The 144,179-nt window shown below is 37.1% G+C and overlaps 1 protein-coding gene across 3 annotated transcripts; it reads right to left on the bottom strand.

The window, feature by feature from the left end:
• Window positions 1-36,424: 36,424 nt before the first annotated feature.
• Window positions 36,425-110,554, bottom strand: BASP1 (brain abundant membrane attached signal protein 1). Of its 3 annotated transcripts, none has more exons than XM_056824274.1 (3): window positions 109,707-109,941; window positions 88,371-88,453; window positions 36,425-37,139 (listed from the first exon to the last, which is right to left on the bottom strand). In XM_056824274.1, exon 3 carries the CDS (start codon window positions 37,127-37,129, stop codon window positions 36,458-36,460), a length of 672 nt encoding a protein of 223 aa, XP_056680252.1. In that variant the 5' UTR covers window positions 37,130-37,139; window positions 88,371-88,453; window positions 109,707-109,941; the 3' UTR covers window positions 36,425-36,457. The 3 variants fall into 3 exon arrangements, with proteins under 3 accessions (XP_056680252.1, XP_056680253.1, XP_001364425.1); XM_056824275.1 differs by having other exon boundaries at window positions 88,367-88,453; window positions 109,707-109,936; XM_001364388.5 differs by lacking the exon at window positions 88,371-88,453 and having other exon boundaries at window positions 109,707-110,554.
• Window positions 110,555-144,179: the final 33,625 nt, after the last annotated feature.

Here is a 144,179-nt window from a genome sequence, read left to right on the forward strand (position 1 = left end):
TGCCCAGAGATTCTAGAACAAGGGGGCAATACAGCCACTGACAGAGCTCACAGAACACCTTCTACACTAAACCCCCAAAAGACAACTCCCAGGAATGTAATTGCCAAATTCCAAAGCTATCAAACAAAAGAAAAAATCCTACAGGAAGCCAGAAAAAGACAATTTAGATATAAAGGAATGCCAATCAGGGTCACACAAGACCTTGCAAGTTCTACTCTGAATGATCGTAAGGCATGGAACATGATCTTCAGAAAGGCAAGAGAGCTGGGTCTCCAACCAAGAATCAGCTACCCAGCAAAACTGACTATATACTTCCAAGGGAAAGTATGGGCATTCAACAAAATAGAAGACTTCCAACTTTTTGCAAAGAAAAGACCAGAGCTCTGTGGAAAGTTTGATACTGAAAATCAAAGAGCAAGGAATACCTGAAAAGGTAAATATTAAGGAAAGGGGAAAAATGTTATTTTCTTTTACTAAAACTCTCTTCTATAAGGACTACATTTATATCAATCTATGTATACTAATATGTGGGGAAAATGTAATGTATAAATAGGGGGTAAAGAAAGACCAAATAGAATAATGGTTCTCACACAAAGATTCACATGGGAAGGGGAGGGGAAGAAAACTCCTATAAGAAGGAGAGGAAGAGGGGGGGGGGTTTACTTAAACCTCAATCTCAGGGAAATCAACTCTGAGAGGGAAAAACATCCAGATCCATTGGGATCTTGAATTCTATCTTACCCAACAAGGGTAAGGAGAAGGGAAAACCGAGGGGGGGAGGGGGAGAGGGAGAACAAAAAGGGAGGGAAAGAGAGGGGGGAGGGGGAGAGGGAGAACAAAAAGGGAGGGAAAGAGAGGGGGGAGGGGGAGGGAAGAAAAAGGGAGGGACTAAAAAGGGAAACATCAAGGGAGGGGACAAGGGGACTGATTCAAAGTAAATCACTGGACTAAAAGGTAGAGCCGAAGAAGAAAAGGTTAGAATTAGGGAAGGCAATCAAAATGCCAGGGAGTCCACAAATGACAATCATAACTTTGAACGTGAATGGGATGAACTCACCCATAAAACGTAGACGAATAGCAGAATGGATTAGAATCCAAAACCCTACCATATGTTGTCTTCAAGAAACACACATGAGGCGGGTTGACACCCACAAGGTCAGAATTAAAGGATGGAGTAAGACCTTCTGGGCCTCAACTGATAGAAAGAAGGCAGGAGTGGTAATCATGATATCTGATAAAGCCAATGCAAAAATAGACCTGATCAAAAGGGACAGGGAAGGTAATTATATTTTGTTAAAAGGGACTCTAGACAATGAGGAAATATCATTAATCAACATGTATGCACCAAATAATATAGCACCCAAATTTCTAATGGAGAAACTAGGAGAATTGAAGGAACAAATAGACAATAAAACCATACTAGTGGGAGACTTAAACCAACCATTATCAAATTTAGATAAATCAAATCAAAAAATAAATAAGAAAGAGGTAAAAGAAGTGAATGAAATCTTAGAAAAATTAGAATTAATAGACATATGGAGAAAAATAAATAGGGATAAAAAGGAATACACCTTCTTCTCAGCACCACATGGCACATTCACAAAAATTGACCATACATTAGGTCACAGAAACATAGCACACAAATGCAAAAAAGCAGAAATAATGAATGCAGCCTTCTCAGATCACAAGGCAATAAAAATAATGATTAGTAATGGTACATGGAAAACCAAATCTAAAACCAATTGGAAATTAAACAATATGATACTCCAAAACCGTTTAGCTAAAGAAGAAATCATAGAAACAATTAATAATTTCATCAAGGAAAATGACAATGGCGAAACATCCTTTCAAACCTTTTGGGATGCAGCCAAAGCGGTAATCAGAGGCAAATTCATATCCCTGAAAGCTTATATTAACAAACAAGGGAGAGCAGAGATCAATCAATTGGAAATGCAATTGAAAAAACTCGAAAGCGATCAAATTAAAAACCCCCAGCAGAAAACCAAATTAGAAATCCTAAAAATTAAGGGAGAAATTAATAAAATCGAAAGTGATAGAACTATTGATTTAATAAATAAGACAAGAAGCTGGTACTTTGAAAAAACAAACAAAATAGACAAAGTACTGGTCAATCTAATTAAAAAAAGGAAGGAAGAAAAGCAAATTCACAGCATTAAAGATGAAAAGGGGGACAGCACCTCCAATGAGGAGGAAATTAAGGCAATCATTAGAAATTACTTTGCCCAATTATATGGCAATAAATACACCAATTTAGGAGAAATGGATGAATATATACAAAAATACAAACTGCCTAGACTAACAGAAGAGGAAATAGAATTCTTAAATAATCCCATATCAGAAATTGAAATCCATCAAGCCATCAAAGAACTTCCTAAGAAAAAATCCCCAGGGCCTGATGGATTCACCTGTGAATTCTATCAAACATTCAGAGAACAGTTAATCCCAATACTATACAAACTATTTGACATAATAAGCAAAGAGGGAGTTCTACCAAACTCCTTTTACGACACAAACATGGTACTGATTCCAAAACCAGGCAGGTCAAAAACAGAGAAAGAAAACTATAGGCCAATCTCCCTAATGAATATAGATGCAAAAATCTTAAATAGGATACTAGCAAAAAGACTCCAGCAAGTGATCAGAAGGATCATTCACCATGATCAAGTAGGATTCATACCAGGGATGCAGGGCTGGTTCAACATTAGGAAAACCATCCACATAATTGACCACATCAACAAGCAAACTAGCAAGAACCACATGATTATCTCAATAGATGCAGAAAAAGCCTTTGATAAAATACAACACCCATTCCTATTAAAAACACTAGAAAGCATAGGAATAGAAGGGTCATTCCTAAAAATAATAAACAGTATATATCTAAAACCAACAGCTAATATCATCTGCAATGGGGATAAACTAGATGCATTCCCAATAATATCAGGAGTGAAACAAGGATGCCCATTATCACCTCTACTATTTGACATTGTACTAGAAACACTAGCAGTAGCAATTAGAGAAGATAAAGGAATTGAAGGCATCAAAATAGGCAAGGAGGAGACTAAGTTATCACTCTTTGCGGATGACATGATGGTCTACTTAAAGAATCCTAGAGATTCAACCAAAAAGCTAATTGAAATAATCAACAACTTTAGCAAAGTTGCAGGATACAAAATAAACCCACATAAATCATCAGCTTTTCTATATATCTCCAACAGAGCTCAGCAGCAAGAACTAGAAAGAGAAATCCCATTCAAAATCACCTTAGACAAAATAAAATACCTAGGAATCTACCTCCCGAGACAAACACAGGAACTATATGAACACAACTACAAAACACTCTCCACACAACTAAAACTAGACTTGAACAATTGGAAAAACATTAACTGCTCATGGATAGGACGAGCCAATATAATAAAAATGACCATCCTACCCAAACTTATTTATCTATTTAGTGCCATACCCATTGAACTACCAAAATACTTCTTCACTGATTTAGAAAAAACCATAACAAAGTTCATTTGGAAGAACAAAAGATCAAGGATATCCAGGGAAAAAATGAAAAAAAACACATATGATGGGGGCCTTGCAGTCCCTGACCTAAAACTATATTACAAAGCAGCAGTCATCAAAACAATTTGGTACTGGCTAAGAAACAGAAAGGAAGATCAGTGGAATAGACTGGGGGAAAGCGACCTCAGCAAGACAGTATACGATAAACCCAAAGATCCCAGCTTTTGGGACAAAAATCCACTATTCGATAAAAACTGCTGGGAAAATTGGAAGACAGTGTGGGAGAGACTAGGAATAGATCAACACCTCACACCCTACACCAAGATAAATTCAAAATGGGTGAGTGACTTAAACATAAAGAAGGAAACCATAAGTAAATTGGGTAAACACAGAATAGTATACATGTCAGACCTTTGGGAGGGGAAAGGCTTTAAAACCAAGCAAGATATAGAAAGAATCACAAAATGTAAAATAAATAATTTTGACTACATCAAACTAAAAAGCTTTTGTACAAACAAAACCAATATAACTAAAATCAGAAGGGAAACAACAAATTGGGAAAAAATCTTCATAGAAACCTCTGACAAAGGTTTAATTACTCATATTTATAATGAGCTAAATCAATTGTACAAAAAATCAAGCCATTCTCCAATTGATAAATGGGCAAGGGAAATGGATAGGCAGTTCTCAGATAAAGAAATCAAAACTATTAACAAGCACATGAAGAAGTGTTCTACATCTCTTATAATCAGAGAGATGCAAATCAAAACAACTCTGAGGTATCACCTCACACCTAGCAGATTGGCTAACATAACAGCAAAGGAAAGTAATGAATGCTGGAGGGGATGTGGCAAAGTGGGGACATTAATTCATTGCTGGTGGAGTTGTGAATTGATCCAACCATTCTGGAGGGCAATTTGGAACTATGCCCAAAGGGCGACAAAAGAATATCTACCCTTTGACCCAGCCATAGCACTGCTGGGTCTGTACCCCAAAGAGATAATGGACACAAAGACTTGTACAAAAATATTCATAGCTGCGCTCTTTGTGGTGGCCCAAAACTGGAAAACGAGGGGATGCCCATCAATTGGGGAATGGCTGAACAAACTGTGGTATATGTTGGTGATGGAGTACTATTGTGCTAAAAGGAATAATAAAGTGGAGAAGTTCCATGGAGACTGGAACAACCTCCAGGAAGTGATGCAGAGCGAGAGGAGCAGAACCAGGAGAACATTGTACACAGAGACTAATACACTGTGGTATAATCGAACGTAATGGACTTCTCCATTAGTGGCGGTGTAATGTCCCTGAACAACTTGCAGGGATCCAGGAGAAAAAAACACCATTCATAAGCAAAGGATAAACTATGGGAGTGGAAACACCGAGGAAAAGCAACTGCCTGAATACAGAGGTTGAGGGGACATGACAGAGGATAGACTCTAAATGAACACTCTAATGCAAATACTATCAACAAAGCAATGGGTTCAAATCAAGAAAACATCTAATGCCCAGTGGACTTACGCGTCGGCTATGGGGGGTGGGGGGGAGGAAAAGAAAATGATCTATGTCTTTAACGAATAATGCTTGGAAATGATCAAATAAAATATATTTTAAAAAAATAATAATAATAATTTTCAACATACATTTTCTGAAACTATGAGATCTAAATTGTCTCCCTTTCTTCAATGCCCCTTCTTGGAGACAGTAAGCAATTTGATCTGAGTTATGCTCATAAGAAACCAAAATCCCAAAATAAAACCATAAGTAAATTAATATGAAGGATAGTATCCTTTGACTTGCATCTGACTCTTACAGTTATTTTTCTTAAGGGGGATAGCATTCCCCATCATAAATCCCTCAGAACTGTCCCAGATTATTGTATTGCTGAGAAAAGCTGTCTTTCACAGACAATCATCATACACTATTGCTGTCAATGTGTACAATGTTCTCCCGGTTCTGCTGATTTCATTCTGCATCAGTTCACACAGGTATTTCCAGCTTTTTCTGAAGTCATCCTGTTTTTCATTTCTTATAGCACAATAGTATTTCATCACCAACATATACCACAATTTGTTCAGCCATTCCCCAATTGACAGACATCCCCTCAATTTCCAATTCTTTGCCACCACAAAAAGAGCAGCTATAAATATTTTTGTACAAGTAAGTCTTTTCCCATTTTTCATTATATCTTTGGTACACAGATCCAGAAATGGTACTACAGGACAAAACAGTATGCACAAATCCAAATTGCCCTTCAGAATGGTTGGATCAGTTCACAATTCCACCCACAATGCATTAGTGTCCCAATTTTGTCACATCCCCACCAACATTTATCACTTTCCCTTACTGCCATATTGGCCAATCTAATAGGTGTGAGGTAGTACCACAGAATTGTTTTAATTTACATTTCTCTAATCAATAATGAATTAGAACATTTTTTTTCATATGACAGCTTTGATTTCTTCATCTGAAAATTGCTTGTTCATATCCTTTTATCATTTGTCAATTGGGGAATGACTTGTAGTCTTCTAAATTTGACTTTGTTCTCTATAAATTTGATAAATTAGACTTTGTCCAAGAAATTTGTTATTTCATTTTGTTGTTTTCCTTCTAATCTTGGTTACGTTGGTTTTGTTTGTACAAAAGCTTTTTTAATTTAATAGAATCAAAATGATTCATTTTACATCTTATAATGCTCTCTGCCTCTTGTTTGAATAATTTACCTGGAAGTTCCATGGAGAAGGGAAGACTCACAAAGTCTTCCCTTCTCCATGGATCTTCCAGGTAAATTATTCTATGTTCCCCTAATTTAGTTAAGATAAAACTCTTTATATCTAAATTATATTCCCATTTTGACCTTATCCTGGCATAGGAGTGAGAGATATCACTCTATACCTAGCTTCTGCCATATTGTTTTCCAATTTTCCTAGCAATTTTTGTTAAATAGTGAGTCCTTATCCTAAAAGCTGGGGTTTGGGACTTACCAAACACTAAGTTGCTAAGGTCATTTACTCATATATTCTGTATCTAATATATTCCATTGATCCACCATTCTATAGTTTAACCAGTACCAGACTGTTCTGATGATTTATGCTTTATAGTACAGTTTAAGACCTCATACTGCTAGGCCAATTGGGTTCCTTCTGAAAAGATAATTGCTGTGTACTTTTAAATTGCATATTTTCATTACTTCTTTCCATCCTATGCTCCCTGACTGCCCTCTCTTTTACTCTCCTCTCTTCTGCCATTAGAGATCAGTCATCAAGTAAAATATAGTCAGTTCTGCTAGTGTTCTTTTTGAAAATATGAAAATTTGTCCCAAGGTAACTGATATATTTGGGGAACATTCTGAGCATAGCAAGAATGTGAATTTTCTTGTGCAAAATTTCTTCCAAGAGAAACAAGTTCCATCTTCCAACACCTTCCAACCTTTCCAACACCGGCTTCCACAAGCAAACTCAAGGTCTCTATCAAACTGAATTGTGGTGTTTTTCATGTATCTTCTGAGTAGAAGCTGTGGCCTGGAGGAGGACTGGTCTACACTTCCTCGTTTTCCCTTCCCAGGCCCAGTTGTAGCCTGTCCAACTATCACCAGATTCTGCCAGGCTGAACCCAGTGGGAACCAGAGTACAGGTCCAGTTTGGCTTCCACAATTTATCATAGCTTTTATGTATTTTTAACTCTTTAATATGTGCAAAAGTTTGCTAACATTTTTACAAGACTCCTATCTTTTAAATGTGTCACTAATAGAGTATTTAAGTGTTGTAACCCTAGCCTCAATTTTCCCATAAGATCTTTGGTTTCTATTTTGTGACTTCACATTGCACAATGCTTCTTGAAAATACTCAACTGTCAAGTTATAGCAGAACCAACTGTACTAGTTATTTTACTCAAGCATATCTTTTACAACTAGAAAAATTGGGGGAATATCTGACAATCCATTCAACAAACTTTTAATTAAGCACTTGTCTTCAGTGCCAAACACTTAAAGTACTGTAGTTTTTCATATCAGCAAAACACTGGATTTCTTCTGCCTTTTTTTCCCACTATCGGTCTTGTATCTTCCTGATCTCACACTGCGCCGTGGCTTGGAGAGACTTGAATCTGTCCTTTTTAGGAGCAGAGTTTGGGTTATTTTGCCACTCCATAAAGGCTTTGTTCTTTTTGCTCAATAGGTCTTCGATAGCAGTGTTGTTCTCTTCGAACCAGTCCTGGTGGTTGCGTTGTTTGGGGCCTAGGACAACCTTTGATGTTTCCTTCACTGCATCTCTGTACTGGTTCCATTTCTCGGTTGAGCTTCCAGTGAGTGGTCCATTGGCAGACAGCTTGTCGTCCAGGCAGGACTGGAATGCTTGCAAATAAGATGGATCTCTAAGACGACTCACATTGTAAAATGCACGAACTGTCTGGGCGCGTTTTGGATAGCGAGGCGCAATGCGCATTTGAAGAGTCACTCTAACCAACCGGTGGTCTGTCCACCATTCAGCTCCTCTCATGGCTCTGGTGATCTTTACATCCTGGATGTTTCGCCGGCGTACAATGATGTAGTCAATGAGATGCCACTGTTTTGATCGTGGGTGCATCCACGTTGTTTTATATTTGTTCGCCATTCTGAACACAGTGTTCGTGATGGTGAGTTCGAACTCTGAGCATTTGCTGAGTAGCAGTAGGCCGTTGTTGTTCATTTTGCCCATGCCATGTTTGCCGAGCACTCCTTTCCATCTTTCATGGTCCTGGCCAACGCGGGCATTGAAGTCTCCCAGTAGTATCAGCTTGTCATTTGTGGGCACTGAGTGCACAGGTCAGAGTAGAGCTGCTCGATGGTCTCCTCTGTGCTGGTCAGTGTTGGGGCATATGCGCTGATGATTGTGGCATACCGGTCTTTGCTGAGAGGCAAACAGATCTTCATGAGCCTCTCGCTGATGCCCACTGGCAAGTCTGGCAGCTGTTTGAGCAAACTGGTCTTGATGGCCAGGCCAACACCATGGATTCTGTCTTCATTTGAGGCTCTACCTTTCCAGAAGGTGTATCCAGTGGTGGGTTCGCTGAGTGATCCCTCTTCTGGTAAGCGTGTTTCACTTAAGGCTGCAATGTCGATGTTATATCGCGCCAGTTCTTTACCGATTAGAGCTGTTCTTCTCTCAGTTCTTGGGGTATTCTCTCTATCAATTAATGTTCTGATGTTCCATACTCCTAGTAGGAGTTTCTTTGTATTTTGTTTCCTTTGATTTCGACCACTTAAAGGGATGACCCGCCAGCCGCGGTGTGCTGACCGGGTGTTTGTAGGGCAGGCAATGTTTGGGACACCTTTTCTAGTCCCCTCCCTTGATTAGGGTGAGCAGTGCTGTCCTAGAGAGGGCTGCTCAGTCGCCCAGGATGCTGCCGAATGTCCCCGCTGCCCACAGGGCCAAGCGACCACTGGTCCGTGGGCCGCCTACATGCAGGATCGTGACTACAACTGCCAGTGGTCACCTCCACCTGTTGCGTCGTCACTCCCCCATCGCCACAGGTCTTGAGGAGGGTGGAAGGGGTCAGGATAGATGAGTGTGAAAGATACTTGTGCGTGAAGGAGATTTAAGTGGAAAAGTCGATGCATAGAGACATCCCACTCTCTTGGCATTGGAAGCCTGGGTCCAGTGGTACGAAAAGTCGTTACACCTGGAGACTTCCTCAGCTGCATTGGATGGCCGTGTTATCTTTTGTGCTCCAACACGCCCTAAGCACTCCACAGTGCTTTGCTGCATCACCATCTCAGCCGTTGAACCTTCTTATTGGTTTCTTCCACCTGTTCCGCCGAAGCAGTCTTCACATGCTGGGTGAGCAAAAAGGTCATTAAGATATAGTGTCTACACTTAAGGAGTTCACAGTCTATATACATAGTGCTAATTTAGTAATACCTCATTTATTCCCTCATTACTACAGAATGAACATGAGGTTTTCTCAAATAAGTGAAGCTCACTGCAATAGGCATTCACACCCTTTCTCTTTAACCTTCTGGTTGAAGCCATCTCTAGTAGGGATTATATATTCCTCTGCCTTTCTGCTGCCTAAAACAGTGCATTGAACAAAATATCAATGGATTTCTTGATGACTTAGGGCTATCTTCATTATGAAGATCAAATACTTACATTGACCCAGGACAATCCAGAGGAACTTATGAGAAAGAATGCTATCCACATCTAGAGAAAGAACTGTTGGAGTAGAAACACAGAAGAAAAACATAGGATCAATCATGTGGTTTGATGGGGCTATGATTAGGATTCGATGCTTAAAGATCACTCTACTGAAAATATGAATAACATGGAAATAGGTTTTGAGCAGTGATACATGTGTAACCCACTGGAATTGCTTGTCAGCTCTGGGAGGAAGAGGGAGCACAAGGAGGAAGGGAAATTGTGAATCATGTACCATGAAAAACTATTCTAAATTTTAAAAAAATGAAGACCAATTACTGTATTGTGCAATAGTGATGCCTTCAGGGCTGTAAACTGAAAGATCAGACATATTTCCTCAAATGATCTAGCAAATGTATTGTGTAGCCCATATTGGAACAGTCACACTCCTGTTTTCTTCCTTGGCCATCCTTTCATGTCTGTGGATTTTAGATTCTCCATAAATTACCATCCACATGTTATTAACATTACTTGCAATAACCATGGAGACTCTTCTTTTGTTTTCCTTGCCAGCTAGTAACATTTTATTTTATTTTTTAAACCCTTACCTTCCATCTTGGAGTCAATACTGTGTATTGGTTCCAAGGCAGAAGAGTGGTAAGGGCTAGGCAGGCAATGGGGGTTAAGTGACTTGCCCAGGGTCACACAGCTGGGAAGTGTCTGTGTCCAGATTTGAACCTAGGACCTCCCGTCTCTAGGCCTGACTCTCAATCCACTGAGCCACCCAGCGGCCCCCACTAGCAACATTTTATATGAGCAATTATGTCTATGACCTTTCAGGTCTGATCCTATCTCCTATACACACACACACACACACACACACACACACACACACACACACACACAAGTTGTTACCTATTACTTCCAAGATCAAATGTGAATTTGGCAAATTCTTTAATAACCAAGCCCCTTCCACCTTCTTCTTTTCCTTCTCCCACTTCTCTACTTTTTTTCTACATTATACAAAAGGACACCCTTCCATTTAGTCTTCAATCCAATGAAACTGGTCTCTTTGCTATTCCTCATATTTAATATTCCATCTCTTCCTCCCAATATTTTCTGCCTTACATACCTGGAACTCTCTCCCTCTTCATCTCTGCTGCCTCCTCCCAAATTGCCTTTAAAATTCAGCTAACTTCCCTCTGATATTACTCCCTTCAATTTTTCTTCTTATACATACTTACTTGCATGCTGTCTTTCCTCATTAGAGTATGAGTTTCTTGAGGCAGGGACTGTCTTCTGCCTTTCTTTGCATCACTAGCTCTTAACATCATGTCTGACACTTAGTAGGCACCTTACTACCTGACTCTCCAATCCATGCATTAGTTTCCATTTCATTCCTCCTTTCTTTTACTTGCTCCCACTCTCACCCAGTTCCAGATTGAGTTCTCCATTTATCTCTCTACAAATATAAAATGTACTTCCCACCTATTTACCCAGGGAACATAGCTTTAGTGACCTAAAATCTGGAAATTAACTCCATGATTTCTCAATCTAATTACTATCACTAACAAACATGAAAATATCTACAGTTCTTTATCGAAATCCATTATCCACATGTAATAGCAATGCTCCTCTAGGAATGTTGCCCTTTCAAAGTACTGATTAAGTTAGCAAACAAGGTGTACTATACAATCCCAGCAACAAAGAGAACCTCTACAAATCGTTGAGTTAGAGAAAATACATAATACTTTATATATCTGCCATAATCAATCCACATATTTAGACCAGGTTTTTGCAGGTACAGTTACCCAGATAAGTCAGGCAAGGGAGGAAAAAAAAAGTGGGAGAACTTTGCCTAAAGCAACCAAAAATACTAGAACCATGATGGTCTGATTTGTTTAGATTACCTAGCTTTGCTAACAACATTTAGATTGGGTATAATTACAGACGAACAGAATTTGGGAGGATAGAAAAGACCTCATTATCCATCTAATCCAGCGTATTCCTGAAAAGAACTCTCATTATACCATACTTGACTTGTGGTCATCTTGCTTCTACTTGAAGACCTCCAATTAGGAAAAATCACCATGCCCCTAAGCAGCTCATTCCACTTTTATTCCAAAAAATCTAGGGAGGTAGACACTGTTCTGTGTGTTTGATGCTTTTAAAGCTCCATTTGAGTCCTACTTCAGTTCCTCATGTTAGCAAGGTGGAACCCTGAGTCTGTGAAGGTCTCACCAACAGTGATCAAGTCAACAAGCATTTATTTAGTATTAAATATTGTTCTAGAACAGGGATTATAAATACAAACAAACAAACAAAAAGGAAAATCTTTGCCCTTAAAGAACTTAGAGTCTAATTGATGAAGAGAATACCTAAAGGGAGTCTCAGAGCATTAGGGGAATAGGGAAGATATCTACGTAGCTTGAACAGGTAGGAGTAAAACTGGAAGAAGAGTAAAGAAAAACATGGCTGAATGGGCATTTCCTTCAAATGGTGGTTCCAGGAGGAGGAACTGACCTATCTGAGGAAGTCCACATATCTTCCAGGGTCATTAAGCTTCTGGAACATGGAAGATCCAACCAAGCTGAAAAGTTTTAAGTATTATTCCAGTCATATCTCACTTTTCACCTTATCATTTTGGCCTCCTGGAACAATTTCTGAATCCACTTATCATTCCAGATCCTGGTGTCCTTTGTATAATGTAAACTTAGCGTCATCATCTGTAGGAATTAAGAACTTGAGACAAATCTTGGGTTTCTGTCTGAATAAGCCAGATAATTTTCCCAGTTCTTTATTTCATTCAATAAATCTTTACTGAACCCCAAGTACAGTGTTTATCATTGTACTTGAAGCTGTGGGAGATCCTAAGAAATGTAATATTTTCAAAGATCTAGTAAATTGAGGCTATGACCAATTAACCAAAACTTATTAATTGATTATATATGGAAGAAAGGTTTCTTCCTTAGCTACATGATTTTTCAAAATGTTTTAGTAGGATCAGCCTTACAGGAAGAGCAGCTTGTGTGGCCTTTGTAGAATAACTTGGGGACATATAGTGAGGGTAAATGAGTAGATGATCTCCAAAGTCATTTTCAATTCTCATAGCCTATAATTCCATTATTCTAAGCTATCATCTTGCTATACTTTTATATCCCACCCCTAAAGCCTGCAATCCAATGATCCTGACCTCTTTGCTGTTTCTCCAATGGGGCACCATCTCTCAGCTCCAGGCATTTTCTTTCTTTAGAAAAACAAAAACAAACAAAAAAACTTACTTTCTGTCTGAGTAACAAGTAAGACAGAAGGGAAAGGGCTAGCCAAATAGGACTAAGTGATTTTCCCAGGGACACACAGCAAGGATGTATCTGAGGTCAAATTTGAACCCAGCTCCTTCCAACTCAAGGTCTGGATCTCTATCCACTGAGCCACCTTGCTGTCCCTGCTTTGGGCACTTTCCCTAGCTGTCCCCATTCCTGGAATGCTTTCCCTCCTCATCTCAGACTCCTGTCTTCCCTGGTTTCCTTCAGGTCACAGCTAAAATCTGCTTTCTACAGGAAGCCTTTCCCAATCTTTTTTGATTCTAGTATCTTCCCTTAAAAACTATCTCCTTTTCATCCTGTATATGGTTGATTTGTACCTAATTTTTTCCCATGTAGTCTCCCCCATTGGACTGTGAGCTCCTTGAAAAGAAGGACTGATTTTTCCCTTTTCTGTGTCCTCAGATCTTAGCATGATGACTGGCATGTTGCAGGTGCTCAATAATTGCTTGATGACTAACATCAATTGAAATTTTGCCATTCATGAAAGCATGATGTGGTAGAAAGAACATTATATATTGTCTCCTCCATTAGAACATAGTTTTAAGTCTTGGCTCTGCCACTTGTTAGCCGTATAAGCCTTACCATATCACCCTCATGCTTAGAGAACTCTACTGGCTCCCTATTACCTCCAGGATCAAATGTAAAACTCCTATTGGGCTTTTAAGGCTCTTCATAACCTGACCACTTCCTACCTTTCTAGGCTTATACTTTACTGTCAATTGCCTACACTGATCCCCTTGCAGTTCCTTGAACATCACAGTCCATAGTTCATCTTCCAGCCATCCCATTTGCCCTGGATATCCCCCATGTCTAGAATGCTCTGGTCCCCTCTCCTCTTCCTTCAGGACTTACTCAAATTATACCTTCATCAAGGGCACTTTTCTTGGCCTCCCTGCTACCCCCACTCTTAAAGGCCTTTGTATTTTATTCCATCTACTCAGTATCTATCTTGAGTGCACTTCATTATTTACACAACGCATTCCCCCATTGGAATGTAAGTTCCTTGTGAGCAGCGCCTGTTCTTACTCTCTTTGTATGCTCAGTATCATTTCATGCCTGACCCAGAATGAGCCCTTAATACATGCTTGTTGAGAGTATCCTCTGAAAAATTGGGGATTTACACTAAACCACGGATTTTTAACATGTTTTTAACATGGAATGACTAGTCCATGAACTTTTTTTAATATTTTGATACTATTTCAATATCATTAGTATCCTTTGCAAGTCAACAATTTTCCATTTTAAGATTTTATTATTTCTATCTAATTTCTATTCTATTCTATTTTCTATTATTATATTTTAAATTTCTATTTATTAGAAGAATCCATTACACAAAAATGTTTAAGAACCTCTAGACTAGATGATCCCTAGTACCTCTAAATTTCTGGTTGTTGCTTTTGCCTAACAAGCATTCTCTTTTAAAGTGCAAATATCCCTGGAAGTAGTCAAACATTTAAACCTTAGCTTGGCTATGAGGGCCTACAAATGTGTATGGAGAGAGAAGCCAAAGATAGCCTTCACCTATATGACAGTTCTCCCAAACCACCCCATAGGAGATTAGGAATGGCTTCGCCATCATGGTAGATAGGTTGCTGAGACTGAATTCAGAAAGACTGGAGTTCAAATCCAGCCTCAGACACTCACTAGCTGTGTGATTCTAGGCAAGTTACTTAACCTCTGTTTGCCTTAATCCATTAGAAAAGGAAATGGCTAACCACTCCGATATCTTTGAGAAAATGGGGTCCAGAGTCACACATCACTATAGAGTCCAATGCCACTAACTGAATAATTTAGAACCCCTTGCAATGCATGGAAATCCCCAGAAGTTGGGAGCTCCCCAGGGCATGTTACAGTGCTATTGGGGGGAAAAAAGGAGTATTTGCAAAGTTTTGTGAAAACATTCCAACAAATTCTATCCTTTCCTCTCTAAGCTTCCATCAACATGACAGAGAGGTTCATGAGGTAAAAAAGCTAGTTAAACTTTGATGTGGTAATATCTGGCAAAGAAAGGATGTTTCCTCTTTTAAATGCTTGTGTTGATACTACATAGACACATAACCTGAATCTCTGAAAGCTGGGAGCCATGCTGGAGCATTCTCTAACCCAGAGTGTTTCCGTTAAGTATGTAATCAAGTGGTCAGAGAGTTTCTCAGGAAACACTGACTTATCTATCAATGTATATGTTCCTCTGGCCAATGATAAACTCCTCTGAAATTTAGAGATTGTAAAGTAATTTCTTCCACTACATAAGGAACCCTTTCTTTCTCCTGAAAAAGTAGAGAATACGAAGTTAAATAAATGTCTCAATCATGCTTCCTTTTTCTCTGAAGGTATTATTTCAATTCCCAACTATTGCTTAGGAAACACATTTCTTCTGACTGAGGCCTCCCCCGTATCAATCATATTATCAGGAGTACAATGCAATTCACTCATCTAAGAATGGGAAGGATTTTCCTTAAGCCTCAACTTCCTGAATTCTTCCTACAGGTGTCATTTTCCTGTTCAGAAAACTGAAAGGAAGGCTTTTCCCTCTCCAAAAAGGAGGCCTGCATCAGTTCACCTGGCAGCACTCCCAGACGACCAGGTGTTTGTATATGAATGCTTTCCACATGGCAAGATTTATAATCCAAAAAACCAGCTCTAGTTTTGCAAAAGATTCTTAAAAACAAGTCTTAACTTGAGTTGCATCTTACCGGATCTGTCATCAGCTATTCTCAGATCATGGTTCTACCAGGATAAGGAAGAAGAAAGGGAGTATTTATTCAATGGAAAGGTGTGATGTGAAGATGACTAAACAAGAAGCCCCAAGCTGTAGATTACAGTCCCAACTCTAACAGTTTCTTGACCTCTTCTGGGTCTTATTTCCCTCATTCTAAGAGAGTTTAGACTAAATGACCCCTCCCATCCTTTTCAGCCTCAAAATGCCATGACTGTAACATTCAAATAGTCTCTGAATCTAAAGAGAAAAAAACAGAAAAGGCTAATGTTAATGTTTACAGCATAACTGTTTCTAGTGACCGATGGTATGAAACGGAGGGTAGGACATGGGGATTAGAAATCCTGTTGCTCCAGAAAGAGTTTTCTTGACCCCCATATTTCTGTCTTCATAGAGTAGTGGTAAATTTCTGACACGTTAACACCAATAGAAAGTCACACAAGGTATGTGGTCTTTTTCTGCCTTCGCCATCCCATAAGATCTTGGATGAAGAAAAGAAATTGTTCCTAATGAGTTGATTGGAACTGTGATGCCAAGTTTATTTCTTGTGTCCAGAGATGTGGACCTAGAAGGAAACTTAAAGGTCAATTTAGAATCAGTCCTCTCATTTTATATCTAAGAAAATTATGGACCAAAGGTAAAAGACAGAGGAGTAACTTGCCCAAGGTCACACTGATAGTGACAAAGTCATGAATCAAAAATCAAATTCAGTTCCTACCTGGGCAAGTCACTAAATCCCCATTGCCTCACCCTTACCACTCTTCTGCCTTAGAACCCTATTAGGTAAGGGTTAAAAAAAAAATCAAATTCCACACTCTTTCTAATGTGCCAAAAAGGAAAATAATAAAACTAATAACAACGATAATAGAATTAATATATGGTTTTAATGTTGATAGATCACTTTATAAATATTGATACATTATAAGATCAACTCAACATTTAATTAAAAATAATCTATCACGAACTCAATAATATAATCTAGGTCACATTGCCTGACTAATTAAACTCTGACTGATAGTTTATGTAAAATGTATGTTGTGACCCCTTTGGGGACATCAGTTTCCTAATCTATTAAAATGAGGAGATTCTATTAAATTACCTATGGAGTCCTTTCAAGTTCTTTGATGCTTCTTTGAGGCTGCTAGATAGCACAGTGGTCTTCCTGACTCCAGGTCCAGTGGTCTGAACACTTTGCTATCTAGCACCCTTTCCTAGCTTCAAGTCACATAATCTCTCCATGTCTCAGTTTCTCCATCTGTAAAAGGGGGATAATAATAGCACCTGTCTCACAAGGTTGTTGGGAGGATCAAATGAACTAACACATGCAAAGTACTTTGCAGATCTTAAAGTGCTCTATAAAACACTAGCTATCATTCTATGAATTACCCTCATCCATTCAGCATTTGTTGTTGTTTGAATATTGTTTCAGTTATATTTGACACTTCATGACCCCATGTGAGATTTTCTTGGCATTGATACTAGAGTGATTTGCCATTTCCTTCTCCAACTCATTTTGCAGATGAGGGAAAAAAGGGGGTAAGTGATTTGCCTAGGGTCACCCAGCTAGTAAGAATCCAAGGCCAGATTTGAACTCAGGAAGATGAATCTCCAAAACTCTATCCCTGGTGTTTCATTGAGCCACCTAACTACCCTAATTCAACACTAAGATATATGAAAAATGAAGAGACCTAAAACAATAGCTATTGCTTATGTAGCACCTTAACATTTAGAAAACCTTTTATAAACATTAATAATAGGTGTCATTGGGAACCAGATTCTAAGCTAAATTCAAGCCCAAGTCTCTCTGAGGCTAACCAAGTCCAGAATTGAAGTGTAGGCATTCTATAGTTTCTCCTTTTCCCCACTTTTTCTAATTATACTACTAATCTATTATAAATTGGCCTGATGCTAAAAATAACTACAGATGATCACACACAAAGCAGCAGAACTGTTCTGAAATGATTAAAAATAATAATAGCATATTTAAGGAGTGCATCTAAGTTTGCAAAGCATTTCCCTTATATTACAACATTAGATTTTTTTAACCCTTACCTTCTGTCTTTGAATCAATACAAGTATCAGTTTCAGGGCAGAAGAGTGGTAAGGGCTAGGCAATTAGGTAAGTTACTTTTCCAGGGTTACACAGCCAGGAAGTGGCTGAGACCAGATTTGAACTTACATTCTCCTGACTCTACGTCTGGCATTCTATCCACTGAGCCACTACCTACCCTTACTTCATTACATTCTTGGGACAGCCCTGATTTTAGAGCAGATACTCTTCTTATCTCTATTTCACAGATGAGATAGCTGAGGCCAAAAGAGACTGATTAGTATAAGAGGAGATTCTAACTCATCTCTTCCTGAAGTGAAATCATCTCCTCTACCCTTAAGCAAAGCTACAGAAGTTATTTGATTTTCCCTTGCTACTTAAAAGGATGGTTATCAAAAGACGTTGAAATAGTTAGAATCTTTGGAGAATAGAATTCTTGAGTTGAAGGGGACCTTAAGAAATCTGCTGGTTCAGCCTTCTCTGTCTTCAAGTAGGCAATGATGGAAATGATCTCTGGCAAATATGCCTGACTATTCTGCTGCTTTGGGCAGTTAGGTGGCATAATGGATAGAGCACCAGGTCTAGAGTCAGAAAAGATTCATCTTCCTGAGTTCAAATCGGGTCTCAAACACTTATGTATTAACTATGTGGCCCCAGAGAAGTCATTTAACTGTTTGCCTCAGTTTCTTTATCTGTAAAATGAGCTAAAGAAGGAAATAGCAAACCACCCCAATATCTTTGTCAAGAAAACCCCAATTGGGTTCATGAAGAATAGGACATGACTCAACCTTATTCTGGTAATATTTATAGATAGCATTTACAAAGTACTTTAAGATTTCCAAAGTGGGGGGGGGGGGCAGCTGGGTAGCTCAGTAGATTGAGAGCCAGGCCTAGAGACGGGAGGTCCTAGGTTCAAACCTGGCCTCAGCCACTTCCCAGCTGTGTGACCCTGGGCAAGTCACTTGACCCCCATTGCCTAGCCCTTACCACTCTTCTGCCTTGGAGTCAATACACAGTATTGACTCCAAGACAGAAGGTAAGGGTTTAAAAAAAAAAAGATATCCAAAGTGTTTTACATGTTATCTAATTTGAAATTCAACTAACTCTTCAAAGTTATTATTCCATTTTTTTAGATAAGGAAACAAGAGCTAAAACAAACTAAGGAACTTTCCCAAAGTCACACAGTTATCAAGTGTCTAAGGTAAATTTTGAATCAGATCTTCATACAGCACTTTGTCCATTATTCAAAGTCACTATACTAGTCTTAAAGGTCTCCAAAAATACTACCTATACTCTTTGATGACCCATTCTAGAGTTTCATGACTAAAATGTCAAATTTTCCTTATACCAGATCCAATATCTCTTGCTTAAATTTAAGCCCACTCTTTTATTGTCCCATCATCATTGGGCATGGAGGCATACAGGTCATTGATCAGCAACTACTCTTTCCAAAACATAGGTTCACTGGGAGAGACCATTGTCCAATCTAAACACAATCCAATATTGGTGTTGTTTTTTGTTTTGGGGGGTTTTTTTGCTTTGTTTGTTTTTTAACTTACTGTTTAAATGTTTTGCCTGCAATCTAGATGCCTAGGATAAATAACTCTGGTTCTTGATCTTGCTTTCTACATTAGACTCAAACCAAAATTGACTGACCTGATTAATTCACTTATTCAACTTTTGATTCAGAGATTAAATAAATCTTTTTTTAACATTGTTATATTTAGGGAAGATGTTTCCATTTTATTTGGCAAACAAAAAACTATACTATTTTGAACTGGGTGATGAGAATATAGCTATAATGGTGCTAATTACAATAATAAAATAAGAGCCGTCTATTCTTCTAGTATTTGAATGAAGTTATAAACTATAATTCATTTGGAAAATTATAAAGAACATTATGGAACCACTTGCTAATGAATAGCTTTCATAAATGTGGTTAATCTAGCAAAGTAGGTTGATGTCTTATATTTGCTTCATGAGGCAGGACACAAAGAAGGAAAGAGAGGTACTGGGGAATCATTAATAATGATGTTGGAAAAGTCTGAGGTTGACATGAATGTGATAGGAAAGCTTAGACAGACATGAAAATTAGGCAACAAGATATTTGTCATTATAGAAATCTCCAAGGGAATGAGATTCAAGGCTTAACTTGACAAATACATTATCTAGGACATTGATAATGCCAGAAATTACCTCTAAAATCCCAGGTTTAAGTTAGGAGACCTCATTTACGTTGGGTAATTAGTAAGGCATTAATAAAGTCTTTTCCTCTAAAATCAGATCAAGTGACTAGACCCTTGACCAAAGTGAGTTTTGAAAAAGAATATGATTACTTATTTAGGCTGGTACACCAAATCAAAGCCAAAAAAAAATGTTTACTAAGTTTTTCTGTTTAATTTAAAATCTCAAATTTACACATATGAAGAAAAATGAGAATTTTCTTACTGACAAATACTGAAAATGGAGAGTATATAGAACCTCTTTAACTGCAAATGAAAATGAGTAGGCAAGAAAATATATTACTTTGATTTTTTTCCTTGGGAAAGGGAAAATATAGCTAATGAAAAGATAATCCATGAAAAAGTCACAGATGCTTTCATTATACTTATATTAGAATATCATTCATTATTATAAGAAGGAAAAGATAACATTTATGTTAAAGTTTGTTATTGAGTCCCTGCCAAAATAATCTTATTATTTGGTTATTAAGTAACTCTACCTGACAGATCCTATGAACCTAATAAATAAATTCTTCTTTCTCCGCTTGACAAAGATAAAGCTATTTAATAACTATTAAGTACTTTGGGGGATTCTTCTAGAAATCCAATAAGTTCTACCTAGGGTCTAGGGTAGAGGGGAAAGAGAAATAGTTTTTCTAATCAATATACATCAATGGCTCCAAATAGAGAGCAACTGATAAACCTTTGTACCAAACATTATGCTAAGTGCTAAAGATACAAAGACAAAAAAGGAAACATCTCTGGCTGCCCTCAAAGGCCTCCATTTTATCCAGGAAGACAATGTTGCATAAATTAGTACATACAAAATAAATACAAGATACATTTAAAGTGGGTGTGGGGAGGAAGCACTGGTTGACATGGGTTGGAATCAAGAAAGACGTTCAAGTGGAAGGTAGTACCTGAGCAGAATCTTGAAGGAAATAAAATAAAATAGAAGCAAAGGTGAGATGGGAGTGCATTCCAGGCATGAGGGTTAACCAGTTCAAAGTCATGGAAACAGGAGGAGTACCGTATGTGTATAACAACAAAAAGGTCATTTTAGGTGGACCAGAAGGTGGAGGAAGAAGAGTAATATATAAGAAAAAAACAAATTGATTCTACTTCATAATTGATTTCATTCTGTGGCATGACTGACATTTTTATAACTTCCTAAGTCATATTTTATTGCCTCTGAGTTAAATTTAGAAGTTTGGGTTTTCTGTGAAATCAAGTCTATCAAAGAAATCTTCAATTTCTATCCCACTGATTGTCCTTTTAGGAAATCTGATTTGTTATCCTGTACTACTAATTAAACTTACAGATGAACACAATCAATCCATAAGAAGATGGAAAGGGGAATGGTTGCTAGCCATACCTACCCAATCCCCAGACAATCACATTGTTTTCCCCATCTATGATGCTGTCCATTAGTGTGGGTGCTCCTCTTTTTGTCTCTAAAAACAATCTGTAAGCCCTATCTCAGTCTTACTTAGCTATGGATGAGGAGAATTTGATCCTATGTATTGTAAATGTGAGCCTTGCTAATTAAGCACTTGTGCACAGAATTTTGTACCTTGATTTACCTTAATTTCAATGGTGCCAATAATAAGGTGTAGAACTGGGTTGTGAAGGACTTTAAAAGTCAAACATAAGAGCTTATTCATACCTATTTGCTTCTAGAAGTGATTGGTATCATCAGAGTTTACTGAGTGACAAAATGACATGGTCAGACCTGCACTTCAGGAAAATCACTTTGACAGCTGCATAGAAGAGAGATGAGTCAGAGAGACCAGTCAGACTATAGAAGGAGCACCAGTTGGAGGCAATGAGAGACTAAACTAGTTTGATGACCAGTGACTAGAAAGAAAGAGATAGATAGGAGACATGATGTGGAGTAGAAACAATAAGCTTTAACAATCAAATGTATATGTGTAGTGAAAAGCGGTGAAAAGTTGAGTACAAATAAAGCCAAACTTGAAAATTTGGGTGAATCAAAGATGCTAGCACCCTCAAGAGAAATCAGAAGGTTCAGAAGATAGATCGGTTTGAGGGGAAAAACAGGATTTGGACATGTTTACAAGTTGCCTGTAAGATATCCACTTTAAATATCCAATAAGTATTTAGAGTCATAAAAGTGGAATTCAGGAGAGATAGTCATTCCTGATTTAGAGATTAGGAGTCATCAGAAAAGAAATCTTAATAACATTCTTGGGGGCTGATAATGTCACCCTGTGAGACATTAGAGAGAAAAAAAAAGAAGAGAACGCAGAACTGGGCCTTGCGCAAACCAACAGTTAGGGAGTGTGGCATGGATGATAAACCACCAAAGAAAATTGAGAAAGGGTGGTCATACAGATAGGAGAAGAAATAAAGGAGAGCATTGTCATGAAAACCAGGAAAGTAGAGAGCAACCTGGAGGAGAAAATGGTCAACAGTGTCAAATGCCACCAAGAAAATAGAAAGGAAAGGGACAGAAAAAAGGAGGAAAAAGGAAGAGGAAAACGCATTTATGTAGTACCTACTAATGTGCCAGGCACTGAGCTAAGCATTTAACATATATCTCATTTGATCTTTACAATAGTCCTATGAAGTGGGAGTTGTTATTATCCCCATTTTTCAGTTGAAGAATCTAAGGCAAACAGGTGAAGTAGCTTGTGATCATACAGCTAGGAAGTGTCTGAGACCAAATTTGAACCTTGGCTTCCTGACTCCAAGTACAATGACATATTTTCACTGTGTCAACTAGCTGTTATCATGTTTAGGAACTGAGTATTAGCAACTTTTAAGAGAGAAATTTTTATTCAACGAGGAGGTAGGAAGCCACTAGACTTACAAGACTGAGAACTGGATGAAGGGTTAAGTAGAGGCAACAGATGTAGACTCCTTTTTCTAGCATTTTGGTTATGAAAGGAAGGATATGGGATATCACAATGTGATATGTAAATCACTTTAAAAGACTGATATATTAATTTAAGGTCTCCAAGGAATTCAGCTATGTAATTCCAGAATGAAAACTCAAGTCAGCAGTCAACCTTTTATGGAGTTTTTAATTACAAACAAGAGGAAGAAAGGCATGAGAGAGAGAGAGAGAGAGAGAGAGAGAGAGAGAGAGAGAGAGAGAGAGAGAAAGGGGAAAGAAGGGCTTAAATACCCCCTCTGCTTAGGCTGGGCCAAAGGCCCAAGCCTTTAGATAGCTGAGACAAAGAAAAGAGATCAGTCCCTATCACTCACGTGTCCAAAATGGAGAAAAAGTCTCAGGGGCCTCCACCTCCAACCTCCTTCAGAGCAAGCCGTCCTCTCAGATCTCTCCAGGAGCTCTCCCTCCAGGACCTCTCTCCTCTCATACTCCTTCAGAGCAAAACCTCTCAGAGCAAAACCTCCTCCTCCTGGAGTCCTCAGACCCCGCTATCTTTAAGCAAACCATCTAAGTCCCCTCCCCTCAGTTCACATCTACCAATCACTGTCGATGTCTCCCCTGTGCCAATGGTGGCTCTAGCTTAACCCAGGACCTCCCAGAGGTCTGTTTCCTTTGCACATGTCTGTTGAAGGTCATATTCTCAAATAATTAAATCTTGACCTTTGCTGCAGCCCTTCCTAAATCCTGTTACTCTGAGTAGGGTGGAGATTGTAAGTTCCAAGACCTGGTTCTTTCATTCCAAGTATCTCTATTGTATCAATTCTAAAATTAATCATGACTCAAAGAACTTCCTGTTCTATGCTTAAGCATAGGTCAAAGCCCTTTCCATTGTTTAGCAAAAGGTTTCTGTCCTAAAGTAGTCTTAAGTAGGGAGGAGAAGGATCCTCCCATGCCAAGGAGTTTCACATTCCAATAGAGTTCTTACTATCAGTAGGAAATTTTTCAAGTATGAAATTTCCCTAACATTCATAAGTCTAAGAAATTTTAAGGTTTACAATCCCCCCTGATGATCATGGGAGACCAGTCTCCCCATTGATCAAACAACATAATCAATTTTGTAATTCTGAATTCAATTCTAACTATAGATATACACAATATTCAATTTTTTTAAGAGAATTAGAATAGTGAGAGAGGAAATAGAAAAGAAAAGAAAGCAAAACCAATGTTTTGCTAGGCGCATTGACAGAAAGGCAAATTAGGGGCAATCCCTTTTGGCATAAATGTGTACAATTACAATAAATGTTCAATCAAAAGTTCAGTCCTATCAATCATATCCAAAGTTCATTCTTGATCTTCTTAATGAAGTGTAGGTTTTCGGCATTTTTCTACAACAGTTCATTCTCTGGATATAAAAGTTTCAAGCTTATTTCTTGAAGATCTTTTCTCGAACAAAATCAAATCTTGAATTTTTACAAAAGTACAATCTTAAACAAAATTCAAAATTCTTGGATTTTTATAAAAATACAATCTTAAACAAAAAAATTCAAAAATTCTTAGATTAAAGTGATTTACATATCACCTTAAAGGAATGGTAGGATACAGACAGGGTTTTTTGTTGTTGTTGTTTTTTTTCATGACAGTGGAGCCTTAAAGGAGTTTACAGACTGTGGGGAGGAACCAGGAAACAGCAAGGGATCAAAGATGAAAAGGGATAAAGGAGAAAGGAAAGATGAATATAAAGATTATCTACTGATGTAGATGGGACAGTTTAAGACTATGGGATTGTTGGCAAAAAGTCTCAGCAGAGGAGAAGCTGGGTGACTCAGTGGATTAGGAGCCAGGCCTAGAAGTTTGATGTTCTGAGTTCAAATCAGACTTTAGACACTTCCTAGCTATGGGACCCTGGACAAGTCACTTAACCCCCCATTGCCTAGCCCTCACTGCTCTTCTGCTTTGGAACCAATACAAAGTACAGATTCCAAGACAGAAGGTAAGTGTTTTTAAAAATAGAAGCCTCAATAGAAACTTCTAGAAGTAGAAGAGAGTAGTAGAGTACAGAAGAGAAAATGGAGTAGAAGAGAAAATGAAGAAGAATATCAAGAAGTTGGGAAATATAGAGAAAAGGAGAAGAGGATACTCATGTGAATGGTCTCTATTTTCTCAGCAAATTATAAGCAGGGATCCTTGGCTAAAAGGGAGGGAGGGAGGAGAAAGTGGCATGAGGAGCCTAAGGAGAGAATAAAAGGTTGGGTTTTTTTAAGTCTGTTATAGAGTAGAATAGAAGGTCAGTTAGAAAGGATAAAAGGAATTTTCTAGTTCCATTGAGGTCCCATTTGAAATTAGAGACATAGATTCATTGCAGATCAATCCTACTTAGGTTGCAAAGATTCTTCCAGATACAGCAGCACATTGAGTAGAAGAGGAGGTGGCTGATAAGAGTAATCCAGAGTTGAGGTTTGGGAGGGTGTGAACATCAACAGGACAGAGAAAAAGAGATTTGAGAGTAGAAGACAGTATAACCTAAATAGAGAATAAGACAACACATTATCTGAAAGAGAAATTGGCCTATTCATGGAAGCAAGAGAGGTCATAATATTAGAGTTCTTTGTCCAAAATGTATTTAGCAATACTGAGGTCTATTATTTTTTTTCTTTAACCAAATCAGACCAATATTATCATAAGTCTTAAAAGACAGTTTCCTTGTCAATTGCCACAGTCCTAAAGATAAACAACAATACCATGCTAGGTCCAGTCTTATGCATGTGCCTACTAAAGAACTTCACTGTCTGGAAATATGATGTAAGGGTTTCCATCTCTCTTTGGAAAATATGAATGTTTATTCTATTCTTAATTTAATGATGAGATATGAATGCATTGTAGTACATACAGTGTTGTTCTCATGAGTAAGGAGAATTTGTAAGATGTCTGTAGGTTCGGTCTGCCCTAAAGCATGTTCACCTGAGCATGCTTTTGATTTTTGTTTAATGTTAAATTTGAGTTTAATTCCTTTGTAAGCTATGCACTCATACCCCACTGGAAAAATAATGCCTACATTAATCAGTCCTGGGCCTTCTAGATCCATAAAAAAAAAAGATAATCTAATTAAATTCATTTTATATTCATTGTATTGTATAACTGTATATCCACTGCATGTAATCCTATTAGATGCCCAGTATTATAATGATAAATTATAACCATAGATTTAATATTAAGTACAAATTCCAATTGTTGATTGAATAATTGTGCACGAGAATCAGTAATCAACAATCACGTTGTGAGTAAAATAACAAATAGAAATCCTTGAAGTGTCTTTCAAAATATCTTTGCCAAGGCCAGTTGTACGCTTGCCTTCAGCATCCTGAAGTGTGTCCAGATTTATGATATGCCAGTTTCCTTTGAAGCCACAGAGTGGCCTTGGCTGTTACCATATGTGGAACAGAGATGACATAATTGACCACAAGATAAGAACATGCTGCTTTCCTGAAGATGAAAATCCTTTAAAAGACAAAAACTCTGGTTGCCCCTCTGAGAAGAAACATTCAGCTGACCCACTTTCGGGGTGGGGGGCACAGTTTGTATAATCTGACTATAGAATATAGTATATATATATATATATATATATATATATATATATATATATAGGGAGAAACTATATATATGTATATAAGTATATGTATAGACTATATATAGTTATCATTTCCTCAGCTCTGGGTATTAAACAATAGAACAAGGTGTGTCTAGACCCTTTTATTCTGATTTACTTATCTAACAATAAATGTCAGTTTGACTCAGAGACTGTTTCCCAGTATTAATTTTTCTTTTTATACCATCTCAACCTGATTCATCCATATTTTGGCCATTTCACTCAGCCCTTTGCCACTGACTCTCAATTTACAAAAAATTATCCTATATCCTTGAACTTTCCAACTGATTCCTTCTACTTCCTCCCTTGTACTGAAATTTGAGGATAACACATGTATCAATTAATCAATAAACACTTAGTGTTTATCATGTAGTAGGCACTAAGTTAAGTGCTGGGGATACACAAAGAAGTAAAATGTCCCTGCCTTCAAGGAGCTTACATAACCTTATAGGAGAGATAATAAGTATATACAAAGCAAGTTATATATGGGATAAATAGAAAATAATTAACAAAAAGGAAGCACTAGAATTAAGAGGGGTTAGAGAAGGTCCTCTAAAGGGTGAGATTTTAGTTGAGACTTAAAGAAAGTCAGGGAGGTGAGAAGTCAGTCAAAGTGATAGAGGGAGAATGTTCCTGGCAGGGAAGACAGCCAGAAAGAATGCCCCAAGATTCAAGACATCTTGTTCATTGAACAGCCAGGGGTCCAGTACCACTGAACTGAAAAGTATGTGTTGGGGAGTAATTTGTAAATGGACTGGAAAGGTAGGAGGAGGCTAGATCATGAAGAGCTTTCAATGCCAAATAGAGAATTTTGTATTTGTTCCCAGAGGCAAAAGGAGGTCACTGAAGGTTTTAGAACATCTGGTAAGGGATTGGGGTGTGCGACATGATTAGACTTATATTTTAGGGAAGTCACCTTACTGGCTGAATGGAGCATAGATTGGAGTGGGAAGAGATTGAGGCAGGCAGAATCACCGGCAGACTTTTGAAATAATCGAGATATGAATTGATGAGGGCCTACACTATAGTCGTGACAATGTCAGAGGGATGACACAAAGATGGAATCGATAAGATTCCTCTCCATCAATGACCAGTCCTCCTGACTCACAGGCCTCCCAAGGAGGCATTGACATTCTCTTTAGTCTCCATTGCCCCATTAAAACCCTTCCTCTATCACCAGCAATTCTTTTTTTCTCTTTTCAAATGGATTCCATACAGAGCTCAGAATGGACAACTCAGAATGATTTGATTCCATGAAGAATGCAAAGAATACTGAGGACTTAGATAAATATAGGAGTCATGAGGCAGAGAATAAGTGTCTGGAGTAGTCAGAAAACAGGAATGAGTAGTGAAGAAAGTGAAAGAGAAAGTCTTTCTGAAGAAGGGCACAAAAAATAAAATATAAAAAAAACCTAATGAATTAGACTAGTTGAAGAAGAAGGGAGAATCTACTTGATTAACTGAAAGGAAATGAAGAGAAGAATTAAACCAGATTAAAGGAGCAGAGAAGAAGGAACTAATTAGAAATGGCTCCCATGAAATCAATTTATAGCATCCTTTTGCCATCCTTGTTGCCATCATCTACAGACCCTCAAGTCACTCTCCAAAATTCATCAATGACTTGTAATCTTCATCTCTCCCCCATCCCTTTGGGAAAGAAATTCTTGAGGACATCATATTCATGTTGATAAAACCCTCTAACAATCTAAGCAATCTCATTACACAATTCTTCATCTGCCCCCAGCTCCAGTATCCTCCTCCTTGACCATCTCACATTAGCTCTGTAACTTCCCAGGGAATTATGCCCCTGGAAATTTAAAATTCCACTCCCTGACTATATCATCCCTTCTTTTACTTCTCCTAAGCTCTTACTTACACTAAACCTTGCCTTTCTGATAACCCATGACCCCTTGACTCAGCCTTTTTCCCAGTTGATCTCTCCTCAGTTTTCACTAATTTCATATATAGTCTTGATCACTGAGCTCCACTTTAATATTTAATTAACTATTGCCATAAAATCACCTGTACTCTACTTTGATCTTCTGCCATTCCCAACTGGTTAATAATTATCTTGGCAATTCCCATAATCCCCATCATTCATTTTTCAGTTTTGTTTTCAGGCTGCTAAATCATGCTATAGAAAATCATGAAGTCAACCTAATATCACCCACTACAAATTGGTGATGTTCTACACCATCTGGGCCCTTATTTTGTCTGAAACATCTTTTATTTTCCTGCACTTCAATGAGGTAACACAAGCCTTCATTTACATTCACCTGGATTTAGTTCAGTAGCCTTTTAAATTTTTCCCACCTCTACTCTCTTTCTGCTCCAATCTACCCTCCATATTCATCTTCCATATATATATATATATATATATATATATGAAAATATATATGATAAAAAAAGAAAATATATGATCTAGGGCAGCTAGTTGGCTCAGTGGATTGAGAGTCAGCCCCAGAAATGGGAGGTCCTAATCTTAAATCTAGCTTCAGGCACTTCCTAGCTCTGTGACCCTGAGCTAGTCACTTAACCCCAATTACCTAGTCCTTACCACTTTTCTGTCTTGGAACCAATATACAATATTGATTCCAAGATGGTAGGTAAGGGTTTAAAAATCAAAGAATATATATGATCACAATCCACTTCAGCTCAGAAATATTCATGTGTTCCTTTCTGCTCCAAATGCTCAGGCAGATGCTCCTCCAACAAGAACAGCTAAGAAAAGCCTCACTCCCAAGGAAAAGATCATTTGGGGGTGAAAAGGGGGGAATTGCAACACCTCTAAGCTGATCTGAAATTGGAATAGTCATAAGATAAGTGAAAGAAAGTAAAATGGCATCTGGTACATTCCACTGATTGAGGAAAAGGAGGTGAATCTTGATAAAAATATGGAAAATTTCCTGCTAGGGACCTTTCTGATGTCTGCTTTCCCTCTTTGCATTCCTAAGGACTCCACAAGTGCCGGTGATTTCATGTGGCTGAGATCCCTTAGAAAAGGAATTATATGAATCACTAACACCATTGCTGAATTAATTGTCTAGAAATATTTGCATTTCAAAGGAGAATTAATCTAGGAATGAATTTGTAGTAGTAGAACTCCAGAAATTAAAATACCTGGGTAGCAGGGATAACTGGGAGTCACTGTGCGCCACACTAAGAATAAATATATTGGGTTAAGTGACGTATCCAGGTTTGCAGAGAAAATAACAGTTGATATAGGAAGGACACTGAAGAGTGGAGAGCAACTGTCACAGTGAAGGGTTTCTGGTTCACAGTCAAGGGGAAAGCAGTTGGAAGGAACTTAAATCATTTAGCCTACAGGGAATATAGAATATCGAGGGAGATACTGATTAAGCTGGAGGAGGGACTTGATTCACTATGCTTGGCACTGGAAGGCAGAAAACCTGGAGGATTGGCCTCATCAGGTGTGCTATAGATCTGATTCTTGTTCTGTACCTCTTCAGGTATGGATCGAATGAGTCTTTGAAGTCCTTTCCTCCTAAGATTTTGTGAAATTTCTCTTTCCTAAGTGTCAGGGCAGTATTCCCCATAGAACATTAACTTTAGAAGGACAAAATTAGAAATGGCTAATGAGGGGCTCACATGGAATGGATTGGGGCCAAGGTCATTTCTTCCATGAGAATTTTCTTTAAAGAACGATCTATAGACTCCAAGACCAAAAGAAAAAAAGGAGGTGAAAGGACTTCAGCCTTGAAAATAGATTTCCCATTAAGGAAGCCCACCTTAAGAACATATTTCTGTGGATGTTCATTTTTATGTGCCTTTTATTAATGGCTTACAATCCTTTAGCAATTAATGGTTTATAAAACATTTTATTCACCACAACCCAGTGAGGTAGGTTTTAGATCCACACCATTATTTCCAAAGCCTCATAAGTGTCCAAAAACCCACTTAGATTTTGAAACAGTTTTCTGATTCTCAAGTGTGTTGGATATTCTTTTTCAAACTACACAGGCTGATGTTTTCATCCTGAGGCCTTAGTAATGAGTGCTAGCAATAGCTAAAAATTCACTTTTCCTAGCCAAAGTGAAAAATTAATATTTTACTTGTTCTAATTACTTCTGAAATCAGAGGTCAATTAGATTTTTCAATTGATTTTAATACATCTTAATATTGATTTCTTGTGAGCTTATCTCTTTTACTGTCCCAGAACATATAAATTAAAACAAAGGGAATATTTAGAGTATAATCCAGTTCTGCTTTTTTAAAAATGGGCTGAAAAATGCATGTTTGGTATGAAAGATATGAACATTTATTACTAGCTCACCAGGAATAAGAATTTGTGAAAGACAAAATTTGCTTTGTTCTATTACTTAGGTTTATAGAATGGTAACATTATTGCAGGGTGTGTGTGTTGCGGGGTCTTATTTCATCCAGGGACCTTCTTGATTTCCCAAAGGCTCACTAGGCCAGGTTGATCACAGGCTGATACATTTTTATCACCTTAGCTACTTCCAGAAAAGCATATATGGGTTCTGATCTCCTCCTCTCCAGTTGGGAGGAGCTTAAAGGAGCATGTGCCACTGTAGAAATTAATTTAAGAGTAAAAATCTCAATAACAGGATTAAAGGCACAAAAGAGAAAATGAAATAGAATGGGCACATGGGATGAAGAGCAATAAGATAAAATGGAGTTCTGAATCCCATCATAAAGATTACCAGCTTGTACTACAGAACATGTCAACTCAAAACCCACATCATATTGTAAACTATCAACTTTATATAATTTTGTTTTCTTGCCTGGAAAGAACAACTTTTTTTCCTGAATTTCAGTCCCTTTGACAGCTGAAAGGACAAGACAGCAGAACAGGTTGTCAAGCACTGTAAATTCTCCATATACCCCAAGTTAAAAAAAAATTAATATTTTAAAATAATTTGCATAATATTCAGATGTGTGTGCTGGTGTGGGTGGTTCTGGCTCAATGTAAGCTCTATTCTTGGTTGGGGTTTTTTGTTTGTTTGTTTGTTTTGCAAAGACCAACACTAACACACTACTGGCAATTGGGCAATTGTTCACTGCTAGGTATAGCTCAGGGACATTCCAAGTTTTTTGGTTTTTTGGTTTTGGTTTGGCTTTTTTCCTGACATGTACCTTAAAGCACTAATTCAGCCAGGCAAGAACATAAGGATTTTTATGAAGATCTACTTGTAGCCTCTTTAGAACTCACTGGAAATCAGGACATTATATTTCAAGTTTTTCTCAGACTGGTAAAAAATACTTTTGATTATTTGGTAAATTTGGGGAGATTTGTCTCAATGTTAAGTGATTTTTTAAAAATGGAATCTTATTGAATCATGAATGTATCTGCTGGCTGGCACATGATAATAATGTATCTTTCATTATCTGTGAATCGTGACAATAAGCAAAATTGTAAATGAATCTTGTCTTTTTCAGATTCCTTCTCCCCCTTTTCTATTTGAATTGCTGCAGTACCTTTCTAGCTCATATTCCCTGGATTCACCTTTTGAGAAATTCTACTTCCCTTTAATTTAGGGCTAAAAACAAAATCCTTATTAAGGCTAGTTATTCTTTGGATTCACCAGATTGGTCAACATTGTTTCATTACATTTTTATTTCTTGGTTTTGCAAGTCAGGCTTCTTAGCTGAAGCGGACAAAATAAGAGAAATGGGTATGTAGCAAAAGAAAAATTAAAAATGTTTTTAAAAAGCGAAAATAGGTACACAGCACAAGATGTACCAGTTTTTAAAATGAAAAATTTTTTTAAAGTGAACTTGCTTTGAATATAGAGAAGTACTTTCAAAGTGAAGTAGGATGAGGAATGTGTTCTTTAGCTTCAATAAAGGACTATCATGTCGATATTACTTCTATCTGCCAATAAAGGGAATTTTGATTGGTGGATCTATTTCCCCATAACTATATTTCTTTCCCTGTGTAGTTTCAGTTTCAGAGGTTTTAGCCATAAAAAAAAAAAACCTAGATTAATTTCACTACATTTTTTAGAAGAAATATTTTTTTCTACTTAACATATCAAAGATTAAAACTTTGGGGGGGGGGGGAATAATTATAAATGGGCCTATACTTGAAAATAAATTTAAATGGATTATGAATAAAAATTCATTTACATATACATATAAATGTAATTGACGTTTTAAATGGTTTAGAAAAATTTCTTCTTTGTTGTAAATATCAATCTAAATCAAGCAATTTCCTACATGAGATACACCGAAAGTGCTATTGCAGACTAGTAATGAGTCATCCAACACAATGCCACCCAATGATAATTAGTGGTAGTGTGCTCATTTTACTGTGTTGGGTGTGATTATTTCTTACTTAAAACAAAGAACACTTGGCAAATGGCTTCAGAATTAGCTTGAAATTCTATCAGAAAGGCAGACCAGAGAGCAAACAATGGAAATTTAATTTTATATAAAAAGGGGGGGATGGGTTGAAAGCCTACAATAAAGTCAATCTTATATAATAAATGGTAGCTGAAACCAGTAATGATACCTCAATATATACTCTAGTAACAAAATTTCTCTAACAAGGCTGGCTTTCAACTTTGCCAGTTTCCATCTTCTCTTTGGTACTGGCAAGAACTAAGGAGTCAATTGTGCTATAGGTCTCTCCAATAGGAACTTATACTCATGGGTACTTCCATGGCCTGTTACATGGGACTGGTGGAAATACTACCCAGACTGTAGTCATCCTGGATGAAGCCATTATCATTCCCCTCACTACGTAAGTCAACAAAGGTCAGTAACTGTTTCTACCTGAAAGAAACCTAAGCCTCATAATACAGCAATACCACCTATATCAGTTCTAAATTTTTTCTCACAGTGAAGCATGTCACAAATAAATCCTTTTATTTAATATAGTATGGTTATATATAAATACATGGGTGAGTGTTTTTAACAACTGACTTGAAATTGATTATGTGTGTGTGCTCCATCTCCATCAATTTAAAGTCAATCTTGTAATTGGTTGACTGTCTCCAATAAAAAGGGATTCGCTTTCATAGTTGCTAGAAATGGCACCTAAGTCCTCATGCATGCCATTTTTATTTCTTGACTGAACTAAAAAGTTCCAAACCGTATCTATAAAATGTACCAAAAATCTCTAATTATATCTTTAAAAATCCAGGGGGAAAAACATTTAAGAATAAGAAGAGCTCTATATTTGTAATCCTAAGAACTGTAATCAAATCCTAATATATCACTTTCTACCTCTTAATACCTTGGGAAAATCATTAGCTTTGTTGAGCCTCAGTTTTCATGCCTATAAAATAAGGAGATTGGGTTAGATGATCTATTACCCTTTCCAGCAACAGACCCCATATTTTGGGTAAAACTCAAGGACAAAAATTATTAACAGAAAGATTAAGAGTTTAATTTATGCTCTACACATCCCTATTTGCCAAAGTGTGAAGTGTCTGACTTTCAATCATTCCCCTTTGACTAAAACGTTCTTTTGTTTGGGTTTTGACTCAACAGTACGAGTTCTGAAAGACTTAAGGTTAATAAATATGGCTCAGTAAATTGAGTAATTGCAACGATTAAGTTTTGTGCAAATTTATTCCCATTATAAAACCAAGAAACTTAAAAAAATTTAAACCACTTGTTTAAATATGCAATATATGCAGCTTCTTGTGTAGACACATCTTTCTTGTGCAGAACATCCTTTTTCTGTGGGCCACTGTGTAATGCAAATTAGCAAGGACTTACTGGTGTAATTACATTCTCCCCTAAGAAGCTGGGGTTCAATGCACAAGAGTGCATTGCGCTGTGAGCAAGGTGACTTAGGTAGATTCCAAGCCTCATTTTGCCAATTGACTTGAGTGACTGGGGAAGTCAACTGTTCAAGGCCTCAGTTTCCTCATATGCAAAACAAGGTGACTGGTCTAAAATGCTGTGAGGTAGCACAATCTGGGCATTCCCCTTTCTGAAAAGAGCCGTTTGGAGGCTTAATTTGTTTAACTAGTTTTTGCATGAACTGTGAGCTCAGGTCAACTTTAATATAAACTCAAGGATCTAATATTTTAAAGGGTATTTAAAGGCTTAAAATGAACCATTCTTGGCTTGCTATTTATTTGCCTATTAAATTAAGCTTCACCATTTCTTCCTCTCCTGATAGCTTCCACTGAGGCAGACAGATGAGAAAGTTCTAAAACACATCAACAATCTTCCTTCAGGATTTAATATATTTGAAAAACAGGCAGAGCTGAAATCATCTTCTTATAAAGTATCAATATTTTTTATACTCAAGTAATTTCATCACAGAACATGATACAAAAATTGAAAGGGCTCTGTTTAAAAGTTTGATGTTATCTATGTCAACTATGTGTATTTCACTAAGTTCAATGGTCAAAGGATACATCAGGGTAGAATATTTTTGAGTTACTTTCTCTGGATAGAAGAAACACACGTAGGGATATAAAAGATTTGTTTAAGTTGAAAACACTGATTATTTTTATTCTCATTTGATATTAACCTTAGCTAGCACCTTGAGAACCATTTTCCTAACTAAAAATAGAAAATCCTTCAGTTTTCCAGTTTAATAAAAGAGCCATTGTTGGGTACCTGACTACTTCTGCTTCTTATTTAGATACTGTGGCCATGAATGAGAGGTACAGTACCAGATTTTTTGTGCTCCATTCCACACCAAAGGCACATTGAAAATGGGGGTCAAAATTTTTTGTTTGTTGTTGCTTTGACGTGCAATATTAGATGAACTGTACCACAAAGGAGAATACTGCTAGACATCAGTCAGATCCAAGGCACCTAGAGAACATGTTATCGTGCCCCCTAAAGCTTTCATCTTGTCTCCCCATCTCCCTTTTGCTTATGCTAACTAAACACTGCCAAGATAGAAAAGCCATATTTTACTCGATGCTATGATTCCTTTCTTTCAAATCATCAAATTTGTTTGTGTTCATTAAGGAACATTGATTTTTGATTAACATGACATTCAGGATGACCAATTCATTTTCTCAGTCTCTGGACAATATTTTATAGATGCAATATTGTGCAAATCCTTGAGGTAGATCTATTGCAAAGATATCTTAAAAGAGAAAAGGAAACCTAAACAAAACTAGCAGCCTGTACAACTTTTTTAATTATTTAACTTTATTACTGTTGCACCATTTATACAATTACATATAATTTCAATGCATCCATTGTACATTTTGTTTTTTTTCTCGGTTTTTTGTGTATTTTTTTTTCATTTTCCAATGAGTGGTGTGTTGGTGTCTGTGACACAGAATGGAAGAGAAACTGGAACTGCAATGAACGCAGATTTTTTTTTCATTTCCACTGACCAATAAACAGAACTACAGGTGCACCCAACCACGGACATGCATTAACTCGTCATGAGAAATCTAGGTAGGCTAAGTAGCATGAGAATGTTTGTTACTCCCAAAAATATCTGGAGAGGAAGAATGGAGGATTGGCATTGAGAAAAAATGTGGACAGCTAAGTGGGTACTGTCTGAAAGTTGGCATTCATCCACAGCATTAAAAAAATATCAAAATAAGAAAGGCTGTAAATTAAAAAAAAAAAACACAGAAAATACTGCTTCATAAAGATCTGATTGCCTTGGCACAGGCCCTGTGGGCAGAATCAAACACATCACTCCCAAACCCTATTACAGAAGAAAAGAGATTTTTGATATATCGGTGGAGTGCATCTAACAGCAGTTCAGGTACAAAAGATGTACTGTACTTTCAGACATCCATCTTTAAAATCCAGGACTTATTTGTAAAGTTGATTGAAGGTATATTAGATATTTCCCCACAAAAATACTATTTGGATTCTCTCCCCCACTCCCTCCCTCACTCCCTTGATGGGACATACTTTTTGGGGGCAATACATATCATTATTTCAGATTTGAAACAAGTTAGTATAGCTGGGGGATGGGGGGGAAAGAGAGAGAGAGACACAGGTTGTTTTTAAGTGGTTATTATTATTATTATTTCGTTATTATTTTTAATTTTTTTTTTCAATAGGCTGTCCTTGTTACTCATTCACTGCTATGGTTTGATCCGAATTAGCGGTCGGAGCCTCTTCTGCTGGGGCTGCAGGTTCCTGGGCCTTAGGTGTAGAGCTAGGGGCTTCTGTTGCTGCTGGGGTCTCCTTGGAAGAAGACGCAGCTTCGCTGCTGCTAGGTTTTGAGTCTGAAGCTGGAGCCACTTCACTTTTAGATTCTTGGGCGACGGCAGCTGCGGAAGCCTCAGTCTTTTTGGCTTCCCCTTCCTCTTTGCTCTTGTCATCTGCTTTACTAGTTGCTGTGGCTTCTGAAGACTGAGAGACCTTTGCCTCAGGACTCTTAGAAGCCTCACTGGCTGCGGGAGCAGAGGCAGGTGCTTGCTCTGGCTCTGTATCCTTCTGTGGCTCTGCCTTTCCATCAGGGACAGCCTCTGGTTTCTCAGACTCTGATTTCGGAGCTTCTTCTTTGCCCGGCGCCACATCCTTCTCTGCTCCCTTCTCTTCGGTCTTGTTGGCAGTGACCTGGGAATCCTTCTCGGTCTTCTCCTTCACATCTGTGGTCTCGGCCACTGTCTGGGTCTCATCATTCTCCTTGGGAGTTTCTTCTTCTGTACCAGCTCCTTCAGCCTTCTTGTCTTTATCCTTGGCTTTCTCATCATTTACATTGTACCCCTTCTTCTTCTTGCTGAGCTTGCCTCCCATCTTTGGAGTTCTGCAACAGAAGAATAAAAAAAAAAATTTCCTTTTAGAGAAAATTAAGAGGCTTTTTTAGTTTCAAAAGATAAACAGCTCCATTCCACAGTTTTCGACCAGTCAGCTTGATAAAGAAGCTGGGCTCAAAGTGCCAATGATTAGAAACCTAGCTGTCTGGCTTTAAGGAAAATGGAACAAATATTTGATTTTCAAGTTTGCAATGAGTGCTGTGCCATCTCTTCCAGTTAAGCAAACATGAAGTATTAAATCCAGAAGCCCTAAAATGGTAGCCGCAGCCATCTCAGGTTTAGTATAGCTAATCAAAAACTGCTTCATTCTTTAAAAATAGGCCTCTATATGAAAACCTCAAGTTATTATATACCAGAGATCATAATTTCCCTTTAAAAATCAATCCCAGAAGACTTGGATACTTCAGGAGTTGTCTTATTCGTACACACACACAAACACATTTTCATGGATTTGAATACCTAGGCTAAAATAGAACAGAAGGGATTCAACCTACCCTATCATTAACAAAGGACCCATTAAAGTAAAACAATAGTTCAGGTCATTAAAAATAGAGTGTCTACTCCCACTATACTTAAGTTTGTCAACTAGTGTGGATTTCTGTTCACTGCTTTTAAAAAGTAGCCTAGTTTTGGATGGAGATTTTTTAAAAAATTTTAATTCAGTAGAGAATTACCACAGAGATTTGGAGAATAGGAATTCAAACCATGTGCCAATTAAAAGATGAAGGTCAGTGAGCTTTCATTCAGTCTGCTCTTTTTTAAAAAAAAACCTAACTTTCTGTCTTATTAACAACTAAATTAAAGGCCAATGGGCAATGGCTAGGCAACTGAGGTCAAGTAACTTGCCCAGCATCACATAGGGAGGAAGGGAGGCCAGATTTGAAACTACATGTCCTGACTCCAGGCTTGGCACTCTTTTATCTGCCTATAAGTTGCCCCCTTTCACTCCACTCCTAACCATGAAATGTTAGCAACTCTTGAGATCACAGGATAAAGTAAGTGTAGAATAACAGAGGAACTGTGTGTGGTCACCTGGTCTATAATGCTCTCATTTTACAGATGAAGAAAATGAGGCTGAGAGAGTTGGAGTAATTTGTTTATTATCACTTAGCAAGTAGTTAAACTCAGATCAGAACCTAGATCTTTTGACTCCAGATCTAGTATTTCTTACATTTCATTAGTGAAAGAAAAAAGATTGATGCGTTCAAAGATATTTTACCACTACAAGGAAAAGAAGTAGCAAATGAACTGTGCATCTGTTTATCCTCCCCCCCCCCCCCCCCCCAAGTAACTGCTTGGCCTTGATTAGAGCCTTAGCACTGGAAAGTGTCTTTGCCCAATTTGGCTCCCTAGGGTGAAACACAAATATACTTTCTTTATAAAGAGCTATAATTAAGGCAGAAGTCATTACTTAAATGAATAATATGCCTTGAAATAGGATATTGGTTTATAACAATCTGATTTAATTTTTACTGGCCAGAGTGAATATACAGTCAGCAAATATGACTAGCTCTGATTCCTGGAAACATGACACTTAGGCAAAGCAAAGAAATGGAAAAAATGACAAGTTATATTCACAATATTTCTCTTTATAATATGCAGGAAGGCAACGAGCATTAAATACATCAATCAATTTGAGCTCTAATCATTTAGTTCTTTTTAAGAAAGTCATAGATTCAGATAGAAAGACCAGAAATGAATGAATGTTCTGATGTTGTTTTTTTTTGTTTTAATTAATTCACTCTAAAATGAGGGTAAGGGGGTAGGGAGGAGAAATGCAAGATAGATTCAGTCCTATTAGATTAACATCCTACTTGGTCTTCAGGGTTAAAAACAACATGGTCCCTTCACTTACCAGGCACATGACTCTTTGTACAAGCAGTACTTTTCTCAAAAAGTGCATGCCTTCAAGAAATGAATGAGGTAATGGGAACACGTTTTGCAAAATTTCTACATGAAAACTAAATATATATTTTAGTAAGTCAATGGAAGATATCACTATATTGAAACTGTATCTGGATAGTCATTCTTTCCTTAGCTTTCTAGAACGCCACACCCATATCTGTTCTATCTACCCCTTAATCTTCCTCAGATTCATTTTCCCACCCCTTAAAGACAGGTATTCCCCTTACGATCTATCTCTAGCCCTTCTCTATGTTCTTCCCTCTAACAACCTTACTGACTTCTATGGATTTGACATTCAAGCCCACGTAGGTGAAGAACTGCAACCCTATCAGCCAAATCCAACATAACATGCAAGAATACACACTCATAAATTCCATATCTGCAAAAAGGGAGAGGTGTATTCTAATATCTTCTTTGAAGTCCTTTTTATTACATGCCACATCAGGTTTTACTTCTATTTACATTGATGTAGGCATTCTGTATGTAAAGATTAAAATTAATATCTATTATTTTCCTGATTCTGTTTTCTTCACTTTTCATCAGTTCTTATTAAGTCTTCTCAGGTTTCTCTGTAGTAATCATATTCATCATTTCTTACAGCATAAGTTATATTCCAGGCATGGGAGAAGAGGACAAAAGGGGTTAAAAAAAGGTACTCTAGTGTAAGAAAGAGAATAAAATTGAGTTGACAATAAAAGCACACACAAAGAGTAATAAAGTCAAACCAATCTAGATTATTTTGACTAAGACTACAAAGAACTTGAAATATTCTACAGAAGAAGTATCAAACTTGAGGTGGTCAACTTAAAATATAAATGAGAAGTGTTTAAAAATATTAAAATACAACATAGATAATGTTAATTTGCATTTTTCTAAGTCAATATTGAGCTACTTGGATATTTGAATTCGACTCCCCATGATTTACAAAATATGGTACCTGAAGACTTCTTGAATGAGAAATGACGGTCAGATCTGTGCTTTAGGAATGTAAAATGTAAAATGGCAGTTCTGTGGATGGATTGGAAAAGAGAGGACTGAAGAAAGCTATGGCAATGGTGCTAAGGCTAAAGGTGGAAAAGCAAGTGAACTAGTCTAGTTGTGATGAGTTTAGAGAATCCATAAGTTGAATTCTTTTTAAAGATCCTTTTAATTATTCCAAGTTTTACAAAACCAAGCAAAACAAGAATTTCCATATACAAAGAAAAAGATATCACAAATCTTCTACATGTTTAGTTGATTTTTTGTCATATCTACATTATAAATCTTATCCACAGATGTCCCAATCCCTCCCACCCTTCCCAAATCTCAGAAGACATCTTCTGGGAGACCCAACACATACATCTAAATTGTCTTTCATGTTTCACCTTTTTGTTCACATTCTGGAAGTAACATTCATAGTTTATTCTTCCAGCATTAATTTTGTGACTTTGTATAATGCTTTCCTGGTTCTACTGTTCATTACCTTGTGTATTTCTTTACAAGATTTTTAAAAATCACTCCGTTCACCATTTCTCATAGTGCAATAGTATTCCATCACAATCATATACTATAATTTGTTTAGCCATTCCCAATTGATGGGCATCCCCTCAGCTTCCAATTCTTTGCCACCAAAGTATCAATCTTATCCTAATCTCTTTGGGAAGGAGGTATCACCAGTAGAAATAGGTGATCAATTTCACATACTCTTCAGCTTAGCACCTTTTCTCTAGTGCCAGCCTCTGTCACAGAAGTTAAAGAGGAGTTGGAATGGAAGGGAAGGAAATGAATTCCATTTTAGACATGTTAAGATCTCATGGGGGTGGGGGGAGAGGGCAGGCATGCATCTAGGTGGCTCAGTAGATTGAGTCAGGCCTAGAGATGGGAGGAACTGGGTTCAACTCTGTCCTCAGACAAGCTGTGTGACCCTAAGCAAGACACTTGAACCCCAATGCCTAACCCTAACTGCAATTCTTTCTCTGCCTTGGAACTGACACACAGTATTGATCCTAAAACAGAAAGTAAGGGTAGTTTGTTTGTTTTTAATATCTATGGGATATTCAGGAAGATATACAACTATAAGTTGGTAATACAGAATTGAAGTTCAAAAAAAGGAGATTTGGGAATTATCTGCACAGACTGCCATAATTAAACCCTCTAAAAGTTTAGAAATTGTATAAGCCAACAAACACTTGTGAGACAGCTATGGTAGCCAAAGCCAACACCAGTTTAGGTTATAAATTTACTTCTATTATCTTATAAAAGGCTAATGGAAGACTACTCATCTCTCCATTTTCTATCAGCAGTTCTGCACAATTTTCATTTCCAGAACATCATGCCTTCCTCTCATCATGCAGACTCAGCTTTTGATACTCAACATTTTTTCAACTCCCTCAGTTGACTCTTCCTGCTGATTGGAGGTTTGGAGAAAGGAGGAATAAATTTCTCCCAAAGACTTCCTTAATTAACTCAGAAGTGTCCAAGTAACTTCATGTTCTCTCAGGGGCCCTGCCAGCTTTCCATTTCTTGGACATCTTTCATCCCTGCCTTTTCAACTTCCTTTTGTGTTAATAGATTGTAAGCTGCTTAAAGGCAAGGGCTGTCTTTCTTATTATGATTTGCATTACCAGCACTTAGCAGAGTAGGTACACACAGTAGACACTTAATAAATTATTACAGAATTAAACATAAATGACACTGATAAGCATCTCATAAAAAGTAGAGGGAAAACACACTTACATTAGGAGGACACAAAATGAAGATTTTACCTCCCCAATATTTCCCACATATGTGTTTCCATCTCTTCACTTAAACCTAAACCACCCTAAATTCAGGCCCTCACAGCCTCTTTTGCAGCAACATCCTAAATAGTCTGCTAAAAGCCATTGATTACATTACATTGATTCTCTCCCACTCTGACACACAGACTGACTGACTCTCCCTCTCTCCTACCAAATACTCTTTTATACTATCTTTTATACATCACCTCCTTCCTCCATGCAGCCTTTGCATAAGCTGTACCTGTGCTGCCTGAAGTCATTAGCTCATTTTAAAAATATTTCAGTTACCTCCCTTTTAAGATGCTTTTCTGATGCCTACATCATTTCTTGAAATAAAGTTTATTATAATGAAATTTATTTTGTATTTACCTCTGCGAACAGGTAAGAAAGCAGGCAAAATGTAAATGATGTGAAAGAACTATGAAAGCCTTTGAATCTGAAAATCTAAGTCCCCAGCACCAACTTCATTGCCTGACACATATTGATACTTAATAAATGTTAATTAATTGATTTTGCTGCATGTGGAGGCAAAAATTATCACCGGAAAAAACCAAAGATTTTAGAGAAGGTAAGGGCAGCTAGGTGCCTCAGTGGATAGAGAACCAGGCCCAGGAAACAAGAGGTCCTAAGTTCAAATATGACTTCAGACTCAGACTTCCCAGCTGTGTGACCCTGGGCAAGTCACTTAACCCCCATTGCCTAGCCCTTACTGCTCTTCTGCCTTGGAACCAATACACAGTATTGATTTGAAGATGGAAGGTAAGGGTTTAAAAATTTTTTAAGAGAAGCTAGAGTGTATACTAGGGAAGAATTTAACTATCAAGATAGCCAAAAGAAGGGGATTATCTATATAATATAGGTATGGCTGAAAAGAGGTTTTCACAACTATATACCATAGCAAACTTTCAATCATAGAGTACTATAAAGTAAATAAAATCTTTTTGTGCTTATTAGTTAACTATTTGACTTTAAAAACTGAAGGCTGGTTTTCCAACAAGGTTACCTCTCATTTATATACAAAATTATACAAGAATCCTTGAAAGTCATAACAACATAGATGACTGTTCTGCCTTCTGATGATTAACATCAAGTAAAGCATGAGACCTTCATGACGCAAGAGGCTCAAAACAGACTTCAAATAGAAGAGAATTTCCTTACAGGTGATAAGATTCTCTCGGTGTTCCCATTAGTGGATGAAATGGTACTGACTGGAAGAATCAAACCCTTTTGTGGTTCAATTGAAGAACTATTTTCTAATAATCCAATAAGGGTTTCTCTCACCAACATATTCTTCCTTTTTATATACAATTTTAAAAAGAAAAAATAAATATCAGGGGGTTTTTTGTTTATTCATTTTTCATTTGTGCCTGACATTTCATAACCCTATTTGGGTTTTCTTTGCAAAGACACTGAAATTATTTGCCATTTCCTACTTAATTTTTATAGATGAGGAAACTGAGGCAAACAGGATTAAGTAACTTGACCAGGACCACACAATTAGCAAGTGTTTGAGGCTAGATTTGAACTCAGATCTTCCTGATTCCAGTTCCAGCACTCAATCTACTATTCCATCTAGTACTGTAGATAAAATTACATCTAGTCAAAAAATAAGGGGGGGTAAGACCATCACTAATATTCCTTCCAGGTCTGACATTATGAAATTCTAAAATATTAGTTCATTCTGTGATACCCCTGAATGGCAGAATGAAAGCCTTTCAGTGAGCTCTTCTGCTGTTCTAATAGTACTTTGTATGCCTTTACAAACACTATTTCACTCAACATCTTGAACTACCACTTACAGGAGGAAACTAAAGGTCAGGAGTCAAGTGATTTACCCCTTGCAAGGAAGTATAGGTAGGGGAAACCTATATGATGCTCACAGTTGTTCCAGTGATAAGATTAAACAAAAAAGGTGCTCAAACACTCATGAAAATTGTTTTGTCCCAATAAGAACCCCATTCTGCATCCCTACCCAGAGTTGAGACTAAAACCAATTTTCCTCTAAAGAGAGGAATGAAAATTACATTGTCCCAAGAATGCCAATATTTTTTAAGTCCAATTCTGCAAGTATGAACTTATTTATGTATATTATATATTCACGTAATCAAAAAGACAAATTATAGAACCACAAAGCTACTTTTTTTAATTAATAAGGACCTTTCAGTATAATAACATTGATGGGCACTTAAGCAATGCACCAACCACTCATTATAGCCAAAAATAATCTTCCAGACAGAGTTAAAAAGTCTGGGCCAGACATCATATGAGTTGCTTCCTTAGTTGAGATATTGTTTGAGTGACAACAAAGGAAACAATATCAATACTTCCTCTTTCACTGAATTTTCATTATATTTTTAGTTCTCTGAACTTATCTAACTAAAGCAGAACTGTTAACTGATACATAGATCAAATAAATTTCTTCAATAGGGTTTGTTAAGAATCAGGAATCTCTAGTAAGAAAATTATAACCCACAATGGACCTGAAATCCTATACTTCAGAGTGAGTATAGAGAATAGCAAGGTTGCTGAATTTGGAATCAAAGAGATATGGATTATAATCATGACTATGACGTTTACTAGCTGAAAGACTACAAGCCTTAGTTTATTCATTTGTGAAATGGCAACAGCAATATTTGGACATTTTCATAGGGTTACTGAAAGGAAAAGTATTTTTTACAGTACAAATGTCAGTTGTATCACTTCTCTTAACTAACTAGATGTCAGTAAGTATATTAGAGGAAGTACGACTTTAGAAAGTCAGAACTGACTTTTGAAGTGTTCCAATAACTAAAGTAAAAGATACATTTCTTTTTTTGTTTGTTTCTTTCTAGATTTCTATTTTAAGACTTGGGATCTTAGAAAAGTACCCATATCATCAAGAGAGATTAATAGACATATTTCGGTTTCTAACATGCCAAAGGGCCATATGATTTTTACTCTCCAAATGATTTGTTATTGGCTCAAATGTGATTAATGAAATGGTCTTTATTTTAAATAAATACTTTATCTATAATTCAATAAGCATTTGATATTTAATCAAGAGATAAATACAACTCACTGCCAGGTCACTTTTCTTTCTTAATTTGCAATAATCACTTAGTAATCTAGTAAAAGATTAAAGAAACTACAAAGATCAGAAAAGTCAAGTGTAAATTTATAAATGTTTCTCTGGGAAAAGGCATGCTCCATGAAGGGAGAGAGGGAAAGAGATGACAGTGTTCCCAAGCTAAGTCATCAGCTCATATCTGACCTGTGAAGTTTGAGTCAGCATCCTCAGATATGAACCAGTGACTTAGCTTGGGAAGACTGTCTACCTCTTCTTCAGACCAATGGCAAGAAACCATCAAGAACTACACAAATGAGGCAGATGTACTTTATAAATACAAACTTTAGGCATGTATTTAGAACTTTCAGCTAACAAAATTACCCAATTTCTACCTTAAATCCAACCTCAACCTATCAGCATGGTCTACTAAAGAAATCCTAATTCAAACTGCTCAATCTAAGGGGAAAATACGTAGTATCTTTATCAACCAATTGTTAATCAGATACATTTGCTAAGAAAAGAATGCTAGCTTTTTAAAGATTCAAAGACCAAAAAAGTTACTTTAGTCTTTTGGCATATATTTAGCCATTTTAGTACCTATAGATTGTTGGATTATACCTTCACCCAAATGGATTAAAAACAGATCAAGTAAATTTATATAACAGACCTTGCTGCCCTCATGCCAGGTAACCCTACAAAGAATTTAGAACCATTAAGAACCTTAGGAGTCCTTGAGTCTCCAACCTTTTCATTTTACAAATGAGGAAGCTGAGATACACAATGTAACTTGTCTGGGGTCACACATGTAAACTAGGTCTTCTTGATTAGCAGTCCAATGTCCACATACTATGACGTGCTACTTCTTTACAAAAAGGGAAGCTAAAGCAGGTTGAACAATTTTAGCTCTCACTAACACTTGGAAAATTAGCTGTGTGGGAGTCACATAGGTTGTTAGGGTATCTCCTCTTTCCCTATTGGTTGATAGCTCTACCAGCTGGGTAAAGAATACTGAATGAATTCTAATCACATTTTGTAAGAAACCATTTTCCGAGGAAAGTGTGTCTTTCTTACCTTTTGTTTTAACAATGACAAACACATTCTAGCATTCAAATATTTAATAATCATTTGATACTAACAAATCTTGAATTGATAGGTTCAAGAGTTAGGACATGAAAGATCATATAATTTATTGAGACACTGGAGGATGACTAAGATAGATAAAGGTTGAAAGAAATTAATAATCAAATGAAGGGATACCTAATAAATTTCCAACACCAAACCCTTTCATTTTAAGAGTCCCAACCTCAAAAAAAAAAAGGAAGTGACACAGAAATGGAAAAACATTTTTACTTTTCTTCTTGAATTATCAAAAGTGAAGGAATATAGGGAGCTTTCCATGTACATAACTAAGCTATTTCTAGTTAAAACCATTTATAAAGGCTAGTTGTCCTCATAACTCTTCTCCTACCATTCATACTGTTTTGTCCAAGTTTAGACGGCATTTTAAAATGAGCTCGCAGATCCTGTTGGAGCATATGCTCACGCATAGAGAATTTTCTGAGACATGCAAATGTAGGGCTTTTTTTAGAGTAAAAATTTCATGTGCAGCTCCACGGGTCGAGAATACTGAAAGCTTGGCCATGTGTATCCTCCTCCTTACAGATTATACCCTTTCTGCCCCCCCCCCCCAAAACCACACATCAACTTTCTACTCTACTGTTGAGTCAACTCAGTTAAAAAGTATGCTAGATTCATGTCTGCCAAAATATTATCAAAATTCTCTCAAATTCCCAATACCAGAAACTTGCCCTTTAAGTTTAGCAAGCATTAAAATTTTACAGGACATTGTTTTTGTCAATATTTAACCCAGTTCTGTCCACTTTGTTCTGCATCAGGCCATACAAATCTTCCCAGGTTTCACTAAAACAATCCCCCTTTTCAGGATAGTGGTATTCCATAACATTTTTTCCCACAATCACATCACATTGGTTTCCAGTTCTTTACCACCACACACACACAAAAAAAAAAGAGCTGCTATAAACATCTTTGTGCATATAGGACATTTTCCTCTTTCTTTGGTCTCAAAGGGATATATATCTAGTAATGGTATCACTGAGTCAGAGTATTCACAATATAACAACTTTTGGGACACAGTTCCAAACTGCTTTCCAGAACTGGCTGGACCAATTGATAATAAAGTGTAAACAACTAAAAAGTCTGGCTCTGAGTCCTATTTTAGCCTTCTTTTCTCTCATACTGGGCCCAATATTTTGCTACTGCTAGAATTCAAAGAAATGGGAAATGAAAATTCAAATTCTCGTGTGATTCTAATAGGCAAAACATCAGTGTATGCATTGGACAATGTTAAAATTAATTCTATACTGTACTCCAAAAAGAAGCAAAAGAATGTTATCAGTTGTGTTTGGCTCTTCATTATCTTATTTGGATTGTTCTCCGTAGATACTGGAGTGAGTGGTTTGCCATTTCCTTCTCCAACTCATTTTACAGAAAAGGAAACAGAGGCTAATGGTTTAAGTGACTTGCCTAAGGTCATCCACCTACTAAGATTCTGAGACCGGATTTGAACTTAGAAAGACGGCCTTTGACTTGCACCCAACTTTTCCCTTGATTTGAACCAGATTCTAAGTCTGGTGTTCTATCTACTGAGGCACAGAACTACCCCTAATAAAAGTACAGTAGCTGGCAACCAAGAAATACCATATGTCCCACTGTATTCTATTTGAAGAATCTGATAATCTCCACCAAGGTCCTGTTCTAACATAACATAAAGCTTTCAAATATTATGCTAGCAAAGTCCAAGCTCTGGCAAATTCTACCAAAATATCCCCCCCACCCACCCCCGCAGACACTCTGAATGTCTTTGAAGTCAAGTAAGACTAAAGTTCAGAGATTCATTACTAGAAGATTTTGGGACCACAATAATCAAAGATCATGTGCACCTAAATAGATAATAATGAAAGATGTTTGTACAAAAATAGTCATAGTCACGCTCTTCATGATAACAAAAAATTGGAAAATGAGGGGGTGTCCTTTGATTGGGGAATGGCTGAACAAATTGTGGTATCTGATGGTGGTGGAATACTACTGTGTTGTAAGGAATGATGAACTGGAGAATTTCTATATGAACTGGAAAGACCTCAAAGAAGGAACTGATGCTGAGCAGAACCAAGAGAACATTATACACAGAAAGTGAAACATTATAGAACAATCCAATTTAATGGACTTTGCTAATACAAGACAATCCTAAGCAACTCATAAGAAAGAATGCCATCTACATTGAGAAGTTACTATTTAATCATTTCTCTACCCTTAATTAATAGGATTCTGAAATTTGAGAATTGGAAGGGTGATTAGAGATTAATGGGTCCAATCCTCTCTTTTGAGATAAGGCCTGGAGAAATTAAGTAACTTGCCCATGACCAAAGAGGCAATAAAATAATGCACCTGGGATCTGAACCCAAGCCCTGTGAAAGAAAACTTGATTCAACTGCATTGTGACTCCTTCCTGATTCTAAGAAGGCAAACATGATCACTAATTAAATATTTAATTACTGTTTGATACTGCTTGCATGTTAGTTTTGGGTCACATTTATGATAGGGTAATGTTGAATTTTTATGTGCTGTAGGTACACTTTCCAGTACAAAGGGGACCTATATAAAATCAAGGTGTATGACATACGTATGCCAGCTTTTAAGACTTGGGCTATAATTTTATAAGTTAACATGATTATCAAGGTTTGCAGTTTTATCTTTGTTCTCATAACATACGTAATTGCTCCTATCTCTAAAGCAGTTGCTGCTGAGGAACTAGTCAGAAAAACAGCCCCAACTAGATATTGTTGCTAAGGGAAAGGAAGATTGACTTTATAATCCAGTTTCCAAAAGCACTTCCTAGTGTTAGAAATATACTGATCACTGACCCCACCTTCACATACCATCAAATGTTGCTAAGATTTTATTTGAATTATTCTCTAATTAAAAGGAGGAGGGATGGACTTCTTCTCAGTGGACTATAGATCTCTTTCTACCCACCCCTTCAAATACACTGTCTCATACTCAGGGCTCCACCACTGATGAACTTTAACTGTGCCCTTTCTGCCCTGTCTCCTATGCCCAGACACTTGCATAAGATCAGGAACATCAGAGGGTTGAGGACTTCACGTTTTTAAGTTACAGAACATCGTGCTTTGATTACCCTCCAAATATTGTTCCTGTCAGGCATCACAAGTTTCTCTTTTCTAAATAGTGCAGAAAAAAAATAACTCACAAAGTATAACAAAACAGATAATAGCAAATGACTAATTTCTTTTAAAAACAACAACAAACCACCCTTCCCTTTTCCCTTAGAATCAACAGTACATATTGGGTTCAAGGCAGAAGAACAGTAAGGGCTAGACCATTGGAATTAAGTGACTTGCCCAGGGTTGCATGGCTAGGAAGTGTCTATCTAGACACCTAGGCCTGGCTTTCAATCCACTGAGCCACCCAGCTGCCCCACGATAAATAATTTTTAAGGAAACTTTGAAGGCTTTCTTTTGCATGTGTAAAACAAACATTTCTGGCACAATCATTCCTAACTTTTTAGAAGTGGTCCCTACAGTAGATGATAACTTGTCCTATGCTACTTTCATTGATATTCTCCCATGCTTATTACTGGGAGCTTACTTAATATACATGGGGCTCTTCCTAACTCCATCGCCAGTACTCTAGCCACTATAGAGCCACTTCTGAAAACCATTAAGATTCCAGGAGGAAAAAAAAACGCAAAATAAAACTGGCAAACAGGAAGTAAACACCTGGTAAATCTGATGCATTCACTTGGTATCAATCATGTAGATGTGGTACACAGAAACTCTTCATTAGTTATGCCTTTTTTGCTATGGGACCAATCCACTCCTTCCCCCCCCCCCCCCCGGAAATATTGTATATATTCCCTTTCTGAGATGGTACTAATGACCCAATCAATGACAGGAAGCTAGGCAGGGCAATAGATTGAGTCCTGGGTCTGGAAGTCTAGAAGACCTGAGTTCAAATCCCTGTCTCTTAATTGTATAGTGCTCATCATAGTGCCTGGAGCAAAATAAGATATTTAAACATTGGCTATTATTTTTATTCATAAGGAAGTATTACAAGACCTCATCTATTTCCTGCTTGAAACAAAATATTCATTTCTATGGCATTACAGGATACCTCCTTTTCTTTTCTTTTCTTTAAGACCTTCATTAGATCTAAACTCTTAGCCTCATTAAATCTAACAATGTTTGAATCAGAGTTCTTTCCATTTAGGTCTATAAGATCATTAAAGGGAATTCCTGGTTTGTTTGTTTTTTTCTACTTGTCATTGCACCAAGGGCTTCAATTTTCTGGGAGAAAATAAATAATCCCAAAGACAAGAATATTAACTTGATGTTATTATTTTTTTCTTCATCAGTAGAAATCTAATTAAATCATACATTTGGATAGTGGACTTCAAGAGTCAGAGAACTGATTCATTTTTAAATATGATCATAATTTTTATTGAATGATTTCAGAGGCATAGAGCACTGAACTTTGAGTCAAATGACCCAAGTTTGAATCCCAGAACTGCCACTTATGTAATATAAGTGACCAAAGACTTACAGTAGGAAGGGACCTTAGAGACCATCTAGGTCTGCCTCTTCATTTCACCTTTAAAGAAACTGGAGTTCTAAGAGGTCACAAATATAGACATTCTAGGAGGTAGGACCTGAACCCACATCTTCCAAACTCTAAGAGTGGTACTTTAGCCACTACAGTTTCCCCAGAACATACCCAGAGTAACCAAGAGCTTTCCTGATTACCACAGACCTCAAAGTTTCCAAGCCTCAACCCTGAAGTGCCCCCAAACCACCAATAGGAATTTACTGAATATACCTACTCTGTTGCTAAACACAAGGACAAGAGTAAGGGGTTAGACTAGATGACTTTGGAGATCTCTTCCAACTTGGAGTTTTAAAAAGAAACATGAGATTTAAGTTCCTGTTGTTAAACATTGTATAAGACAAATCAGTTTAAGCACTTTAGTTCTCTCAGGTCAAGTAATATATAAAATATATATAAATATATATAAAAATAAAAAACTGCTTAATTAGGAAGTAGAATGATGACCTGGAGTTACTAATGGTCAGACTGCTAAATTTAGAACCTGTTACTTTATAAAATGGTGACAATATTACTAGTAGTATCTACATGCTAAGAATTTTGCCCAGTGAAAATGAGATTACTTTAGCAAGGTATTTTACAAAATTTAAAAAGCTACAATAGCTAATATCATAACATTATATATCATGACATGATGTTATTTTATAATGATTGATATCATAAAATGACATCATTGACACAATTCTACATGTATAACTTGACTTCCTTATTTTATAGGACTAAATATAACCAATTCATTCCCACCAAAACCAAATAATACATCTTTCCCAGAGCAATCAATTCTTTAGTTTCCAAATAAAACCAAAATTAATTAATTAATTGCACTAAATATTTCTCAGACAAACAAAATTCTCAAGGTAGCCCAACACTAGTTTGTTATTTAATCAGTCAGAAAGACATGGAGTTACTAATCAAATCTACTCCAGGAAAGTATAATGGGGGGAGTTGGGGAAGTCACAAGTTGAAGTAATAAGGTTTTGGAAGGAAAATAACATCACTCATTTAAAACAATGAAAAATAGGATTAAGTCCTACTGAGAACTCAGTTAACTATAGCAAAATGTTGAGAGCAAGAAAGAAAAATAGAATGAGAGGGAACAAAAATGAGAGAACAAGACAGAGAGATTAAGAGAGGGAAGAGAGAGCTCCCAATGTTCTTCTTTGATGGATTTATTACAAACTCTACACTGAATGGTCAACTATCTAAAATGATTCCCCTTACAGGAAAGGGGAATAAAGGTATAGGGGGAAAGTTTGCACTGTGTTTTGATGGTTTTGCAATATCCCCTCCCCTTCATGCTGTGACACAATGTTTTCTACGCTTAGCTGTCAAATTTCATCAGTGCATTGTGATAGCTTCCGTTGGTGGAGTTATTGTTCTCAGAGTCTGACTCAGTCAAAGCTTTTATTTAGCAATTCAGAAGTATTGCCAACATCTGGGGGCAGGGGTGAGGGAGTCCTGAGGAAGGAAAAACAGACATCAGTTTGTAAAACAACTGACTAAATATTTTTGATGAATATTTTGGCTTTTCAGTGATGCCATATCTAGGACAAATTAGCCATTTGTAAGTAGCTATAATTCATCTCATTTGTAGTTGAGAGAAAAACATTGGGCTGATTCTTCTAGATGGGCTACCATTTATTTTTAATGAACAGCTGATTATGGTTAATTTGAATTGTATTTACAAGTTCTAGGACTGTCCATTACTAATCCCTACTAGCACCAAGCAGCAACGTGGTATAACCAAAAAAGGGCACTAGAGTTGGTTCTGCTGACTACATAACCATGAAGAGTCATTTAACCAAAGCTTCAGTTTCCTGATTCATAAACTGGGAATAATATCCTACTTATATTACCTACCTCACACAGTTGTTATGAGTAAAAGTGTTTGTAAACCTTAAAGCATCACGTAAATGGGGTTTGTCACTTTGGTGGTGGGTCATGAGTAAGATGACTCATTAGATAGAGCTCTGAAACCATACAGTCACTGGTCAAGAGGTCTTGAGTTCAAATCCAAACCTGAGACACTTACAAAGTGTATGATCCCAGCCAAGTCACTTAAACCTCTGTCTGCCTCCAGTTTCCCCATCCTCATTCCCTAGCAAAGTGGGAATAACATCCATCACTAACAGAGCTGTTGTGAGGATAAGAATGAAATATTAATATTTTAAACTACAGATCCCAAAAGAAGTTTAGCTTTGATCTTAGGAAGGAGAAAGACACCCCGAGACCTCAAAAAATAGGCTGAAGGCAGGGAAGAGAAGTGAATTTCCCTAAGAAATTTCAATGTATAATGCCTGATTCTTCCAACACTCTAGATTGGCAAAGGAGCTATTCTAAAGATAATAATCATTGGCTTAGGGAAGCCAAAGACAAATGGCTCTGTAAACTGGCTGCTCTCCAGATTGGCTGGAGCAATTCCAGACTCATCTTGGGAGAGTCAATAGAGCCCTAACTAGGGATATCCCCAATAGGGCGACATCACGTAGACATTCTCTTCAAATGCAGGTCATTTAAGTTTTGGTTCAATGGCTCATTAATGTGTTCCCACCCTTGTCTGCATTTCTCTCATGACCCTCTAAAGCTTATACATATTAACCTGGTCAGCACTTATAGCAGAAAAACTCATCTAACTTCAGAAAAATAAATCAACTACACTGTTGATTCACTACAAATGCTACATCATTACATTGTTCCATATCACTGAAAAGGCTCAATTATCAAGCTAACTTTTAATGTATTTTCTGGCATATAGTGCCTTCCTCTTTTTTTACCTGCAATCAGGTAGATCGGATTTATCCCACTATATAGAAATCAGTAGTCAACTTTAGGCTCTCAAGTAAAGCTAAGTTCTAAGTTAAACTGGCTGTTTAGACACCCCATACAACCCTTTCCTTTTTTTTCCCCCTTGGTAGATGAAAAATAAGGAAGCTCTTCTGAGAGCAAAAGGATTGATTTTTTTATTCATTCATTTTTTTGGAGATTAGTATACTAGAATTTTAAACTAGATATGACCTTTTATAAGAGTTTGCTGCATAAAAAGTAAAACAAGCCAACACAGCCAGCACCCTGCCATACACAGGGCAAGTTGATTCATTGGATCTTATGTATGAACTCATCATCCTTGTGACTTTCCAAGCCAAAATTCCTTTCTCAGACTAAACATTCCTATGTTGTCCTTCCCATTAAAATAGAAAAAGAAGCGAAAAAGAAGAAAAAGAGCGAGAACAAATGAGTGAAATTGTATAGATAGCACATGGTCTAGCACCTGGCACATAGTATGCACTTAAGAAATGCTTTTTTAATTCATTCTTTAAAAGTGATAATAATTTGGAAGGAAAAAAACCCACCATTCTATGTAACTTGATAAACAATTATGAAGCACCTAGTAGGTGCAAGGCACTGTAGATACAATAGACAAAATGTAAATAGTCCTTGTGCTTATATTCTATTTAATAAGGGAGCAGGCACTATGTACATAAGTTGTCAATACAAAGTAATTTTAATGTGGGATATTCATTTTTAATGATTCTTCAGAAGAAATGTGAAAAGCATATGGCTCTGGTCTTCTAAGAATAAAGGCCTTTATACTCCTGGAAAAATGTCTCCACATCATGGAGGTAGCTAAAGGGCATAGTAAAACTAGACTTGGAGTCAAGAAAATCTATGTTCACTTACTTCTCCTGTGATGTCAGGCAAGTCACATAACCCCTCATGTCTCCATTTCTTCATCTATAAAATTAAAGGTTGTCTTTTCTAACATGTACTTTCTTATTTTTAAATCTTCCGGGTATGAATATTGAGCTAGACACTCAAGAGACTCATCTTCTAGTTGCCAATGTGGCTATGTGACCGAAGGCAAGTCACTTTTATATTCTTGGAAGCCTCAGTTTATAGAAATTGCTTCAAGGAAAAAAAATAGTACATTTTTAAACCCTCATCATAGAAGCAAGTTTAGTGCTCAATGCACTCATAAAGAGTATTGAAACAATGAAGCCCTCCAGAAACTGGGCTTTTTAAAAAGCTATTTTGATAAATATTTAAATATAAAATTTGTATACTAAAGTTTTCCATTTGGCACTAGGGTTAAAAAAAAGGTCAAATAACTCACTCATCTTCCATTTCATGAGCACACCAACCCTTTGGAATCCATATATATTTAAAAAAAACTCTCCCTCTGCCACTTTGATCCCTCATATATTAAATCAAGAATGAGAAAATCACAGCAATCTTGATACAAATTTGGTTTTCAAAAATCACTTCTGCCTAGTATAGAAGTTATGTAAGATGTTATTTCTAAATTTAAACAGCTTTCTTTTCATCACAGAACTCTGAATAAAAAATTTAAAACATTTTTTAAAAGGGTAGTATAAAATACTTAACTGTTTCTGTAAAGTAAAGGTTACTTTTATGGTAGGCACTGGGAAAGCCAACTGTCGATTTTCAAAATCATCCTACCACATTTGGCAAATACTATCTGAACACACAGGCATTATTCAGTATTATCAATATCCCAATGTGCTTTTACAGTCATAGTTCTGTACTTCATTCGATATTTGTAGTTAACCAGTAGTCTTTTCAAGTCCTGAATATAGCTTTTATATGAGGTAAGGGATGAAAAAAAAAGATGTTCCATTTGCTATTTTAGTCAATAACAAGAGCATTATTGAACTATAATGAGAGCTCAAGAAAAGGAAATGGTTTAAGATCATTTATACTCCATCTTTCCTCTCTTAGACCTAGTAGCCCAATCTATTATCCTCAAGCAACTAAACATCTCTAAATAAGATTAGAAATTTAAATAAATATCATTGCTGCTTATAAAATAAACAGCTGTTCTCACCCCATATAAAGTCCCATTCTGATTATTCACTCTGCTTCATAGGTAACTCTTAAGTGTTCAAAACTATGCTAATAGAACAGAGCCCTGGCAGGTCCTACCAAGCTGGAAAGTTTTGAGCTACCTAAGAACTACATATGAAGTCAAGCCTAGTTAACTCTGGATAATTCAATACTGAAAGGTCAACATGTTTTTGCTTTTCTTTTCTGTAGCAACTTGAAAATAAGAAATGATAAGGTTACAATTCTGATTAGAAAATCCATGCTAACTAGGTGAGAACTTGGCAAAGAATAGCAAATAAGTAAGGTTGCCTCTGGGGGTGGAAAAGAGAAGGGCAACTAAAGAAAATAGACCACACCTAAAATGGGCAGCTATTTGATTTAGGTAAGGGAACAGAAGAAACACTGATGCTTGAAGCACCTAATATCACACTGACCAAAGGAGACAGGAAAATTCTTCAGAATCAAGCCTCTACAGAAAGTCAAGACTATTTAGAACTACTTGAATTGCTACTGATAAATGTAATAATGTCTCATTTCTTGGACACTGACATGGAATGGCTGCCCCTGATGGTTAAACTTACCTTTTTAAGAATCAGTTTTTTAAAAATGTTAACCATTTGTGAAGATGTCATGGTGAAGATGCAATATGCACTCCTTAACATTTTAAATAGAGTATACCAAACGCAATTTAACATTTGGGGGTTTTTTTTCCTTCTTTTTAAACCCTTACTTTCCATCTTGGAATCAATACTGTGTAATGTTTCCAAGGCAGACGAGTGATAACGGCTAGGCAATGGGGGTTAAGTGACTTGCCCAGGTTAACACAGCTGTAAAGTGTATGAGGTCATATTTGAACCCAGGACTGGCCATCTCTAGGCCTGGCTCTCAATCCACTGAGCTACACAGCTGCCCCTCCACAAGTTAATGTTTTGATAATGATTTAGCATCATTATGAAGCTATATTATTGTTCCATGTTGAAATGCAATTTCCATGTTTCCCCCCGTCAATGTTGGGTTATCAAACCATCACTTTTCCTACTCTTGGTGTACCAGAACTCCAATTCCAACCTCCCCCTTTTTCTGTAATATGCTATTTTCCTAATTATCCATGGATTGGTAAAAAAATCTTATGAATCATTGTCTTTTTTTTTTAAACCCTTACCTTCCATCTTGGAGTCAATATTGTGTATTGGCTCCAAGGCATAAGAGTGGTAAAGGCTAGGCAATGGGGGTTAAGTGACTTGCCCAGGTTAACACAGCTGTAAAGTGTCCGAGGCCAGATTTGAACCTAGGACCTCCCATCTCTAGGCCTGGCTCTCAATCCACTGAGCTACACAGCTGCCCCTCCACAAGTTAATGTTTTGATAATGATTTAGCATCATTATGAAGCTATATTATTGTTCCATGTTGAAATGCAATTTCCATGTTTCCCCCCGTCAATGTTGGGTTATCAAACCATCACTTTTCCTACTCTTGGAGTACCAGAACTCCAATTCCAACCTCCCCCTTTTTCTGTAATATGCTATTTTCCTAATTATCCATGGATTGGTAAAAAAATCTTATGAATCATTGTCTTTTTTTTTTAAACCCTTACCTTCCATCTTGGAGTCAATATTGTGTATTGGCTCCAAGGCATAAGAGTGGTAAAGGCTAGGCAATGGGGGTTAAGTGACTTGCCCAGGGTCACACAGCTGGGAAGTGTCCAAGGCCAGATTTGAACCTAGGACCTCCCATCTCTAGACCTGGCTCTCAATCCACTGAGCAATCCAGCTGCCCCCTGTCTTTTTTTTAATGTAGTGAATTCATTTCGATAATCTGATTTTTGAAAAATGATAGCTATACATTTTATTGAAGTCTTTGGCTTTTATACCATAGTACCTTCTGGGTATGTTCACTTGCCCCTGCCCCCACTCAATTAAATTCTCCCTTGTAACAAAGAAAAACAATTATGTATCAAAAACCATTACAGTGATCATATATGACAATTTGGTAATCTTCTGTGCCTGTGGTATTCCCCCACTTCTGCAAACGAAATGTTTGTTTTATTATATTTACTAGAGCTAATATTAGTTTCCACAATTACTCAGAATACAAATACCTTTTGATTTGGATAGGGAAACAGGAAAATCATGGATGCTTGAACCACCTAAGATCACACCTGCCATCAGAAGCAGGGAAAAATTCTTCAGAATCAAGTCTCCTCAGAAAGGCAAGATTGTTTAGAACTATTTGAATTGTTACTTTTTTTTAATGCAATTTTTTGCATTTTGCAAAAATTAATGCAATATTGCCTCATTTCTCTAACAGAGGCATTGTTATTTCATATTTACATTATCAGTTGCTGGATGTATGGTTCTTCTAATTATGCTCATGTCACTATGAATCAGTTCATACAACTCTCCATGACACACTGAATTCCTCCTCATAGTTATCATCTATTACTGCACATATTCATATCCTATAGTTTTATCCATTTCCTAAAAACTGGGAACCTACTTTGTTTCCAGATCTTTATAGATAAAATTCCCGAGTAAGCTTGTTTATTCCACGCTAAAGTCAATAAAATGACTGTGTGAGGAGTAGGGGCTTTGTGACAGCTATCACCCAGGGAGGTGCTCAGAGCCCCCCCCACCCCCATATTCTGAGGGGATTGTGTTGCCAGAAGTTAAGAGTGTTACTACTGTGGCATGGCCCATCAGAAAGTCATCCATGTGGCATAAGTTGCCTTTTAAAGAAAGCAGGTGTTCCTATGGGGGTAAAAATCTGTCTTGTTAAAAAATTCATAAAAATATGAACAGAAGTGTCAAATTGGAAAGGGTAAGTGCCAAAGACACAGAATACAAGGATGACTCAGAAAGTGAACATTATTGCAATATGTTCTAAAGGAAAGAAGATCTGTAAAAAGAAAAATCATCAAAGATTTGGTCACATGTGAATTAGTAGAGGGAAAATAAGGGTTCTCTATTTTTCCTAGTGTTTGTCTTCATTTTCTAACAGATTAAGAAGTCCATGAAAATGGTTTCTCATTGAGTAGTTTAATTGAGTAGTAAACGTAATACTTTTGCTGCTTCACACTAGGTAATCCCCCCCCCTACAGTCAACCTATGAAGCCTTATCATGGCTATGTTACCCAAATGCAAAAATCATATCATGTTGGAATATCTTCCAGGGGGCCAAGTGATGGACAGGCCAAAGGCCAGACTAGATAAATTTAGAGAAACTCAACACCAAAATGCTGGTAATAAAAATTAACTTTTTAATAGCTTTTTTTAAAAAGCAATTAGCTTTTTAAATCTTGGGGATTTGTACTGACCATCCACACAGATGAAATATTTCTTTCAGGTCATGAAGAGCACTTCATTAAATTATTGGTAATCTACTAATCTAAATTTTTAACATCTTTGTAAGTGAAACTTATAAACTTGTGTGTTTATGTTTTACTTTGCAAGGAATCATTCTGAGAAAACACTAGAAACCTCAATTTCCTAGAGTTTTTAGACTAGTAGTGTATCATTTTAAAGCAGCATTAGGAGAACATATCATTTTAAAGCAGCATTAGGAAATATAGCCCCTGTCCCAGAGAACTTGTAAGCAATGTCAGCTTTGATGTTTCATGCCTGCTTTTAGGCAACAATTAAATTCACTTCAAGTTAAAAAAAAATTTTCTAGATTATTACAAACAGCCCTCTTCCTCCTTCTTTCCATCTAATGATATACACAACTCAGATCTGGTCCAGAATGGAGCCAATTTCTGGAGGCGAAGTGAACAAAATGTTGTTCATCCTAGCGTTCAACTCCTGTTGATACAACTGGTTCAATAAAAAGTCAGGTTAAGGACATTTGGCTAGAAAGAAATCCTCAAAAATTATTGCTCTTCTCCCCACCTTACCCTGAATTTGGATGAATTCTTACAGATTATAGACAGCTTGGTGGAGTAGATAAAATGACAAAACTGGAACCAGGAAGATAAAATTTTTGGTTGAGTGATCTATGTAATCTCTAGCCTAGAACCCTAACCCCTTAAAGCCTCAGACAATTGCATGATAACCACAACTCATAACTTTTTCCCCTGACAAAAATCAACATCTTTAAGGTGATTCTATATGCCACTAGCTTTACTCTCAGTATAAGAGTTGCATAATAGTTTAAAAGTAACTCACCCTACCACCAATATGTTTACTTTTACTATTTCAACCAGGGAACTTATTAGTATAGAGAAAAAGCAAGAATTCAAGGAAATATAAAAAAATATGTTCCCTTCTTAAATATGGATGATACAAATACTGAGATGACAGATAAGCTTGGCCAGGGAAAAGGAATGGAGAGGCATACATAAAGAATGGGGAGATTTGTACAAAAATATTTATAGCTGCGCTCTTTGTGGTGGGGGAAAAATGGAAAATGAGGGGATGCCCTTCGATTGGGGAATGGCTGAAGAAATTGTATGTGTTGGTGATGGAATACCACTGTGCTCAAAGGAACAATGAACTGGAGGAATTCCATGTGAACTGGAACAACCTCCAGGAACTGATGCTGAGTGAAAGGAGCAGAATCAGGAGAATATCATACATAGAGATTGATACACTGTGGCACAATCGAATATAATAAGACTTCTCTACTAGTAGCAATGCAATGATCCAGGACAATTCTGAGGGACTTAGGAGACAGAACACTATCCACATCCAGAGAAAGAATTGTGGGAAAAGAAACAGAAGAAAAACTGCTTGATCACATAGGTAGTTGGGGATATGAATAGGGACATAGACTCTTAATCGATCACCCTAGTGCAAACATCAATAATATGGAAATAGATCTTGATCGATGATCAATGTAAAACCCATGGTGGAATTGAGCATTGGCTATGGGAATAAAAATTTCAAAAATAAAATAAAGAACGAGGAGACATGTTACCTATTACCTTGTGAGTTTAAATCATCTTCATTTACAAATATACCCCCCCTTCATTCTTCACTTCCCTAACAGCAATCTGTTGTAACCACAAAAAATTTTTAAGTAATTCAGCAAAAGGTATTGATATATTTGCTGAGTCTGATAATATTTGTGATGTTTCACATCCATACAGAGTTCCCTTCCTCTCTAACTAAGGCAGGGAAATACATAAATGGAAAATAGTATGCTTTGATCTGTATTCTGACTCCAATTCTTTCTCTGGAGGTGGATAGCATTTGTCATATATTTTTTCTTTAAATCAACTTATTATTTTTCTGTGAAAAAATGTATTGTTCTCCCCCCATAAACACCCCTAAAATCTTGCATTTGCCCATATATCTTCAAATTAATCTATTTTTAAAACTAGGCCATTTTTTATTTCATTGAATTCATGCTGTAAAATAATTCCTGTTCAGTCTCTTGAGTTGCCCATATAAAAGCATACTGTAAATAATGAGGAGATTGCTTGGTAAAATTACCAGATCTGCAGATGGCACCAAGTATATATTCTGACAGATTTAGAATGTTTTAAAATTTTCATTCTAAGTATCTCTCTGGCTCTAATAAAGCTACATTTAGCTCTAAATTTAAAATCTTATACAATGGCTTTATAAGTAAAAGACAGCAACAGTTCATCTAAGTTCTGAAAGTTTTAGTTACTAAAACCTTTTAAGTCAAAAGTGGAATATGGCAATAAAAAAAATCTAATGAGGCAGGTTTAGGTCCCACTAGGTAAAGCATAATGTCCAGGGATAGGGAGGCAACAACTTTATTGCACTGATCAAGCCACTGCTAGGGTATTGGGTTCAATCTTGGTTTCTACATTTCAGGAAAAGACATTGATAAGCTAGAAAACATTCAAAGGAAAAGTAAAAATGAGAAGTCAAAGAAACTGGGGTTGTTTAACCCCAAGAAGACTTAGAAGTGCCATAGTAATGTCATTAAATATTTGAAGGAGAAGTAGTTATACAAACAGTTTTCTAGATTATAAAACAGCCCCCTTCCTCCTTCTTGACACCTAATAATACATACAACTCAGATCTGGTCCAGAATTGACCAAAGAAGAGGAATTGGGCCTATCCTGCTTTGTCTCATGGGGCAGAACAAAGAGCAGTGAATGAAACCTGCAAAGAGAAGCTTGATGAAAAGGGAAAACCTCCTAAGCCTTAGAGCTACCAGAAAGTAGAATGGGCTATTTGTGACCATTGCTGAATCAGTGGGCTTTTAGTGGATACTCTAATTGGGTATCTTCAAGCAAAACTGTATAGTACCTTTGATGTAAATAACACCAAGGACAATATAGATCAAGCATGAATCAAGTTTGTTGTTATGTTTTAAATGTGTTGTCAGGGATACTTTGATGAGTTCCAAGAAAACATTTTCAATTAAGAAAATGTGGAGGGGATTTGAAAGTTGACATGAGCTTAATAGGACTTCTACCTTAATAGAACTTCTACCTAGTATGTTGGCAAAAGTTATCACTCATAAAGCCACTTCCTATGATAAAAAGCAATCTACTATTCATAGCCATCCCATCACCCACTCCCACCTTCCTCCCTAGCAACGGTGTAAAAAATGGAGGGCATATATATACATGTTACAACATTTCCTGTTAATGCTAGACATTCAATATGTGGCAAGAGATTTCATAATGCCATCACCTTCAGATTGGTATATATGTAGGAGGAAATACCAGTTTCTGAATAAGAACTCTTTGATGTTAAAATATAGTTCATAGTAAAAGCCTGAAAAGCTGTAACTTGTTAAATTCATGACAGGGAGAAATGGATGGGATCTTCTCTAAACCATCATTAACATCAGGACCAGCCTAAAAATGGCTAATACAATGAACTAGTAGAAAGGAAAAAAACGGACATGGGCAACATTTCATTGTTCCATTCATTACCAATTAAACTAAGTTTAGAATCATTGAAAGTTAAGTTTAAAAAAAAAAAAAAACCTCATGAATAAATTATCCAAGTTTTGGTTTTTTTTTATGTGAAACCATATGGTACACTGAAGATAACATTGGCTCTAGAGTCATAAGACCTGGATTAATCCTCCTTTTTCCGCTACTCATATGATCTTAGATAATCACAACTTCAATGGACCCTGTTCCCCATGTTGATCAAGTGAACAGGTTGGACTAGATGACCAGCTAAGTCCTTTCTAGTTCTAGACCTATGAGTGCAAGAGTAAATCAAATCTATTTAAAACAGACTGGACTTTGAGTCAAGGGTACCAAAATATTAATACTAAGGACCATCAATTATCAATGTTTAACCTTGGATAAAGCACTCTTGTCCAAGATTTCTTGCCTTATCTGGAAATAAAATTTATTTGTCATGCTGAAAATGAATCAGAATAAAGGATGTTATAATAAAGTACTCTATACAACAAAAAGAAATTTCTTTTCAAGTAGATAAGTCTGCAAATAAAATGCTCTATTGACTTAGACATAACCAAAAATTCACCATCTGCAGAATGGAACTTTAGCTGAGAAAAGCCTCAGCAATATTCTGTGTGAAAGCCCCAAACAATAATAGACTTTAAATGGATAAGAAATACTAAGTAACCTCAGTGGAAGAAAAGAATTTATTCCTAATTCACTGAGGCCCTCTCCTGCAAGAGCAATCTATATTCAATCATGGTAATTAGCTATTTTAGTTTATCTAGCATCTTTACATGCCCCATTTACCTAATTTCAAAAGAAAGCTTCCTGGGGATGGGAACCATATGGAATAATAATAACGACCACTTGTAGAGTGCTAGTACTTATGCAGCTTAAAATTTTACAAAAAGTTCTTCATGCTATCTCATTTGACCAGCAACCTTGGGAGGTAGGGGCTTTTTTAATTCCCATTTTATGGATGTGGAAATTGAGACACAGAGAGGCTAATTGACTTGCCCAAGATTACCAAGCTAGTAAATCAGGAGACCTGATTGTGACTGTCCTAACTCCAAATCCCACAAACAAGCTCAATCCACTTCAATTTAGCTAAGTAAAATTCCTCCAATTATGCAAGATCCATCATGAGGACTAAGAAATGCTGGGAAAAGGCTATTATAATGGAGAAACACCTTACTTTTTAAAAGAAAATAATATGTCAGCCTATCTTATTAAACACCCAAATTTTAAGACTTAAGAAATTGTTTTATTCATTTAATGTCTGCATCATTTATACCCTCATGATGTTGTGAAGAAATAACTTTGTAAGCCTTTGAAGTGCCATCTAAAAATGAATGTTATTCAGTATTTAGCATATTGGACACTAAGTCATAAAGCAGCATGGCAATTCTGAGTTTTGCTGCTTGTTTTTCTTTTTTTTTTTAATTCAGTAAGATTTAGAATGCTCTCCCCACACTAAACCTTCCTTCCCTGGACCTCCTTTGAAGAATTTATGGGAAGAATAAAATATGGGCAGATTATGATTTTGTCTTCCTGGAGGAAATACCTACATAAATGGGGGAAATGCCAAGAGATCCCAGATCCAAAACAAAACATCAAAGAAATTCCACTGTTATCAAATGTAAAATTAGCAAAATCTAAATGAATGAAAACAACTTATTAAAACAAAACAGGGAATTGTATTCTTGTGCTCCAATGAAGATGGAGCTTATATGGGAACCAAAAGACAGCTTGATGAAGTTCTCCAGCCTCCCAAAAATTATCATTTAGTGTCCAAATCTCATAGGACACAATAAGCATACCTAAAAGTTTTCTTTCACAGTAAGAACTACTGGATCTTGTGTTCAAATAGCCTTAAAAAAATCTAGGGACCACCTACATGACACGGAACATGAGACAGAGCAGGACTTTAGTGAAAATAAATGTAACAAATATCTGGTAATTAGTTAATTCAGGCAGCACACAGTCAATGATATGTTCTCAGATGGTTTAATTGAAGAGAAAATGTAAAATTCTTATGGTCAATGTCTAGTACAATTAATTACAGTAAAGAGCTAATGAGCAAACTACATTTCTCCCTTCTATGTCCTAAATGTCTTTACGTTTTCCCACAGTGTTCAATTTTACATATAGTGAAAGGGGACATTCTGACTCACTTTTTAAAGAATCAACTGTATTCCAGCTCTCAAGCATATTAAGCTGGTTATACCTGATTTGAGGACACACCTGGACATTGGAGGCAAATACCTGCCAACAGAAGCAAAGGTTCTAAATGGAGTCCCAGGGGTGCTGGTAGCATTGAATTACAGAAATAGTGTGCTTTCTACCTTAACTACCAAAAAAAATAAATAAAAAACGGCCACAGATTCCAGAGCTGAAAAATTCATTCAGGATACCTATTTTACTGAGAAAATGACTTACTTAATATGTGTTAAACATCATTAATCATTACAAAGAGGCATTGTGGTCAAGTAAATAGATTGCTGGACTTGTAATCACTAGAGACTGAGATTCAAATTCTGCCTCTGAATAGTTGTTAGTTGAGTGACTTTGAACAATTCATTTTCCTTATCTAGAAAGAATTAGTTTTGCATAACTGCATATTTTTACAATTTGTTTATCTTTCCATTTTTTCTCCAAATGGAGCATGGTAGGTGAAGAAAATAGATTTCTGTTAATAAAAACAGAGATGGGAGTGTTATAAATGTGGAATGCTGAATGCAATTTCAGATGAGGTCACTATGTTTCTAGTTTAACTTACTGTTTTACTTTGTCATAAGAGACTTCTCGTGGAATGGAAACTATTCTCTAACATATACTTTTTTTAAATGGGAATCTTGCTTCACAACTGTTTCACAGAGATGTTGATAGAACCAGTAGAAAATGTGTAAAAATCTTTGCAACTGTGTTCTATAAATACCAGTTCCTCTCATTAATCTTTCCAATTTTTCTAGCTATTGAGCAATACAACTCCATTGATATGAACTCCACTAGTGAAAAATTTTTGTTCTGATCAGGCCTTGGATCCTCCCTTATTTTAACTATGGCCTCTTCCCTATACCCCTAGTATAGCTATCAAAGTGATGTCCCAACAGCACAAGTATGACCAAAAGTTCAAATCAAATCCTCCAGGACAAAATTAAAATTTCTTTGTTTGATATTTCAAACTTTTTACAATCTACTCTAATCTACCTTTCCAGACTTAATAGAGTGTGAAGGGTCTCATTAAAGGAACTAATAATAATAAAAGGTAAATGTATTATCATCATGGGACTTCACTATGATTTTCAGGCTTTTAGGCATGACCCATCTATAATGCTATCTCCAGAACCAAAAACTAATACTAACAACAAATAATCTATTTATCTGTCAGCAGAAAAGAAGTAGATTTCCTAGTAGGGACTGATTTTGTATTGATTAATACAAATGTCCTACCCAGAATTCCATAGTGACCCATAAAATGCAATTTGAGAAATTGCAAACCAGGTTTGAGCAATCAGTAACTACAGTCACTAACTGTGGGGAACTATACGGTAGGACCTTAATTTTATTAGCCCTCTGTTTCTCAATCCAAACAATACTTGTACTATATCAAATCAAGCTGGTTGGAAATCTAGGAATAATGCTACAGAATGCCATTTTTGACCCCCTAGCTAAACAAATTGTGTTGGTATATATGTGGTATGAGATTGTGATGGCATACTACTATGCCATAAAAAAATGATTAACTGTCTAATTTTAATAAAAGTTGTTAAGAACTACACAGGATAATGAAAAGCGAAATGAATATAACCAAGAATACATTACCTTCAGATAGTAAAATGAGAGGAACTTAAGACATAATTTATACGAGCATGTCTGTTGCCCAAATGTCATCTACTGTGATAAGGGGAACAGGTTTCTGAGACACTTGTGAATAAATTCTATTAATAATTTTTAAAATTTAAAATTAAAAAATACCAATGATCCCCAATAATAAAACATGTCTCAGAGGGATTTAGCTCATCAACAAATATTTAATCATTCTAATCCAAAATAAATAAAAAATGGACATCCAAATTGAATTTATGATAAGACAGGGACAATGTGTTGTGGTAAAATGGGCAGTCACTCCAAATACAAATACAAAGGATAGTGATCACATTTTAGATGACGCTGAAAGAAATTAATAGGTTTCATGGTGAGTCATCAAATGGAATGACAAGTATTCTTTACATGAAAAAATGGTTTAAGAAATTTTATTCAATACTAATTAATGCATATTCTCCATACCTCTGCCAAGAGTGGCCCTCCAAGGAATAAAAAAGGAATTATAGAGAATTAATACATATTAGAAACTGAAAGGAAGTCAGTGAGATACCTAAAATGATAAGAGCAAAAGAAAGGAGATTGCTCAATAATGATACTTCCCCTAAATATATATACATAGACCTAACCTTTCTTCTGAAGTCCAGTCTCACATTAGCAACTGCCTATCAGACATCTTGAACTAGATATTTCCTAAAAATCTCACACATAACATATTCAAAACAGAATTCATATTTGCCCCCAAATCTTCACCTCTTCCAACTTCCCTCTTACTATGAAAGGTTATTTTCAGTTATTCAGAAACAAAACTTCCATGTCCTCCTCAATTTATCCCATGTCTAGACTGCTGCCAATTCTTAATCATTTCTATCTACATCACATTTCTCATAGGGATCTTCTCTCTATTCACAGTCTCCACCCTATGCAGGCTTTCATCACCTCTCACACCTAGACTAATAGCCTTCTCCTTGCCTCAAGTGTCACCCCACTCCTGTACATCCTCCACTAAGCTGCCAAAATTATCATCCAATCCAATTCACTCAGTAATCTCCAATGGTTCCCAATTACCTTCAAGATCAAATGTAAAATCTTCTGTTTGGTATTTAAGGCAATTATTAAGCAGTGGCTGAGCCAAGCACTGTGAAGTGCAGAGAATACGAAGAAAAGTAAAAATATGGTCTTTGCCCTCAAGAAGCTCACATTCCAATATGGAGGAGAACATGCAAACAATGGCATTTATACAAGTAAAGTAGAGGCTTTTGGCAGAAGGTGAGATTTGATTATTAAAGTATTCCCGGCATAGGAGACAGTCAGAGAGAAAGCAGAGTTGGGAGATGGGGTGGGCTGTGTGAGGAATAGCAAAGAAAGCCAGTACAATTGGACTCTAGACAGCATGAAGAACAGAAAAAATGTAAAATTAAAAAGGCCCAAAGGAATCGAGTTTTGAAGGGCTTTAAATAACAAAGCCCAAAGTAAATATATAATGGAAGTCGTATTTCTGACATTTCAACAGACACCAATATCAAAGTAATGTACTATGAATTAAATGTTCAGAATGATTCTGATGCACTGCAAGTCCCCCCCCAAGTCTTATAATTTATCAAATATTTGATTATATTCAGTAACAGGATGATGACTATTATATACAGTAACTCATGTAAGCAAGATATACCCTCTTTTTTAAATACTTCCCTTAAGCAGCCACCGAATTGCAGGAGATCCTAAAGTTTGAATCTCAAACAAAATAACCACTCAAAAGTTCTTTACTTACTTTATTTCATTTGAGAACTATGCTTATTATACCTCCCTCTCATTTCAGAGGTAAGAAAAACTGTAGGTCTTTCTCTGACAACGTCTTTTCACCAACAACAGGCTACTTATTAATTTTTCCCCAACAAGTGAGTAGCCAAAATCACTAAGATTGATACCTCTGGTTAAATTACTTTATACCAAAAAAAAATGCAAAATTTAAATCAAAATATGACTATAAAAATCAAACAGAAGTCAAATAAAGCTATGAGAAGATATTCCCAACCTACCCCAATCTGAGGGTGAGACATTTTTCCTCCTCTTACAAAAGAATTTTTAAAAAATTCCCAATTCTGACCCGGGCAGCTAGATTTAACCCTACCAAATTCCCAGTCATGGTGACATAAAAGGAGGAGCAGGTTTTGTCAATCTGTGTTAGATACTTTAATCTGTTTATACTTCTATGTTAAATAGAAAAGAGAACATGGGGTAGAGAATAAAAAAATAGCTTGTTTTGCTATCACAGTGTGCCTTTGGCCAAGTCATATAATCTCTCTGGGCCTTAGTTTCCTATCCTATAAGTTGATGGAATTAGAATAGATGTTCTGTTAAAACTTACAGCTCTAAAATTCTACAACTTTCCCACTCCCCATTTGGGAACTCTCAAAAGTTTCTCTTTATTCTCCCATGTCATCCCTCCTCAAGAATCACTACCCTGAATTTAAGCTCATACATCTGGCAAAGATTATATTTCCCCCCCAAATACATCTCATGATATCACTATCCTTTCATTACAAAGATGAACATGCCAAAACTCAGCTACATTTCCATCTCTCTGAACTAAGCCAGACCAAGATTATTCTCAATTCACACAAGTACTGTGGAGGAGGGGGAAGGAAAAGGGAGGTTTTGAGGAAGAATATTTGGACCACAAATATAATCATGGCTCATTAATAGGTGTCAAATTGCTTTAGTTCTTAAGTTTAAACATGCCGTGTACTTTTCACTATAATCATGGAAAGAATTTCAGTTAGTCCAAAGTTCTCCCACAAACTCTACCCCAGAATCCTAAAGATATTATGTGTCTAATTCCATATGCTCAGTATATAATGTGCTCAAAAAGTAGCAGTAAAGATAGTAATTTTCCTACCTAATACAAAAGCTCCAAAAGTTCAAACTTTCAAGGGCCTGAAATAAGATATTAGCTCTCAGATGCTTGGCAGATCCTAGTTCTTAAATGTTAAGGATAGATAGAGGCCAAGATCCATCAGGGTTTGGACTCTATAGCAGCATGCCTCCATAACCCTAGTGACTTACTTTATTTTTGGACTCTGGGAGAGAACAGTCAGTCTAGGTGTGGATTGTGAGGGTTCTTTGAAAATCCTGTTAAAATGTTAGTTCTCATTAAAAGCATCACAAGGGAATAGTAGAATAGAATAGGGATTTAAGGTTTATGAAGCAAGTTCCTCACAGCCCTGTGAGACCAGCAGCACAAATATGACTGTTCCCATTTCTTAGACAAAGCTCAAAAGGTTGACTGACTTGTCCAAACCACATCAGCTTAATGGCTGGTATGAACCAAGACTACTTATATTCAGGTCTCCACATGTAGTGTTATTTCCACTAAAACTAATGACTGAAAGGCAGAACTAGAACTGGATTATTCTATAGTAAGCTAAATCTGATCCTAAGAATTAAAAAGTTGTATATAATACGTACAATCAATCTTATATACTCTCTCCACAGAATATTATTTTCCTTAATCATCTAAACCCAGATATTTCCCTTAATCATTTTAATCCAGATAATCTTTAGAATAAACAAATTTAAATTCTACTAGACTGGCTATATGATTACTCTCGATTACTTAATAATGATATGAATGAAAGTCAATTAAGTTTTTAATTTTTTTTCTGTACTGGTGATATGTGAATCTTAAAATGTCTTTACCTAAAGTGATATTACATATATGCATACAGTCCACTATTTCTCTTCAATAAAATATCTGCGACTAGTTCTTCAAGATTCAAAACAGCAAATGAGTGTTTTTTAATAATCTATACATCAGGAGGGCACCTAGGTCATTCAGCGGATTAAGAGCCAGGATTTAAGTTCAAAAGTGACCTCAGATATTTATTTCCCAGTTGGGTGACCTTATTGCCTCACCCTTACTTTTCTTCTGCCTTGGAATTACTTGATTCTAATATAGATTAAGTGTTTTAAATAATAATAATGTATGGATCAGCAAATATTTATTCAGCACTTATTATGTGCTGAGCATTGGGTGGGGTGCAAAGAAGAAATGGAAATGATCCCTGCCGCAGAGGACCTTACAATCTAACCCCAGGAAAACATACATATAGAAGTATATAGATAACAAGGGAATTAGTAGCTAAAGGCATCAGAATATGCTCAAGTAGAATGGGGGTTTGGGCTAAATCTGAAGGAAACAAGAGATTCAAAAGGCCAAAGATAAAAAAGATTATTCCAGATATATGCAGCTAGTGCAAAAGCACAGAGATGATGAGTACTGTACTATGTGTGAAGAACAGGAAGAATGAGTGTGTTAATATGCACTTTGGAAATCAATTTGTGAAGGGTTTTAAATGGCCAACATTTGGATGACACTGAAATTGAGTGAGTGGAACAGAAATGATGTTCAAAAGAGCAATTGGCAAATTCAAAGAAAGGGATGACTTGGGGAGGTAGAATTGTTTTGGAGAGAAGATGAGAGACCTTCAGGATATCCACCGAGAAGTATCCAACAAGCAATCAGTGACAAGAGACTAGTATTCAGGAGAAAAGATTAGGACTGGATATATACATCATATCACGGAGATGATAATTAAATGACCAACTAATGAATGTAATGAGGTCATCCAATAAAACTGGTTAAAAAAGAAAAGAGAAGGGGGTTGGAACAGAGCCTTGGGGTTATAAAGAATTTTTTTAAATGGTTGAAAAATTAGACCAAACCATATTAATAGTAGCCATGATGGACAACTGTAGTATTCATAACAATTTTAGACCCAAAATGGACTTCAGAATTTAAATTAGAATGAGGAAATGAAGTCCAGACAAGTGAAATGATTTACTCAAGGTCACATATAAGTAAGCAGAGTGCTCAGGTCCAAATGTCTGGTTTCATGGTTTTTTCTACTTTCCTACACTTCTTAGTGATTTGATCATCTGGCCAAGATGTTTTAAATAGCAAATACATTAACTACAGTTCTTATTAATTAATATTCACTTAGTATTCATATTTACTCAATCATTTTAATTAACACTAATATTCACCTAATGAATATTTAAGCAGTTCAAGGGAGAGATTTTGTTTCTGAGTCAGTTACTAAAACTGTAATAACAGCACCATTAAAGACTAGCCAAAGGGGGAGGGAGGCGAAGGAGGGCATAAAAGTATCAGATGCCAAATGAGCAATCACAATTTCTCTTTCTTTTTGTCCACCATATATCTCAAATTATACTATAAAAGAATGAGGATATATACACACTCTGAAATATTAAAAATAAAAAGAATAGCAAAATCAGATATGTATCATCCTTTTGTTAAATAAATTCTATAGTCAGTTTCTCTTCTTACATGGTCACAAGATAATAGTGGAAGCTCTAAACCCTTTAATTTAATTCCAGCTTTGTTCTATGGCCAGACACAAGCTTCCTTAACCAGTGACTCAGTTCCAACCATCAAAAACAAGAACATTATTCATGACAAAAGGATGCTACAAGAATGTCAGGATCACTTTTTAGTTGGTAGCATTGCTACTAAACAGAAATACATGTAGGAATGTTTAAAGATTAAGAAATAAGACCTTTTTTGAGGGGAAAAGAGGAATTTGCACAAGTATAATACACATGTAAAATAATCTTTCATAGACCTTGTTTTCTTCATTAGAATTTTTGTGGGAAGGGGGAAAGGAGTCTAAATCTGTGATTTAGTAGATACTGGGTAGAGGTGAGATGGGGGTGGAATTTCCAGTATTTTTTTTAATCTTCCACAGATGCAAAGAAACAACATTTAGGGAATTGTCTGGAAAACATGTGAAAGTCAGGATTTAAACAAAGATCTTCCTAACCCAAAGGCTGGACCTAAATCAACTATGGCAGGCTTCTTTCCATACAGTCTATAACATTCTTATCAGCATCTATAAATACCCTTACAAAAGGAGGTTGGGTCTGAGTATTGGGTTTAGTATCAAGAAAACCTGGATTCAAATATGACTTTTAATATTAACTAGCTTTGTGACCCTGGGGAAATCTTAATCTCTAGTTTCAGGCAACTCCCTAGTACTTATTTGCTAAGGAATAAATTGGTTGCCATCTGCATAAGTGGAAGGAGTCCCCATATAATGAGTTCCCAGAAGGAACAAAATCAGACACAGTATAAGGAACATTGGATTTAAAATCTGAGTTTGAACCTAGTCTCTACTGAGTAAATGTCTGGATTTGGGCAACTCATTCAACTTCTAAACTATGTATTCTAAGGTCTTTTCTAGAATATCTGAATTATCTTTTTTGGTGGATATCTAAACATCTTGTCTCTCTAAATTGTTTATAAGACCCATGAGGGCAGGCAGCATGTGATACATTTTAATTTAATTCGGCTCAACAAATTATTAACAACCTATGATGTGCAGTGTCCTGTGGGGAATAAAAATATGAATAACACACTGTAAGGAAGCCTATAATCTAGAAGTAGAAGGTAAGAAATACACTAATTAATGTAGTGTAATGGAAAATGTGTCACATGAAATGTTCAAAAAATTTCTATGGGAGTGCAGGAGCATAAAATCAGATAAGAGGGGTTGGTGGTGGTTGTAAAAATCAGGGTAGACTTCATTAAGTGACATTTCAAAGGGAAAAATTTTTACATGCAAAAGACATGAAGGGAAAATCATTTCAAATGGAGGAAACTGGATAAGTAAAGGTGAATAAAGGTGATGAGACAGAAAAACAATTCAGGGGGCAGTAAATGAATACTCAGATTTGGTGGGAGCATCATACAGCAGAACACCTCACTACCATCCCTGTCAAGAAAAACTAGAACCACATCCTTTAAGTTTACGAGAAATCAATCCCTTGGGATGATGAGGCAGACAGTATTTCTGGTCAGTATCTATGATGCAACTCTACCCTTCTTTCCTAATAATACCTCTTAGGGACTTGCCAGACAAGCTGATCTTCTGCCCCTGCGGGCACATCTATTACCTACAAGCAGGAAAACAAAGGAAATAAAACAAGGAGTCTGCACACCACCCTTTATTATTTCTATTTTCTTCCCTTTAGCATTATAAAGGATGATATTTATTCAGTTTTTTCATTTTTAATATCATTAAAAAACAGCTGCATATTTAAATGAATATGTTCTCAGTTATATAAGATTTCACCTTTTAAAGTAACTGGAGGAAATCTATTGCCCTACTCCATTGCCATACTTCCTCTATCACAATAATTAAGATGTTATAAAACTCTGAAATGCTATACTATCTTGTAAATTTACCATCACAGAATACTCTCATTTAAACAATTACATCTAGATCAGCAATTCTCAAGCTTTTTAGTCCTGGGCTCACTAGAAGAAAACTGGATTCTTATATGTGCCTTTACATTTAATCTGTTGCAATTTTGTTTTGATTGAAGTATATACAGAAAATCCAGCCTCATACAAATATGTAGTTGGAAAATGAAGGACTATTTTGATAGACAAAGTCTTAATATTTTTTAAAATGGAATTTAGAATTTTTCCTAAGGTGATGAAAGAAAAAGGAAAAAAAACTGCTATATTCTAAAATATTTATACAAGCTGTTTTTGTGGTGGCAAATAAATAGAAACTGAAGGGATATCCACCAACTGGGGAATGGCTGATAAAATATATGAGTGTAATAGAATACTGTTGTGCCAAAACTGATCACAAAAAACCTGGAAAAACATATATGAAGTTATGCAAAGTGAAGTGAGCAGAACCAGGAGAACACTGTACACAGTAACACCAACAATGTATGATGATCAACTGTGAATGACTTAACTGTTATCAACAAGGGAAAAGTCCAGGATGACATAAAAAAGGATTGTCATAGAAGGAACAGATGAGAATTTAAATGCAAATTGTAACACATCATTCTTCACTTTATTTCCTCCATGAATTTTTCTCTAATGGAAGCAATGTGTCTTGTTTCTTGTTTCAATATGACCCAACAGGGAAATACATGCTATATGATAATATTTATACCCCATATCCTATTACCTGCCTTCTTGGGGAGGGGAAGGGATGGGGAAAAAAAAAGAATCAGACATGCATTTTTTTACATAGCTAATGTGAAAATTTGTTTCTCTTGGATAATCAAATTTATAAACAAATATTTGATTGCTGCTACATTACACATTATATTGTTATATATAATAAAAATGAATGGTAACCCCCCCCAAAATGGATTTGACTTTGCAGACCCCTAAAAGAGTCTCAAGAAACCCACAGAATCCTTGGACCACACTTAGTTTTGTATCTTGTAATTTTCTCTCTACTTGTCTTATTGGTAATATAAATGAAATAACATGTGAATCACTTTTAAGGTCACTATAAGATGATACATGAGATTATGATTACCTATTTATTTTAGATTTCAGAAAAACTAGTCTGTACACATTAAAGAAGTATGAGGATTTGGGGGCTTGAAATCCCCTCATGTTTTGACTACTGTAAAAGGGCTGTATTCTAAAAGGTTGGCAACATGACAAGGAGTGACTCTAAAAAGTATTACATCTAGTGTTCCCCAAAAACATTTGTTTCATTTCTTTATTTTCATATTTAATTAAGCCATGAAATAGTGGAAAGAATGATGAACCAGGAATGAACAGAGACCGAGGTTCAAATGCCTCCTCTGGATTTTTTTTTTTGGAACAATGTCCAACTCTTCCATTCTTTAAGAATCTTTTCCAAATCTTTCATATATACAATCATTGACATGTCAGATCCCCTATTAGAAAGCAATCATTGAGTATAAGAATGGTTTTTTACCTTTTTAAAGTTTGGAACAGTGCCTGAAACAGAGTAAGCTTATTGACTCACTGACTAATTTCATTTCTATATCCCAAATGAAGATGTGTACATCACCTATCATGCTATTATTATTCCTATGCTATTTTTACTTTTAAAAACATTTCACAGAAAAAGTAGATTACTATGCATTGCTCTAATTGAAACAGTTTAAAATAAGAGTATAGTTTTAAAGCACTTGTCTAGCCTTTTCAAATGAAGACTAAAGTAAAAATAAAAATACCAATTCCCAATCATCTCTTTAGTATTATAACACAAGTAGGAAACTATAACCTGGTTCAGTGAATTCTCAGTATATAATATACAGTACAATAACGCCGGTCAGCAAATGATATTAACTATAAAATATAGCAACAAAAATGGGATAAATAGAATCTAATGAAATAATATATATTTCTCTTGACCTCTAATAGCACAAATTCACATTAGACTAAAGCATAAAAGGTATTTAAATTTAGAGAAAGACACGACAGCATTAGCTAGAATGCTCACTAGCATTTCCTTTAAAGATAAAAAAGGCATCTAGAAATACCTAGAAATGTCTAGAAATCTAGAAATTAATTAGGAGGCTAAAGAGTATAATCAGGGAAGTCTTGTATAGAAAATAATTAGTGAAGTAAGGGGTGGGGAAAGAAGCAAAGATGTAGGCAGGATACAGTTATGGTATGGCATGAAAAGGAAAAATTGCAGGATGGGGAGGAAGACAGATTATGCTGGAGACAATAAAAAGCAAAACTAGGAAAAGAAACTAAATTTGGCAGGAGATCCTAAATTAAGGGGGTTAAGGGAGGGTCAAGGTGGTTAAAATTCTTCAGTAAGGACTGACCTTAATATTAAACAAATATCATGAAATTATTTTAAAGGAAAATCACAAGTGAATTCAACTAAAAATACCTAGTTAAGTAAATTGTAGCTTCCTAATGGCAACCTACATTTTGTCCTGGGGACAGAGCATACGATATTATCACTTGGAAATTTCTCCAAGCAGCATGAACTAGCAAAAAAAAAAAATACCAGAAACAAACATGGTACTTGATCCAATTAAAACAATTGGAGAAGTCTTGAGTAATTTCAGGGTTGTATGGTATGGATAAGGAGAAATAAAGTCAGGCAGACAAGAAAATAGTATGGCACAAACTCAAAGGGGTTCTAAAAAGTAAAGTATCATATAAACTGGTAGGCAAACTATTTTCAGAAATTTTTATTTTGCCATATTGGGGTCTAAATTTTTTCCCCTCCAATGGGATTTCCTTTAAACACATTAAGAGAGCAATTAACATACTTCAAAACAGAATACCATTTCCTTCTAATGGCTGGGTAGCAAATCTGGGCTCAGCCATTACTGAATATATTATACCCTTTAATAACATACAGTATTCTTCCATTGCACATTGGGGAAGAGAGTATTATATCCAGAATGAAATTCTTTCCATAGTGTAGAGTCCAACAAAGTTCATACAATGAGAAATACCAACAATGAACGTAAAAAACTAATAGCAATCATTTTGTTATTTGTATTTATTAATCTATTTCTATCTCCAACACTTAAGCATGGTAAATGCTAAAACTTTTTTCCCATTCATTTATGGTTCTTTAGTCACTAAGACAAAAAGAAATTTTATGTTCCCTGAAATGATAATCTATAGAACAGCCTTTTCTTAAGTATCTTCAGCATTTTAACAATAAAGCCCATGAGATACACATTAAGCTGGGGAGGAGGAATATTCTTATAATATAAAAAGACCCCTGGATTTGGGGTCTATTGAGATCAATAGAAATTAAATAGCTTGCTTAAATCTGAATCCTAGGCTTTGCTATTATGTGGCTTTAAGCAAGCTATTTAATTTCTATTGATCTCAATTTTCTCATCCATAAAATGAAGGAGTTGAAATCAGTTCACTATAAAGTCCATCCCCAGTCAGCTCTCTAAATCCCAGAGTCCTAATCCTTAGCTTTATTCACAACAACAGCACATGACAGAAACACCTTTAAAAGTACTAAAATTACTTCCCTATCAAAGGAAATGGATAAAACTTACTACATAATCACTGTAAAAAAGCACATGCTTAAGTAAAATGTGTCCAAAAGGGGAGACTGAAAAACACAGGGAGCAATTAATATATGAGCATCAAAGAGCTATTACAGGAGCAATGGGCTAAACTAAGCATGTGCCAACAGTTGTATTAATAGCAGAGATCAGAGCCTCAACATTTTGACTAGTATGATTAGACTACTATACTAGGAAGACTCTTAAGAGTAAGCCACTATCAAAGTCCTACTTCAATTGTTCAGAATTGCATGGAAGTGACTCCAATTTCTTCAGTGATCATAGGAATGGAACAAAAGTCTCAGTGTAGCAGTGTGACTGAAGGGAAGGCACTTAAATCCCCTTTTGCCTCAGTTTCCTCATCTATAAAATGGGTATAACAAAAGCACTACTCACAGAGTTATTGCAAGTTTCAAATAACTATAATGCACTTAGCATAGTGTCTGGCACATAGTAAGTGGTATATAAATGTCAACTTTTTTATTATTATTACCTATTATCATGGCTTATAATCATCCTAATTTCCTCATCCAAAAAATGAGGGAATTAAGTCTAGATGGCTTCTTAAGTCCTTTCCATAGAGATGGTCCCTTCTGTAATATTCCATGGAATCTAGAATTCTAAAACTTAAAATACCTTTTTTTTTACCATTATTTATAATACCACGGGCCAGTCTTCTTTGCTTAATTCCTCTGCCTGGATTGTCTCCCTTGCTTTCTCACATACAAATTTTTCCATATTTTATCCATTCTTCCAAGATACAAGCCAAGAAAGAAGATATCATTTCTAACTTACCCCTGTAGGCCTCAGTATTTCCTTACTTATAAAATGAGAATGAGCAGGAAGATGTTTTGTAAGGTTGCCCAATTCTAGTCCAAGCTAATATTTTATTTTTTATATTGATTCATTGATCTTATTTTACATAGCTTATATTTACCTTTGCCCTGCTCATTCCACACAGCCATCCCTTATAGCCATAAATTCTTTAAGATAAAGAAAAATCAACAACTTATCAACATATTTTTTAAAAGTCTGATATTATTTATATGCAGTGAAACATATCTAAGGGCCTGAGAATGAGTAAACCACTGACTTCATCTTGTGATTCCATTCTGGAGCTAGTTCAGTTCCCTTTTTATTCAATTATGGGTCTAGTCCAAATTCTATCTTTCAAGAAAACTTAATTATGAGAATTGTGAGAAAATTTCACTGCACTGTTTGAACCTAGCCCTGTGCGATCCACCTAACTGTTGATATAGAGACCCTTAAATTAAAGAAGTAGGCAAGTTATGCAGACCAGAAACCAGGTCATATCCAAAGATGGATGCTAGGAGTTTTCCCACAATTATACATCAAGCAGTTCATGCTTTTTTTTTTAATTTTAAAATTTGCTTATGTTTGTTATGTCAAAATTCCCCCATTATCTTTCTTCCCCACACTAGAGAAGGCATCATTTGACAAAAAGACATATGTAGATATAAAACTATCTTGTTTATCAGTTCTTTGTAGACATAACACAAGTTATTCCTCAAATAATATTTCTGTAGTTCTACATAATATTCTCTTGGCTCTACTAGTTTGCCTCTCCATAATTTCATGGAAGATTTTTTCTTTTTTAAATTAGCCTGCTCATCATTTCTTACACCACAATAGCATTTCATCATAATCATTTGCCACAACTTGCTTAACCATTCTCCAAATGATGGGCATCCCCTCAATTTCCAAATTCTTTGCTACCACAAAGAGCCACTATAATCATTTTAGGATATAGAGGTTCCTTTACTTTTCCCCCAGATCATCTTAGGAAAGAAACAAACAGTGGTAGTGCTAGGTCAAAACCCATCTTATTTGAAAACAGGTACTGTTCTAGTTAATCAATTACTGTTTTCTTTTTGCTTTGATTGAAGATTCTTGAGGGAGTGGGACACCTCTTTATCTGATTTCTAAAAATTACATCTGTTCACTCTCCCTCTCCCAACTTGAAATGTCCATAATCTTTCCTCCAATTAGAAAACACATTACCTAATTTTACATCCTAGCTTATATCCTATTAATTGTTTGTTTTTAATACATAAAAATCTGCCTCCCCCATCATTCAGGCTCTAGTGCCAAGCTGAGGAGGCCTGGTCCCAATTTGTTATGCAATTGGCGTGCCTTGCTTAATAAACTGATATACTGAGAAGCTCAAAGCTTTGTTTCCTCAGTTGTTTCAGATTTCACCCGCCACAGACATCCACAAATTCTGTACTATTCTTGAATGTCTTCTCCCCAACAGGAACATAAGCTTCTTGAGGACCTAACTATGAGACAATGTCTATGTATACAGTGCCTAACAGAGGGCTATGATAGACACTCAAATACGCATTAAATTTAGAAAGATTTTTTTAAATGGTATTTTTGTCATAAACTAACAAACATTACTAGAAGGTGATTAATCCCCCTGTTTATAAAAATGACTTAAAAGTCCCAGGAAATGCCAAAAACACCTCTTCAAAACTTACTGTCCTTCCTGTCAGTTAACTACCTGTTTGACTTTGAAGACAAAATACATAAGCCTCCTCTGAGCCTTAATTTTCTCATCTGCATAATCAGGAGTTTGGATTGCTAAGGTTTTATCTACTACTAAATTTATGAAATTATGAAGCTATGGGTGCTAAATACTAGAAACATTGGTAGAAGTGAGCAAATGCCATTCTCAGAAATCAGAAAAAGAGATGTCCCACTTCCTTAGATATCTGTATTCAAACAAAATAACATAACAATAGGCAAGTGAACAATGATGAACAATGATGCCTACCTGGAGCAGATTAAGACTTCAAGAGTATAAACATGTCTAGGCATGGGCAAATGAGGAGGGAAGACAACTGAAGAAGGCTGCATTAGACTTTAGTGCCTGGAATATACTCCATTCCCGAGCTCCTAGCTATAAGTCTACTTCCTCACATGCCACTGGCCCCCCAACCCTAAGAGAGTACATATATGCCCTTGCAGTTATCCTGAGGCATGCTTAGCTTCAGATGGTAGATTTAAGAACCAAAGATGCTGAGTAATGAAGTAGGCAAGTCAAAACCAGAATGTACACGAATACCATCTGACAGAACAGGTTGAAATGAATCAGAAACAAAGAGGATGCCATTCACAGAAGATCTGCGTGAAGCAGGTGGTCAAAAGTCGAGGCAATCAGTCAAAGGCCAGGAATCTAAGAACTTAAGAGGTCAGGGTAGAAATAAACAGAACAAATGTGAGGAAGAAGTAAGGCAGCTGTTTTGCTTAGACAAACACTCAAACTCTAGAGATGGGACTATGAGTTCTTTGTATTCTTTTGGCATTCAGAAATCATTAGTCTGGGCTTTTCACAATATTCACATCAAAAGGAATTACAAATTACTTTCATAGTGGTGGAGTGAACTTAGAATTGAACTGAGAAGCAAAAGGACTGGGTTTTACACTATTAGGCTCTGGCTAATAAATTGCTAGGTGGCTTTGGGCTGGACTCTTGGCCACTACTCTTTTTATGTCATACCTCCCCCCAACAAACAAACTTTTCAAACTTTTCACTGGTAAAATACAAGCTTCAGATTTGGCACTTAAACTTCTTCACAATTTGGCCCTTTCCTACCTGCCTAATTGTCCTTTTACATTTTGTTCCCTACACTGCACTCGCTGTGCCCATTTGTCTAGAATGACCTACTTCTCCTCTCACACATACACTCTATCTCTAGACTCCATGTTTTTCCATTGGCTATCACCACTGCTTAAAATGTTCTTAGTTTAAGTGTTAAGTAGGAGTGTTTTCAGTTTGTTTTGTAAATTTAATTTAATTTAAAAATGGGCAAGGGAGGAGTTAATCTTATCTTAATAGAACTTATGAGCATAAGACATAATAAGGAATAATTTTTAGAAAGATAACTTGATGGTCCATACTAGAGGGAAAGGGGAGGTACTGATAATTTTTTTAAATAATTTCTATTTCATAAGAATGTATTCAGACTTTTCTATAGCTTTCATGCAAACAAATTACTAAAATTAATCTGTATTCTCTATCTACTACCTGGTAAATAAAGAAGTTGATTTAGAATTAAAAACTCATCTAAGGAGGCAGCCAGGTGGCTCAGTGGATTGAGAGACAGGCTCACAGACAGGCTCACAGTCCTGAGTTCAAATCTGACCTCAGACACTTCCTAGTTGTGACCTTGGACAAGTCACTTAATGCCCACTACCTAGCCCTTACTTCTCTTCTGCCTTAGAACCAATACACAGTACTGATTCTAAGACATAAGGTATCACTTTTTTAAATCTCATCTAAAATAAAACAATAAGTAGGTAAAAAATTGCAATAATTGTGGTAAAGTTATGATTTCTATTGGAGTGAAAACCTCTCTTATTTGAATGAACATTTACTGAATTTAATAATGATCAGTGGAAAATAAGAAAACAAATAGTATTAACCTTTGTAATACTGGTTGCAGAATAAAAGGGGGAGTAGGGGGGAAGGATGAAGAGGGCAAGGAGAGAAAGAGAGGGAGAAGAGTAGAGGGAGAGGGAGGAAGAGAGACATCTATGATCCCATTGCCATTGGAGACTCCTAGAGAAATAAACTCCCTCCCTCCAGTGTAGTCCCTACACATTTAAGAGTCTTCCTACAATTTTAGAATCTTAAAAAAGTTATCTAAAGTACTGAAAAGTTAAATGATAGTAAATCAAATAGCTGGAATCAGAATGGGAATCCATGAATTATAGAATGGTTAAATGAATTTTGGAATATTACTGCACAACAAAAACATCTGCTTCAGATGTAGAATCATTGATACAAAGTAAAAGTAGACACAATAAGGAAATATACACAATGGCAACAAAGTAATTTTCTTTGAAAATCCATAAAACTGAAGGATATATAATTACAATGACAAACTTGGTCCACTTTGAGAACTAATTTACTTAACTCCTCTTCGCAAGAAGCAGATGGAGAAAGCTGCATATACTCTGGGACATAGCTGATGTGAGCTTTTGCTGAACTTGCTTCATTTTGTTTTGAATCATTCTTGACTTCCTTTAAACCCTTGTCTTGCAATTATCTTACTATCTGTTTTTCCTTTATCTCCTTTTGTTTAACCACCAGGCATCTTCTAAAGGCCCCTTGGTGAAGTTCTCATCTGGGTTTCTCCTCCTCTCCATTAGTGACTTTATCTGTTCAAACAGCTTCAGTCATAATCCAGCCATAATCAAAATCTCTTTCCCAAACTGTAGTCAAGAAATCCATTTGCATGCATACATCTCTCCTCCTGGATGTCCTTTCAGTTTCTCAAATTTAACATTAATCCCTCAAATCTCAATTTTCCTCCACACTTTCTCACTACTATAGTAGGTTTATCCATCTTGCCAGGCACTCAAGTTTGTAACCTGGAAATAATTCATGACTGTGCCTTACTTACTGCTACCTTTCTTACTCAACCTCTCCTATCTGTTCAGTTGCCAATCTTTCTTTATTCTCCCTGATTTTGACCTATATCACTCCATTTTTATGATATTGTCCACAATATCCCTAACCTTCCATGTTAGAATCAATATTATGTATTGGTCCCTAAGCAGAAGAGAGAGGGTGTGAGGGTTAAGAGACTTGTCCAGGGTCATACTGCTAGTGCTCAAGGTCACATCTGAACTGGGTACCTCCAGGCACTAGATCTGGCTCTCAATCAACTGAGCTGCTTAGCTGCCTTGAAAGATGAAAGATGAGTTTCCTCATCTTTGAAATAAGAAAGAGAGGATTGAACTTGCTAGTTAATAAACCCCTTCCTAATTTAAATCTATGACCCTAAGATCCTATGACAAAGATTTCATGTTTAGAGTACCAACAGATAAATTAATTTATAGATTATCTTAAAACTGACCTATTATCTATCATATTAATTGTAGGAAAAGGTGCCACTGAGGCCTGGGGATCATTAGGTATTTTCTTTGAATCATTAGCAGCTGTGGACAACTTATTTGTGATGAGCTTCTTAATACTTCCAATGAGGAACAAACATTTTGTAAAATATTCTTACTTAAAACCTTTCTGGCCTACTACAACCTGGCAGGACTTGCTCTCAGCTGCTATAGACGTCATCTATCAATCTATCAATCAATTAATCTTCCTTCCTCTCTTCCCTTATTTTCCATAAGATTCTAAGGCAGAAGAGCAGCAAGGGCTAGGCAATGGGCATTAAGTGACTTGGCCAGGGTCACACAGCTAGGAAGTGTCTGAGGCCACATTTGAACCTAGGACCTCCCAGTCTCTAGACCTGGCTCTCAATACATTGAGCCACCTAGTTGCCCCTAGCCTCCACCTTTAAAAAAAAGAAAAGCTGACTCAACTAAGAGTATCACTCAGGAGAACAAAGAATAGGAACATGGTAGGTAGAGGACAAGGTAACATTAAGAACTACTAATGAAAAAAATATATAAGTAAAGGATGTTATCCAAAAAACGGAGAAGGAGCTGGTCACAAGGCATAAACAAAGAAGATACCCAATAGCAAAAGTAGTAGGAAGTAGACAAGGCAGCGAGAACAGAAGGGTTGAAGATGATGGATCCAGTGATAAGATCCTAGATCCATTTGATTAAGGGTTTTTGTTAGCTAGTTAACTGTCTGAGGCCGGATCTGAATTCATGAAGGTTATATATTGTGCCACCTAGCTAGACTTTGAATAAGAGACTATAGGCAACTTCTTCTACAACCTAAGCCATGCACTTGTGTATAATTTCTAGAGCATTTCTTCAGGCACAGAGATTAAGAGACTGTACAGGACCTTTGGCTAGAAAGTTCAACAGGGGTCCCCAAACTTTTTACACAGGGGGCCAATTCACTGTCCCTCAGACCACTAGAGAGTCAAGACTATCAAAATCTAACCCTAGCCAGGCAACAGTATACACAGTGCGGAATCCCCTCCCCCAGATCACCACTCACCATGCTGAGGTCTTCCATTGTGCAGCCACATAATCCTTCGCACAGAGCCTCATTCTAAAGTGCCACACAAAGGATTATGTCACCGGAATTAGTACTGTACATAAGTAATGCTGCGCTTTGTGGTGCCTCCACATACAGTGCTCCTCTCACTGACCACTGATGAAAGAGGTGCCCTATCCGGCTGGATACATGGCCTCATGGTCTCACGTGGGACCCCTGCTCAAAGACATCTACCTGACAACCATACCATGGCAATTCCACATTCTATTCCTATTTTCCCATGCTATGTTTGAGCAAAAAGTTTCAGATTCTCAGAATTTAATTTTGTACATGCTTATATCCCTCTCGGAGGACATGAATTGAGTAAATGGAGCTACAATCAACCCCTAATAAACAGCTAAAATATCCACTAAGAGTCTTGGTGGCAAGGCAAGAACCAGAAAGCAGATCTTCTATTTCCTAGATTAGCTACACCATCTCACCTCTCCACCACTTTGTCAGACATGTAAACATCTGAACAATGCTGGCGCACTGACATGAGAACTCCAGGTACCTGCTCCTTCAGTTGATTGAAAGGTCAATGGATGCCAACAATGTCCAGGTTAGACAAACAAATCTGATTAATTGGTTTAGTGTAACTAGGAACACAAGATATTTTACCAGAAGACTATAGTCATGTGTATTTCGGGAAGACTGTATCCACAAAAATCCATATAGTTGCCATTAATAACATACTTTGCTGCTGCTAACAACATAAAATGCCACTGAAAGCACAAAAGAATCAGAAAGGCCAACTCTTTACATTCCTAATTGGGTGGGCACAATAATCTTCATTAGAATACCTCCATGAAATGTTGGCTATTTACTGAGACAGATTGAAGGACTCCACGGGCAAGTTTTCAAGGGACACTAAAGATGTTGTTATTAATTTTTAAAGAGAAACTCATAATTACGTCAGCAGCTTTATTTAAATAGGGTTTGAAATCTAGCCTTGTTTAGGCTGCATATCAAGGTTTCTTTCCATTAGTTAAGATATGGCCTACAAAAGATTCTAGACCTACACCTACTTTATTTTGAACTAAACTACTGTTGAATACCAAACAGCTTTAAGAGTGAACTTAGACACCATCAAACCTCTGAGGCCTATTTCTCCATCTGTAAAATGAGGGAGTTGGACAATATAATACCTAAAATCTCTTCTTGCTCTCAAACCCAAGATTCCTTTTCTTTTTCTGCCCATCCCCAATGAATAACATAACCATTGGCTAGAATATCTCCCTGTTCACTTGGACCAATTAGCAGGTTGCTTATCTTTCCTTCATACCCAACCTATAGAAGAGGACAAGAGTCACCCCTATAACAAAATTATATTCTCCAATTTACTATCTGGGACACCAAGAGATAAAATGACTTGTCCCACAGGCTAAAACTCCGGTCTTCCAACTTGCTGTTTCAATTATGCTCAACTTAAAACTGCTCCTATTTCTATCATTTCTATATCCTATGTAGAATTTACCTCATTCCCTTTATTAATGGAATTTCTAAATCTCTAATTATACTACCCTGTCTCATCCCATCTTGTTGGGCCACAGTTTCCTCATCTTTAAAATGAGGGAATTAAAAGACTCCAAGAGCCCTTCCAGCTCTAAGCATATTATCTTATAGCAGAAAGAAAAACTAATGTGACTAAGACACTAAGAAAAGCCTAACACCATAACCTCATCTGCATAATGGCAGTTTTTTGTTTTGGCAAGTAGGATCACCAGGCATCCTATAAGCTGACCATAGAAGTATTAAGAATTGTATATAGCTGAAAAGAACAGATTATTGGTTAGTGGTTATAGTGGTTATATTATAGTGTTATTGGTCATGGGTATAATTAGCCATCCTTTACATGGGCATCCAAAGTAAAAAACAGATTCTAGCTGCTGGTGGTTTCCTTTAAACGTGTTTTAATTATAACGATGGCACCCTAACCTACTGCTCAGTCCTCCCCAAAACTGGGTAGAAGTTCATTAGTAGTTTCTTACTAGATAATACTAATATCCCCATTTTACAGATAAGAAATTACAGATTTGGGAGACCCAATGATTCACCCTATTTATAATGCTAGCAAGAATAGCTCAGGGACTTGAACCTAAGCCTACTGAATCCAGGATCAGTTCTCTGGGTCCACTATATTTTGCTTGTCTTCAGTAATCAAGGAAAGTTGTTATGGTGGATCCATTTCATTGTGACTGACAACATGCAAACTGACACCTTCCCAGGAAGCTTTCTAATTAAGAAAAAAAAAGCATATTGCAAGAAGGTAAAATATTTCATATACAAATGCAATATTACAAATGGACAAGAACATATCTAAAATGTTTATGAGAACATGATTACCAATAAACTGAGTCATTTGCTCATCTTATAATCATCTTGGAAGAGAAGTCAATATTACTGCTACTTACCTATAACCATTTATGTACAATTCTGTTTTTTCTCCCCACAGAGTGGCTGTTCTTTTTAAACAATGAAATAACACAAAGGAAGCAACTTCCCTTGCCAGTTTTTACAATGTTGAAGTTTCCCTAACATTCCTAAATAACAACTCTCCAATGATGATTGCACTTTGTTTCAATGACTATCACAAACACGCCTATTCTGTGAAGATGCAATCAACCTAACATGAGTAAATACTTGCTAGCAGGGTTCCACCAGTCAGGGTTCCCTAGAGGACTAGCAGACTGCTTCCAACATTGCCATTCTTAATTAAAGCCCTTTCAAGGGAAACTCCCAGGAGCACAGTGCCCCATTCCTTATTCTAGCTGCCCAAGCAAAGGAAGGCTGAGTGCTCCTGTGACCAACAAAACAATGCATCTATTCTTTTCATCTACAAGAAAATTTGTAACTATTATTTCTTAAGCCAAAAAACCTGTCCTTTGACCTACAACAAGTTTTCAAAAGTGAAAAATAAAAAATCCCAACTATCCAACCTCATAAAATCATCTTATCAGTAGAAATGTGAAGAATGTTAGTCACATTAGTTAAGAGGTTAAGAAAAGTTGTACTCACAAAAGGAGAAGGCTTGGTTTTTAATCTTTTAAACAGAGATCTTTAGGTAGCTTGAGAAAGAGCACTGTGTTTAGAGCAAGAGGACCCTAGGTATCCTTCCAGCTTTTACTCTGTGGCCCTTTGTTTAGGGTTCTAATCCTAGTTCTGTCTCTGTGACATTGAACAAATCATTAAATCTCTCTCTAGGCCTCCATTTTCTCATCTGCAACTAATTTCCTAGCACAGAAATGCCCATGCAAAATGTATTTAAAAACACTACACCATTACAACATGAAAATTTCATGGCAGTATCCCCCATGAAGTTTTCTTTATTAAATATATATAAAAATAAGCATATAAATATTTATATATTCTACATTGCAGACCAAGTATAATACTTTTATTTTAAACTGGCCAAATTAAGCTTGCCTGTAGGGTTTTTGGTTTTGGTTTTGCAAAAATATATGTTTAAAAGCACAATTCATCAGAAATGATTGAATCTAAGAATCAGCCTGAGAAAGTGACATTTGGGTCTGATAAAAATTTTAGTATTTCTATTAAAATATTTCTCCACTATAATCTTAGTTCAAAATAAGGCCAAAGACACTTAAGTTATGAGAGAGTGGCTAAAAGGTTGAGCCATGTCATCATAGTAAAATGGAAATGTGGAAAATCACTACAGATGCTTTACTCAGACCCAAAAGAATTTGGCCAAAATTACATAATTTACATCACATAACATAGAAGAAAAATTCCCATTGTTGCTTAGTTTGCATGTATATGTGTATTAGGACAGTCATGCTAAAAAAGCTTCATCAAGAACTATTAACCACTAAATGAGTTTTTCTTCCCATTTTGCAATTGAAGGATATTTTAATGGCTAATAGTATATTATGCCTAACTTTACAAAATCTTTATTCCTGGAATGGGTATATTATCTTTATAAGTATTTATTTGATTTAACTTTATCATAATTTTTATGTCTGTAATCTTTAGAGGAAAGAAATTTTTCCATAATCTATTCCTGACATATTCATAGCAACTTACTGCAAAAACTGAGATCCACAACATAATAGATTCTAGTTCCCAACAAAAAACAAGGGATTTTTTTTCCTTCGAGAGCTACAACTTTGGGAAGGAAGAACAGTGTGGGAATCATTAGTACTAATTGCTTATTAATGTCTCAGGACTGGAGAGCAATTAATAGTAGAGTTACTCCCTGGAAACAGAAAGATTATACTAATTGGAGTTCATCAGATACTCATCTATCCAGTAAGCACCCCAGAATTTTAAAAAAATCCTGGTCATGTATAGAAAGCCATGTTTCACTCATATCCAACTCTTTTTTTTATTTTTTTTTATTTTGGGGTATCTAGGCAAAGATACTAATTTATAATTTCCTTCTTCAGCTTATTTTACAGATGAGGAAACTCAAGCAAACAGTGACTTACCCACCTATTAAATATCAGGTCAGATTTGAACTCAGAAGATGTCTTCCCTGACTTCGGACCAGGCACTCTATCCACTTCTTCACCTAGCTGCCCCAAGGATAAGAGAAGTTTATAACCAAACAAAGAAGAGAGGATCATGTAAACTTTACCTAAAAATAAGTTTAGATTAAAAGGAAAAGAGCATTACAGTAAACTTCTCTGGTCTTCTTTTTTATTTAAAGACATATAATGGGCCCCAAATGTCTCAGCATAGTTTTAAACTTTTATAGCTTAAAATTGACCTAACACTTCTGGAAAACCTACGCCTCAGAGATCAAAATAAAGAAAAAAGACCCTTTTGGTACAAAAATATTTATAGCATCTTTTTTATAGTGGGGGAAAAAACCTAGAAACTAGGAAAGTGCCTATCAGTTAAGGAATGGCTAAATAAGTTGTGGCATATTAAGTAGATGATTTCCAGAAGATATGGAAAGATTTAAATGAACAGATACAGAATGAAGGGAGCAGAACCATAACAATTTAAAATATAACATCAGTTTTATAAAAAAGAAAAAGATGCATTTTATAATTATGATAAATAATAAATATATTAGTTCATAGAAAGAATGCAGAATCAGAATGCAAATAACTTTTGACTAGAAATAGGGTTTTAGCCTAGCTCCTGGAATTTGCACCTCCACCCAGAACTGAAATTGTTAGAAGGAACTTAACTCTAAAAGAATTCTGGATCACCTTACCAGGGTAAGCTGATACAAGCCTAATCTTAAGTATATATTTTTCTCTCTTCTAACTTAAAATCTACTGTATCTAGAAAGCTTCCTTAGTGTACATGGATGGTCCTTCATTTCCTCTGCTCCCTAAAGTACATATAGGACTGAAGTTCAAGGATCTCCCTTGTGCAGACTAAAGACTTGTTCTAATATATACTCTATTAGTTCAGATTCATTCAGATTGACAAAACCAAAGAATGACTGTCAATTTTATTACAATTTTTTCTTTTTTTTCACCTAATGGGGTGAGAAGTAGGAAAGAGCAAAATTAATTTCTGTTAATTTTTTTTAAATAAAAGTTGAAGGAATGCTACAGATGTGAAATGTTCCATGGAGGTCACTGTAATGGCATCAGTTTTACATAATTGTTTTAGTTTGTTATGAGACCTCTCAAGAAATCAGTATAATCTGTAAATGTTTATAACATAAAAACAAAACACATCAATAAAACTTTCAAAAAGAAAAAGCCAGAAACCATGGTGTGTCCTTGAAGAGAACCCACCATTCCTACATAGCTGAGTTGGATGAAATATTCCCCAAACATTAATTTCCATAACATAGGCAGAAGGCCCATGCTAAGCTATGTTAGGGAATAGATAAGAAATACTAGAGACACATTTGTACCCTCATTTTGTCAGCACAAATTTAAATGTGACTATTATGGAGAACCTCACTGATCTTTTTAATTACATTTTAAGTGGACACATAAAGTGAAATCTTGGAAGATAAGCCTTAAGTAGAAAACATTTGAAAAGCAAAAAACTGACTAAAATTCATGATACAGTTTACTTCATGTTTATACATGTGCACATATGCAAGCTTGTATCTGTGTTAGGAGATAATGTTAAGATTTGTTTCTAAATCACTCTTGAATTTTTAATAGTTCCACCTGTTGGTTATCACTGAATTGTTCATTGCTACATATCTAACTGAACTTTCCAAAAAGCAGTCTACTTTACTGTTGTTTGAGGGAGTAGGGGTGGATAGAATGGTGCGGTGCTTTTCATTATCAAAGAATCATAGATTTGGAGCTAATATCTAATCCAACCCCTTCATATCTCAGATGAAGAAAAGTGAGGCCCAAGAACCAAGTAACTTGCCTATGGTCAGGTATTAAGTGACAAGAATCAAGATATAAACCCAGATTCTCTAATTGCTTGGATCAGAATTTGTTTGCCTGAAGAGTGAGCAGTCCATTTACCTTGTAAAAATTAAAATTAATGTCAATAATTAAAATGTTATATATTTAAGGGATTTATTAGTGATCATTAGAAATCAAGGAATAAAGAGGAAACAAATAAAAACCACGTGCCCATGGCTGATCAGCCAGTTCAAATGCCCGCCTTACCACCAACCTTAAGTTGTTTTCTCAAGGGTAAGCTGGCCCTAAAGTATGTGACCTAGTCTCAATGCTAGTGAATGGTAATAAATCAACAACTGAGAAAATAGCACCAAAATTATTTTTTTTCCGTTTTCTTTCTTTCCTCCATTACCTGCAAGCACTACATACTTTACTCCAGAGATGAAACTAGAAGGTGTGCTTTATCTTCATGATAGTTACAATGCTGGTTAAATTAATTAAAAATAACAATGGGTTGGCTAAGGTGATGAATGCTATTTGTTAAGGAAATTCATAGCTATTATTTTAATAATAAAAATATTTAAAATATTTTGATTATATGAGGAATTCTGAGCATCCCATGCTAGACAATGGTACTTTACGTCCCTTTCAACCCACTGGAAATCCCACTGACCAACAAAGAAAGCTCTTCTAAGCCTTTCCATTCCTTCTCAAATGTGTCATGGCTTCCCTTTCTTCCCCCCAAATCTCTCAACTGAGAACTTTGCCTCATATTCAACAGAAAAAAAAAATGAAGTCCACTCAACCTATGCTTCCTCTTTCTTATCTCCTGCTTTACCCATGTTACCTGACTGCCTTACACTCCTGTCACTCTACCTGTTCAAGTGATCCCATTCTATTCAGTCTCCTCCAACAAATTGCTCTCTTGTCATTCCTACTCTATCACTTATTTTCCATCTATGTCCACTGGCTCATTCCCTTTTACCTACAAACATGTCCCTGACTCCTCCATCCTGGGGGGAAAAAAACCAAACCTTACTTGATCCTTTCATCTCTGCGATCAGCCTACACTCTTCTACCTTTTGTAGCTAAACTCCTCCTACAATGGGTAGACTTTCTCTCCTGTCACTTTAATATTTTACAATCTGGCTTCTGACCTTCTGCCACCAAAATTTCTTTCTACAGCTATCTCTTGGTTGTCAAATCCAATGCCTCATTCTCATTCTACTCATTGACCTAATACTTGATCATCCCTCTCCTTGGTACTACCTTTTTTCCAGGTTTTGAGAACACCACTTTCTCCTGATCTACCTACCTTTTTAATTCAATTTTCTTTCTTCTTTGCTTGATCTTAATTCAGATCACTCCCTCTATCCGTATTCTTCAAAATTCTGTCCCTGTTCTCTTTAGGTGGTGATCTCATCAGTTTCCCTTTATTTATCATCCTACACTGCTCCAAACTCTATTGTTCTCAAATTTGTAGCTCTTTTTTTTTTATTCCTAGCCCTTAGTTTAGAGCTGGACACTGAGCAGACAATTAAATATTTATTTGTTGATGGACATCTTGTTGGAACAGGTATTAGTAAAACCATAAAGTCACCTGAAAATAAGAGCTAAGGGTGAATCACTGAATCAGTTAATACATGCACTGAGCTGTAAGTCTTTTTTTTAAAGTACCTTTCTAAATTAACTATGTTACATAGACACTCATATCTCCACACAGTCACTAAGAATCTGTTTTCCTAATTGAAATATCTCTCTAGAGGGCAACTAGGTAGCTCAGTGGACTGAAAGCCAGGCCTAGGGACAGGAGGTCTTGGGTTCAAATTGGGCCTTAGATACTGTCTGGCTATGTGACCCTGGGCAAGTCATTTAACTCCCATTGCCTAGCCCTTACCATTCTTCTGCCTTGGAACCAATACACAATATTGATTCTAAGAGGGAAGGTAAGAGGTTTTTTTTTGTTTGTTTGTTTTTTAAATAAAACCCTTACCTTCTGTCTTGGAGTCAATACTGTATATTGGCTCTAAGGCAGAAGAGTGGTAAGGGCTAGGGGATGGGGGTCAAGTGATTTGCCCAGGGTCACACAGCTGGGAAGTGGCTGAGGCCAGATTTGAACCTAGGACCTCCCCTCTCTAGATCTGGTTCTCAATCCACTAAGCTACCCAGCTGCCCCCAGAAGGTAAGAGTTTTAAGAAAAATGTCTCTCTAGAATCCCTTGAGTGCTACTATAATACTATTAGAATTGTTTTTCTGCCCAGGAATACATAGAACAATTATCATTTTCTTCCTTAAAAAAAAAATAGTTTAGGTGCTACACATCCCAGTTGAAAAAAAAATTTCAAATATCTATTAACATTTCAACTGGAATAAATGAAGCAAGGATAACCCTCAATCTCTTTCCTCCTCTCTCCTCACTCTTCTCTTCAACTCTTTTACACCTGCTTCCTCTCTTTCTCTCCACTTTTCACTGCTCTTGGCCCCCCATTCTCCACCCTCAGCTCTAACTGAGGAAATGGGGGTGTGGGAAGGGATTCTTTAGACCTTAAACATGTGTTCAAATGGCCTAGACCTCTCATTAGTGTTAATATTGTGAAGGAAATGAATAAAACCTGTGTTGAGTATGGTTAAAATATCTGCTCCCCAGAAAGTCACTTAGGAGGTCAAAAGAAAGGGAATAGAAAAAAATGATATTAGCACCCTCAGGGTTTTATTCAACAAGATAAACCCAGAGATTCTATCTGGAAGGAAGCTTCCATTATCTAGGAGCCTCGCCCACCAGGAAACTCAGATGGGATAAAAGTAGAGGAAACAACCACACTAGACAAACCTGATCCTTGGTAACTCCAAGGGTTACAACCCCTAGGTTTAGAAGTTCTGAGGTGGTGTTCCTGTTACTCAACCTCCCTAGTAAAAGCAGCCTCACCAGATAAGTCTTCCTCAACTGCCTGCCCTAAGGCTGTCCTAAGAATGTCTCCCAAAGTTCAGTAGATTGCTAGCCACTGGGCAAAGGCCTTTAATCAGATACTAATTAAACTTTTTATTGACTAGCCTCCAGTACCAAGTTGAGAAGAATTACTCTTCAGAAAGACCCAAGGTAGGATGTATTCATGGAGGAATTTCAACAAGCATTCACACTTACATTGTGTTTCAAGCACAGAGTGCTTTCCTCACTACCTTTAAAAGTAGATAGACAAAACTTACTAAATAAGGGTTGCATTGCTACTTCCATCTCAGATCTGGGACTTAAAACAAGTCTGCTGACTCCATGACCTACTCCCACATTTCACCAAATCTCCTTGGAGTTCATTTCAAATCAAAGTGGAGACTTAAAGATATGCAGAAAAAAGGAGAACTTGTTTTCATTCAACTCTATCAGATGTTTTATGCTTGCCAGTAAAACAGGGTTTGCACAATTAAAATGTTGACACTGCAGGTTGAGCAAAGCGAGTAACTCCTATAAAAAACATAACATATAACAAGAAATGCTGCTCACATTTGCACCACACAAAAGATCTAAAGTTAATTGGCTAGGAAGATGGTTAAATGATAACCAGAAGCAGCTTCAAATTTCACTGTCCCTCTAGTTAAGTCACATGCTAGGGGCACCACCAAGTTTATTAAGTATTCTAAAATATTTTTGCTATTTGCCAGGTATTTCTCCATCAGGTCCAGATATTTCTCCACCAATTATGCTATGCAAAATAGATGGTTAGCTTGTCAAGACCTGTAACCTATTTTATCACACTGTAATTTGCTGCCAACCTACATAATAACAGAGAAAAAAATGTGTTCTTCTCCCTTAGTTATGACTGTCTTAACCATGACCACCACACCAAATTGCTTTAAATTTGTTTCTTTCAGTAATCCTGGAAATCGTTTGCTATAAATTTATCCTGAGCTCACTTGGGCCAGCCCTGATGGGCAATTATGTTATGGGCATGGAAGGATACCCTTTGGGGTTTGGGAAGGATGCCTTTTGCAAGCATGCAATGACTCCAAAACTTAGCTTAAAAACAAAAAGATTTATTAATTTAGAAAGTAATGTTGAGAGTGGCCAGGAGGATAGCAAGGTAGAACAGCAAGATGGGGAGCAGTTCCCTGGGAGGACAGCATGAAAGTGTCAACTAGAAAAAAACGCAGAACTATTAAATAGTCAAAAATCACTCTTTAATCAAGGGAAAAGGGGTTAGTGCTACTAATGCGACAACAGAGCTGCTTTCCAAGACTGCACAGTCTGGATGCCCTGGTCACTAGCCCCTGGGAGTGCCACCGACTCAGGATGGGCTCCAGGGAACAAAAGAACTTGGGGAACCTATATACCACTCTAGATGGCCTGGGGGATTTAGGATTAGAGGGACAGTTGATTGACTTTACAATGGTGAGAAAGGAAAATGAGGAGTTCCAGACAGGAATAATAGTGAGGGGCTGGTGCCCTACAAAAGACACAAAAGGGAAAGACTCAACCCAGGGCTGGGTCACCTTGGTAATGGACCTTACACCTTAGCCTAGGGGGAGAAATCATTGGGACAAAAGGGATGCTTAATATTGGATGGGATTAGCTGTTCCCACCCAAACTACCAGGAAGTTCACTGTCTGGTGAAGAGGGACCTTTCCCTCAAGGGGAAACCTCTCCAGTGACAAGGTCAAAACCTGGGGTTTCTACACTCAAACTAAATAAGCTGGGGATCTCTATATTTCCATGTTGACAAAAGGAAAGGCTGTTCCCCCCATGACATCGGTTCTGGGGATTTTATACATTCTTCACAACAGTTAGTCACTCAGGCATGAGGTGGGGTGATTGTACTGGGGGGTCTGCCTGGGGACATAAAGATTCCTTAGTTTTAGGGGACAAACAGATGTCTGATAAGATCAAGGTGTGGTCTGAAGGTGCATCTTTCTGATCATCTAGAGGACAATCATAGGAAGATAGTCATCTCAGGACCCTAGGTGGGGTCATTCGATGTTTTTAGTCTCAGAGTTAGAAAAACAACAAGGGAGTTCCCTTGACAATAGTTCGCCTGGGTTTCTGGGGTACAATGCCCATGTCAATTAGGCATCTCATTTGCACCGCTAGCATCAATATTCAGTTGTATTCTGTCCCAAAGGTGGCATGGAATGTTGTACCCCCAAATTATAGAAGTGTTTCAGGCCAAACTGTAAGCAGGAAAATTACTTTGCTACCTTGTATTCTTCTGACTACTAACCCTAAAACATAAAAAACTCCTGAGAAGTCCCTGCTCTATCAAAGGCAAAGTCCCCTGAGAGAGTTAGTCTCCTTGGATCCTCTGGAGATGAACAGATACATTTCCAGGCTATGCTTTGGGTAAGGCTATGAGGGTCATTCCCTGTGTCTTCAGGACATACGGCATAGCTCTAACCCCAGTCAGATGACCAACCCCCCTCAAGTCATATATGTTGTAAAGAGTATAAAGACCCCAAAATTGATGTCCTCTAGAAGGCAGCTTTCCGTCCATGCTGTCCTCTTGGCCAATTCAACATTACCTTCTAAATTAATAAATTTCTCTTTTTAATTTTAAGCCAAGTTTTGGAGTTTTGCATTCTTGCAAAGGGTGCCCATCCTGAACCCCAGGGGCTCACCTCTAGCCCCCCACAACAATGAGAGTTACCGTAGGGAAAGGAGTGAGATTGTAACTTAACTGTCTATTGCAATTCTATTCCAATCCTGAACTTCTCAAGTCTTTCTTCTAAAAAACTAATTGTGGGAAAAGGAAGTTTCTAATCAAAATACAACATAGTAGAAGGCTTTTAAAAAATTCAATGCATGTAACAAATATCCTTCTTAAAATTAGCAGTCAATTTACCTGTTCCTTTTGTTGTGTCCAACATAGTGCAACAGAAAAAGCTTTGGATTTGGGTTAAGAGAACCTGGATCTTACATATCATAAGCTGTTATTATTTTTAAAATTATTGTATGACCTTACACAAATTACTTAACTTGCCTGGCCCTCTCATTCCTTTGACTGTAAAGTAAGAGGGTCAAACTTGATGATGATCCCTTCCAGCTCCCAATTGATTATTTTAAAAAATAGAAATCAACAACTGTTTTAATTTTGTATAAAGAACAGTTTTCACATTTAGCCCATGACTAAATTACACATCTTCCCTGTATATAACATACAGGTGGCACCAGTGATTTGGAAATATTACTACTGGTATAAACTGGGTTAACTTCCCCTCCCTGAGGCATTAACTTCTTCAGATGACTGGATGACCTCTTCCAATCTGAAATCTTTGATTCTACTATTCACAATGTATTGTAGAGACTTCTATTTTTCTGCACTGCAAGTGAAGGAAAGTGAGATTTCTTTTCCCCACCGTTAATAGAATCTCTTATCAGTCCAACTATGAACTTAGTTCCCTTGCCTGGATTCCCAAAAATGTCCAAAGGATTGTCCTATTGTACAGATGACCTCTGTCTTTTAGTTCAGAATGGACAGGATTACAGCTCAGGTTAAATAAATGACTCATCCAAATGTCTTCTCAACTATCCCACTCAATAAAATGGTTTCAACTGGATTCTTAGCTAATCTTTCAGGGGAGTGAAGAATCCTGTTTACAATACTAACGTTTCCCCATAAGGTCTGAGTCTCATTGAAAAAGAAATGCATAGAGTGAAAGATAGAATGTATTAATCTTATATCAACAAAAAGAAACTACTCATTTAAAATACTACTAGTTACTATGTTTCTTTAAGAGAAGCATAGAACATTTGTGCCTCAAGTAAATTGTTTTGGAAGCCAAGTAGTAGGAACACTAACATATCAAAGGAAGAGATTTGAACAAAAGATCTCCAGGGCTACTGAGGAAAACGCAAGGCCATAATAAACCTCCATCAATAGGGCATTATTCACTGAGATTTGGTAACCAAGAGGAACCTCAGGACCCATTGTTACCTCGGAATTGTTAAGATTTTTTGTTTGTTGGCCCCAGGAAAAATGAGTCATGGAGGAAGATTCAAGAAAAGTCTTATCAAGTCAGGTTTGGAGGATTTAGTAAACAGCCAGGAGGTCACTCAACCTTTCCCCAAGTCAAGAAGATAAAAAAGTTCCTCACCTTTAGCTTACTGACCTCACTTACTCCAAAAAGCCACCTATTTTCTTAAGAAAGCAAAAACTTTCTAAAGCAAGTATTTTAAACATTTTTGTTTGTGTTATGAAGCTTTTTGGCAGTCTGGCACAGTCCTTCTTAGAAGATGCCATTCTGTATCAAATGTGTTGGCAAAAGCAAACAGGACACTTGACCTTTTCTTTATACATTTGGCCAGAGTCTATGAATGTGTATGAACCCCAAAGTTATGCAAACAAGGTCAATTTAAAGGCTAGTGTTCCAATTACAATACACTGAGTTGTCTACACACAAATTTGCCATAGGTAGAAGGCTAGCAAAGTGCCAAAGAAGTGTGCTTAGAAGTTTCCTTTAAAATATGGTGCTCTAGAGGATTTCACAGGTCTGTTTTTTGCTTTAGACTCACTTTTTTCCCCCAAATGGCTCTCATGTAGAACATTATGCTTGTTTAACAGAATAGAACTTAAGTAGTCTGTCCCCCCCAAGAATCAAACTTAATTTACTCCTGGCCTTCCTTCTTTCCTTCTCTTGAAGCAACACAGGAAACTTGGGTTCAGAGAGCTGGGATTGAATTTTCTTAATCCAATGTAAAACTGATTTTTATTTCTCCCACAATCTCTTAAGATTGGTTTTCAGTTTGTTCAATGAACTGTACTGATTTTCAAATCAAAATGAGTGCTTAGTTATGGTTCAAGTAAGAATAATCATTAACTGTTATGTGTATAGCACAGGGTTTTAGTTTGGTTTCCTATAAATCATTCATTTCCCATTCATAGTCCCCATTATTTTTCTAACTCTTGTGGATAACATCTTACTCATCTCCTGTTCCCAGAGCTTTACAGAAAAACTATCAAATTTTATGGAAATAAGGTCAGATATTTTAATACTTTTAAAATCTAAAAGCAGTTTTCTTTAACAAAAGTTTTTTCTCATGTTAGATTTCATGCCTCCCAAGGCCCAATTGTTCATTTTCTAGCAACCAATGGAGTGCCTCTCAGTTTTATAGTTACTTAAAGATTTTTCCAGTCTGGAAGCATCTACCCCACAGGGTGTGTTCAGCATGGTCTTTGAAAACCCAAGGTCATTTTCAAGCCAAAATTAGGCACCACTGTATAGAGAGCTTGGGTGATTACCACCACTGAAATGAAACAGGGACATATTTGCTTCAAATGAGGCTGTCATTACTAAATTTTAGGACATCTCAAATTTTAACATCCAAAGGATTTAATTGTCTAAAATTTTCCATTCCACTCATAAAAGATCATTTCAGTACCCAAGTGGTCAATTTAAAACTATTAAATATGATATAATGAGTCAGATAGCTCAAGTTCAAATCCAGACTCTGATAAGACCAATGTAAATTTGGACAGGTCAATTAAGGTCCATGGGTCTCAGTTTCCTCATAAGTAAAATGAGAGAACTATACAGGATGGTCTCTAGGGATCTCTTCCAAAAGTCTGTGATTCTATATCTGCAGCCTAGTGTTTTCAAGAGTTGAAATCAAAAGACCTGGATGCAAATTCTAGTTTGGTTTCTTTATGACTCTACCCCTCTTTGAACTTCAGGTACTGGAAATAAGGGAATGGAGTCAAGCAAACTTCTTAACCATTTCCTCCAACTCTAAAATCCGGGATCAAGTTAAACTGAAAAGTTGTTGGATTTTTTTTTAATAGGTCACAATTCCTAGCACAAAAGGATTAAGATTTAATTTAAGAATGTTAGCAGTAATATATAAACATTGATAACAGCACTCATCATAAAAATACAACTATCTCAAATATTTCCATAACAATGAGGTTTTATTATGCCCTAGAAGGCTGAACTTGAGAACCATGCCATGAGACTAAAAGTTTCCATCTTCTGCCAAGTCCAGGGAAAATGTAGTCTAAAATTTTCAAACATAAAAGAGTATCTCCTATATTTTAGAAAACTCTTCCTCCCCTACTCACTCCAACTCCATTCCTCAAACCCTTCATCTTTGCTCCATTGTTTTTTAAAAGACAGAACTTTAAAATCCATGCACACATTCCACCACCACCACCACCACCCTTACTTAAAGAGTTTAGGCAGTATAAAGGATTACACTTGGAAATTAGGATTTAGTTAGGGTCATTGATAAGGGGAGAATTATTTTCATTAATTCTTTTATGGGTTACTTAGGGCTACTATCACATTCCTATTTGAAGAATTCCCAGGCATTATGGGATAAATGCCAAACTAATAGTAAAAGGAGCACAGTAAGAGCAGTAAGTATGACCTAAGGTAAGACATTTAACCTGTGACTCACTTTAAACATTTATAAAATGAGATCATATTGGATGGGTTCTAAATGCATGATCCAATTATCATCTGATCCTAGCTTTGTAACCTCAGACAAGTAGCTACTCATCTTAAATTGCTTAACTTCATCTCTCAGGCCTTCATTTTTTAATTTGTTTTTTTTTTTTTATGAAGGGATTAGATGCTCTGAAGGATCCTTTCTTGTCCTAAATCTTAAGATTCTAGGTCTGGTTTCCACAGCCTAACAGGTCTTTCCAGGCCTCTGATTTCTCCCTTTTCAAATACAACATTGTGGAAACTGCCAAAATAATCTTTTGGCAAAGCCACCTTAAGTGACTGGCTCTCTATTGCTCTTAAAATAAACTCCATAAGACTGGAATTAAGGACCTTTCACAATCTGGCAGCATTCTAATTTCACATTCTCTACAATTCCCAGCTAAATTCAGGCAATACCACCTTTCACATGCTTGTATTATCAGCCACACCTACTCCTTCCTCATTTTTGGCCTTCCAGAATCCTTAGAATACTTTAAAAGATCTGCTAAGTGATTTGTCCTAAATAGAACCCAACATAATTCTAGTTTATCGATAAATCTTTTATGCCTATGCCTCCTCAAATTTTCCTACAGCACAACTGTGTAGCCTTGGGCAGGTCATTTAACCTTGGCCTCAGTTCCCACAAGTAAAATGGGTATAATAATAGCACCCACCTCCCAGGTATGCATCAAGAAACAACATTTGTTAAGTGTTTAGTTTGGTACATTGGAGGTATTTAGCAAATATTCATTCCCTCCCTTCTTTCGGTGATAATTAATCCCTAGAAGAGACTTATTTCCACTAAGAATATAAAGCTCTTTTAAGTGGTGGTACATATCAGTCATTTACTAAGCTGTGTGACCCTTGGCAAGTCACTTAAAAATTACTCGAGTGAAAGAGAGGGACACAGCATAACCCTAAATTCGTGCTCCAAAAATCCCAAGAACAAAAAGTCCATAGAGTCACAATTTCAGACACACCACTTAAAAAAAAAAATCAAGATTTTCAACCACTGAAAAGGTTACAGAAAGCTACTTGGTAGGGGAAGAGTATATCAACTAGATTTTGGGGAGCCCTGAATTTGCCCCTGTCCCAAGAGAACTCACCCTGAGGGAAGTCCTAGACTCATCCATTTCAGACTGAATAGACCTTAAAGTAATTAAGGGTCCCAGTTCATGTGGGACTAGTAGACCTAATCAAATGTTAGGTACCCTTTTGACCTAGTAGTTTCTCCCATTATATCAAAGTCCTCTCCCAGGTAGCCCAGCCCTAGGCTGGACCTTTCCCTTTTGTATCCATGGTAGAGTATCAATCTCTCCCAGATAATCTGCTCTTGGACTTCTCATTTCCTTGTAGCCATGTAAAGCCAATCAATCATTCTTCCCTGTCCTTAATTCTCCAAAAGGTATATAAGATCCCCAAATTCTATTCTTTGTAGTATCTTGCTAGCATTGATCCTCCCAGAGCCCCAGAATTCAGTCCCCAGGATTCCAGCGCTTGGCTCAGTGTGGCCACTGATTATCAAGGATCTATCTCTTTCCTGATTAAAGACTTGGTTTTTATGACTAAATTGGTAGGTCTGTGTTTTTCCAAGTTGACAGGTAGAATGAAAGTCAGTAACATGGATGGCCAGGACCAGAAAACTGCAAGGTCTATGGGGGACAATGAGATAGACTTAAGATTTCCTAGCTTTTTCATAATGTAAGAAGGTATCAAAAGGTAGGGATCTTTGTAGATTAACTAGGTCTCCACCAGTGTCTAGCTGTGTTAGCTAGGTTCTTTAGACTGAAATAATTTCATCTGCAAAACACATTAGATTAATTTTTTCTCTAAAATCCATTCCACTTCTATTTTTTAGCCAAAATGATCCCAGTACTCTCCCTCTATAGCACTGCTTTCACTTGTAAACCAATTAAACTATATTTACAATAACTTTTCTGCATCTGGGGATGAGTCAAAAGCAAACATTTTCTCAGTCATTTAATACCTGGACCTTTTCTAATCTGACATAACTTAACAGCAAGAAGTGCCCCTGCTCCTCATTAGGACATTCTTCAAAAGCAGGCAGCATTACATGAGACATTCTTCTAAGAGTTACTTAGGGTTGCTATTACATGCCTATTTGGAGAATTCCCAGCATAAAATACCACTTATAGTACCTAAGAATTTAACAAGAAAAAAGAATGCAAGCATTTAAAGCAGGTTCACTCCTTGTATTCTGGGAGAAAAATGGAAGAAAAAAGATTAGATCAACTGATATTTGCTATTTTTGTATGACAAATGATGTACCAGGTTTCATAATGATCTACTATTGCTTTATTGTATTTACTTACCTTGTTTCAAATCAATTTATCCAACATGCACCCTATCATATGAATTGGTACATATATCAAAGCATTTCTACATTTCCTTAAGATCTTCATGTCACTTTTAGATCTTTACTCATTTGATCTTCACAATTGTATTGTTGTTAAATCCTTGTGTCTGACTCATTAACTTCATTTGAGGTTTTCTTTCTGGAGTGATTTGCCCTTTCCTTCTCCAGCTCATTTTACAGATGAGCAGACTGAGAAAGAGTAAAGTGACTTGGGCAGGACCATAGAGACCCATGTTTTAACACAGGAAGATGAGTCTTCCCGACTCCAGGTCCAGCACTTTATCCACTAGCTGCCCCAATATAGGTTCTATTAGATGAGGAAATTGATGCTGAGAAATTAAGTGACTTGACATGAGTCACAGAGTAACTAAATTGTCTGAAACAGGATTTTATATATGGAGACTTAATACTCTTTCAATTCCTCCAAGGTATCCTTCTAAGCCATTCTCATGGCTAATAAACCTTTAAGGAAAAGAAGTAAATTGGCTTGTAAAGATTTAGTAATATTTATCAACTATATGTTTGCCATCAAAACCTTTCCCAGAGCTCCTAAAAAAGTGAAAAAACCTTTTTGCTTCTCATCAGATACACAAGTGGCTGGAGAATTATAGGGTTAGCCAACACTTTGGCATCACCAGACCTCAAATGCAGAAAATGTGAATACTGATCCCAAATGACAGACCCACCCCAAATATCTGAAATACCAAAGTTGAGTCAACTTTTCCCTCTTAATCAACAAAGCTGGGAGGGAAGTGATCATGGTAACTAATAAAAGACCTACTCAATGAATAGGTGGAGCTCTGCACTTTACATAAGTGGCCACAAAAGTTTTGGTCCCAAGGATTAAGTACTCTATTTTGCCCTGGAGTGCCCAAGCCCAAAGGTCTGGAAGTTCTGATCACTCAATCAGCATTTTTTAAGCACCAACCTAGTGCAAAAATAGAAATTACTAATGAGAGAGTGTAAAGCAATTGCTTGGAAAGCAAGAGCTTTGGAGCCATGACTTTACATTTTCTTTATACCTGAGTTCTAGCTCTGTTTCAACTACTGATTGGCTATGTGACTGGCAAAGTCATACAGGGTCCTCTCAAATATTAAATTTTGGGTTATTCAAAATTCTATATTAGTTTTGGAGTACTAAAAATATACCCTTAGGTGACCCAAATTGCACCACTGCCATAAGTTACCTGCCTTTGATCATTACCTATATCTGAACCCACCCACCTACCTTCAAACATATTACCCAAATTTAAAGATTTTTAAGAAGTAATAAGGAAATAAAACACGAGCCTTAAAAAAACTTACCTTTTGCTTAGATTGATACTCAAAGTCAGAATATGGGTAGGACTAGATAATTGAGGTTAAGAGATTTGCCCAAGGACACATACCTATGGTGTCTGAGACCAGATTTGAACCCCAAGACCTCCTGATTCCAGGCCTGGTTTCTCTCGAGATTCACTGATTCCTTGGCAAGTCAAATCTGCGATTGCCTAGCTTTTACTATTCTGTCTTGAAACTAATACAGATTTTTTTAAGACAGAAGTACTGATTTTAAGACAGAAGGTAAGGGTTTTTTGAAAAAGTAGATCTTTTCCCTCCTCAAAAACTTTCAATGGCTCCCTAAAATAAAAAATCCTCAGCCTGATCTTTACATCCCTCAACAATCTAGCTCCGTTCTAATTTCTAAGATAATTTCACATTATAATCCTTCACACAGTCTTAAATTCTAGACAAGCCAAGACAATTAGCTTGTACTCCAAAACCACATACCAAGTGAGGTACTTTAGGCTCTTCCTAGTTTAGAGACAAAATAAACTATAGAGGAGACCATCTTACTATCTTTTTCAGTCCCTGGACAGCAAGGCAAGTGCTTAAAAGGGTTTTCCTGATCAAAATGTAGTTGTCTATCAATTAAACTATACTGCCACTCTAGAAATACCTACTTCTTTTCCCCTACAGATACAAGGATTATATTCAGAGATGTGGTGAGTGGCAGGCTTATAAACAAAAGGAAAGAGTTATTACCTATTATGGGTAGACATATTGAAAATTTTGCAAGAACAGTGAAAATGCAGCATTAAAAATGCAGAATTGAGTTATAGGATGCCTACTTCCCACTCCTAATAAGACTTTATCTAAAAAATTGCAGCAGTATTTTCTAAAGAACCAAGATATTTTTAAGACTTTAAAACCACTGAAATCAAGTAAGTTCAATGAACTCCACTGACTTACTGTAATTAGCCAAAACAAGGATCAAAACTCAAATCTAAGAAATTCTAATATGGAAGATATGCTCCCCAAGTATTTTCCACTCACCACTAAACATTATTTTCTGACATTATCTTGAAAAGTGTTTCCTTATGCACTGGAGCCCCTGTTGTGTTGCAGATGGTTTCTATTTCTAAATCTCTAATGCTTTCGGGAATTTATTCCTAGATTTCTCTCTTCATTCCAATCCCATTGTCACTGATTGCTTTTGCTTGTCAAAATCAGTTTCCTCTATTTCTGTAGCTTGTGATCAAGAAAGTAGTTGCTTAAAGCTAGTCTGACTCTTGAGTTTGTCAGATCTTTAGGGCTTTAAAGAAGAAAACACACACAAGGGGGAGGCATTTTGCATAAAATTTCTAATGGTTCTTTCTAGCTTTCAGTAAGGAAAAACTAGGAGTGCTATTTAGTCCCATTTTTAAAATGGAAGGACAGATTTGGTTTTTTTTTTGGACCTATCTCTTCTCAAGCGGCTTGAAAACTATATAAATAAACAAGATTCCCTAATAATTCAAATTAACAACTATAAAAGACAATCTGACTTTAGATAAGTTTTGCTCTCACTGCACTTCATGAGATGATTTGGAGAATCCTTGGACAATCCACTGAGATCTCAATATTCAATAATGACAGCTGCAAATGAATTTAAGACCACCTGGATCTCAATGAACTCATAATGGTCTTACCATAAGAAGCCCTTCAAAAGTTTATCTGCAGTTCCCAAGGCAACCAACCCTAAAGGAAAAATCCAATGATAGATGCCATAAGTCCCCATTATTTCATGTAAGAGAATGTTGCATGTCTGTGTGAACGGTAACCCACCACCTACCCTTATTCTCCAACATCACCACATCCTTGACATTTATTGAGCACCTTGCTGTGTGCATAGAACCATGCTAGACAAAGTGAGAGAAGCACCATTCCAGCTTTCCCAAGTTGTCCAGAGAATCTCCCTTTTTGAAGATATTTTTTCATCCAAGAATAGAGAATTAAACATAAAATAGAATACTTTCTGAGTATACAGTAATTATGAATGTGTTACCATATAACATGTAATGACCATCCTGGTAACATACTAATAGAATTTCAAGGAATGATACCTTAACAGAACAAATGTTGAAGAAACTTACCCAAAGAGGTCTCCAAAAGTATTAGAATGAGAAAAAAGTAAACATTCCCCAGCTACACCTTCCAGAAGTTAGCATAATAACTGAGCCAAACAAGGAAAAGATACATGTATTACCTTGCCTAAATTCAGAAAGACACAATATTAACTTCTGAGACTTAAAATAGTTCCTGAATTCAAAGGTTTACCAACCATTCTCAGCCAAGATCAAAGCAATCTTATGCATGCCCGCAGGCAGTACAAGCTCATCCACATACTTAAGATTATTTCTGACCTGTTTGCACTCCAGTCTCACCAGGTAAGACTACCTTCAAGAAAATGGCAATTGTTAGAAAAGGAAGTAAATTAATAAGGTTTGTACTACAGATCAGAAAGTCTCAGAAAGGACTTAGCTCAAAATGGTTCTTCCAAAAAGAATATGGGGTTAGTCTGGATCACACATTACTGGTCATTATATACTTAAGCAATTTCCTTTAGCTAATGTGTGTATATATCTACACATGTGCATATAAACACATATATAGAGAGAACATGTAATACACATATATCTGAATGTCACATTAAGGAGTAGGTTTGGATGGGCCAATTTTTAATATCCTACATTTTACAAGCATTACTTATCCTACTGATTCACCTCCTTTAGTAGTTATTGTATTGTAGTTATTGTAAATTATTGTAAAACCCCCTTTCAAAAAAAGTTTTGAAAAACACTTGTGTTTTTTAAATGAGAAATAGGCTCATATTTTCAATGAGTCCCATTTCTTTAGGAGTATGGCAATCTGGCAGATTGGTTAGTCCTTTTTTAACCTATAATAAGAAAAACAATCGATTCCCAAAAGCAGCATGAAAATACTGCAAAAGAACATCCTAGGATGAATGGGTTTTGTGTTATAAACTTTATTTTCACAAAATATAATTACTAAATCATGAAGTTAAGTTGATATAAATTGGATCATGCAATTATATAAAAACACAAACAATACACATTACAAAAACACCTATTGTGTTTACAGAGATAATTTTCTCCCCTCCCCAAAAGTCACATTTGTCCCCAGTACTTTATCTTGACCGTGAATTGTGATTTATAATTGTTCTTAATCTGAAACAAAAACTGGAGAGACAATACAACATCATTTGCAGGCATTATTTTTGTTCTATAAAACATCACCACCACCACCCCACCCCCAAACCTCTAATATTAAAGTTAAGTGTCTTTGATATAGAATCCCAAGCCTTAACTTTAAGAACAATAGCAAAAATTTGGACAGAAATGGGACCTGTGATTTCCTTTGGTATAGGGGCTTTATGAGGTATCTCTGTCCACTAAGATAGGTGGAGCATCTTCTCCAAATGTATAGTCTTAGAGATGCCCAGTGCACTGAGATGTTATGGGATTTGCCCAGCCACACAGCCAATAGGTGTGTAAAGACTAGAACAAAGTCATCTTGATTTGAAAGGACTTCAATTTTCTTCATTTGAACTTTACAAATTCAGTTTGGAAAATAGTTGCCTATATTAAACTCTATAGCAAAAGCACAAGAATACATTTTTCAGTCTTATACCACACTAGCAAAATATTAATTGGCTATTAGTATATTCTCACAATTGTCTCCATTTCAAATGCTCTTCACCTATTAGTTATAAAAACTAAAAGATGCAATAATGCCATTGAAAGAGAAAATAAGTTGACCAATTAAAATGAACAAAATGGTTATTTTAAGATTCAAGATTCACTTTGTAAAAAGAAAAAAAAATTGACACTCACCCCACCCTTTCAGTCTTCCACAACCCTCCCAAATATTTTACAGTAGTATGATGGAACAATTGGGCTGCTTTTTCTCCTTCTCAGAACTTAAATGACATGTGGCCTTACATATCAAGCTTCTGGTGAATGATGAAATTTTTGGTCAGAGAAACAACATAATCAACTACCCTAAGTAAATTCTATATTTAACCCATCCAGCCATAATTTGTAGCCATGATTTGCAAAACTGCAGAATCAAGATACTACCATGATTAAAAAAAATGTTAATCTTTCATTTGTAAGCACACCAATGAGTCTCATTTCTTTAGGGATTCATCTTGACATAACAAAGACCTTGAAGCCTAAAACTAGAATAAAATGATGGTGAGCACCCAACAGCCAATGTGATTTGGACCATACTGTTTGTCGACACTGTGTAACCTTATAGGAACAATTACAATTACCCTCACTCCAAAAGCTTCCAGTCAGTTTTTGTTTTCAATTTGCCATTCTTTAAGGAGCCTGCCAATCAATAATGTGGAAATGAAAATAAAAAAGGCATCTACTACATGTTCTGAAAGGTAATCATTATCTCTTCCCTTAGATTTTGAAGGCCATTTTGTTAGTTTAATTTCCAGTTTAAATTACCCTAAGCAATGCTTTCAGAGGCAACACCCAGATCACTTTATGGTCAGCAGATCTGTTTAACCAAATGACCCAATAGAAAATGTGTGGGGAAAACAAAGAATGAAGAGATACCAACCAATAACTAGTAGGGTTACTTGTAATTGTATTGAAGTAGAGAAGCTGTCATTTATTAGTGTAAGTGTAGAAAAATCAGGATACAGTTAAGAATTTAATAGGATTTTTTATTTAAACTATTCGTTTTGTGACACTGATCATTAAAAAAGCAAGAGTTAATATTCTGTAGGAAAAGAACATTCCCCTCTGTCTCCCAAAGACCTGCCATTGCATCCATGGGTCTAATGCAACATTTAGGCCTTTGTTCCACCGTTTCAGATATGAGGTTGGTTAGTGATGGAGAGATCAAGCTGCCTATGTCCCTCTCCACACCCTGCTCTCTAGCGCATGCGTGAGGCAAAGACAAAGGAATAGGTAATTACAGTCCGGTTTCATTCATTTTCACCGCAGTACTGGTCTATTAGTAAGAGCAGCAGTATCTAGGGATGGATTCAATTTGGCAAGCAAGAGAGACATATTGTTGTTTGAGTATTTGTTCAACAAACTAAACATCTGTGAAGGGGCGTTAGTAGAATGGGGTCGTGGTAACTGTAAGGATTATTCTAAAAACGTATAGATGCTGTTTGCTTCAGTGCAAGAAAAAATTACCGTCAGGCAGAGTCCATGTAGTTTAAAGGCTGAAATCTTTCTGGTAGCACTAGGACTCCAGATTATCATTCGATGAATATTCATGGAAAAACTGCGATTTGGAGCCAAGCAGTTTGCTTGCAATTAAGAAATGTGATCTAGTCTACCGACTCGGCGAATTTGGTTTGGGGTTTTTTGGGAGGAGTGAGGATGATGGAGGGAGGGCGAGGGCGGGAACCCGGAGTCTGGTTGCAGATTTAGCTGGGTATAGGCACCAGCCGCTATCCCTCAAATATTTGCATAAAGCGATAGATTAAAAAAAAACCCTTTCCATGCAGGTAGCATGCAGTCAATTGCAAGTAGATACACTAGTGACCAATCACTGAATTAAAAACACGGAACCTTTACTGATCACTAGGAAGGATAAACTGTCCAACAACCACAATAGGTTAGTGGAAAGATAATATTGCCATGTCTAAGGCTAGAGCTATGAATGGCTAAGCATGTTTTAATGTCAATCTTGACATCCTGGATGCATAATACCCAAAGATCCTAAAACTGCTACAGGTAAATATCGCCCATTTCTAAAAGCAACACCCTATTTCCGTCTTCCTTGTATTAAAAGATCTCCCATTTCTTCTCCCTTCCTCCTTCCCCACCCCCACCCACCCCATCCCTAATCCCCACCCCCACCCGAGCCCCTCCATCTTTTCTCTCTGCCATACTCCTAGCATTAAGAATTTTCTTCATAGTGTAATTCACTTCACTGACACGTTTATTTTAAACCCTCAAAAAAACCTCTTTCCACCCAAGCTAAGCCTTTTCTTTTTTTTTAATTCAATAGCTTCCCTCCTTGGTTATGGTCTCCAACTCACAAAACTCCCCCACCCCCAATCACTTCCATCCCAATCCCTTCCTACCCATCTTTACGAAAAGAGCAAACTTTGAGCAATTATTTCAATCTGATTGGAAGCCTCGCATTAATTCATAGCTCTCGTCTTACAGAAGCCAGAGGGGCTCGCCCTGCGCCCAGCCAGGCGGCTCCTCTGTTTCAATGTGGAGGCGTCTCCCCCATTCCACTCGTTCAAATAGAGCCCCTCACCTCCCGGGTCCGAGGGAAGAAATAAGGGGCTCAGGGAAGGAGGGGGAAGGCAGGAGGAAGGTAGAAGGCAAAGGGACTCCAAAGCAATGCTTCCCCATGTCTGCTATGTGTAAATGGTAGAAAGGAGATGCCCCTCCTTACCTGGGTTAGTTCTCTTTTCCGCCCCCTCGGTGTATGTGAGGTGCGCCCTGGTGTCACCTAGAGCCTCGGGGAGCCTAGGGTCGGCTCGTTTGGGACTGGGTGGCGCGATGTCTCTCCCGGGCTCGAGAGCGGAGACTGGAGCGAGGGGAGCCTATTGGAGCAATGCCGCCGCTGCTACTGCCGCTGCCGCCGCTGCTGCCTCTGCATTTCTCATTCTCTCTCCCTCCCTTCCCCCTCCCCTCGCCTGCCTGCCTCCCTCCTTCTCTACCCCCTCCCTATCTCCCTCCCTCTTCCCCGCCTGCCTCCCCTCCCCCTTCTCTTCTTGGTTACAGTCTATGGGCAGTTCAAAAGCCACGCCAGCGCTGGGTGTGAGTGTGTAAGCGCCCTGCGCCCCCCAACCCCGCCCTGATTGCCTTATTTATTGGAAAGAGCGTGTGTACGGAGTGCTCCCGCTCACACTCAGACTTCAGGGGGCGTCGAAGACCCAACGTTTTAAAGAGAGGTGCTAAGAGCTCTGGAACGCAGGGTGCATAAGCAGACCTTGCTTGCAACAGCTAGCCTCTTCAAACCATGCCAACAAGCAGCCGGGATCCCAGCTTTCGGAAAAGGAGGCTTCTTCCTCCTCGCTATTACCAGAAATCCTCTGTCTGCGTGCGAAGACACTGGTGTTTGGGGGCTACTGGAAGGTTATTGTTCCCTCAGCCCGTGAAGTCCACGAGATATGAGACCACAACGGCAACAAACCTCCCTTTTCTTCTCTTCTGTAGACGAAGTGTCTTATCCCTGAACTACCCAAAAGGTCAGAGGCTTGGCTGCGTGGCTTCCCCTACTTGAGGGGATAAAGAGAGGTGTCGAGGAGCCCGTTGGCTAAACGCGCTCCAATGCCAGGACCCTGCCTTGGAAAGGGAGTGCTTATCCCATATCCCCAAAAGACAAGTGGCACAGGGAATTAGGAAAGCAAGAGGAGAGAAAGAAGAACAAGGAAGCGGGTCTGCCTGGGTTAAAAGGGGGGAGAGTGTACAAGGGGGCCAGACACACCTCAAATGAAGATTATTTCGAGGTATTTTTCTAGCAGCTGTCCAGCTAAGAACCGCACGTTTCCCATCTCTTGACAAATTGTGGCAAGTAAATGTTGGCCAAAAAAAAGTATGCAAAATTGACACCAATTAATCCCCCAAATATAGCATATTGGGAAGTACTGCACACCTGGCTTCCGTTTTGGAAAGAAAGAAGTACAAAAAGGCAGAAAAACTTAAGTTAACAGCTATTAAATGATTAAAATGAAATTTACTTTGGGGTAAAAGGTTTCAGTGCCCAGCACATGAAACTTCTATTTGCAGCATTTTGGCGCCCCCTTCTTGCTCTACCGAAATCCTTCTGTTACCCTCAAATTCTAGGAAGAACCGGATTGTTGATTAATTGCAAAATCGAAGCAGGACTTTAGAAAGGAATTTGTATCTCTGAAGTGGCCATCACCATCCAGAGTGTAATTAAAATTAAGGAGGGAGGGGAGACATGAAAGGTATAAATGTATCTGCACTTAGGTTGGGGAAAGGTAAGTCCTTTCATTGGTGTGGAATAGTTTCTAAACAGGTTGGCTCATAATTTGAAATGGGGGAAAGGTTTCCTTCATTGTTAAAAAAAAAAAGAAACAGTTTGTTTTTACCTTACAAATAAGCTAAAAACAACATTATGTACTTCAAACGTGATCACATAAAACAGTTGTACAATTGCACTGTGATACTTTAGATGCTTCTTAATGTTAACATTTATTTACTGCCAGTGATTACCTTATTTATAGTGAAATTAGATCACTATTACTATGCAATTTTCTAACTGTTAAATTCCCCACTACAGTATATCAGGGGAATGGAATTTTCCTTTTTGTTCCATCAATGAAGCAGCAGAAAAATCCTTTATCTGAGAATAGAGAAAGTAAATTATATGTAGTGCATAATATCTCCCTGCAAAACATCTCATTTTCTGATTCAGTCTCATGAACCATACCAAGCCTTGGTTTTTTTATTTCAAATCTTGGTTTTTAAGGTTTTGCTTGTTTATTTTGGGCACCAGAGATTTGAAATGTGCCTAAATCAGTATGAGGTGTTTTATTTATTAAAGAATGACAAAACAACAAAAGCAACCCATTGTCTTAGGTTTCACATTTAGAATGTATTCCTTATCTCTTTCAGAGCTGTAAAGTGTCTTTTAACATTACAAAATTCTTATCAAGTACAATCTTTAGTGGAGGCTCATTTTTAATGGTGGGAAAAGCAATCCCAATGATGCGATTGGAATACAGATCCTCTGTTACCATAGAAACCAGAAGGGGGAAAAGGCCTTATACCAACACTGAAAACCCACAGGTCCACTGAAATTCATCTTTCTTTTTCAGTTCTTCTCCAAAAGCTTAAAAATGGGACTCTACTTTTATGGAATAATGGTCCCGGAGTACAGCTAATCCTGAGTGGAAGCTATTCCATTCGGTTATATTTTGTCTTAAAATAAAACATGTAGAAGGCTGTCTGAATTCAACAAGTTTATAACTTAAAATTTCTGTCACATTTCCAGTTAAATGAATCCTAGTACCTTTAATTTTTGTGTAGCCTTGGAAAACCTGAAAAGGTTTGATTTGCAGAATCCACAGGAATAAACTTGAAGCTCTTAAGTTTAAGAAAATTAGTGATTTCCTTTCTTTTTAAACTAAAGTTTATTTTTTTTTTCATGAAGACCTGCCTTCTCTTACTCTCACCACACCCATGCACCCCCTCCCACCCAGAGGAAGCAAGAAAAATAAAGTCCCAGTTATAGATTTGCCTTGTCAAATAAATTATTCCCTGTGTGTCCCCCCAATGTATGAAGGTTATAATGATCAATTGGAGTTCTTTAATTGCTCAAATTATACAACGAATTACTTGATATTTTTTGCCTGTGCCAGACTGTGACTTTTTGAAAATTTATCTTCATGAGAACTTTAGTTACCTTACAAATAGTCCAAATATTTTCTTTGACCTAACCTAGACTAAATAGGACTCAAAGTAAACAAAATTATCATTTAAAATGGCAATAACCATTTACATTTATATATTTTACTCATAGTTCATTTGAGCTGATCAATACCACCCTGGATTAGTAAAAAGCATTATTTTCCTCATTTTGCAAATAGGGAAAATGGGAGATTCATTAAAATGAATTGACTTCCCCCAGGATCACTATCAAGACAATAGTGTTACCCAACCTCCCTCTTTTGACTCCTCTACAGGAAACTTGCCTTCTTAAAATGCAGGTATGCCTAGCTTTTCAGTATAACCATACACAAAGATAAATTGATGATCCATAAAATTTTACCAAAGGACACATGAAAAAAACTTTTTTAATTGAAAGTTTCTCCAGGATTTTATTACTCAATTTTTAAAAAAATAAGTCTATTAGTCAGCTTTTTACAAATATATCAACACTGTCCATATTTACTGAAATTGTAATCAGTGATGAATTATTGGCAACAATTAAATAAATAAAATATGAATAAATAAAGTAATATAAATAAATAAATAAATAAAAATGTGAAATGGCATTGCCCTGTACAGGTGGTCAAGGATAATAAGAATCACATAGTTTTCATATATTACCTAATAGCAATTAATAGTCATAGAACACAGGGAACTGAATGGCATCATCCTTGACATTCTTTTTAAAAAGATACTAATACAGAAGGAAGTTGCAGCTAAATAACCAGTCACATGGTAAAAGTAAAGGATAACCCATTTATGTGCTCCATTGGTATCTTCTTCATAGCAAGAAAACTACAAGGCCCTCAAGACATTGGGTAAAAAACCAGTAGCAACTTTTCAGTTAAATTAGATCTACTTTGAAGGAAGAAATGGAATTCCTCCGATATTTGTATTTCCCAAAGTACCTATTACATTGTATTGCATATAATAGCCACTTGGATATTATTAGATTATTTAGTACCTTAACTAATGATTTCACAGTATTAGTAAGGATCTACACATATAACACACTTGTTCGGAATATACAATTCTAACAACCACCTAGGTCTGTTATGGGGTGCAGATGTGTACCCCTAGGGTTCAGGAAGGATAGCTTTTGCAAGAATGTGAGACCCCAAAACTTAGCTTAAAAATAAAAAGAGAAATTTATTAATATAGGAAGTAATTTGAGAATGGCCAGGAGGATAGCAAGGTGGAACAGCAAGATGGGGAGCAGTTCCTTGGGAGGACAGCATGAATGGAAAGGCTGTTCCCCATGAGGACAGCATGGATGGAAAAGCTGTCCTCCAGATGACATCAGTTCTGGGGATTTTATACTCTTTACAACAGAGAGTGTTGGTCACTCAGGCATTAGGTATGGTGGGGTGATCATCCACCTGGGAATATAAAGATTCCTTAGTTTTAGGGAACAAACAAATGTCTGATAGGATCGAGGTGTGGCCTGGAGATGCCTCTTCCTGTCCATCTTAAATCTAGAGGACGATCAAGTAGGATAAACATCTCAGGACACTAGAGGGATCACTGGATGTTTTTAGGCTAGGAGTCACAAGGGAGTTTCCCTGATAATAGTTTGCCTGAGTTTCTGGGGGTACAATGCCCATGTCAGGTCTAATCTGGCAATACATTGGGAGTTAAGCTAGAGAAGGGAAGGATAGGAAAAGAGTAAGGGATCAGAGAGCATGCTGACTGAAGAATTTGTTAAGTGGAAAAGGTTTGTCAACTGGGTTTTTGGGATCCCCTAGTTTGTCCTGTCCCCTGAGAACTTGCCCTGAGGGAAGTCCCAGGCTGACCAGTTTCAGAATGAACAATAGACTTTAAAGTACTTAATAATCTCAGTTTAAGTAGGACTAGTAGACAGTCAAATGTTAAATACCCTTTTAGTCTTAGAAATTTCCCCCATCAAATTGGGGATCTGTTCCCAAGAAGACCAATACCTGAGCAGTGTGTAAAGGGAGCCCCCCTTCCAGGATCATGTGTCCTACCTATTCTACTACTCCTAGTGCTACTACTATTAGCACTATGTCATGTCAGTGTACTCCAGCGTGGGTCAGGGGACAGTGACCTAGGCACATGATGTGGAAAGGATCAGTTATGGATCCAGGATAAAGGAGAGGATATAAAAGAGGGGGTTCCAGGAAGTGGGGTCTCTATTCACTCAGGTGAGTGATGAAAGGAAGGTGACACAGAGAGAGCCATGTGGAGAAGCACTCATATGACTAGTTAGAAATAGGCTTTTCTCTATATCTGTCTGTCTTCACTTATTCAAGTAAATATTAATAAGCTTTATGGAAATTAAAGACCAGAGTTTAATATAGTTTTTATAGCAGGAACCATCCTTTTAGTATCCATTGTAGTAGACCACTCCCTGATACCCCAACCTCTTTCCCAAACCTGCTTACAACCCATCAGTGTATATTTGATGTGCTCAATTCCCCAAAAGGTATATAAGATCCCTATGTCCTATTATTCTTTGGAGGATCATCTCACATGGTGATCCTCTCAGAGATATTGTTTCCAGAGTTCCAGAGTCCTTGACTCTGTGTGGAGGCCAAATACTGAACACTCTCTCTTTCCTGATTAAAGACTTGGTTTGTTCTGATGACTTTAGTGGTTCTGTGTTTTTCCAGGTTGGCAGATTGAAGAGAAAGACACTGATCAGAGAGGGCAATTTTAGAATCCTGGATCTTAGATATAGGATAGTTTCTTTTGATGGATAAAACTTGCTTAAATTGGGGTCAAAGTCATTGAGGAAGGTAGAATAGTATCCTAAAGATTGGTAAATAACTTCAACAGTTATTTGGATGAAATTATATAATTTAATGGAATAAAAGTCAAAGAAGGATTATTGAGGAATGATAGTTGCAAAGCAAGGCTGTGAAAGGAACAAGATGGAATACTAGACATTTTTTTAAATCCTCACAAACTCTTTAAAATAGGAATTGAACAAGTTAAAACAATTAAAATTGCCTTCACAGGCCTAGAAACTGTTAACTTGGAAACAATACAGAACTACTAAAGTAGTCAGAAAAGCCTAGTCTTTAATCAGGAAAGAGATAAGTCCAATATTTGGCCCTTTACTCAGAGCCCAGTGCCAAAACTTTTACAAGGTCTACACCCTGGGACCCTGGGAACAATATTGCTGGGAGTGACACAACACTAAGAAACAGCTCTGAAGGAAAAAAGAATTTGGAGAATACCTTTTGAGAAACTGAGGGACAGAAAAATTTAATGATCCCACATTTTTCTCTGAAACAGAGGCTCATCCTTTTAACAGTCAGATTCTTTCTATGATGACATCTGGCCATGAACCATGGAATACTATAGCCTCTGAAGAATTATAAGGGAGACACTGGACCTAGTGGATGGGAGCAGGTAGCAGTCACACAGACAAATGAGGAATTCTGTAAAAGAAGACTGATATAAGACATAATCACAATAGGAAAAGATAAGCAGGTCACATAATTTGAGCAGGGAATAAACGGGATAATTCACATGCTCCAGTCACATCCTTGTGATGTCAAGAAAATGTGAAGTGGCCCTCAACACAATGGACAGATGTCCTGCAGCAAACTTGTGAGAGCCTCACAGATATGTGAGGATATCACAAGATACTCCATCTCCTGATAGTCGGAATTTTCAATGGTTTTCCCCCAGTGCTGAAATATTCTTCCTCCACCTACTGATTTCCCTAGCTTCCATCAATTCCCAATTAAAAACTCATCTTTATAGGAAGCCTTTTCTTCTGATGATTATTTCCAGTTTATCCTTATAGAGATTTTTATGCATAATTGTTTACACATTCTCTCCTCCATTATATTGCTGAGGGCAGAGTCTCTGTTTTGCCTTTCTTTGAATTCCCATCTCAACACAGTGTTTTAGCAAGAAGCTCTTGGTAAATGCCTAATAAATGTTTATTAATTGTTCAAATGACTGAATGATAATGGCAAGTGTTTGCAAGGATGCAAAAGAGAAAACAACTGACTGGAAAAACATATTGAAGTAAAGGACAACTTAGAAGAAGAGAAGCAAAATGCAATAATGTTGAAGAGCATATGTTCTCTATGAAAACAAAATACATTGATGTAAAAAACAGGATCCGGGCAAAAAAAACTTAAGAATCATAGAACTCCCGGAAGAACATAACCGGTTAAAAACCTGAACATCACAATGCAAAATACAATGCAAAACAACTTCCCAGAACTTCAGAATATAATAAAGTGTCAATTGAAAGTCTTTATAGATATCCTTTAGAAAAGGAAAAAAAAACCTATGCTTTCAACTATAAGATACAAATTTTGCAAGTGTCCAAAAGCAAGACTTTTAAATATAAAGAAAAGAAAATTCAAATAACACAAGACTATTCTGCACCCATTAGAAACCATAGAAGGGGATGGAGTAATAATGTTTTCAGAAAAGGGTCTGGAAGAAGTTGAAAAAAAGAACCCAGGCAGAGCAGGAGCAAAGAAGCATACGTTCACCTTCATGATCTTCTCCTAAATTACTCCTCCTGTATACCACCAACACGATTTTCTGAATTCTCAGAGTCCCTGTCTTCTTTCCTAAGACATAGCATGATACCAAACACTGTTCTCAAGAATTACATTTGCAGAACATTAAGAGGGTTGGAGGAGGTTTTCCCATTTGCTATAGGCAGCATAAAATCAGGACTGCTACCTGGATGAAACTGTTTATTCAGCAAAACCTAGACCATAAACCATATGTTGTACATTTCAAGGACACAGTATTAGCATTACATGTAAATGCGCATGTTTCTTGCTTTCCTCAAGAATATTTATGAATTCCCAAAGGTCAAATAGAATGTTACCCTTGGTGTATTTATTTCATTTCAAGTTTGCTTAACTATTATTAAAAGTGTATTTTTGCAGAAAACTAGGTGGCTCAGTGGATTGAGAGCCAGGCCTAAAGATGGAAGGTCCTGGGTTCGAATCTAACTTACTAGCTGTATAACTCTGGAGAAGTCACCTAACACCTATAGCCTACTCCTTACTACTCTTCTGCCTTGGAACCAATACATAGTATTGATTCTAAGACAGAAAGTAAAGGGATTTTTGAAAGTGTATTGTTTACAAATTCAAGTCAAATAACACTTTTTTACATGCATGTTGAGATGTCCAGGCCAGAAAGATATCTCCTTCACCTACATCTACATGACTATTACACAACTACTTGCTGCAGCAAAGGAAAATGACAGAAATTCAGGGACTTTTTTTACCCTATCCATGACATGGTTGTTCAAAAACAGAGCTAGTTCTCATAGTTCTCATATTTCTGTTCATGGGAATCCACACTTGACCAAGTATCCAAAACTTAACCAATCCCCTGAATATCTAGGCAATTTCTGAGAAGACAAAGTAAAACACTATACAATAATGCACTGCCTAAACGCAAATGCCTGTTCTGACCCAGGTTGTGGCTTTTGGAAATTCTTTAATCCTAGTTCCCTGTTTCAGGAGCCTCTCTTCTAATGTAAGAAAGCCTAAGCAAACATATATCTCAGAAATGAAATGAAGAAACGCACCCCAACTTTGTGTTATCAAAGGTATATTTACACTAGGTGAAAGGCAAATATTCAATGGGAGGTTTTTTTACTTTTTCTTTAATCTACCATTACCAATGATCCACTCTTCTCCATAGGTATTACCATAGTTTTTAGTCTCTCCAATACCTTCTATCTTCACCCTTTTTCATTTCCCAAAATAAAGAAAACTTATAGATCTACTTAAGCACATTATGCTCTCTACATTTTCTACTAATGTTAAGCTTCTTAGGGTTATACAGGGTATTTGGAGAAGACTAGTACCTTTGGTGTGTGGGCTTGCAGAACCTTTTTCAAGACTACTTTCCTCCTTTGGTGCTCACCTGCCAACCAACATTCATCTACAGCTCCAAGAAGCTGTAACATATGCAATGGTTTTACCCTGGTAAAATATCGTGCAATGGTCATATCCTGGTAAAAAATGTCTTGGCAGATGGGCTAACCCAATGGAGGGTAACTTGAGGATAATCTACAAGCCTCAAACCTGTGGGTAAATTAGAGACTGTGTCTATCCCAAGCATGTGAAGACTTCCCCAGGCAGAAGGAGCAGATGTGAACTTGTTCCCACAGTCACTAAGGTGGCTAAAGCAACTGCTGTGGAGGACTTAGAACTTTATTAGACATCAAAGAAGCCAAGATCACCCACTGCATTCTGAGCCATCGCCAGTCAGCCTGACTTTTGTCTTGCCACTGGACTTTGATGACTCTGGAAGAGAATGAGAATGACTTTATGCAACTCTGCCTCACTTGAAACCAATTTGTGTGGGAATCAGAAGACATCACCAGTGATGTTTTAGTCCTCTTCAAATATGAAGGACAACAACCAAGGCCACTTACCAAGAAATCTCTAGTTATGTTGTTGTTTTTTTACTCTGTTGGCTTCCAGATCTTTTGCTGACCACCTTTATCCTCTCCTTTCTTTATCTTCTTATCCTTTTTTTCTAGTAAATTTCTTCTATTCATTCTTCCATTTATTCTCATGGCAAAGTATTCTGAATCCTGATTTTGGAATGGGGAAGACCTAAGTTCAAATTTGGCTTCAGATACACATTAGCTTTGTAACCCTGGACAAATAACTTAACTTCTGTTAGCCTCAGGTTTGTAAATTGTAAATTGTAAAGTATAATAGCATCTGCCTCCCAAAGTTGTTATGAGTCTATAGTGACTCATAAAAGGTGTTCAATAAATGCTTGCTTTCTTATTATTCACAAATAACTTTTTTTCTCCTATTCTGTTTCCTCTCAGTTTGTCTCTGACCTATTACAAGTGAACATTTGCAAATATCTGAATAGATATGTACAGGATAGTTATTTACAAGATAGTTCTTATTTATAGCAAACACGCACATACACATACACATAGACTTTCACCAATAATTCAAAATAGCTGAGGAATGGGCTTTATTTATCACTGGTGCCCTTAATCACTAAATGCTAGAATGATGTTTTTATTGCAGGATTAATTTTATTTTTTCTAGAAATAATTATCATTGCTTGAGCCATAGAACCTCAAAGTAAAATTACTATAAATATAGAAGAGTGTTCCAAGATTTTCAAGTCCTAATCCCTCATTTTATAGAAAATGAATACTGGAGAAGCAAAATAATTTGCTCAAGGTCACAGTAAATAGAATTGCTAGGATTTAGACGCTGTTCATTTGACTATAAATTGAACATTCTTTTGCTGAGTTCAGTATATCTATATAACCTGTGATTAAATACAATCTCAGTATGAGACTCATATATTCTGGAATTCCAACTATAACCCTAATTTCTTCCTTCATTCTCATTCAGTTCTCAAGTCTATTTCAGATAAATGGACAGACAGATAGATGATAGGGTAATAGAAGATGATAGAGGTTAGACAAATGGACAGACAGAAGATAACTAGACAGACAGACAGATAATTTATCAAACAATTATGTACTAGGCACTTTTTAAAAAAACCTTTACCTTCCATCTTAGAGTCAAGACTGTGTATTGGTTCCAAGACAGAAGAGTGGTAAGGGCTAGACAATGGGGGTGAAGTGACTTGCCCAGGGTCACACAGCTAGGAAGTGTCTGAGGCCAGATTTGAACCTCAGACCTCCTGTCTCTGGGCCTGGCTCTCAATCCACTGAGCTACCCAGCTGCCCTCTGTACTGAGCACTTCTGTGCACTGAGGATGCAGGAATGCAACCATGTCCCTGTCCTCAAAAGAACATATATTTTAATAAGGGAAGATGGCATATAAAGGAGGACTAGAATGGAGGAGGAAAGGGAGAAAGGGAGGGAATGAGGCAAGTAGAATGCAGGAAGTAGTATGGAGATTCAGTTCTTGATATCAGAACACTGCAAGGTAGGAGTAGAGTCCTGGTTTCTGTTGGGTGGAGATTGTTGGGGAATGGGCCCATGGTGAAGAGACAGCAGAGAGAACATCTCAGTAGAGCTTCTGTTCTGGACCCAGGCTCTGTTCCTGTTCAATTACTCTTCTCTCTCCTGTGCTCTATCCTCAGTGTAAAATCAGTAGGACACTAATGGGAAGCCGATTAAGTGAGTAAGAGTTAGTTTGTGACATGAGGTAAGATGAACAATGTAATGTAACCAGACATTTAATGGTCTCAAATTTTGCTCCTTCAGTTACTTGCTTCTTGCTCAGCTCTGAATTGATTTGTAACACTGTGTGGCTCCAAGTTTTCCTGTCCCATCATATACTGACCTCTAGTGTTGGAAACTTTATTTTAGCAATTTCATTTCACTTTCCTAAACCCCGATAAGCTTAGGAGCTGTTCTTGACCTCAATTCCATTTACTGAATATGTTTCCCCTCAAATCCTTCACACTCTTTGCTTCTACTCTAATCTCAATAGCCTGACTCTGACTTTTGATAGCTGCATTTGAGGGACTCTTTGAATGTTCTTGACCCTAGTTAAGTGCTCATGACCCTGGACTGCTTCCAGGCCCTAAGAGATCTTTTCATAGCAGCCCAGATGGAAAGACCTCAATTTTTCCCTTGATAGCAAATCCCCCATCTAGAAAAATTACACCCACAGAAGTGAGTCTCAGATGTGAGATTGCTAATTGGGTTTTTTAATGTGAGCATGTGACAATATTTATGCTAAATGAGCCTAGAATGTTCATACAGGAATAGTTCTCTTAATTTTAATTGATTCCTTGAAAATATGACTTTAAGTGAAATATGTTGAGAGGAGGAGGTGGTACAGTTAGTTATTTTTAACCAAGAAAATTGGATTTTTGACCTAGGTTGGTAACATTATTGCCCCCACCCCCACCCCATTGAAATTTGTTTTTATGGAGACCTGAATATGATGAGTATTCATGGGGAATGTTCTAGAACACATTAACAGACCTAAAGTGAAGAGACCTGACCACCTAAGTTGCCAAAGTGAGCCTCAATTAGTTTTCTGATGAATGAAAAGCTCTCTGAATGATGGAGTTGGGAAGTATGGGATAGAAAGACCAACTGGATAGCACATAAAAATGGCTAGGGGATTTGACTGACTACAGGATGAAAAGCAGACTTGAATGGGCCCTCCCTAGGGGCTAATGAAGATGTTTTCAGAGACTGAATGGGGAGCTCAATAATTCATTAACATCCTGGAAGGAGGATGGGAAGAGGAGCTAATTGTTTCCTCTTCAGGAATCTGGTAGCCTCTCCTTGAAGATCCAGTTATGGATGATAATTCTCAGATGAGGCTAGTTGTTGTTTCTCCTTAAAAAACAACAATAACAGCAACAACAACTTTTAAAGATACTTCCACAACCAGAAGAGAAAAATTCTTCCTGAGACAAACTTGTGATAGCTGGAGAAAGCTCATTAGAGCTGGGTCCCGGGGTTCCCTTCCCCTTTCTGCATGTCTTGGTGATTTCTAAACAGCCCCTCTATGATGACTTTTTTCAGTTACCTACTTGGCTGAATCCTGTTTGCCTTTTTTTTTCCTTGTGGGAAGGAGAGGTATAGGGGTGTTTGCTTTAGTAGCTGTGTGTAGGAGCTAGAGGCTGTGACCTTGGCGGAAGGGGTAGGAGCAAATAATGAAAACTAAAACTTGGCATCAGAGCCAACACTGGCCAGCCTCAGGTCAGTCATTTTACATTGGTTTCCCTAATATGGTAGAACTGGCATTGTTTGGTTTAGAATTTTGTTTTGGTTTTATTGGGGACTGGACTTGTGATTTCATTAGTATAATAAGCTGCTGGAGATTTAGGGAATAAATGCAATTTAGAGACTCAGAGAATTAATTGCTGAGGGAAAAGGGAGGAAGTGCTGGGAGGTACCAGGGGGCTTAATCCAGGGTCTCAAAGTCAGGCTCTGTAAGGGGTGAGTAAGGTTCTGAAGCTATTGGCTACACAAAGCTGCCTCTCCAGGCATGGAGTTGAAGGTATTGAGTATGCCATGTGGGGTATACCAGCAATTCATGGAACAGACTACCGCTGACTTTCTAAATGACACCCTATCGACTTTAGGATTCCAACAGTAATTCTGACAATTACCTGATTTTTTAAAAAGGAAGGCTGTATCTATTTGCTAAATAAGTATTACTTTTAAGGAAATTTCTTTATAATTAAAGACTCAAACTATGATTTTGTCCCCAGATAGCTATAGTTTGTTTGCTTTTGGGGGGGAAGTAAATGTGGACAAATGATTGTTAGAGCTCTTCTATCAGATCTTTAAGTGGAAATAGCTGTTTTCTCTATGGTTTGAATTAGTCATTCTTTTATTGGTACAGATCCTGAAAGTAGATGAGCCAAGTTGTTGAAATGGAGTTAACAAGCTAGCTCATCTTTTATTCTTTATGTAAAAGGACTTTTAAGGTTGTCTGCATCTCATTGTCTTGATCTGCTTAGCCTGGGAAGGGAGAGGCATATGTCTGGGACATATGAGGACAGGCAAATACTCAAGGATTTATCTGCAAGGGGGAACCATGGATCGCGGTTCTGAGTATTGTCCATAGGTTGTTTATGGCTCATACGTCTGAGTATGAGAACCAAAAGCTTATTCGCTAGTCAGAGCAGTCAGTTTGATATCATCTTGGCTAACCATGTCAAGAAGAGGTGAAGAAAGAAGTCTTTCAGGAAGTGCACAGGAATGGATGAATAGAGACATAAGCATATTGGTCCAAAATAAGAATATACTCGGCAGCCAAGGGGAAATTTGTTTAATTCAGTTAGTTGAAGTATAACCCTGTCCCTCCTGCCTTAGTGTAAAAATGGAGATTTGAACCCCAGACTTCAATCCCCAGAAGTCCTTGGCAGTTCCCAGAATTCCCTATAATATCACCTGAATCCCCACCTGGATCGAGAACAAAATTTGTATTTAAACTGACTGTACCACCTACTTTGTCTCTCTCTGCTTCTACTTCTAAGGACACGCGCCTCTCTACCTAGCAGGCAAGATGTAGCAAGTAGGTTGCACGTGCTTTCTTATTTTGTATTTATTTATTTCTTAATTCTAATAATCTTTAATAAACCTCTAAAAATATAATACTTTTAGTAGAGAAACTAATTTAATTTTTACATTAGAGAGGGCAGTGCTAGCCAGGCTCCCCATTACACTTGATGAGAGGCAGCTACACCAATGAAGGTATTATCCATTTAGGGATTGTCTATGTGTCTTCTCCTCCATAGATCTTGAACTCCTTTAGGTTAGAAACTGTCTTTTGTTTTTCATTGTAACCCTAGCATTTAGCCTAGTGCCTGGCACATATTAGGTGACTAATAAATGCTTACTGATGGACTACCACAAAGCCTTCCCCTAGGGCAGCTTTGGCAAAGTTTTTCAAGTTTGCAGTGCCCAGACTGCAATTTTAAGCTACCTGTGAGCCCCCTGCATCACCCCCAGAGAGCAGAGGGAAGAAGTTCTGGCTTTGGGCAGCTGGACAGAAGGGCAGGACATGCAAAAAAATGTCCTCAGGGGAACAGAGCAGTTTTCTCAGTGCCAGCTTGGCAGGTGTGCCAGTACCTTACCAATGCTGCCCTAGGGTATAAGGCTATTGGTGAATAATGCTGATTTTAAGAAAAAAAAAGTCTTTTAAATCTACTGTAATTCTATTTCTTTAGGCTACCAACACTCAAGAGTCATAAGGTTTTGGCTTCATATTCACATGCTACTAAACTAAGCCTGTTGTGGTTTCCCAAGATAAAGTAAATGTCTTTACCATTTCCCAGAGGAAAAAATCCTCGCAATACCCGGGAATAGACAAAGCCATGAGAGGTTTTCTCCCAAATATGACAAACAGCTATTTTCTTTCTCTTCTAAACTCTTCCTTTAAAAGTATTGTTAAAAAGTCTTGTGGTTGCATCTGTGAGAGTGCCTGCTAATATAACAGCAGCACTTAAGGAGACAGATTTACCTTGTTTCCTCCGATTTTTCTGAAGGTAATTATTGGCCTGCCAAATGTTGGTGTGGGGAGGAAGAGGAGAAAGGCAATAGGGTTGAAGGCAGAGAGGGCCACCAGTGAGCATGAGGTGGTTGAGTTTGTGTCATGGTGCACTCAGAAGATTTGAAATCAAGACTTCTGAATTTGTAAATCTAGAGTGACCTGTATAGGTACTTAAAAACATGATGCAACCAAGAATAAGGTAGACACAGGAAGGAACACTGACTTGGTCAAGTTTTTATAACAGCATTTCATGTACAACAGTCAAACCATGACTAAGCATTGTTTCCCCAGAGGTAAAAGGAGTTGAGGGAGGGGCAGTGTGGTTTTATCACATGGTTGGCCAGCATAGCCTCATTTGGGGAGGATGGGATGGGATGGAATACAGATAGTGACAATACAACTTTGGAGCAGTCAGGTCAGGAGAAAGTGAAACTTTTCTTCTCTCTTCTTGTGGGTTGAAACTGAAAGTAGATCTATGGCAATGAGACTCTGGGAATAGGAGCAGATGAGGTAGAGGTAGGGCTGCCTGCCCTTTCCCTATATTATGACACTCTGGGGCAAAGCCTCGGTCAGGTTGCCTTAATTGTCCTCTATGGAATAGTGAAAAAGAAAGGAGAGAGAGAGAGAGAGAGAGAGAGAGAGAGAGAGAGAGAGAGAGAGAGAGAGAGAGAGAGAGGGAGGGAGGGAAGGAGGGAGGGAGGGAGGGAGGGAGGAAGGAAGGAAGGAAGGAAGGAAGGAAGGAAGGAAGGAAGGAAGGAAGGAAGGAAGGAAGGAAGGAAGGAAGGAAGGAAGGAAGAAGGGAAGGAAGGAAGGAAGAAGGGAAGGAAGGAAGGAAGGAAGGAAAGAAGAAGGGAAGAAAGAAAGAAAGAAAGAAAGAAAGAAAGAAAGAAAGAAAGAAAGAAAGAAAGAAAGAAAGAAAGAAAGAAAGAAAGAAAGAAAGAAAGAAAGAAAGAAAGAAAGAAAGAAAGAAAGAAGCAGAGAGATGAGGAAAAAAGGGAAGGAGGGAGGAGAAGAAAGAAGGAAAAAGGAAGGAAGAACAGAAGGAAGGAAGGAAGGAAGGAAGGAAGGAAGGAAGGAAGGAAGGAAGGAAGGAAGGAAGGAAGGAAGGAAAGATTGCTTTCAAAATAACTACAAAAAAGAATAAAATTCCTGGGAACTAGTCTCTCTGAACTTATATAATATAATACAACTCCAAAATACCCTACAGAAATAAAGGAAGATGTAAATATTTTGAATATATAATTCATTTTTCACTCCTGAGCCATGACAATACATTGAAAATTACAATATTTTTATCAAGTTACCAAAGAGACACTTGATAGAATTGGGCAAAGATTTTTTAAAAATCGTTGGAGAAACAAAAGATAAAGAATTTAAAAGGAAATAATGAAATATTATAAAAAATAGAATGGCCTTCATTAGCAGTTATCACCTAAAGTTAGATTTTTTACTTTATATATATGTAGTATATGTTTATCTCTGTCCATGTTATTTCTCACCCACTTACAAACTCTGGTTTGGGCTATAATGTTTCTGGGAACTTTCATTTTGGAGTTTCTTTCAGGATGTGACTGATGGATTCTTTCAACATTCACTTTGCTCCAGGGTTCTAAGAGATCTGGGAAGCTTTAGGATTTCTTGAATTAGGATGTCTGGGTTTCCTTTTGATTGTGGCTTTCAGGTTCATTTATTGATTCTTAAATTACCTCTCTTTGACCTTTTCCCCAAGTCAGTTTTTTTGTTTTTGCTGTGAGATGACTTCATTTTCTTTTATTTTTTCAATCTTTTGGTTTTGTTTTAACATTTCTTATTGTATCACAGAGCCACTAGCTTTTATTTGGTCCATTCTAATTTTCAGGGAGTTTGTTACTTGGGCAACGTTTTTATGTCTTATTCCCAGCATTAATTCCCTTTTAAGTGATTTCTTCCATAGGTCTCATTTTTTTTTCTAATTTCTTCCCTAGAGCTCTTTAACATAGCTATGTTTTTCTTTAAAACTTTGCTTCTTGATATTTTGGAATTATTCTCTTTTCCTGGACTCATTTAGTTGTTTTCACATTTTTTTCAGATTACTTTCTGACTTTGTATTTTGAATTAGGGCCATGCTCTGTACTCCATGGGAGAAATATCTGGACCAATTCTGCTGCTGCTTTCTTTGTGAATTGACTATTAAGTTATTTCAGAACTCTTCAGAAGGCTGAGAAAATGCATATTTTCCATGTTCCTGAAGTAGTCTGATCCAGGAAAAATTGAATTCTGTCTTCTTGGTCTGAGTTCTGGTAATTCCTTACCCATGTTGGCATCTGAGCAGCAGTAGATGGTCGCTAAACTTGGCCACCATCAACTATCTGTGTAGCTCTATTGCATCAAAATGATAGAACAACTAATTTAGAAAACAGATCAAGGAGAAATAACTGAATAATCACGAGACTACCTAAAAAGTACAATTTTAAAAAATCTTGGCATTGAATTTCAAGAAAAAATAACTAAAAATTGCCAACTTCTATTAGAACCAAGGGATGATGTCAGAAGGAACCTCCAAAAGAAAAGCCATAGCTAAAATCTATGACAAGGAAATCACTTTAAAAGACTGATATATATTAATTTAAGGTCACCAAGGAATTCAGCTATGTAATTCCTAAATGAAAACTTAAGTCAGCAGTCAATCTTTTATGGAGTTTAATTACAATAGGAGGAAGAAAGGAATTAGAGATAGAGAGAGAGAAAAAGGGAGAGAAGGGAATAGGGCTTAAATACCCCTTCTGTTTAGGCTGGGCCAAAAGACTCAAGCCCTTAGATAGCTGGGGCAAAGAAAAGAGATCAGTCCCTATTACTCACGTGACCAAAATGGAGAAACAGTCTCAGAGGCCCCCACCTTCAGCTTCCTTCAGAGCAAGCTTCTCAGAGCACACACCAACCACTCAGACCAACTCCTCCACCACCACCTGGAGTCTTCAGACCCCCCCCATCCTTAAGGAAACCATCCAAGTTCCCTCCCCTCAGTCCTCACATCTACCAATCACCTGTCCATCAATTTCCCTGTGCCAATGGAGGCTCTAGCTTAACCCAGGACCGCCCAGAGGTCTCTGGCTTTTGCACATGTCTGTTGAAGGTCATATTTTCAAATAATTAAATCTTTGATCCTTTGCTACAGCCCTTTCTAAATCCTGTTAACCTGAGTAGGGTAGAGATTGGAATAATTAAATTTTGATCTAGACTGCAGCCCTTACTCAATCCTGTTAGGACTGAATAGGGTGGAGATTGATTCCAAGTATCTCCATTGTATCAATTCTAAAATCAATCATGACTCAAAGAAATTCCTGTTCTATGCTTAAGCATAGGTCAAAGTCCTTTCCATTGTTCAGCAAAAGGTTTCTGTCCTAAAGTAATCTTAAGAAGGGAAGAGAAGGAACCTCCCATGCCAATGGAGTTCCCATTCCAATAGACTATCAGTAAGAAATTTTCCAAGTATGAAATATCCCAATGGTGAAATTTCCAACATTTATAAGTCTAAGAAATTTTGAGGTTTACAAATCCAGAGCTCCCACATCAAAGAAGTAGTACTGAAGGTTAATAAAGAAGCAGTTCAAGTACCAAGGAAACACGGTCAGGATCATACCAAAGCTGGCAGCTCCTACTGTAAATGAAAAGAGGTCTTGAAATACAATATTTCATAAAGCATCAGAAAAATAGGCTTAGAGCCAAGGATTGCTTATCCTGCCAAACTAAGTATAATACTAAAGGGAAATGGACATGTAATGGGAGAATAAGAGTAGAAACCTGGAGAAAGATGTGGGAGAGTAGGTATCAGATAAACCTCAATCATTTCATATAGACAAAGAAAGCTTGAACATATATCATTTTATGTAGAAATAAATCATACAAATCATACTCAGCAGAGAAATAAGCAGGGATTAGAGGTGGGGGGAAATTTATAGGGATGGTGATACTAGGAGGGAATAGGTGAAAACAAAATAAATTTCCTGATCCTAAAAGACGAATTAAAAGGAGTGTGTGTGTGTGTGTGTGTGTGTGTGTGTGTGTGTGTTGAGAGAGAGAGAGAGAGAGAGAAAGAAAACTGTATTATAATTAGTTGTGGATGGCTAAACACATTATGAGATATGAATGAGTAATACTATATTATTAAACCATAAGAAATGGCAAAAGACTATTTTAGAATATCCTTATTTATATGAAGCAATGCATAGTGAAGTGAGTAAAATCAGGATAACAAGTGATATAAAGAAAAATGCTATAAATTAAAAAAAACAACTTGACTAACCATGTTTTTAGAAGAAATATGATGAAGAATATTACCCACATCATTACAAAGAGCTGATGGACTCAAGGTTAAGAATTTTTGGACTTGGCTACTGAATGCATTCATTTTTATCGACTACGCTTATTTGTTACTAGGGGTTATTTCTTTCTATTGTCTCAGGCTAATGTAGGAAGAAGGAGGCATGTTAGCAATAGTGATACCAAAAATAAAGAAAGCCATTGAAATATTTTGTTGAAATGTCTAAAGGAGAACAGAAAGAAATTCAGAAAGAAGCATCAGCAACCAAGAGTTTTAAAAGTAACCTGTTGGGGCAGCTACGTGACTTAGTGGTTAGAGCTCCAGGTCTGGTGTTGGCAGGACCTAGGTTCAAATCTGAACTCAGATATTTCTCAGCTGTGTGATCCTGGGCAAGTCAATTAATCCTGTTTGCCTAGCCCTTGCCCTTCTGTCTAGGAGGTATTATTAGGACAAAAAACAAGGGTTTAAAACAAAATAGTAACATATGAAATCACATATTTAAAAAGTAACAACTAGAATGAAAATGGCATTCCCAGTTTCATATAAAACCCTCTTTTGAGATCTGCTGAGTACATAAATGCTTTCCTTTTTGAAGTTCAGATTTTTGTAAAGAACATAGTCAGCCTGGGTTTTACTTGCTTCATGTTTGCTGGTATTTGAAGTTGTGCAACTCAGAGGTGGTGAGAGGTTGTGGGGTGGTAGTCTGGACATTTGTAGACTGATTACCCGCTGGAGACCAAGGAAGATGCTGCCATTTTTTTAGGGAGGTTAGTCTAGTCCACTGTGACAGCAAAACTCTGATGGGACCATTTGATTGATGGCTTGAGTCTGCCATCTGCTGGTCAAAAGAGATATTGCACTTTTTAAAGGTAAAAGAGATATTGCACTTTTTAAAGGTAGTTTAACTAAGTGATTCTATGACTTGGAGGTCCAGCATCATTATGAGTTGGTCACACTAGTGCAGTGTCCCAAATGTCACAAGGGGCACTTGGATAAGTGCTTGCCTGACAAACCTGATTTCTCATCTAGCTGTCTGACCTCATACAAGTCACCTTTGAAGGCCACATGGCTATCATTTAATAAGGTAGCTCTAGACTGGATCATCCTCAAGGTCTCTTCTATTGCTAAATCTATAAATTTTGAACTTTAGAACTTGGCAGTTTTCTTTGAATTTTAGATCTTTAATCTCTTTCTTTCTTTCTTTCTTTCTTTCTTTCTTTCTTTCTTTCTTTCTTTCTTTCTTTCTTTCTCTCTTTCTTTCTCTCTCTCTCTTCCTTCCTTCCTTTCTTGCTTTCTTTCTTTCTCTCTTTCTTTCTCTCTCTCTTCCTTCCTTCCTTTCTTTCTTTCTTTCTTTCTTTCTTTCTTTCTTTCTTTCTTTCTTTCTTTCTTTCTTTCTCTCTTTCTTTCTCTCTCTTCCTTCCTTCCTTCCTTCCTTCCTTCCTTCCTTCCTTCCTTTCTTGCTTTCTTTCTTTCTCTTTCTTTTTTCTTTCTCTCACTTCCTTTTTCTTTCTTCCTTTTATTTTCTGTCTTTCTGTCTTTTTTCTTTCTTTCTCTCTCTCACTTTCTTTCTTCTGTTTTCTTTCTCTCTTCCTTCCTTTTATTTTCTTTCTCTCTCTCTTTCTCTCTCTCTTTCTTTCTCTCTTTCTTTCTTTCTTTCTTTCTTTCTTTCATTCTCTTTCTCTCCCTCCCTCTCTTCCTTCCTTCCTTCTATTTTTTCAGTCTTTTGCTTTTATTATACTATTTCCTATCTCATAGATTTGGTAGCTTCTTTTTGGCCTGTTTTACTTTTCAGGGAGTTGGTTGTTTAATCAAGGTTTTATAACTCTTATGTCAATACAATTATCATCTCATTTGATCCTTACAACAATCCTGAGAGGTAGGTAATATTATTATCCCCATTTTATAGTTAAGGAAACTAAAGTAAACAAGTTAAGCGACTTGCCCAGGATCACAGAGTTGTAAAGTACCTGAGTCTGAGTTGAAATTAGGTCTTCCTGACTCCAGACTCAGCACTCTGTCCACTCTACCACCTATCTGCCCCTAAGAATAGCTAGAGAGGAAAAAAAAATTAGAAAAATAGGTTTGGAGCCAGATTTTAAGAAGTTGTTTGTTTTTTGCAGGGGAAAATCACATAACATAATTCTCACTGTGGAACACAGGTAACGCCACCATATCAAGACTTTCCCCATGGAAGTTTCAATATATTGCAGATCAGCATAAGAAATTAATTGGGAGTTTGAGGAGAGTTTTGCAAAAGCCACAAATTAGACATGAAAGCTAATAGACAACAAAGAAAAAGTTTAGAAACTTAGAAATGCATAAATATATGTATAATGTACCATGTCAACATATTTTATCTTTTATTGTCATAAATACATATAATTTCTTTTATTGTAAACACCCCATTTAAAAAATTCAGACTTCTCTGGTATGGGGGGGGGGTGAGCTAAAAATATTTACATAGTTTTTTCAGATCTTGGGGTAGATGAGCCCCTAACCTCCCACAATGTCAAAGGGATACCTATATTTTGTTCTTCACAGAAGTGAAAAAAGCTTAAAAAGAACAACTAAAGTCAGATCTTTCTGCTATTCTCTAGAAGAGAGAAGCTATGGGAGATATTTTCCAGAAGAGAGATCTTCAAGACAAGATCTGAAATGACCAATAAGGAATTCAAACCAAAAGCAAAGTGAAGTTCTTCTAACAGGGACTGGTGACTACTTGCCAGATACTTTGAAGAGAAGCTTCTGGGGTCCTTTCCAATCCATAAATTCTGTGAAATACAATCCTACACAAAATAAATGTCTGAAAAAGTGGCATAGCCATTTCTTGTAACTCAAGTAATGAGTTATTTGATAAATAATATATTTTCCATCTTAGAAGTAGAAAGCCAGAAGAAAACCAATTAAAAAATGAATAAATGCAAGCGAGTTTACCTGAAATGATGTCTCAAGCGGCTGTAGTTCGAGGTTTTGATATTAGATTCAATGGACATTTCCATTTAAGAGGCTGCTGTCTCTCCAGATATCAAGCAATTCAAATCTAAAACTCAAAGAAAACTGCCAAGTCCTAAAGTTCAAAATTTATAGATTTAGCAATAGAAAAGACCTTGAGATGATCCAGTTCAATTCTACCTTATTAATGATAACCATGTGGCCTTTGAAGGTGATTTGTATGAAGTCAGACAGCTAGATGAGAAACCAGGTTTGTCAAGCAAGTACTTCTCCAAAACACAAAACACTGGTTTCCTTTCCTTTCCTTTCCTTTCCTTTCCTTTCTTTCCTTTCCTTTCCTTTCCTTTCCTTTCTTTCCTTTCCTTTCCTTTCCTTTCCTTTCTTTCTTTCCTTTCCTTTCCTTTTCCTTTCCTTTTCCTTTCCTTTCCTCCTTTCCTTTCCTTTCCTTTCCTTTTTTCTTCCTTTTCCTTTCCTTTCCTTTCCTTTCCTTTCCTTTCCTTTCCTTTCCTTTCCTTTCCTTTCCTTTCCTTTTCTTTCCTTTCCTTTCCTTTCCTTTCCTTTCCTTTCCTTTCCTTTCCTTTCCTTTCCTTTTCTTTTCTTTCTTTTCTTTTCTTTTCTTTTCTTTTCTTTTCTTTTCTTTTCTTTTCTCCTTGTCTTCCATCTTGTAATGGATACTACATATAGGTTTCAAGACAGAAAAGTGCTAAAGGCTAGGCAACTGGGATTAAGTAACCTGACCCAGATTACACAGCTATGGAATGTATGAGGTCAGATTTGAAACCAGAACCCCCCCATCTTCAAGTCTGGCTCTCAATCCACTAAGCCACCTTGCTGCCTCAACAGTATGGTTTTCAATGAAAACTCCTCACTGTGACCCAAAAGTACATCTCTGTACCCATTTTCCAAAGGCTGTATTAATATCTATGAAGATCAACTTGATTAAATTTATACAGGAATAGCCTAAGTCTAAAAGTAAATATTGCAGGCAGCTACATGGCTCCTGAGGGTATCCACTTTTGCTGCTTGTGACTGGAAATCCTTCCCCCCAACATTTCCCAATTGAAGGGACTTTCTAAAGAGAAACTTGAGTAGACCTTACCTCAGCTCCTGTTGCCCAGGGGTGAGTCAACCTGACTTTTTCTCAGGTGGCTCAGGCTGCCAAGACCTGTGTTCCCCCCAAACTCGAGGAGGGAGGGAAAAGGGTTTAGATAGAGACAGGGACTCCTTTTCCCCACATTCCTTTCCCATTCTTCCCTGCCTGTTATTTCTTTTGTATTACCTGATTGAGTTGACATTAAAAGTCATCTGATCTCCAAGCTGAGTGTGAGTGAACAGATCAAGGGGAGACCCTTTGGTCTCAAGTAGTGGAGGGGGGGGACAAGAGGGACAAGACCAAATTGGAGAGAGCAACTTTATCTTAGGAGGGAAGGCAAAAGGTGGAAAATCTTCAAACCCCCTCTCCTCTTTCTGAGCAAACCTAAACATCAGCTGTCTCCCCTGAACCCTGCTTTGAGAAGAGGGGAATCTCTACTCTTTCCCCTCTCAATATTGAAAGTCTTAACCCCTCTGTTACAACTTAACCTCCTGTGGAATACACACCTATAAGTATGGAGTAGGGGAAAATGGGACATGGATGATAATGCAGTAATGTTTGCAGAAAGATGCCTGAAAAACCTATACTACATCAAGAAGATCCAGAATGAATTTTGGGGTGTAGTTGATTGAACTGAAGGTTGATTGAACATTTATTTTGAATGTACACTCATGCCAAAGGGGACTGCCCCCTAATTGGTTTCTGTCAATGCACCCAGCAAAACATTGGTTTTGCTCTCTCTCTCTTCTATTCCCCTCTTATCTCTAACTATTGTAGTTTCCTCTTAGAAGGTGAAATTTTGTATGCACCTGTAGTTAGAAGACTTAGAGGTACAAGATGATTATGTTAAGTGATCAATTGGGAAGACTAGTCCCCCAATCATCATCAGAGGGGATTGTGAATTTTAGATTTTCTCCACCATGCATAGTCTTTAGAATTTTAGCAACCAGGAATGTAGACACCCCCACTTAAGGATTAAGTGTGGGGGAGGAAGGACTATGACCCATGTGTGTTAGCAAGTGACAAATCAGAAACAAATAACTGACCCCCTGGGTTGTCCAAAGCCAAGTTGAAGCCACCATTGGTACATGTAAGACACAGGAAGTGACATAAAGAACTGCCTTTATATTTCACATCACTTCCTATGAGAGGGACTTGGCGGTGGAACTTGACTATGGAGAAGCTTGAGCATGAGACCTCAGACTGCTTCCCTTAGATGATCATGTGGTGAGTGATAAGGCTGACTCCCCTTTCCTTGACCTTTTCTGGAGGCAACAGCCTCTGGAAAGGCCCCTTGGCTGAGGCCTCTGAACTCCTGCTGGGTTCAGACCAGGCTAGGGCAGCTATCCCTCCCTTTTTCCTATCTCTCTCTCATTCTTAATTTCTTCCTCTATTCTAAATAAACCACTATAAAATTCCATTCTGACTTGAGTAGTTCATTGGAATTTAGAATTTAAATACCTGGCAACCAACTTAAAAAAAAAAAAAAAATATATATATATATATATATATATATATATATATATATTCCATCCAATCATAAGTTTTATCCCTAACAAAGGTAGAAGAGCAGTAAGAGCTAGACCATTGGGATTCGTTCAGGATTAGTTCACAGCTAGGAGGAGTCTGAGGCCAGATTTGAACCCAGGGCCTCCTGTCTCTTGGCCTGGCTATCTATCCACTGTCAAAGGGAAAAAGAGAGAAATGGGTGAAATGTAAGCAAGGAAAGAGTTTTGCAGGAGAAGAGCTAGCCACATGCAGGAACCAAATTACAATGAGTTCTGGAACTCAGAGAGGGGATATGAGGAGGCACAAATTGATGCTCAGGGCTCTTGACTTCCTTTCTCTTGAGCTGACTGGAGGTTTTGGATTCCTGTCCCCTGGAGCTGAGGAAAGTTAAGATACTTTAACTCTGTTTGTTCCTACTTGACTAACACCTACATTGAAATGAAATTAAAGTGCTCTTGTCTGCTGAAAAAAATAACCCGAAGAAGATCTGTGAACAGGGAGACTGAACTAAGCAAAGACAGTGTTGGTGAGGGCCTGAGCCCAAACTCTGACCTGAGGCCCAGCTGGGTTGAACTCCACCATCAAGAGTTCAATCTTGGCTATATTTGGAGAACTGTTTCATCTTGTAAACCAACCTGGGAGGCTTCATTAGATTATTATTATTATCATTATTATTAGTATCATTATTTCACCAAGGAACCACCTAACTGCCCTAAATACTACTGTTTCTGGTGGAAATGGTCTACTATCCTGCCCCATATCTTTCTGAACCAAATTATTGTTCCTGGATATTACTCCTCCATATGAATTATCTCCTCATACCGATTAGAATGTAAGTTTCTTTTTTTTTTTAAACCCTTACCTTCCGTCTTGGAGTCAATACTGTGTATTGGCTCCAAAGCAGAAGAGTGGTAAGGGCTAGGCAATGGGGGTCAAGTGACTTGCCCAGGGTCACACAGAGAATGTAAGTTTCTTGAAGGTAGGAAATATCTTATTTTTTAAAAATTTGGGTTTTTTAGAACTTACCAGTCTTTGACATAGAATAATGAGGGAATTGTAGGAAATGATGGAACCACACAGACTCCATCTTGTGACTCAATTCTCTACATAGCTCTGTTCCCTTTCTATTCAATTATGGATCAAGACCAATTTCTTTCTTGTGAGAAAACTATTCACTTATGGAAATTGTGAGAAAACTTTATTGTATTGTTTGCACCTAGTCCAAGATGAGGGGCCTCTCCAGAGGCTAGTGCCTCCAAAAAAGCCAAGGAAAGGGAGTTAGCCTTTTCACTCACCATGTGACAGTCCAAAGGGAAGCAGTCTGAGATCTCAAGTCCAAGCTCCTCCAAAGTCAAGTTCCAAGGCGAAGATGCCCTCACAGGAAGTGACCATGAAATTTAAAGGCAGTTCTTTGTCACTTTCTGTGCCTTATGTGTACCAGTGGTGGCTTGAACTTGCCTTTGGCCTGCCCTGGAGGCAGTCAGTTGTTTCTGATTTGTCACTTGCTACCACAAGTGGGTCATAGACCTTCCTCCCCCACACTTAAACCTTAAGTGGGGGAATATACATTCTTGGTGGCTAAAATTCTAAAGAATAAGTAGGGTGGAGTTAATCTCAATTTCACAAGGAGGAGGAGGACATTTCTTGTTCTTATTTCAGAGAAGTGTACCTGTTTCCTGCCCCTATCAACTTGGAAAGTGCCTATTCTTCTTTCTATTAGAAATCAGATTACCCAATTTTACATATTAATTGTTTTCTTTTAATTAATTGGCTTTTTTTGATTGTTTTAATACATAAAAATCTGTCTCATTCTGTATTCAGGGTCATTGGATTGTCTGAGGGAGTTCATTGGCTAATAAATCTATAACTTGGATCAATTAATTTATTAATTATCTGCCACAGTAAAGCCTAATAAAAGTTATTTTTCATTTAAAAGAAAAAAAACCCTATCAGATCTATCTGAACATGCTTGAACAATTTACTCCTAATCCTTCTATATAAATTCACCTTCCCATGCATGCAGTTCACTTTTTTTTTCTACTCTTTATGGGAGCCTGACTTTCTTTTTTTAATCTAGTGTCTCACCACAATGGTAGCCACCAGCAAAAAGACAAAAGAAAACCCTTCCCTTTCTTCCCTTACTGCTTGCAAGATATTTACCAGCTTGGATTTCTTAAACATGAGATAAATTGATTTTAAATTCTTGGCAGGTGTGTAAAATATAATATCAAATTCTCCCATGTTGCCCAGCAAATCTAAATTAGACATTTTGAATGCAATGTCCTGTTGGGGATGTCCAAACCATTAAGTCAGCATCCACTGACCAGATACTTAATTGTACCCAAATAGGGAATGTTATTTCTTTATCTCCTTCCTCTCTACCAGTGATTTTTAATCTGAGGTTCAGAACTCTCCAAGGCATTAGTGGAAAGTGTTCAGGAAGTCTAGGAACTTGATGGGGAAATTTTACATCTTTATTTTCACTAACCTCCAGATAAAATTTATCATTTCCTCCAATTAAAAAAAAATTAAAACACATTATTTCAGTTGCATCTGACTCTTTGTGACCCCATGTGAGGTTTTCTCAGCAGAGACACCTGCGTGGCTGTCCATTTCTTTGTCCAGCTCATTTTACCAATAAGGAAACTAAGGCAAATATAGTTGACTCCATAGTTACTCCCCAGTCACATTACTACATCTGAAATCAAATTTGAAGATGAAGTTTTCCTGATTTCAGGCTTGGCACCCAATATACTGCACCTAAAAATTCAACTAAATCATAAATAAAACACCCATATATATCCATTAAATAACTGACTTTTGCAAGGCAGTCTAAGTTGACTCCAGCACACATCTCATATAAAAATCCCTTTCCTTCTAGTCAGTTCTTCTGCCCCAGCCAAACCTCCATAGCTGTACTCTTTCCTTTATGTGGATAAACAAGATTAAAGTTTTCTGCCTCTTATGGGATATAGGGGGCTCAAAACAAGTTACTAGCTTGAGGGAACCAGTAAGGACCACCTGACTAGGTCTGTCAGACTAGGTCTGACTAGACCCTGAATAGTGAACATTTGAAAATGTTTGCTTTGACCATTTGCAACCCATGACTGAGAGTGACTGAGACTGAGCGTGGTTGAGCAAGTGAAAGTTTTAAGAAAGTTTTATTTCCTCACTTTCATATTAATTATAAGGCTTTGATTCTACATGGTGTTTTGATCCTTTTGTTAATTTAACTTTACTAAAAAATTGGGACATATTTCCTTCTTTTGAGGTTGTTAGATTGAACAAATCACACTAAAAACAACTACTTCATGAGTAGTCTCTGATCCTACTCCATCATCTGGCCTACATAATGTCTTCTCAATGGATCGAAATTCTCCTTTTTTAAGCTTCACTAATTTTCCATTCATCTTCCTTCTTCTAGGAAAGGACACCTGTCTACCGGGGAAGAACAAGAAGCAAGATCAGGGTTATATGAGATGAACCATGTTAGATATAGGTTTTTAATTCTAACATTCAAATTTCAACTTGTGATGAATGAAAATGATGAAAAACAGAAGAAAGGAACAAGGGGAAAAGGTCTTTATTAAGGAAAAAGGAGGGGGTCTCTTCTCAGGTAAGTTCTCCCCTTTGCTCCGCAGCTCCCTGGCTCCAAGTCCCCTTCAAAAATCCCTCCCTGGCGTAGGATTGGTTCATTCATAGACCAATCCCACGCCAGGAAGTAGGGGGAGGAAACCCTGGGAGGTTCAATGCATGCTGGGAAATGTAGTTCCGGCATACAGTCTTTTTCTTTCAAACCCCACAAAGTCAAGCTGGAGTTATTTTGGAGTCACCTGCATTTCCCCACAGATCCAAATAAGAAATCACTTTCAAAGTAATGAATCACAATATTTCTTTTCACTATGGTTCTAATTCCTTTAAAAAGTATTGGGGGGTTGTTTTTCCCCCATTCCTAAAGTTGTGAACTTAACAAGAATCCTTTAAAATGAACTCGACCATATACACAGCAGAAGAGAATGGTAAGGTTCTACACTGAACTTCTACATCTTCACAGTAAGTTTCTCAAATTATTCATTTCACATCGGAGCACAATTCAAATTAGCATAACTGAACAGAAAGGGTTTTCTTCACTAATGTATTCTGTCCTATTTCCAAATGAAAACTATATTATAGATTCTTATTTGTAGAACTTTCTTTTGCAAATATAAACACTGCCTCACAATTTCTTTCTTTCTTTCTTTCTTTCTTTCTTTCTTTCTTTCTTTCTTTCTTTCTTTCTTTCTTTCTTTCTTTTTTTAAACCCTTACCTTCTGTCTTGGAGTCAATACTGTGTATTGGCTCCAACGCAGAAGAGTGGTAAGGGCTAGGCGATGGGGGTCAAGTGACTTGCCCAGAGTCAAACAGCTGTGAAGTGTCTGAGGTCAAATTTGAACCTAGGACCTCCCATCTCTAGGCCTGACTCTCAATCCACTGAGCCACCCAGCTGCTCCCCCCCACAATTACTTTCTCATTGAAATCATACCAAAGAATCTTTATTTGATACTAACTATAGAGATGACAAAAATATATTAATTATAGTTCTTCTCTTTAGGTAGTCTATAATGTAGTTGGGGATACAAAAATTATCATGCTAAAAGTTAAACCATAAAATATTTATTGTTTATTATGTTACAGATGCATTGAGGGTACCCTTGATGAAAGCATGAAAAAAGAACTCAAGCAAATCACATATTAACAATCATACAATTAACTAAAAAGTATGGAAAAATAGAAGATCCTGGTGTATGTATCATGATTACCAAAAACACAATTGAATTAGCAATGCAAAATAAAGCCTTAAAAGGCTTTCATCCAACAAGGCATTTCTCATGCTTATATTAAGGTTATACAAGATTCTTTGATAATTGCAATCATGGAAACAACTTTGTTGCTCAGTGACCTTAGAATCAATATCAAGTGAAACATAAAACTAAGAGACTGGTTTACACAAAGTCCATGTGAAAAAGAGATCCCTTATGGAAGTTAAAGCCTTCTACTCTGATGATTATATCAAATTCCAGAATACTATTAGGAAAGGGGTCATCAGCTACAACCAGCAGGCAGCCTACAGCCATTTTTTGTGCAGCCAAAGAAAATGAGACAGAAATTTTTAAAAAGTTATGAAAGGTTCATTTTCTTAGCTGCAGCAGTTTTAAGGCTGGCTATAAGCAAAAATGTGTAGTCTTTCAACATGGACTTCCCCTTTTTGTAACCAATGTTGAGTCACCTTCTGAAAGGATGAGGTAAGCATTTATTAAATGGTCTTTCCACCTATCCATCCATCCCTGAATGTATGTATGTATGTATGTATGTATCTATCTGTCTGTCTGTATTTCTGTCTGTCTATCTATCTCTATCCTTCTATCTAGTAATCTATCTACCTATCATCTATCTGTTTAACTATTATCTTTCTATTTATCTAATATCTTTCTATTTTGTCTATTTATCTACTGTCATCTGTCTTTTGTGTATCTCTCTACTATCATCTGTCTTTTTCATCTATCTTTTGTCTCTCTATTCACCTACCATGTATTTATCTACATATATATCACCTCTCACTTATCTGCCTATCTATATATCATCTGTCTCTCTTCCTATCTATGACTTTGAGAGACATCATGGTGGTAGAGCTGACAAGAGTTGGCAGCCACTGCACTTGTGGAATGAGTGAAAATGGGGAGTTTAGGATTACACCCAGGTTGCAAACCTGGGTAACTGGAAGAACAGAAGTAACTTCAATAAAAATAGGCAAACTCAGTACAGTGGTAAGTTTACAGAAAAAGATGATTTATTTGTGAGATACAGAATTTGATATGTCTGTAGGACACCCAGTTCAAAATGTGTAATAGTCAGTCGGTGATCCAGGGCAAAAACTCAGAAAAAAGATCAGGGTTGAATATCTAAATTCCTGAATCATCTGCATAAATAATATTTAAACCCCTGGGAGCAGATGAGGTCATCAATAATGAAAGAGTAAATAGAGAAGGGAACCCAAGAGATAACTGTATATAGGAGGGAGGAAAGTCCATCAAAAGTAAGGCATTCCAGTGTGGATGATTATCTCCCAGATAACACATACAGGAGTGATCAGACAGGTGTCAAGAGAACAGGATTGGGAAAACCCAGAGAAGAAAGAGTTCTCAGAAAGATGCCAACTGAGAAAAGAACACTGAACTTAGCCATTACATTAGTAACTTTGGTTGTTAGTAACTTTGGAAAAAGTAGTTTCAGTTGAATAATAAGTCCAGATTGCAAAGAAGTAATAGGAAAAGTGAAAGGATACAGCGTTTCCTTGGAATATGGCCATGAAAGAGAGGAGATATGAGGATTATATTTGAAGCACCATGGAGAGGGCAAGAGAAAGACTTTGTAGGCAAGGGCTGTCTTTTATCTCTTTTTGTATCCCCAGCTTTTAGCCCACTGCCTGTCACATAGTTGGTATTTATTAATTAGTAGTTTATTAATTGGCTGATTGTGAGTCAATCAGAGATCAGAGGGAATGAGATCAAGATGATAGGCAGAGTGAGATGATCTTAGTGAGAAGGGCCACCAAACCAAAAGAGAGTTTGGGGTGATGGCAAGTAGTTTGATATATAGAGAAGAGAGGGAAGGGGAGCTCATGGTGAAAAGCTTCTTTTTTCCCAATAAAATAAGATAAGGTCTTCTACTGAAAGAGAGCTGTGGAAGTAGTAATATGAGAAGTTCGAGGAGAGGTTCAGAACAGCCTCTGTGGGAAGTATGACAAAGAATCAATTAGGAAGGCATCAAAGAGCTATTTAAAAGAAGTTAGGACATAGTTGTTTTCAACTAAAATGAATTCATATTGTTTCAAGAATAAAGAGTTTCATACTTCTTGAAATAATTGCCTATACCTCAGGGTGTCACAAAATCCCAGAAGGTTGTTACTCATCTCTACTTGCCATTAGGCAGAGACAACTTTAATTTTGTAGATAATGATAATTCAATTTAACCATAAATATTTACTGAGGGCCTATTATGTGTTATTTATTGCACAAGGCACTAAGGTGGTCCTAAGGATGAATAAAAGTACCTACCCTCAAGGAACCTCAGATCCAGCTAAGAAGAATAAAACATAAATGTGGGTATAACCAGCAGGTGAACATCCCAAGCAAGCTCTTGGCTTATCAGAATTAGTTCATTCTTGGGGACCTCTCAAAAATAATTTAATTTTATGCCTATTCAGGGTTTCCTCTGGTAATTCAGAATATCGTTTGTGTCCACATCTCTATTATCTCCATTGGCGTTGGCAAGGTGGTCTAAAACTCCATGTAAGCACTCATAAATGCACATCAGACTCAAGATAACTTTTATTTCACTCCACAGAAAACACAAAGCAATAAACTGGATTTAGCAGCTCATATACTATCCACCTCTTTTTTATGAAGAGTGTCAGGAACCTGTACAGTTCTCCAGTCTCATGGTACCATTCTGTGTTTTGTGCACCTTTTAAAATGGAAACAAAGTTGATGTTGCTTCTGAGGTAACTCATAAACTACACCATCCAAATGATTCATAGCAATAGTAGAGGAAAGGTCCAGATTTTTTACTCCTATAGACTGGCTTAGTCCCTTGCTGAGCTCTGGAGCTACTTGTTCAATCTTTAGTCCAGGAGCTCCTGATTCTTTTGGAGATATATAGGTTTTCAGGAACTCCCATGGCTGCCATTCTTAGGCTGAGAGGTTTTACCACTGTCTCTTTCAGCAAGGTCCTGGTATTACTCTTCTCACCTCTAGGGACAATGGGTAAGAGCATTGACAAGAGAGCAGGTTTCGCATCAGGGAAAAGGCTTCCTCTCTCTCTCCTCCCCTTTCCTACCCAGCTCTGCTTTTAGGTCTTTTGTTTCTGGTCTGTTCTTACTTCTCTTTTTCTCTGTCTCTAAAAGGATCAACTCTACAGTAAAGAATTCCTTTAACAGACCCAGCACAAATAGGTGATTTCAATCCAAAACACCTCAAGCAGGACAATCCATGCTCCATGACCAAAACTCAATCCCTTCAACCAAGTCCTAATGAATGTGTTTATACCTTTGATGGGAAGATATCATATTACCAAGGCTTACCTACCAATAAATTCATAAAGCTGATGTGGTTGCCCTCATCCAAATCACTACATCAATGAGAATATAGATGAGAATGTAAGAAAGATACACAGAAAGTGCGCTGAGAGTTCAATGGAAAGAGGATTCTCTTCAAGGTGGAGCTTTCCACAGGTTGTTGTGATTCTTTTTTTTTGGGGGGGGGGTTATAGTTTATTTATTTATTTAGAATATTTTCCCATGGTTACATGATTCATGTTCTTTCCCTCCCCTCTTCCCTCCCTCCTCCCAGAGCTTACATGCAATTCCCACTAGGTCATGCATATATCATTGTTCAAAAGCTATTTCCACATTATTCATATTTTCAGTTGAGTTATCTTTTAACATTAAAACCCCAGTCATATCCCCATCAAACCACGTGATCGATCATATGTTTTCCTTCTGTGCTTCTGCTCCCACAGTTCTTTCTCTGAATGTGGGTAGCGTTCTTTCATATAAGTTTCTCAGGATTTTCCTGGATCACTGCATGGCTGCTAGTAGAGAAGTGCATTACCTTCGATTATACCACAGTGTATCAGTCTCTGTGTACAATGTTCTCCTGTTTCTGCTCCTTTCACTCTGCATCACTTCCTGGAGGTTGTTCCAGTCTCCATGGAATTCCTCCACTTTATTATTCCTTTTTGCACAATAGTATTCCATCACCAACATAGATCACAATTTGTTCAGCCATTCCCCAATTGAAGGGCATCCCCTCATTTTCCAATTTTGGCCACTACAAAGAGTGCAGCTATGAATATTCTTGTACAAGTCTTTTTCCTTATTATCTCTTTGGGGTACAGACCCAGCAGTGCTATGGCTGGATCAAAGGGCAGACAGTCTTTTATCGCCCTTTGGGCATAGTTCCAAATTGCCCTCCAGAATGGTTGGATCAATTCACAACCCCACCAGCAGTGTATCAGTGTCCCAACTTTGCCACATCCCCCCCAGCATTTATCACTTTCCTTTGCTGCCATATTGGCCAGTCTGCTAGGTATGAGGTGGTACCTCAGAGTTGTTTTGATTTGCATTTCTCTAATCAGGAGGGGTTTAGAACACTTTTTCATGTGATTATTGATAGTTTTGATTTCTTCATCTGAGAACTACCAATTCACATCCCTTGCCCATTTGATGGGATTCTTAACTAACCCTTAGCAGCAAACCTGGAGGGTCCCTTTTCCCCTGACCTTTTTCCTAGCAAGAATTCAACAAATATCTGTTATTTTGAGTTAAATTTCTTAAATTGAACTTAATCTTTTTTTAGAAATGAGACCCTTGAATTTTACCCAAATATCCACCAGGGGGCATTATGGTTCAAACATAAGAATGAGTTAAAGTCTTGAGAATTATCCCATCCAGTCCAACTCATTTTATTTTCTAAAGTGTATTGTTCTCACGGAACAATTGGACTCTTCTTACATAATAGTTGCACTAGGCACTTTTGCTCCAAAGAGCACTTCTTTCCTGACAGCAGAACCTAAGGAATATCCATCAGAATTTCCAGCATATTATCTGAGCCCCATAGAAAGGCTCAGGAAATTTG

This window comes from Monodelphis domestica, chromosome 3, assembly GCF_027887165.1.
Source record: "Monodelphis domestica isolate mMonDom1 chromosome 3, mMonDom1.pri, whole genome shotgun sequence".
In the NCBI taxonomy this organism is placed as follows: domain Eukaryota; kingdom Metazoa; phylum Chordata; class Mammalia; order Didelphimorphia; family Didelphidae; genus Monodelphis; species Monodelphis domestica.

What these genes read in the sequence shown, in the direction of transcription:
- BASP1 (XM_001364388.5), bottom strand. Translation starts at nt 37,129, where the DNA reads ATGGGAGGCAAGCTCAGCAAGAAGAAGAAGGGGTACAATGTAAATGAT.